This window comes from Lynx rufus, unplaced genomic scaffold (genome assembly GCF_022079265.1).
Source record: "Lynx rufus isolate CCGP_SWC_20201006 ecotype Redwood Valley unplaced genomic scaffold, mLynRuf1.p SCAF_16, whole genome shotgun sequence".
In the NCBI taxonomy this organism is placed as follows: Eukaryota; Metazoa; Chordata; class Mammalia; order Carnivora; family Felidae; genus Lynx; species Lynx rufus.
Window position 1 is genome coordinate 57,771,922 of NW_025814830.1, and position 118,318 is coordinate 57,890,239.

The 118,318-nt window shown below is 52.2% G+C and overlaps 6 protein-coding genes and 1 long non-coding RNA gene across 19 annotated transcripts; 3 read left to right on the forward strand and 4 right to left on the reverse strand.

Moving 5' to 3' along the window:
• The first annotated feature begins 445 nt into the window (after positions 1-445).
• On the forward strand, positions 446-17,206 carry DEF8 (differentially expressed in FDCP 8 homolog). Of its 8 annotated transcripts, none has more exons than XR_006961947.1 (12): positions 743-3,829; positions 4,391-4,524; positions 5,733-5,830; positions 8,568-8,717; positions 9,617-9,758; positions 11,066-11,230; positions 11,779-11,906; positions 12,095-12,208; positions 12,783-12,863; positions 13,659-13,799; positions 13,941-14,866; positions 15,128-15,207. XR_006961947.1 is itself a non-coding variant. In XM_047078998.1 (12 exons), the coding sequence occupies exons 1-12, from the start codon at positions 3,705-3,707 to the stop codon at positions 14,312-14,314; spliced, it is 1,401 nt and encodes a 466-aa protein (XP_046934954.1). In that variant the 5' UTR covers positions 746-3,704; the 3' UTR covers positions 14,315-15,221. The 8 variants fall into 8 exon arrangements, 7 of the variants coding, with proteins under 7 accessions (XP_046934957.1, XP_046934952.1, XP_046934950.1 ...); XM_047078998.1 differs by having other exon boundaries at positions 746-3,829; positions 13,941-14,050; positions 14,302-15,221; XM_047078999.1 differs by having other exon boundaries at positions 746-3,829; positions 13,941-14,050; positions 14,663-15,221.
• A 5,013-nt stretch (positions 17,207-22,219) lies between these two features.
• Positions 22,220-23,587, reverse strand: LOC124510784 (tigger transposable element-derived protein 1-like). The gene has a single exon (XM_047077429.1). It carries the CDS (start codon positions 23,585-23,587, stop codon positions 22,220-22,222), a length of 1,368 nt encoding a protein of 455 aa, XP_046933385.1.
• A 1,074-nt stretch (positions 23,588-24,661) lies between these two features.
• On the forward strand, positions 24,662-53,522 carry LOC124511603 (uncharacterized). Of its 3 annotated transcripts, XR_006961948.1 has the most exons (15): positions 24,662-24,775; positions 31,180-31,296; positions 31,642-31,735; positions 32,164-32,311; positions 32,416-33,541; positions 33,676-33,790; positions 34,394-35,028; positions 39,509-39,643; positions 39,914-39,992; positions 43,711-43,879; positions 50,002-50,109; positions 50,907-51,099; positions 51,195-51,453; positions 52,610-52,792; positions 53,125-53,522. It is a non-coding gene; the product is annotated as an uncharacterized LOC124511603 (long non-coding RNA). The 3 variants fall into 3 exon arrangements; XR_006961949.1 differs by lacking the exon at positions 43,711-43,879 and having other exon boundaries at positions 32,416-33,790; XR_006961950.1 differs by lacking the exons at positions 32,164-32,311; positions 32,416-33,541; positions 33,676-33,790; positions 34,394-35,028.
• An 86-nt stretch (positions 53,523-53,608) lies between these two features.
• DBNDD1 (dysbindin domain containing 1) lies at positions 53,609-63,505 on the reverse strand. Of its 2 annotated transcripts, none has more exons than XM_047079002.1 (4): positions 63,417-63,505; positions 56,237-56,404; positions 55,739-55,879; positions 53,609-54,806 (listed from the first exon to the last, which is right to left on the reverse strand). In XM_047079002.1, exons 1-4 carry the CDS (start codon positions 63,445-63,447, stop codon positions 54,649-54,651), a joined length of 498 nt encoding a protein of 165 aa, XP_046934958.1. In that variant the 5' UTR covers positions 63,448-63,505; the 3' UTR covers positions 53,609-54,648. The 2 variants fall into 2 exon arrangements, with proteins under 2 accessions (XP_046934958.1, XP_046934959.1); XM_047079003.1 differs by having other exon boundaries at positions 56,237-56,383; positions 63,417-63,504.
• Positions 63,506-63,867: 362 nt separating this feature from the next.
• On the forward strand, positions 63,868-88,755 carry GAS8 (growth arrest specific 8). Of its 2 annotated transcripts, XM_047079004.1 has the most exons (12): positions 63,868-63,951; positions 67,949-68,321; positions 70,664-70,750; positions 73,963-74,160; positions 75,129-75,335; positions 77,201-77,255; positions 78,134-78,339; positions 78,878-79,045; positions 79,508-79,594; positions 82,512-82,721; positions 85,415-85,480; positions 87,100-88,755. In XM_047079004.1, exons 2-12 carry the CDS (start codon positions 68,049-68,051, stop codon positions 87,247-87,249), a joined length of 1,707 nt encoding a protein of 568 aa, XP_046934960.1. In that variant the 5' UTR covers positions 63,868-63,951; positions 67,949-68,048; the 3' UTR covers positions 87,250-88,755. The 2 variants fall into 2 exon arrangements, with proteins under 2 accessions (XP_046934960.1, XP_046934961.1); XM_047079005.1 differs by lacking the exons at positions 63,868-63,951; positions 67,949-68,321; positions 70,664-70,750; positions 73,963-74,160; positions 77,201-77,255 and having other exon boundaries at positions 75,278-75,335.
• On the reverse strand, positions 87,496-90,315 carry LOC124511605 (5-hydroxyisourate hydrolase-like). 2 transcript variants are annotated; one of them, XM_047079006.1, is made up of 4 exons: positions 90,174-90,315; positions 89,600-89,739; positions 88,229-88,364; positions 87,496-87,764 (listed from the first exon to the last, which is right to left on the reverse strand). In XM_047079006.1, exons 1-4 carry the CDS (start codon positions 90,231-90,233, stop codon positions 87,675-87,677), a joined length of 426 nt encoding a protein of 141 aa, XP_046934962.1. In that variant the 5' UTR covers positions 90,234-90,315; the 3' UTR covers positions 87,496-87,674. The 2 variants fall into 2 exon arrangements, with proteins under 2 accessions (XP_046934962.1, XP_046934963.1); XM_047079007.1 differs by having other exon boundaries at positions 87,682-87,764; positions 88,239-88,364; positions 90,174-90,254.
• A 3,831-nt stretch (positions 90,316-94,146) lies between these two features.
• Positions 94,147-116,060, reverse strand: LOC124510785 (cadherin-1-like). The gene is given in 12 exon segments (XM_047077430.1): positions 94,147-94,333; positions 94,536-94,777; positions 103,809-103,991; positions 107,863-107,991; positions 108,825-108,920; positions 108,923-109,005; positions 111,285-111,429; positions 112,666-112,821; positions 112,928-113,071; positions 113,151-113,252; positions 115,655-115,713; positions 115,976-116,060. Coding segments are annotated over 12 exon segments (1,611 nt in total).
• Between the last annotated feature and the right edge of the window lie 2,258 nt (positions 116,061-118,318).

Genomic DNA, 118,318 nt, shown 5'->3' on the forward strand with positions numbered 1-118,318 from the left:
GTGCAGTTGGTTGAGCCTCCGACTTTGGCTCAGGTCATGATCTCACCGTCGGTGAGTTCGAGCCCCGCATCCGGCTCTGTGCTGACAGCTCAGAACCTGGAGCCTGATTCCGATTCTGTGTCTCCCTCTCTCTCTCTGCCCCTCCCCTGCTGGTGCTCTGTCTCCGTCTCCCTCTCTCTCTGCCCCTGCCCGGCTCCTGCTCTGTCTCTGTCTCTCTGTCTGTCTCTGTCTCTCTCTCAAAACGAATAAACATTTAAAAAGATAAACCATGACTTCTGTGATTACAGGGAACACAGAAAATGCAGCACCGCGCCGCGCCGTCTGGAACAGGGCGGGCGAGGCCTCACCCATTTCCCGGAGGCGGACGTGGAGGCTGCGGGCTCGGCCGCCTGTCATGAGCCTCCGGGCCGCAGGCGGCAGCAGCGGGCGGCGGCGGCTGCACTGTGGCGAGGGCGGCGGGCGGGTTCCAATGTGGCGAGGGCGGCGGCGGTCAGGTGAGCGGCGGAGGGGGGAGTCGGGGCGGGCCGGCTGAGGGGCGGGGGTGCCGGGGGTGCGGGGAGCAGGGGCGCTCGGCCCGCGGGGGCTCTCTCGGCCGGCCGCGGCGCCCCCTGCCCGAGGGCGCGGGGGACGAGCGACGGGCCCCGGACCCCCGCCCCCACCCGGGGCGGGATCCACACCCGACGGGTCGGGGCGCGCACCCTCCGGGCCTCCCTCCGGCGCAGAGGGCGTCGGCGACCCGCGCTGCGGTCCTCCGCGGCTCGGACGCGTTTATCACCCGAGAGGGGGAATGCCGCCCCCCCCCGCCCCCCAGGTGACGGTGTCACCGCTTCCGGCCTCGACGTGGGGCCCGCGCCACCTCCCAGGACTGTGCCACTGTCCGCGAATGCTGGGCCGCGCCGAGCCTCAGTTTCCTCGCCTGTGAAATGGATGCGCGCCCGCCGCGGGTTCGCGGGGGTCCCCAAAGTGTGGCCTGTTGTTGTGAGCCAAGTTGGGGAAGGTGCCTGTTCCCGAGGCGGCCAGCGGCCACTCCGCCGGCGTCAGTGGCAGACAACCCCCCTCCAGCTGTGGCGGGGGTGACGCTAGACCCTTTTTGGTGGCTGTGCCCCAGGCAGGACACCGAGGCTGGCGGAGTCACGAACCCCGAGCTTTATCCTGAAGTCCCCTTGATTGCGAACTCGCGTTGTCCTCCCCTCACTTCTGCCAGAGAAGGGTCGTCTCGGAGGAGGGCAGAGGTGGATAGTGGGCTTAGTGGCTTCCTTTCGCTTTCCTTCCTTTCGCTCAGTCTCCTCCCTCCTGCCTGTTCCGTGGGAGGCCAAGCCTGAATGTGGGGGCAGGGCTCTCTGAGGGGTGAACCCGCGGGGCGCGGTGTGTGGGTCCGAGTCAGCTGCTGTGTGGCTGCGGTGGCCCAGTATGTTGGGACATCACCTGCCTGTGCTCGGCAGCCCTGAGCGAGGCGTGATTCTCCAACCTGGCAGGAGAGAGACTGAGGCTGAGGGATCAGGGGACCCTCCATCCATCCATCCATCCATCCATCCATCCATCCATCCATCCATCCGTGGCCTCTGTGCCAAGCCTGGAGCCGGCACTACCCCTAAGCAGGCAAATGAAAGATGCTTTTCCAAGGGAGCTTCCAGCCCAGAGGAGAGGTGCTCAGAAGAGCACAGGTGTTCCTGCCTTTGAGCTGCTCTGGCCATATTTTAAAATGCTGGGAGGTTTCCTGGGGGTTGGGCTGGGCATCATGTGATGACAGTGACAGTTTGGTTAGGAGCACCTCTAGGCTGTGGGCTCTCCTGCCATATTTAACTACATACTTGGTCCTTCTACCCACCCCAGTAGGTAGGTATTCTCCCTTATTTGTGGGCAAGAAAATGAGATCGTATAGCTCATCACTGGGAGGCCCAGAATGTAAATCAGGGCCGTATGATTCTTAATAACATTAGGAACAATGATAATGATAAGTTGTAGCTGATATTTATTGGATGCATGCTGCGTGCTGGCCAGGATACTCAGACCTCTGTATTTAATCTTTGTGATAATCCTATACAGCGGGTACTATTATTATCCCTATTTGAAACATGAGAAATCAAAAGCAAAGAAAGGTTGAGGCATTTGCCGGAGACCATGCACGTCAGCTGGGAGCTGGCAGAGCCGGGATTACGAATAGCACCAATTCGTTTTATTACCACAAGGCGCTCAGGGCGGCCAGACAGGGTCTGTTTTGGATGTAAGAGACAGAAATCCCTCTCCCAAACTGAAGTTTATGTCTGTCTGATTTGAATGAAGCCTGGGGGTGAAGCAGCTCAGCGTTTCTACATCACAACCCAAGGTGGCTACTCTAGCTCCACCCATTACCTCTGCATCCCAGGTGACCAGAGTTAGAGCTGAAGAGGGGCAGTGCCTCCTTTTAAGAACAATTCTCCTGAGATCTTTCTGTTTAAATTCTATCGGTCTTAACATAGTCACATGAGCACATCTAGCTGTAGGGATGCTAAGCCAAAAATCTAGCTCCCCCACAGTCAAAGAAAACACAGACCTGGATAGTTGTTAAAAATAGTAAACACAGATTTTATTGAGGGCTCTTGCAGTAGGGGAAAAGAGCCGTTGGTCTTGAACCCAGTTCGACACCGAATACGACATGGGCAAGTGGGAGTTTATAGCCAAGGAGCAGCTTAAAATCATTGCGTGGAAACTTAATGCGGGGGAGACGTCAGGGGCGAGGGGAGGATTCTGGCTAAACCCACCCGACAGGATCTTTGCTGAGGGCAAGCCGGAAGATCAGATGTCACCTGGGGGTGACACCAGATGTGAGGCTGACCAGGCATCAGAGTGGGGGACTCTTGCTAAACTCAAACAGCAGGGTTTTGTTGAAATTGGATTTTACAGGAAGGGCACAGGTGGGCCTGTGATAGATTTTGGGAGCCTGACTCAAGTCTGGTCAAGTAAAGAATCTTTGTCACTGCTTGGGGAGAAGAGGTGAAGGAGTATGGCCCTTCCTGCACCCCGGAGTCCTGCTTCATAGGACACTGTGGCCCCTGCCATTTGGAGAGGCACCAGGCATGGGGGCCCAACCACCCTGTGTGAGCCGCCCCAAGCTGTCAGGTAACAAGAGAGAGGAGGCTTAAGCCCATGGCACCTGTAATTTCCCGTGTTTTGACCCAGGGGCAGCCAGTCAGTGGGTGCCGGTTTCTGCCGGACCAGAACTCCTGACCCACATCCTCCCTCCAGAGACCAAACAGGCAGGACAGGTCTCACAGTGTGGGCGTTTCTGACCCAGATGCAGGACAGCGGCCAGCACTGGGCAGGGGTGGGGGGTGACTTACCAAGGCCATCCGTCTGGGCTCAGTTCTCTTTCTTTTGCAGGGGGTGCAGATAGGGGTCACAGGATTATCCTTGATAATTGCAAGTTATTTCAGACTAAATGGCACGAAGAAAGCAACTAATACCTGTCACTTTCTACAAAGCTGTTTTGCAAAACATCTGACTTGCTGTCACCCTGGAGGCAGGGAGAGGCTAAGGAATGTGGCCCCGCCTAGGAAGGAAACCCCTGACCTCACCAAAGCCCCTTTCTCCCTGTCGGAGGCCATCAGCCCTGTGTGTTCTGGACCGAGCCCTCGGGAGGGGAAGCAGCACCAGGTGGTGAACTAAGAACTTCCTCCCCCTTCCTGGGAGCCCAGGGTGTGGGGCCATGCCCTGACTCAGGCCACATGGAGCCTCGGTGGGAATCCAGGCCAGGGAGGTGCCACCCTTGCCGACATGATGATTACCGAGCGATGCCGGGGTCTCCTCTACGTGGCCAGCAGAGAGCTGGAGCTCCGAGGGCCCTGGGAAGGTGGGTCCTGCCCAAGGCCACGCTGCGGGTGGCCGAGCAGGCCTGGGCTCTGGGCTCCAGAGGGTACAGCACTGTGACCTCTGGCAGTCTTCACCGGTGGCTCCGCTCAGGGGCTGTGGTTTTGGGTTGCTCTGACAGAAAGGGAGCATGCACGGCTGGTTGGGGCCGGAAGTAAGGAACCGGGTCCTGGGAGGTGGTGTCTCACGGGGGCAGCCAGGCCTTTCTTCCAGCTGGACTGGGGATGAACGAGGCGTCTGGGAGGCGAGGCGCCCTCGGGTGGGTCGTCCCCCTGTCCTAGCTCTGCTTGTGTCACCTGTGGGATCTGAGTGGGTTGCTGTTACTGAGGGGGTGCTGCCGCTGGGGCCTGCGTGAAGGGGCTGAGCTGGCTTGGGGCCGGGCAGCAGACGGCACCTGTGGTGTGGGGGTGCCCCACCTGGCCCCTCCTGGGGAGGGGAAGGAGGCCAGGCATCCCCTCTGAGACCCCAGGAACTCGGGAAGGGGACGGCAAAGCAACGAGTGTGGGAGCCGGGCGGTCGTCTCTGCCCCCCTCTTCCTCTGCAGGTGGGATGCTATGGAATATGATGAGAAGCTGGCCCGGTTCCGGCAGGCCCATCTCAACCCCTTCAACAAGCAGCTGGGGCCAAGGCAGCATGAGCAGAGGGCCAGCGAGGAGGCCCCAGACTTCGCTTCTGAAGGCGGGTGCTGGGGGGAGGCCTGCGTGGGCAACCTGACCCCTCACATTGGGCCCCCCCCTTCCTAGTTCCTCTTGTGGAGCACGCTGGCTTTCCCATGGAGCTGGGCTCGTGCTGGCCACTTCCCTTTTGTCCACAGCACAAACCACTTCCCACCTGTTCTTTAGTTTACTTATCTCTGCCCCTCCATGAGAACGCACAGTCCTGGGGCACCTCTGTGGCTCAGTCGGTTGAGTGTCCGACTTCAGCTCAGGTCATGATCTCTGTGAGTTCGAGGCCTGTATCAGCCTCGCTGCTGTCAGCAGAGCCCATTGTGGATCCTGTGTCCCCCTCTGTCTGCCCCTCGCCCACTTGTGCTCTCCCCAGAATAAATATTCACACACACACACTCCCGAGGGCAGGGATTTGTGACTGTCTTGTCACTGCTGTGCCCCAGGGCCCAGCACATAGCAAATGCTCGTTAAAGGAACACTTGGAGCGTAAGCTCAGAGCTGAGGTCTCATCAGGGAGACGTTGGAACGCGCTGAACAGAGGCCCAGCCAGCAGCTTGGGAGGTCAGGAGGGTGCGAGCTCTACGAACGGCAGACTGAGTCACCTCGGGGTATGCAGGGTGTGTGTGGGCTCGCGCGTGCGCACACAGAGGTCTCCTACCATTAGGAATTCTGTTGTTCAACCATCTAGCAGCCTTCAACCCATATACACATACGCAAAGTATGCCTTAGAAATTGGGGTGTTTTTCTGATACCGTTTTGTACACCTCTTCTTGGCACTATGTGTGTCTTTCCACCTCTTTTTATTTTTCTGTTTATTTTTTATTTTAGAGAGAGAGAGAGAGAGAGAGAGTGCATGCAGGGGAGAGGGGCAGAGGGAGAGGGAGAATCCCACAGGCAGGCTTCACACTTAGTGCAGAGCCTGACGTGGGATCATGACCTGAGCTGAAAACAACAGTCTGACGCTCAACCTCAACCGACTGAGCCACCCAGGGTCTCCCCACCTCATTTTCTGGAAAGGCTCTCTCTTATTTGTAAAGGATATGGGTGCCTTTGCAAATGCAAACAGGGCAGCTGCAGGGCAGGGCCTGGTTCCCCTCCGCACCTCCTGTGGGCTTCTGCCATCTCAAGGGTCTTTCCCACCCCAGCCTACTCCTGGTGGAAACACAGGTTGATTTTTCCTTCTCTCTCTGCTGTGCTCCACCCCTGCATCCACTCCAGAGGCCCTGCCTGAGTTGCCCCCTGGAGAGCCAGAATTCCACTGCACTGAGCGAGTGATGGATCTTGGCCTTTCTGAGGACCACTTCTCCCGCCCTGTGGTAAGGTTTGGGCCTGGGCGAGCCCCTGAGGCAGGGGGAGCTGGCCATTTTCTTGTCTCCCCGCCCAGTCCACCTGAGCTGGGGCTCCTGGGCCTTGGACCTGAGACCACATGACAGCTGAGTCTCACCCTGAAAACCTGCTTGGGAACCAGAGATGGGCTGACCTGGGGTTTGGGGCCTGGAGCTGCTCTTCCTGTGTTGGGCCTTCCCCCTCCCCGTGCTCCAGGTTCCTCTGAGGCAGATGTGGTTCCTTGTGGGGTCCTAGGGAATCCTGCAGCTGTGCAGCAGGGTGAGGGAGGGGAGGGGTCCTCCTGCCCATCTCCACTCAGCTCTGCAGGGCCATTCTCCTCCGTTCGATATTTTGTTCCGTGGAAACTTTTCGTTTTGTTTTGTTTTAATTAAAGGGCTCTAATGATTTCTTTTTTTTTTTTTTTTTAATTTTTTTTCAATGTTTATTTATTTTTGGGACAGAGAGAGACAGAGCATGAACGGGCGAGGGGCAGAGAGAGAGGGAGACACAGAATCGGAAACAGGCTCCAGGCTCTGAGCCATCAGCCCAGAGCCCGACGCGGGGCTCGAACTCACAGACCGCAAGATCGTGACCTGGCTGAAGTCGGACGCTTAACCGACTGCGCCACCCAGGCGCCCCTCTAATGATTTCTTTTTAAAAAGTTTGAAAATCAGAGTGTCTGTGTGGCTCAGCTGGTTTAAGTGTCCGACTCTTGATTTTTGCTTGGGTCATGATCTCATGGTTCAGGAGTTTGAGCCCTGCATCGGGCTCTGTGCTGACAGTGTGGAGCCTGCTTGGGATTCTTTCTCTCTCTCTCTCTTCCCTCTCCCACTTTCATACTCTCTCTCTCTCAAAATAAGTAAATAAACCAAAAAAAAAATAAAGTTTGAAAATGTTTTAGTTTTATGCAAGGTATCCTCAACTTAAAAAAATTGTTTTTTAATGTTTATTTATTTTGAGAGAGACAGAGCGCAAGGGGAGGGGGTAGGGACGGAGAGAGAGAGAGGGAGACACAGAATGTAAAGCAGGCTCCAGGCGCCATCCGAGCTGTCAGCACAGAGCCCGACGCGGGGCTCAAACTTACCAGCTGTGAGATCACGACCTGAGCCGAAGTCGGATGCTTAATCGATTGAGCCACCCAGGCCCCCTGTGTATCCTTAACTTAAAAAAAAAAAAAAAAATGTTTATATATTTTGAGAGAGAGAGAGTGAGTGCATGCCGGAGCCAGGGAAGCGCAGAGAGAGAGAATCCCAAGCAGGCTCCACGCTGTCAGTACAGACCCTGATGCAGCCTCGGTCCCATGAATTGTGAGATCATGACCTGAGCTGAAATCAAGAGCTGGTTGGTTGCTCAACCGCTCAACTGATGGAGCCACCCAGGCGCCCCAGTATCTTCAGCTCTTATTTGAGAGAAACATAGTAACATTCAAATGTAACTTAAGTCAGGGGCGCCTGGGTGGCTCACTTGGTTGAGCGTCCCTTTGAGCGTCCGACTTCGGCTCAGGTCATGATCTCACGGTCTGTGAGTTCGAGCCCCGCATCGGGCTCTGTGCTGATGGCTCAGAGCCTGGAGCCTGCTTCCGATTCTGTGTCTCCCTCTCTCTCTGCCCCTTCCCTGCTCATGCTCTGTCTCTGTCTCAAATAAATAAATAAATAAATAAATAAACGTTAAGAAAAAAAAATTTTCAAATGTAACTTAAGTCAAAAAAGATTCACCCAGAAGCCCCCAGTTCTCACTGACGTTTTATTTCGAATATGGTCTTTAAGTTTTACTGGTACGGATATGTATTTCATGAAAAAAATTTTGAGCCACTCCTATGGGCCGCCCACTGAGATCCAAGAGTAGGGGTGTCACCTTCTCTTTGCCTGGTCTCCTGGCGAAGGGCGGCTCCTGAGGGCAGCTGTCTTTCCTGGTGTGGGACCTGCCTCAGCTCCCCAGCCCAGTCTGCAGCCTGGTCTCCTTCCACGGTGGCAGCAGTGTCCTGAGACTAGGGGCTTTGCTGGGCCTTTGCCCTGGGTCCTTGTGAGGTGCTGGGGCCAGGGGTGTGTCTCTGGGCTTGGTGATTAAGCTAGAGGCCACTTCCTCTCCTTCATGACAGGCCAATTGTCGTTTCCCCAGCTTTCATCCAAGAGGAAACTCTGTAGAAGTAAGGAAAATAGCATAGTGACAAAAGTGATTCGATTTCTCTATTTTATTATTTTTTATTTTTAAAATTCTTTTTTTATAGCGTTTACTTATTTATTTGGGGGGGGCAGAGAATAAGCAAGCAGGGGAGGGGCAGAGAGAGAGGGAGACACAGAATCCGAAGCAGGCTCCAGGTTCCGAGCCGTCAGCACAGAGCCCGATGCGGGGCTCGAACTCATGAACCGTGAGATCATGACCTGAGCCGGTCAGACGCTTAACTGACTGTGCCACCCAGGCGCCCTGCAGTTCAATTTCTGAAAGAAGGAAGTTGTGTTTTGAAAAACATCCTGAATCAGGTTTTCAGGGGCCTGTGAGTAGACAGGTCCAGCTGGGGGTCTGGTTGCATGGGGTGGTTCTGACCTGTGCTGTTCACTTTCCTGGGCCTTGAGCAAGTCCTTGGGCCCCTCTTGCCAGGCTCCAGTTTCTCCATCTAGGCGAGTGAGGAGCAGGGAGGTCTGCTCTGGGCTTCACCTTCACGTGGAGAGCGTGCACGGTGGGCATTTGATGCAACCTGATGCCTGCCCCCCCCCCCCCACTGGGCAGGGTCTCTTCCTGGCCTCTGACATTCAGCAGCTGCGGCAGGCCATCGAGGAGTGCAAGCAGGTGATTCTGGAGCTGCCCGAGCACTCGGAGAAGCAGAAGGATGCCGTAGTTCGGCTCATCCACCTCCGGCTGAAACTCCAGGAGCTGAAGGTGTGTGCTGACCTACCTACCATGGAGGCTGAGGGGGGAATGTAGGAATCTCCCCTTCCAGATGCTGAGGGGCTGAAAGGGTGGGCCCTTGCCCCTTGTGGAGGCGATTTCTCTATTATTAGTCTGATCTTGATTGGCCAGTCCTGGTCACATGCCACCTACTGGAGCAAGTAAGTGAGGTAAGGCCTGCCTCGAACCTCATTACCTAGAGTTGGTGGGTGTGTGTGGGGGGGTGGTTCCTGAGGATTTTGCAAAGGGGACAGTGGTAAGGGTAATGGATTCTGGAGGCCAAAACCCATAGCTGTCCTTGAAGTCCTTGAGTGTGTGCACTCTTTAGCTTGGCTGCCATTGGGTCCCTGACTGGCTCATGAATCCCTGGGAACTTAGAAACTAGAATATTCACTAGGATATAGGTAAGGGTATGGTAACAAAGATGCCCCCAAATCCAGTGGTTTAAAGGAGTCAGATGTATACTTTTACTTATGTAGAAACCCTATAGGTGGCCTAGAGCCCATACGGCAGCTAGTGGTGTTGGGGATCCCAGGCCCTCCAGTCCTTGTGAGAATCCAAGATGGCCTCATGGCACTTTGGGTCTGTACTTAGCAGAGAAAACGTGGGAGGGGGGAGAAGGCCATGTCACTCCTGCTCACACACCCTTGGCCCTAACATGGTCCCAGGACAGCACCTAGGTGCAGGAGATGTTGGGAAAATCAGTCTGTGCTCTGGGTGGTTCAGGCCTGACTCATCACTGGCGATTTCTTTCGCTAAAGGGAAAAGGGACGTTGTGACGTTGGGGGAGCTCACAATATGTGCTGTAAACGGTACCTGGAGGAACTAGCCCCAGGGGCTCATGGGAAGGGAAAGGAGTTACAGCAGGCTCACCTGTCTGGTCTCTCTAGGACCCCAACGAGGACGAGCCCAACATCCGAGTCCTCCTCGAGCACCGTTTCTACAAGGAGAAGAGCAAGAGTGTCAAGCAAACCTGTGACAAGTGCAACACCATTATCTGGGGGCTCATTCAGACCTGGTACACCTGTACAGGTGGGCTGAGCCCCAGACCTGCTCCTTCTGGGTGGGTAGTCCTGGTCCCCAGGGCAAGGCAGAGACCTTCAGCCCTGCTGCCATATCTGGGCTGTGTTCCAGTGAGTTCTCTGCAGTGTGCTCAGTATTTGCTGAGCCTGAGGAATACTGGGCATAAAACAAGGGACAAGAGACTCAAACTCCTGCCTTTATCCGGCTCACATCCACGTTCGGCTTTCTAGTATAGTAGCCACGAGCCACACGTGAACTCAAACTGATTCAAGCAAGTAACGATTTAGTTCCTTACTAGTGCTGTCTACGTTACAAGTGCTTAATGGCCACATGAGGCTGGGGGCTGCCATATTGGTCAGTGCAAAGAAAACGTTTCCATTATGGCTGAACATCTCTATGGACGGTGCTGTTCTGAACGAGCATATGGTGTGTTAGACAGTTGAAGAAACGTAAGGAAAGAGAATAGCGTAGGTCAGGGAGTGTGATGGGTGTGACTTTAGGGTGGAATAAAAAGGCATCACGTGACATTCAAGCAACACTTGGAAGTCAGGGAGCAAGTCAAGAGTATATGTGGGGAAGGATGCCCCTGGTGGGGGGGACTTGGCTTGATACACTGGCTGGTGTGTGTCCAGTGTCTTCCGTGTGGAGCAGAGCAAAGTGTGGCTGGGCCATTGCATCGGAGAGGAGGTTGGTAGAGGTGGGCTCAGAGGCGACCAGGTACTTTCTCTAAGTGCACCGGGGGCCGTAGGTCGGTGCTGGACATGCTTAGGTTTTAACGAGATCACTCTGGCTGCTGAGCTGAGCACCAGCTGAAGGAGAAGTGCAGAGATGGACAGGGAGGATGAAGGCACTCTGATCGGGGTGGGGCTGTTTTGGAGGAGAAGAACCCAGGTGCAGCACTGCCTGAAGGGCTGGAAACGGGCATAAGAGTGGAGTTGAGATGATTTACAAATTTTAGTCTCAGTAGGTGGAAGGTTGGAGTCACTGAAACGCGAGGCGGGAAAACCGTGTGTGGGAGGTGGGTTTGTCAAGGAAGAATGAGAATTCCATTTAGACTGAGCGAGTCTGATGCCCTTCAGGCATCCAGGTGGGAATGGCCGGTGGTCTGGAGTTGAGGACGAAGGCCCGCACGCACCCACAGGGCAAGGCTTGGGAGGGGGCCTGACAAGGTCTTTCAAGTTCTGGGGCCTGCGGTGGGGCCTGGAGAAGCTCTCAGGTCGATGTGGGAATCGGAGTAGAGCTGAAGGCCAGTCCAGGCTGCAGGATCCCCTCCCTCCCCCGTCTGAGAGGCACGTTGCTGGTCCTCCCCACCCCAGGCTGTTATTACCGCTGTCATAGCAAGTGCTTGAACCTCATCTCCAAGCCCTGCGTGCGCTCCAAAGTCAGCCACCAAGCGGAATACGAGCTGAACATCTGCCCCGAGACAGGGCTGGACAGCCAGGATTACCGCTGCGCGGAGTGCCGGGCGCCCATCTCTCTGCGTGAGTGCCCCCGGAGAGAGCAGGGCGCAGGGTGAGGGAGGCTGCTCTGGGCAGGGTACCCGGCCAACAGCTGTGAGAAACTTGGATCAGTCAGACGCTAAGGACGGCTTGGCTCCTGTGGATGGTGTCCTGCTCTCTCTCCTTGAGGAGTGAGAAGGGGCTGCTACTGGTGCCTTTTCTCTTCCCGCTCAGCAGACCGGGCTCCCGCCTGGGTCACGTGGGAGTGCTCGCAAGGCTGCCCTGCTCCAGCCTCCCCTGCTCCAGCCTCCCCGGCGGCCCCAGCGTCACAGGAAGCCCGCCTGGACGGGAAAAACGGCATGATAGTCACTCGCTCGTGCGCCATGTCAGGCCTTCTTCCAGAGAGTTACTGATGTTAATTTATGGGGTCCTCTCAGCAGTCCCGTGGTGGGGGTTATCGCCCCGTTTTACTGATGACAAAGCTGAGGGTAGCCGGGTGCCTGATTTGCTTCAGGTCTTGGGGCTCAGAAGAGGTTGCGTCAGGTCTGGAGGGTGGCTGTTTCCCTGTATGTGGCCCCTTCCTTCCACAGGGGGCGTGCCCAGCGAGGCCCGGCAGTGTGACTATACCGGCCAGTACTACTGCAGCCATTGCCACTGGAATGACCTGGCTATCATCCCTGCACGAGTTGTGCACAACTGGGACTTTGAGCCGCGCAAGGCAGGGGCAGGAAGGGGGGTGGGGGTGGGGCTCGTATACAGGCTGAGTGGGGAGGAACTGTAGCCCCAAGGACGGAGAGCCAGTGCTCAGGCCTGGGGGGTGGGGGGAGCGGATCTTGGTCCTGGGGGCGGGGGCGTGGGGGGGTAGTATGTGTAATGCTGGAGGTGCCACTCCATCATGTCCCCCAGGTGTCCCGCTGCAGCATGCGCTACCTGGCACTGATGGTGTCTCGTCCGGTCCTCAGGCTCCGCGAGATCAACCCTCTGCTCTTCAACTACGTGGAGGAGCTGGTGGAGATCAGGGTGAGGTTGGAGGGGGCAGGGTGGACGTTGTTCTCCCCACCTCCTCCTCCTCCTCCCCCCCCCCCCCCCCCCCCCCGTGTCCTGGGAGGAGAGATGCCACCTGCTGAGGGCTAGTGAGGCCCCTTGGCTATCTTTAGGGTTAAAGACACTAGAGCAGTGTCCGGTCACAATGACAGTAGGCCCAGAGGCAATTTGAAATTTTCTAGTAGCCGCCTTAAAAGTAAAACGCAGGTGAAATTAAATTTAACAATATATTTTATTTGATCCAATGTATCCAAAAGATTATTGCAACATAATTAACGTACTACATTATTGAGATGTATTGCATTCTTTCTCTTTTTTGTGCAACGTGTCTGAGGATGAATGCATCTCAGAGTGCAGTTGGCCTGGACGCTGTGATTTGAACTTGAGCTCGGCTGCAGCTCTCAGATCTGGGGGCATCCCGGGGGATGTGACCTAGGGGATGTATCCTGTCCCCTCTTGACCTGGAGTGCCAGCCCCCTCGGCCACCCAGATGTGCCAGGGTGCAGCTCCGCCCTGGCCGAGAATGCCCACCGGCCCCTCTCGTCCTTAGAAGCTGCGCCAGGACATCCTGCTCATGAAGCCATACTTCATCACTTGCAAGGAGGCCATGGAGGCGCGTCTGCTCCTGCAGGTCAGGCCACTGGAGCGGGAGCTGGGGGTCCGGGGTCGGGGAGGAGGAGGGCACATGGGAAACAGAGAGCCAGGGCAATGAGGACACGCTGTGCCCAAGACTTTTTCAGACGAGTCGATAGCTTATGTGTGCTGTGCATTTGGCACAGGGTCTCCCAGACTCCCAGGGGACGTGAGGTCTTCAGTAAGCAAACAGGCATTCTGCCCACAAAAGCGTTCTCTGATTACGTCCGTGCGAGAGACACTGGGAGAAGCAGGTATTGACCTGAATCTCCACGCAGCGGACCAGGCACAGGCGTGGAGCAGGCACAGGCCTGCCCAGGCAAGACTGACCACGAACACACTTTTCCAGGCTCACTTATTTGTTCAACAAATATTCGGGGGTATTCACTGTTCTAGATCCTAGGGAGCAGGGAACAAAACAGGTAGGGATCCTTGCTCTCACTTCAGGGAGCACCCTTCGGGTGGGGAAGAAAAATAAGCAGAACGTCGGGGCGGGGGTTGAGGTCTGTGGATGAGATACGGCAAGGAAAGGAGGTGCAGAATGTTGGTGGTAAACAGGGCCAGGGCCGGGAGGAGGTATGGCATGCTGGGCAGAGGCGGGGTGTGCCCGCTGTGTTGGAAGCAGCAAGGTGACCGGTGTGGATGGTGCAGGGGGTGCTCTCTGGGGCCCAGACACCCTCTGCAGCCTGTTGCTTCCATGAGCACCCCTAGGGCCCAGATGTCGGGAGTGTCGGGGTGGGCAGTGGAAGGGGCCCTCACCTGGTATTGGGGTCACGGTTGCTGGGACCCACAGCTCCAGGACCGGCAGCATTTTGTGGAGAACGATGAGATGTACTCTGTCCAGGACCTGCTGGATGCGCACACGGGCCGCCTCAGCTGCTCGCTCACGGAGACCCACACACTCTTTGCCAAGCACATCAAGCTGGACTGTGAGGTGGGCCCCCTAGCCCGGACCAGGGGGCATCGCCCTCTGCTCCCAGTCTCAAGGGCAGGGAGGATGGGAAAACAGCTTGGCCCAGTGTGCCCTTCGGAGCATGCGCTGACCTGCCCCCCACTCTCCACTGTTGCCCCCCAGCGGTGTCAGGCCAAGGGCTTCGTATGCGAGCTCTGCAGAGAGGGTGATGTGCTGTTCCCCTTCGACAGCCACACGTCCGTGTGCACCGAGTGCTCTGCTGTCTTCCACAGGTTAGTGTGGCTCCGACCCACCCTGAGGCCAGGTGAGGGGGCCACCTGCCACAGTGGGGGGCATTTAGGCTCAGGTCTTTGCTGCCTGATTTTCAAAGCCCTTGGCTTTGATCCTAGATACAGGGTTAGACCCTGATGTGAACTAAATTCAAAGTTCCCCTGGGAACAAGCACCTGTGGGGCTGGGGAGGGTGCTGCAGCCCGGACCCCAGGTGTGCACACGGTGTCTGACCTGCTCCCATTTTCCACCAGACCTGAGACGTAGCAGAGGCCAGAGCTTCCTAGACTTCCTGGTTCCTGGCACCCTCAGTGTCCTGGTGATTTTTTTTCAAACATCCCTAGGCCGAAAGAAATACCAACATTTTTATTAAGTACTTAGATCCAAACAACTTAAGCATTTGTGACAAAAAGACTTAGTGGGTTGTTTGGAAAAAGAACACACATATGTTGGAAGAAAAATAATTTAATTCTCTAAAAAGCGCAGTCACTAATACTAGGTGATGCCTGCTGGGCCCTGCGTGACTTCTCACACTGGACTCAGATGGCCACCCCCCATTTCTGTCCCCCATTTCTGTGCCATGGGTTTTTGCCTGGCACTTGCTGTTTGTCCTAGCGTCCAGTGACACCGTGGAACTGGGATTGCCGTCACCGTAGCAAAAACACATGCTGCAGGCGTGGATTCCCTTGAGCTAGCAGTGTGTGTGCCGTGTGACAGATGTCAAGCATTGCTGTGTCACCACCAAATCTTAATAGTCCCCGGGACCCTGTGCCCCCCAGTGCCCTGGGCGGAGGCTCGGCACAGTGGTGGCAAGCACAGGTAGGGAAGCCGAGCGGTGAGAGCGCCCAGCGGATGGTAGCCAGCGGTCAGGTGTGGACCCTGTGGGAAGGCCTGCGCTGAGAGCCGGATCGCAGGCCCGGTAGACACATCTGGGTGCCTACCTGGCTTCTGCCCTTTGGGAGAAGGGGGATGTTAGAGCCTGACTTAGGAAGCCTGTGAAGGCTCGGCGGTAGAACTTCACATGCAGGGAGCCCGGACCTTTCCTAGGGCTGACCCCCTGTCCCCCCCCCCTGCCCCCAGGGACTGCTACTATGACAACTCTACCACGTGCCCCAAGTGTGCCCGGCTCACCTTGCGGAAGCAGTCACTCTTCCAGGAGCCTGGTCCAGATGTGGACGCCTAGAGCAGCAGGCACCCCCCCCCCCCCAAAGCCTTTCTGGCATCCAACCTGCTGGTCATTGCCAAAGTCAAGGTGTTTTTTGTGTTCTGGAGACCCCAAGGGTGCAGCCCCTGGACGTGTCCCTTGTGCTGGGCCGGAGGGGTGTAAGCAGCACCATGAGGCCCGTCATCTGTCTCCCAGGCATTTGCTGGGATGTGGTGCAGCCTGGCTCTTTGCTGGGTGTGCTGCTGTGAAGGCTTCAGGGCTCCGTAAGCAGGGGAGTGGGCAAAGGGCGTCTCACCTCCCCGGTGGCAAAGAGCCTTGGGGCCGAGGCTGCTGGGCTTTGGCCACCCTGAAAACCCAGAGAGGACTTTGTGGGAGTAGCCAACAAACCCTGGGGATGCTGGCTACATACACCCAGACTTGGCCTGAGGAAAATCTGCAGTGGATGATTTGGATCTACCTGGAGGCTCCCATCCCCCAGCCCCTTGTCTGTTTGGAGACTTCTAGTTGTCTCTGGCTGGGGTCGTCCACAACTGTCTCCTGAGGGCTCTGCCCCTGCCTCTTGAGGTTCTGTCTCTAGGTTCTCCTCTGACAGGACCAGCCCAGGGGTTACCTGTTCTGTACAACGTGGAGGGAAGGGGGCCGTGGTCTCTTCCTCCTACTCCCCCCGCCGCTGCTCAGCCCAGCCTACCCTGGTGCTCCAGGCTGGGTGGCTGGGGGTCCAGTTGGAAGAGGCTGTCCTGCTTCCCGGTTTGGAGCAGGGACTATGCCCCTGCGGGAATTCTAGGTTAGGCAACGGGGTTGGCAGCAGTAGGCCTGTGTGGCTCTTCTGGGAACTCTCTGCCTGAGGAGCTCCATGCTGCTGCCACAGTGCCTGCGGAGGGCTCCGGATGGCCCAGAGACCACCAGCCAGTGGTCTTTTGCTTGGGGCCTGGAGGTGCTGGGAGTATTTGCTCAAGGGAGCTTTGGGCAGGAATCTTAGAGCCCATGCGGGAAGCCTGGAGCACAGGATGTGGAAGGTCCTGTACACCAGCTGACAAATGGGACCCTCAGGCAGAAGGTGAGAACCCACAGGTTCTTCGCTGGGGGAGCCACAGTCAACCTCGGTGTTTGCAGGGACGTTTTGTGCTTTAGAGACCTTGCCATTGAGGGGGGAGTCCTGTGGGAAGGGGACATTTCAGGATGTGGCTCTCCAGCCTTTTGTGCCCTCTTGCCCAGACTGTGGTCAGCTGTTGATGCACATGGTTGACATACATATGTGGTGGGGGTGGGGTGGGCAGGGAACATGGCCACTTGGGTATCCATCACCTTTGGCTAGGAAACCCAAGAGGAGATGCTTCAGCCAGCAGAAAAGTCGGCTTAGCCTGCTGGAGGACCAGAGGGGTGGCTAAAGACCGTGTCCCCTCCTCCTGGCTCTTCTGCGCCATCAGAAAAGCCTCCGTTGGTGGCTTTAAGCAATCCTCTCGCTGAGTGTTCTGATCCGCCTTGGGGTAACAGTGAGAAGCAAACATTGGTGAGGTTGGGTCAACAGGTCCCTGCCCTGCTTCCCCTTCCTCTCGAGGGCTGAAGAGGGGCTTAAGGTCCAGATGCCCTTTTCCTGCACCCCCAGATCCACACATTTTCCACCACTGCTTTCCATTTCTGTCAGAAGGATACTGGCCATTCCCGGCTTTACCGCGTAATGGACGTCACATCATTGTAGTTACAGTCACCACGTCCATAGAAAGCGTTAATAAGTTGCCATCTGCTGGACGAGGAGTTGGCCCCCTTTTCTTTTTAACAACCCCCATTCCCTCCTCCCCCAATATCGCCATCTTCCCCTTCTGGATGACCGAGTCTTTAAACAAGATCACGTGTGGGTCTTGGAATCCAAGCACTGTAGCCAGAACCCACCAAAGAGCCAGTTTGCACGGCCAGCGCTTCACAGAAAAGCAGCAAGGGACACCTGGTTGTACTGACGCCATAGCCGCTGTCTCATTAAATCTGTGTTCTCTAGACTCTTGTGTGTGTGGTGAATTGGGGACAAGACAGGATTTATTGACATGCAGACCAACTGCAGCCTTCCCCATCCAGTGGGGCCAAAGGTGATTTGGTTTGGGGAGTTTGTGATGAGTGTCAGAGGGCTGAGTGTATGGAGTCCCCTCAGCTCCGTGTCTATGAAAGATGAAAACACATAACTTGGGGTTGTTCAGGCTCTAGGAAGCATCGAGCACTGAGCCTGGCGTGCAGAGAATGTTCGGTAAGTAGAAACTGTGTCTTCTGGAGTCCTCATGGTTGAGGGATTATCTCATAACCCAGTGGAATCAGCGGGAAACCGGCTGATCATGCAAGTCACATGTCCAGCTCCTGGCAATCTCTTTCACAAGCTAGACCCACAGAAGGGCCCTCACTGCAACTCAGGACCATTCCCATTGCCCTGGGCTTCAGGAGAACCCTAACTGCCCCTCTCCCAAATTACATTCAAGCCTCTGTATATGTACATTCTTTTCAGAGAGATGATCTACAGTTTTGACCAGGATCTCAAAGGGGCCATGACCCAGCGAATATAAGGAATCTTCTGATAAGACTGTAACCCTAACCCTAAAGAAACCAGAGAGCTCTATGGGCGCAAGCGGAAGGGAGGGAGGAATGGTGTGGGAGGGCTGTTTGTGGGCCTGGTCTTGGCATATTTGAGCACACACCTCCAACTACAAGTAACTAAAGCTATACTTTGGATACTTGATGTAAGATGAGTATGTTTTCCCTCTCTTTTAGGTGATGAAATGGTATTTTCTTTTTACCATTAAATTTTTTTTAATGTTTATTCAGTTTTGAGAGAGAGAGAGAGAACATTAGCAGGGGAGGGGTAGAGAGAGGAGATACAGAATCTGAAGCAGGTTCCAGGCTCTGAGCTGTCAGCACAGAGCCTGACATGGGGCTCGAACTCACAAACCGTGAGATCATGAACTCAGCCAAAGTCGGATGCCCAACTGACTGAGCCACCCAGGAGCCCCTCTTTTATCATTTATATATCGGCAAACTTAGATATACAGAACCATTGCAAAAACATTCCCATTTACCTATCTCCTGGATTCCCTAAATATTTTTTTTTTTAGCATTTATTTATTTTTAAGAGAGAGAGACAGAGCACCAGCAGAGGAGGGGCAAAGAGAGAGGAGACAGAATTTGAAGCAGGCTCCAGGCTCCAAGCTGTCAGCACAGAGCCAGATGCGTGGCTTCAACCCATGAACCGCGAGATCATGACCTGAGCTGAAGTAGGACACTCAACCGACTGAGCCACCCAGGCACCCCTGGAGTCCCTAAATATTAACATTTACCTCATTTGCTGTATTCTTTCTGTGTACGTGCACATTTCTTTTTCTGAACCATTTGGCAGGGAGTTTCAGAGATGATGCTTCTTTGCCTCTAAATACATGCGTCTTCCTGCCAAACAAGGACGTTACAAGGCCACAGTGCACTTATCACTGGGAAATTAACATGGACACATCACAGAACCTACAACAAAACTTATTTAGATTTTGCCATTCAGCTGCTGTGTCTGTTTAGTCTTCTCTAATCTGGAAAGGTGCGTGATGGACCCCTTTAAGAAGCACAAGGTAACTGGGGCGCCTGGGTGGCTAAGCCGGTTAAGTGTCTGACCCTCAGTTTCCGCTCAGGTCATAATCTCACAGTTTTGTGGGTTCGAGCCCTGTGTTGAGTATGGAGCCTGCTTGGGATTCTCTCTCTCTGTCTCTCTCTGCCCCTCCCCCACTTGCGCTGTCTCAGTCTCTCTCAAAATAAATAAACTTAAAAAAAAAAAAAAAGCACGAGTTAGTAATTTTGAAGACTATCCTTCAATGCGGGTTTTTCTGATAGGATTCAGGCTTCTCACGTGGAGTGAGAATTCCCCAGAAGTGACGCTTTGATCTACTTGTCTCCTGTGTCCTTTTGACACGTTTCTGTCATTCTTTAGGAACCGCTTACTTTCTAGCGTAATAAGGTGTTCTTGGTTTTTCTTGCACTTTCCCACTCCTAGCCCTGAAACCAGCCATTTCCTCAAGGAGCCCCAATAGCTGTTAGTGGACAGTGGTAATTCAGTAAACAAGATGTGGTCGTCGGGTGTGCTCAGTCCTACTGGGCTGTCACTGCTTCTAGGTCCTTTTACCAGACAGGAAATAGTAGCCCTTCATCGACATCTAGTCCTCCATAAACATATTAAAAACATGAGTTCACACTGATACTCCCAATTTCAAGGTAATGCTACAAGATTCTTTCCCCCTTTTAATATTTGTGATTCCCTTCCTTGACAGAAACCTGGCTCTGTTATCTATAATTATTTATTTGCTCAATCCTAGAACACACAGAGAGTACCTTCAGCATTGCCAACCTATGCCTCTGTGAAAAAGAAGCCTAGAGTTTAATATTTTTTTTGAGTTCCTTTTTGTATTTAGTTGAGGGAATACAGTCAAAACACAGCATTCAAAATTCACTTGGGTGTTTCTCCCCTTTCACTGTGCATGTGTAATTCATGAGAAACATGGTTCCATTCGTGTACTCCATTTTATTTCCCTATTTTTATTTTTTTAAATTGGCTTCACACCTAGTGCAAAGCCCAACATGGGGCTTGAACTCACGACCTTGAGATCAAGAGTCAGAAGTTTAAGCAACGGAGAGCCACCCGGGGGCCTCTTATTTGCCTATTTTATTGTTGTGATATATTAACATGGTTCCTAAAGTCAGAACTTCACAAGAGGCCACGGTGCCTGGCTGGCTCAACAGAGACTTGCCTGTCTCTCTCTCTCAAAAATAAACATTAAAAAAAAAATTTTTTTTAAAGGCACTTTAAAAAATAAAAACCTTTATAAAAGGTTCGTCAAATATCTTCCTCCCCCGTTCTTTGCTTCTTTCCACCCCTTCCCATCAGGTAACCAATATCTTTGGTCTCTGGCTTCTCCTTTCTGGGTTTCTTTTTGCAAAAATGAGTATGATACATGTCTATTTTCTTATTTCGTTTACCCCTTTTTTTAAATAATTTTTTTAACATTTATTCATTTTTGAGAGGTGGAGACAGAGCATGAGTGGGGGAGGGGCAGAGAGAGGGAGACACAGCAGCTGAAGCAGCTGTCAGCACGAAACCCGACTCAAGGCTTGAACCCATGAACCGCGAGATCATGACCTGAGCTGAAGTTGGACGTTTAACCAACTGAGCCACCCAGGCGCGCCCCACCCCCCCACCTTTTTTTTTTTAAAGTTGGTTTTTTGAGAGAGAGAGAGCGTGTGAATGGTGGAGGAGCAGAGAGAGAGGGAGAGAGAAGAGAGAATCCCTAGCAGGCTCTGCACTGCAGCACAGAGCCTGATGTGGAGACTGAAGCCATGACCTGTGAGATCATGACCTGAGCCCTGAAGTCAAGAGCCCGATGCTCAACCCACTGAGCCACCCAGGAGCCCCTCCCCCTTCTTTCTTCCACAAAAATGATAGCATACTGTTTTTTTGCACGTTGCTTTTTTCAAATAATAGTATACCCTGGAAACCATTCTCTATCAGTCCAGAGTTCTTCCTCCTTTATTACTGTTATCATCATTTACATCTAGATTATATCCCATTGTATGTAATAACCATTTCATATTTGACCATTCTTCTATATACGAATATTCAGGCTGTCTCCTCACTTTTGCAGTAACAAACAAGGATGCAACAATCTGGGCACATGTATTTTCTTTTGTTGGAGGTGTATCTTCAGAGTATACTCCTGAAGGTGGGATTGTTAAATCAAAAGAAATGTATTTTTTATGAGTGTCTGATGTCCCTCCATATTTGTTGTAGCAATCTGCATTCCCATCAGCAATGTAGGAGGTCCCTGTTAGCCCAGAACATCACCAACAGAGGGTGTGGCCATACTTTTTGATTATCTGTCAATCTAATTAGTGAGACACAGTATCTGTGTAGCTTTAATTTGCATTTCTCTAATCATGAATGAGGTTGAACTTTTTTTGTTTCGAGACCTAATTTATTTATTCATGAATTATATCCTTTGTCCACTTTTCTATTGGATTTCTGGTATTTTTTCCTCCTCAATCCTAAGAGTTCTCCATATAGCAGGGATTAGCCCATTGCCTGTGAGATGTTGCAAATATTTTCTTCCAATTTATCAACTGCTTTTGACTTTGTAGTCTTTCTCCCATGGAAAAGCTCTTTTGTTACATTTTTATACAGTCAAATTAACTTTTCTTATTTCATCTGGGTCTTAAGTCATGGAAAATTTCCCAGCACCCAGGTCAAAGAGGCATTCATCTATGTGTTTTTGTAGTACTCGTATGGTTTCAATTTTTATTTTTGGATCCACCATCTGTTTATTTAGTCTTGTGTATGCTGTGAGGCAGGGATCTAATTTTATCTTTTTCCAAATGATTAACCAGTTGTCCCCCACCATTAAAAAAAAAAAATCGGGGCTTCCAAACTTATTCCACAGGTCTGACTACTGCACTGACTTACTCACTGAAGTTTTATAGTTTGCTTTAATGTCTTAGAAGAGCTAGTCTCCTCCTTGCAGTTTTCTCTCTCTTTTTTTAAAGTTATTCATTTTGAGAGAGAGCATGCACACAAGCAGGGGAGGGGCAGAGACAGACAGACAGAGGGAGAGAAAGAATCCCTAGCAGGCTCTGCGCTGTCAGTGTGGATCCCAACGTGGGGCTTGATCTCACAAACTGTGAGATCGTGACCTGAGCCAAAATCCAGAGTCAGATGCTTAATAGACTGAGTCACCCAGGCACCCTGCAGTTTTCTCCTTTTGAAGCAGCATTTTCCTGGGTATTCTTGCATGTGATTATTCTAAAGCACGTATTTAAGTAAAATTTTAATGACAAAATTTGGTACTCTCAGGTGTCAAAATAAAAATACCAGAAACAAGAGTTTCCAAAGATGTAAAGCATCTGGAAGTAGAGAGGCGTGGCTGGATCTCATCCGCTGAGGTCATCTTGTTGCTTCTGGCTTTATTTTGATTGACGTTTGGTCACACACACTGGAAAACGACCTAAGATAGTTGCTTTGAGCGCCGCTTTTTCTCATTGTACAATTCCCTGTAGCAGTTGATCGCATCATTGATTGCTCCCGAAACTTTCAGTTTCCAATCATCATTAGGGCCGTCACTTGTAAGGACCTGTAGGCCTGCCTCGAAATGTGAGAAGGCTGCTGAGAGTCTTCCTGTGGTTAGCTGACGCAGGGCAGGTGGGGCATCTTCACTCTCCTCTTCTGCAGGCTCCTGCTCTAGCTGCATCAGTTCCGTGTTCGAGAGATCCTCCTCGTGGGACCTCAGCAACTGGTCCACGTCGGCTTCTACAACCTCTTCGAAAGCCACATTCTTGGCAAGGGTCACAATGTTTTGTTGAAGTTGTGCAATGTTATCTGTTTGGGAAACGCTCTGGAACCGAACACACTCAGGCCAGATCTTCTTCCACACGCTGTTCATTGTTGCCGGTCTCAGCGCCTCCCAAGCTAGTGCAATGTTGTCTACAGCATCCATGATGCTGTAGTTTCTCCAGAACTCCCTGATCATGGCTGTATCCTCCCCATCTGTTGCTTCTAGGATGTGCTCAAAAGTTCTTCTCACGTAATGAGCTTTGAAGGCGGAGGCTATGCCTTGACCCATGGGCTGGATGGAGTCAGCTGTACTGTCATGAAGATATTCCACTCTTACATTATCAGACAGATCACTCAAATTTACTGGGTGGCATGGGGCATTGTCTAGGATGAGCAACGCTTTGTGGGTGAGATTATTCTGGGCACAGTATCTTTCAACGGCTGGGCAAAAAAAGTATGTGAACCATTCCTGAAAGATGCTCCTGGTCGCCCAGGCCTTTTTGTTTGAGCGCCAAATTACAGGCAAATTGGGCTTGGAGTATCCTTTCAGAGCCTTGGGGTTTTCCAAGTGGTACACCAATAGGGGCTTCAACTTAAAGTCCCCAGCTGCATTGCCACCAAGAAGCAGCATCAAGCGATCTCTGGATGATTTAAAGCCTGGCTCAGCTTTCTCTTCCACAGAAATAAACGTTCCTTCAGGCATTCTCTTCCAATAAAGCCCCGTCTCATCTACGTTAAAAACCTGCTGGGGGGTATACTCACCTTCTTCAATGATGCTTCTTAGCGCTTCTGGATATGTGTCCTTGTTTCCAGGAGCCGTGCTGTTTATCTTGAAGTGGGGCAAACAGTGGCGCTCCTTGAATCTCACAAACCACCCTTTACTTGCAGTAAACTTTTCTGTTTGAGAGCTTGCACCTCTTTCACGCTGTAGGTCATCAAACAAACTCTTAGCCTTCTCCTGAATAACTGTGACACTCAGGGGCACATTTCGCTGGCTCTGGTCTTCAAGCCACACGTGCAGCAGGCGCTCCATGGTCTCCATGACTGCACTTCGATGCCGAGTCAACCGGGAGGCTCTCAAAGGAGTAGCTATTTGCGAATTCGCTTTGATTTTTTCCTTATTATCTCGGATTGTAGCCACTGTAGAAACAGCAAGGCCCAAGGCCTTCGCAATTTGGCTGAGCTTTTCACCAACTTCAAATCGTCTCAACACTTCCAATTTTATGTCGAGGGTAATTGCTTTCCGTTCCCTTTTGGCACTTGGGATGGCCGATGCATTTAGGGACCTTTTCCCAGGCATTTTCCCTTCCAGAATGTAGTAAAATCACAGCGGTCTCAGGAGCAAGAAGGCCCGTGGCTATTCTCTCCTCCCTTGCAAAACGCGGGAGGGAAAATGGGGCCGCCAAGAAGCGCAGGCGGATGAGAAAAAGGTCACCAAAGGCCCGCCCGGCCCCCTTTGCCAGAAACAGGCTGGTTCACTCTCGATTGGAAGGCAGGCAGCGTAGGCCTCCGGTGTCAATCAGAGTGTCCGATCCCCAGACAGCACATCTGCAGGAACGTTAAAACCGGCGTGGGCTTCTGGGATCCAGAAAACAGAAAAAAAATCCGTGCAAGTTAATAACGCTGCATAGCACACACCGAGTCAGTGCCTCCGTTCTAGAGGGACATCGAAGCAGCAGGTAGCCGGGTAGCGGGCTCACGAGAGGCGCCGGTAGCAGCGGCCGGGGGTGGGGGTGGGGGACGGACCAGGGACTGGTGTTGTCTTTTTTGATCCGCTTCCTGTGGAGGACCCGGGAAATATGTGTCCTTGGAGATGCCCGACTTAAAATAAGTCTAAAGGCGCTGGGTATCCTCATAGCATCTAGCCCGAGTCGGTCGCTGGGATTTCTGCGCTCCGCTGTGTGGACAGGACCCGACAGCGCTCACGTTCAGATCTTTAAAAAGTCAGGTGGTAGGGTAGACAGCTGACGAGAGGTCCCAAGCCGGCGCCCAGTCCTTACCGCGCATGAGCGACGCCTCCAGCGCCCGCGGGGACGGCTCCGGGGGTGTGGCGCCTCTCTGGCTTTGTTGCTGTTCTGCGCGTGCGCGCGCCCCAGCGGCGCGAGGGCGGGGGCGGGGAGTGTCGCGCCCGCTCCGGGCGGCGGCCGAGCGGTCTGGGCCGTGCGGCGGTGGCCGAGGAGGCGGCGGGACGGTCAGGGCAGGCGTGAGAGCCCTCGGAACAGCCCGGCAGGTGAGCGGGGAGGTTCTGCCCGCAGGTGTCGGGAGGCGGGGGCGCGGGCTCCGCTCGACGCCTTGGTGACGCCGCCCGGTTGCGCCGGCTGTCGCGGGGTAGGGGCCCGGGGGAACGGACTAGAGGGGCCCGGCTGCGGCCACCACCACATCCCCAGCCGGCGGCTCTGTCCCCGCGGCTGAGGTGGCCGTCCCTTGCCCTCCGCGTCCCTGCCCTTCCCCTCGCGGCTTCTTGCCGCCTTCTGAATTTCCCGCCGCCTCCCGGGCCCTGCGCAGTGCTGGCTCCCTCCTCTGCCGCCTCAGTCCCCTCTCCAAAGAGCCCCCACGTGGAGCGATTTGCGTTCGAGTCACGAGTCCCTGCAAACCTACAGCATCTCCTCGGGCACCTCGCTTCGACTGCGAGCCCGTTTCCCCCTGGGCCTGGAGGTACTGCTTGCTGTAGCCCAGAGTTGCTCTCTGAGCCGGATGTGATACTGCACGTGAAGAGTTTTGCCGGCTGTTAGTGTTTCTCACGTGTGGAGCCCGGTTTCACCTCTCTCATAGCAGCTAGTACTGCTTCCAGCCTTCCGTGCTAAGGGCTTTACACGACCCCTCTCATTTGAGCCCTAAACCCTTCCTGCACGAAAGCGCTGCCATAACCCTGTTTATAGAAGAGAAAACGTAAAAGCAAAACTGGCCACTTGCATTTCAGGGCCATCTCGCTCCAGTGCCTTCACTTTTAGGTATTTCTGGGTTGTGTGCCTTTCTTCCAGTTAGATACTATGAAATGGGATTCTGTGTTTTTTTTTTTTTTTTAACTTTTTTTTAAATTCAGTTTTGAGAGACAGAGTGTGAGCAGGGGAGGGGCAGAGAGAGAGACGGAGACACAGAATCCGAAGCAGGCTCCAGGCTCCCAGCTGTCAGCATACAGCCTGGCTGGGGGCTCAAACCCAGGAACTGCAAGGTTATTACCTGAGCCGAAGTCGGAAGCTTAACCGACTGAGCCACCCAGGCGCCCCCCTGGGATTCCGTATTTTAAGGTTCTGTTTCTCTATTGGTTGATACATCCCAGGGTGCAGTGATCACATTGGCTTAATTTTTTCTCCTGCACAAATGTGAGGTTTCTGATTTTTGGTCCAAGAAAGGCATCTTGGTTTCCAGACAGCAGTGAAGGAGGAAGAAGGATTCCGTGGATTTATCTTCTGTCTTGTCTTCAGGAATGAGCTTTTCCCTCCCATCCCTATTCATTTTGGAGATGGTACAAGTGAGCTCCATTTCTGGAACTATCGATGAGAGCAGAGCCTTTCGCCTGGGACGTTTCAGCATTGCAGAGGGTGTTCTGGTTGTTAACACGTGGTGGAAGTCAGTAATTGACACAGCTGTGTCCTGGGTCACCGAACCTCCGTGGCCTCAGTGGTTTCAGTTACGAAGGAAGTTGGATGATCTTTGAGGGTTTCTTCCCCCCAGACTGAGTTGTTCATCTGTTGAGAGTCAAGAAGTGAACACAGGCGAGGGCTCTGTCCCTCGGCTGCTCTCCTTGGATTTGTAGGCTGGGGGGGGGGGGCTGCCAAAGCTGGAGAGGCGTCACAGTGTAGTCAAAAGTACCCTATCAGTTAACACTCATCAAGGGAGGCTTATGTTCTGGAGGCTTCCATGCAGTTATTTTCTCATTCAGTGATCTTGCTGCACCATCCCTGCTGTGCAAGGAGGAGAACGAGACAAGCAGGACAAGGGAAGTAGAAAAGGAAGAGAAGGGAATGGAGAGGCATAAATGCCGTATCAATGTGGGTGGGATAGTTGAGTGCTGAAGGAAGTGAGCTCCCAGCACATTGAGGAGCCACTGCCTGGCGGGCTTGTGTCTGCGTGAGTCTGAGACACCAGGGTAACCTGGCTGATGATCTGACGGGAAAAAAAGGACAGTGGCCCTTTGCCTGTTGAAGGGTCTTACTGTGCCCAGCCCCACGTCTTGGCATTGCGTATGCTCATCACAGCCAAACACCAGTAACAGACTGTGTCTCTGAGAACTGCCTCTGACCTAATGTGGTTCCCTAGCCCATGTCAGAAGATTAAGTCATGAACTGAAATAAAGGAATTGGGAGTTTTATCAAGTTTTGGAGGCCTGAAGCACAGTACTTAGCACTTCTAGGGCTGTAGGCCACCAGCCCTGCTCTGTTTGGCGTGGAGCTGCAGAAACCCTGGGAGGCTTGGTTTCCCCTCATACGCCTCCAGCTCCCAGTTGCCTTCAGGCACTCACTTACCTCTCTAAACTTTTCCACCTCTGCAGGGGGCGCGGTCACACCTACTTTTTTAGGGCGGATGGTGAGGATTGGAGGAGGTGACAGAGGAGCACCCACCCAGCAGGTGCACCACCTTCTGTGCTCCTTTGTCTAAATTTCCTGTTGCGGTAAAATGCCTTTGTGATGTCTTCATGGTCTCGTGATTCCTCCACATCAGGCTCTGGTCCTTTCGTGCGGGGTGAATCCCTGCAGCAGGCGGCTTCATTCACGGTGTGGAAGTTCTCGTGGCCTCATCACCCTTCCTGGTGCATCTCCTTGCTGAGCTTCCCCGTTTGGGTTTCTCCCTGGTTTTAATATCTTTCTTATAGCTTACCTTACTTGTGAGTCCACTTTGGCTTTTGATAGGGATGTTTGAATAATTTGGCTTATTAGCAAGTTAATAACCATTGGCAACGAATTTGCCGTGGGGAATGGCCTGCCTCATCATGAGGGACAGCATGGTTGAAATAACACGGGTGTTGTCACCTGTATATCTATTTTCATTATAATAGAATATTGGGGATGATCCAAATCTTTGCTTATGTTGGTTTTTTTTTTTTAATATAATCAATATTGGGTTCTTGACTGTACTTAGATTTTGTTGTCTTAATATGGTGGCTTTTCTTGAGCTTATTTTTGTTCTAATGGCTTTTGACATATAATAGTGAAAAATCTAAGTCGTCTTTGGTCTTGTCCTTAACTGGTGTTAAATACTGTTAGCTTATGGTGAAAACTGGCATTTTCTTCTTTGAGGACTGAAGAAAATACAGGATCTGGGAGAGCACTTGCTTTCTTTGGCCTGACAAAAATACTAATCCTTGGTTGATCAAAGATAAATTATAGTATCCTTTGCTTTTAAAATTTTTATGTGGCTTAATCTTAGAATCATGTTTGTTTTTGAGGCTGTAATAGTTTCAGTGGCCAAAATTGTCTCAGGCAAGAAATGGTTAGGGAATTGGTGGGGGTGGGAGTGGAGGCATTGACAGCAATAGCTGTGAAAATTCTTCATGTGTTTCTGCAGTGAATTTAGTTCCTGTTTATCCTGTTTGAATCCTATTTTAATGGGACATTTAAGCGGATAAGCAAAGGCGGCAAGCTAGCCCTTTAGCCCACATCCGGGTCCCTTCCCACCTGTAATGCCACCATGAGAAAATGGCCCATCACATGGCAGAAGGTGTTCATCTTCTCTCACTTTTCACTGCCTCCGGGGGACCTGCTTTCAGCAGCTGCCTCTTCGGGGAAGACTGACGTCATTTTCTTAGTGGCTGTGTTCAAAACCACCCAAAGGTACCCATCTTTCTTCTACCATCATTAGCATAACGTACGAGAACCAAGTGAGGCTTCCTCAGTGTCTCCCCTGTAGTGGGGGAACCAGGGGACAGGGTGTGTGTTGACTCAGGATGCCCTGTGCCTCCTGCCTTTCCTAGTTTCCATATTGAGCCTTACTTCAGTTTTCCCGTTTCTGGGTCACTGCAGCCTGTCTTTATGGTTTTGATAGGACAGTGAAAGAGAAACTCTCATAAGAAAGTTTCTAGGCGAATCTTTTGGGATGCATGAGAACAAACCTTTGTTTCTACATATCTAAGTGACTCAGGCTGAGCCTCATGTTTGGGAAGCACAACAGAGATGATGTGCAGACTACAGTTAGCTTGGAGCATATCTGCCTCTCACAGTGGACTGTAGGACTGTGCTCAGTGTCCCCTTGGACACCCTGTATGTGAGGCTTGTAGGTGCATGTTGATCGCATCAAGCAAGGAGTCAGGGCAGAAAACTGGTTTCTCTTGTACTCTCTTTCCTCGTCTTACAGGATGGTTGCTTATGTGAGTGTGGTCTGTGCTTTTAAAGTACCAGAACCTCATCATTTTGTCCCTAAGGGTTTGAGGAATTCTTTAGAAGAAAGAGACTTAGAAAAAGCAGCAACTCCAAGAAAAGATACAAGGGTCAATTTGACATTTTAATGGACCGAGCCACCCAGGTGTCCATCAATTTAATGTTTTTTTTTTCTTTCATTTTTTTTTTTTAACGTTTATTCATTTTTGAGATAGAGAGAGACAGAGCATGAACGGGGGAGGGTCAGAGAGAGGGAGACACAGAATCCGAAACAGGCTCCAGGCTCTGAGCGGTCAGCACAGAGCCCGACGCGGGGCTCGAACTCACGGACTGTGAGATCGTGACCTGAGCCGAAGTCTGATGCTTAACCGACTGAGCCACCCAGGCGCCCCTCAATTTAATGTTTTAAAACTGTGAGAGTTTTGCATTTTTAAGGGCTTCGCTACTTCCGGGGTTAGTCTCCTTGGGAGGTGACAAGCAGGCGGCCCGTGCACGTGTGGTATTGGCCTTCTCTCTCCTTTGCTTGTCGTGCCCATCGCTTCCAAGTCACCCCCTTCCTTATTCAGATCCGAAGCCTCACAGTTTGGTGATGTGGATTGGTGAAGTGGGTATTTATCAGGTGTGGTTCTCCTGTGGAACGTCTTCTGCTCAGTTACCTGCAAGTGAGGAATAGGAGGAGGCCCATAGAAGCATGTTGGGAGGTGTGTTTACATGCTTTACAAATATAGCAGTTGGTTTTGCAGCGTTGTCGTTTATGCACATTTTTACTCTGTCCCGTAATATGTTTGTCTGTTTCCGGGTCACCTAGGCCTTGGGCCTCCACGGCTTTGATTTGGGGTTATTGGAGTGGTGTGCATGTGACGGGGCAGGACTGTGGCTTTGTTTGTCCTGCGACTTTTTGGGCTTCTTGCTTAGGCCCTTCCATTTCCTGTTGCCTGGCTGTGGAGGATCATGGCCATGGATGGATCGCTGCCTTAGAAGCCTCTGTGAGACCACCTTTCCCTTACTCAGGGGAACGATTGTTTTCCTAAGTTTTGGGTTAGTTTCCCAGGTTCTTAGGAACACATGCATTCTTGTGTGGCACCTCTGCGACTTCATTTCTGGTCACAAATGTGTGGGCGGGTGGTGGTGGGGGGGTGGTTTCCCCACCATGCAGTTCTGGGACACCAGCTGGGTGTCCTACAGTTTAACCCACTTCTGACACCATGTACCTGGAGTTAGCACCAGATTCCACAGGCTCAGGGCTCCGTCCTGAAAGACTGCCTCCGCCTCCCACTCCCTGCCTTCAGATGCTGTTCCACTTCCAGATTGTCACCTGTGCTTCTGACTGACTGGCTGTAAATCAGGTTTCCATGACCCCCTCTCCTTGGGTTCATTTAATTTGCTAGAGCTGCCCACAAACTCGGGAAACCAATGTACTTACTAGATTACCAGTAGTTCATTACTGGATGAATGAGGATGTTAAAGGATATGAATGAACAGCTAGATGAAGAAATATGTAGGGCAAGGTCTGGTGGATTCCCTGGTGTAGGAGCTTTCTGTCCCCTTGGGGTTTAGCACAGAATGTGGGTACTTTCTTGTCTACCAATCTAAAAGCTCTCCAAACCCTGCCCTTTTGGGTTTATATGGAGGCTTTGTTGCATAGGCATGTGATTGATTGAATCATTGGCTGCTGTGATTAATTCGACTTCCAGCTCTTCTCCCCTCCCCCCTTCTCCCCCAGAGTCAGGGGTGGGGCTGAAAGTTCTAACCTTCTAATCACTTGGTTGCTTCTCCTAGGAACCTGCCTCCATCCTTAAGGGTTTTCCAAAAGTCACATCATTGACACAAACTCAAGTGTGGTTGAAAGAGGCTGGTTATGAATAACGAAAGACACCTTTACCACCTAGGAAATTCCAAGGGTTGTTAAAGCTCTGTACCAGGAGGACCAAATGTATACTTCTTATAAATCGAGTATCATACAGGTCAAACAAAGCTAAATGCCTGGCAGACACCGTGATAACAATTATTCGTTTTTGTTTCTCCCCCTTGTCTTTTTGTGTGTGCTAAAGCACCTCTTGGAAATTTTAACTGGAAATTGTGCTTGATGGAGTTACATGGGGAGGGGAGAGTGTTTCTTTGGGTGTGCCTAGCTTTCTAGGACCGTTCAAGCCTCCTGATCCTCAGAGTGTACTTGGAGGAACCCTAGGTGGGCATGTCCTGAATCAGAGCCATGTCTCCCGACACATACTTTGCACCCGACAGAGTGGTGGGACAGGGGTGCTTATGGGGCTGGATTTGTGTACTCTGAACTGCTTTGTATTTTACATGTGTGTTGCAGGAAGAGGCTTGCAAGGCTGGATTCAGTCATCTAGTTTGTGGGTCACAGTGTTCTCAGAAGGGGTATCGTGCCCAAAGTGCCAGCTGTTTAACAGTAATGCCCCCTGGATCGTGCCTGGTATGTATGTTCCATTCACTGGTGATTACCTGGAGATTTTAAGGAATTGTTTTAAATTTCCATCTTGTCTGGAAATGTCTGGGGTTGGTATGGTCTAGTAGTCTTTTCCACTCTAACCTGTGTCCTGAGTTGGGAAGGGCACAGCAGGCTTTTCTCCTACACTTCCGGACAAGATACTTATGTTTCAGCTCTGCCCAGCCTCTTCCTGTCCTGCTCCGTTTACCTCCAGAAGGCACCAGTGTTAGGAAGATTGTATGTTAGAAGGCATTTTTTTGTTCTCTGAAGCCTCTTTCTCTAGGAAGTTGTAATTATTGTTACCTGGTGTCAGATTCTGTTTTCTCTTAGGAACTGGTGAGCCAAAGGATGTTGGGGCTGGAACAGAGGAGGCAGGAGAAGAGGAAAGCAGGGTGACTTTGCCTGGTGGAGCCGGCTGCAGAAGGTGTGTGTGCATCCGAGGACTAGACCCCACGCGGCCCATCACGCACCCAGGGGGCCGGTCACGCTCATAGACCCCACGCGGCCCATCACGCACCCAGGGGCCCGGTCACGCTCATAGATCCCACGCGGCCCATCACGCACCCAGGGGGCCGGTCACGCTCATAGACCCCACGCGGCCCATCAGGTACCCAGGGGGCCGGTCACTGCTGTGCTTGGGCTTTGTGCAGTCGCTCTGCTTGTTCTTGGAGCAAGCTGATTCAAAGATTCTAAGAAACAAACTTAAAATTACGACAGCGTGGAGATTTCCATCTGAATTTTAAAAGACCCAGATAAGAGATAACCCCCGAAGTGTTGGCTCTTTGTGGGTTCTTCTGCCTCTCCCAGGTGCTTTGCTGAGCTGCTGTGTTTGCTTTGTTTACATGTGCCAAGCGGAGGCCTTTCCTCCCAAGGACCCCGGCTTTGGCTTCACCACGCACACAGCATGGTGGAGTGTGAGGAGGGAGCATTTGATGATGTGTCTCATAATATCTGATAAAAGAAGTCGCTGTTTCATGAAGGAAACCACCCTCGTTTAACCGTAAAATGTGTTCTCTTGTCCCACGGGGGGGAGGCGGGGGGGGGGGGGGTGGGCATTCCCCTGGGACAAGCAGGGTTTCTGCAGTCTTGCTGTTTCGGGGGCAGGTGTTGCTGTGGGATTTTTCTACATCTATTTTCGAGACCCTGGGAAGGAAATCACCCGGAAGCAGTTCATGCAGTATTACTTGGTGAGGGGTCTGGTGAGGGCACTTACAGTCTGTCCACCCAGGAAGGAGCTGGTACCTATGGCGGCGTGCCCACCCCTGTGGTCTGCAAGCTCTGATCCTGAGCATCCCAGCCTTGGGGTATAGACAAGACCGGTTTTTACTTTTCCCAGTAGCTCCCTCACTGAACGCTGAATGTCATGCCCACATTCTTGCTGGGCGGAGGTCCCTGTAACATCATGGCCTAACTTCATCATTGACTAGCTTTTGCTCCTAAGACCTCATTCTGTTTTTCTGTAAACTCCGATCTTCTGTCTGATTGGAAGCTTTCCTCCTAGTGTAGTCCTACCCTGACCCTGAGCAGGGTGGGCCAGCACTGTCCACCCCAGGCTTTGTGCTGTGCTCGCAGGGTCCTCCCTGGCTTGTCCTTCTGAGTGCTGAAGTCAGGTGGAGTGCTCCTCCAGCTTAAGTGTAAACACAGATAGGAGCGGAGGACTTGCTCCCCCTCTGCCCATCGCCCTAAATAACACACAGTTAAGATCCGGACTTCCATCTGTGTGATGATGTTTGTAGAAAACCATTGTTTCCCACCAGGGTCTGTAGCTGAGGCCTTTGTTGTCTGCCCGCACGTCTGTCCTCAGAGAGGCCCTTGCTCCCTGCTGGGTGGGGGAATGGCAGCTGCCTCTCCTCTCTCCCAAGGATCTGCCTCCTGCTGGGGAGGAGGGGTGAGACAGGGGTCCTCCTGTGTCTGCATTCTGGACAGATTCCAGAGTTCCCTCAAGGTCTGGCACCGCTGACAGTGACGTGTTTGTTCCGAGGCACAGCCTAGAGCACTGAACGGGGACGTGTTCCCTCCCTGGCTCACCTCACTCAGCGCTGCGCTCAGCCCCCGTGGTGCACAGGGGACGGGCAGCCTCTCCCCGGGCTCAGACCAAAAACCTGATCTTCGTCACTCAGAGGAACTTTCAGGTTGGCTGGAAAAGTCCAGCATGTGAGTGCTGCACCGTCTCCCAGCTCTTCCGCAGCTGTTGTGAGATCACCGGGTGACATCTTAGGGTGTCACAGAAGTAAGTAAGCTGAAGCGCAGCCCTCCCTGAGCGCCTCATGCATTTGGGAATAAAAAAAAAAACACAGTATCCAGAAACTTAAGTAGCAAACTTTGTTGTAAAATGGCTTTGTTATTTCTCCTAACTAAAATTAGGAGGACGTTTCCTTCCAATTTTTAAAATGAGGAGAAAGTATATTTGCAAAAAATGGGAAGTAAAGAAGAATATAAAGAAGGAAGTCCCTGGCCTGCTCTGAGCAAGGTTACACAGGTGGGCACTGGTCTACACCCTGCCCCTTGGGCTTCACCACGTTGAGCTGTGTACCCAGGTGATAGTGTAATTGTGTCGGAGAAAGCAAGACTGGCCAGCCGGGCGGTGATCCAAAAAGTAAGAGATTGAAACATGATGGGGGCTGTAAGGATGTCCCAAGCTCTTGCCTCTTTATTTTATTTATTTTTTTTTTTCAACGTTTATTTATTTTTGGGACAGAGAGAGACAGAGCATGAACGGGGGAGGGGCAGAGAGAGAGGGAGACACAGAATCGGAAACAGGCTCCAGGCTCTGAGCCATCAGCCCAGAGCCCGACGCGGGGCTCGAACTCACGGAGCGCGAGATCGTGACCTGGCTGAAGTCGGACGCTTAACCGACTGCGCCACCCAGGCGCCCCAGCTCTTGCCTCTTTAATGTGAGAGTCGGTGGAGTCTCTGAGGTCTCTGTTGCAGAAAAGCTGGGGTGTTCGGCTGCTCTGAGGCGTTTCTTTAACGAGCATTAGGCTGCACTATGGAAGCATTGAGCTTTGTGGGGTGGTCATAAGATGCCACGGTTGGGAACACGTCCTCATCACACAACCCTGAGTCTTTATTTACTTTCCAGAAGGAGCATTGTTGTAGTGATCTGAGATGCTGTCGAGAGCAGATGGATGGCAGAAGGAACCAGGGCACACACCTGAATTGTGTCTTTGAAGAGCTTCCCAGAGGAGCATGTCTGCGTGCAGATGGTTGGGTCCAGAGGCACCAATAGCTTGTGGGCCTTGGGGATTACGTCTTCATTCTCCCTGGCACTGTTTTCTTGTGGTACCTGCAGCTGGGTGGACAGAATGTTCCCGAATCAGCTCTGTATCTTAGGACTGCCCTGTAGTCAGTGTAAGACTGTTGTTTGTGTGCCTTCTGGATTTCCAAGGCAGTGTGGAATCTTAGTGCCTGGATGTACCAAATTTTAACTCCTGTTGCTGAATTGGTTTCTGTTTATTAAAATGGAAATAGGTTCATACCCCAAGCTGAAAGTATTCATGTTAGTAGAAAAACAAAACGGATCTGTTCTGCAGAGCGTAGGCTGAGGTAGAGCCACAGTCTGGGTCTGTGGAGCACGTCCGAGCACAGAAGCACGTGGTTTGCTGCCGAATGCCCTGCTCTGCAGGTCTGGCGTTCTTTCTCCGAGGTGGACTGGCTGGAGGTTGTGAACAGTTTGTGCGTGGCATTCCTGCTCCTGGATGGCATCTGAGGTGAGGGGTAAGTTCAAGGCTGAGTGTTCCTCCGTAGGGTGTTTTTGTTTTTTTTTTTTAACGTTTATTTATTTTTGAGACAGAGACAGACAGAGCATGAATGGGGGAGGGTCAGAGAGAGGGAGACACAGAATCTGAAACAGGCTCCAGGCTCTGAGCTGTCAGCACAGAGCCCGACGTGGGGCTTGAACTCACGGACCGCGAGATCATGACCTGAGCCGAAGTTGGCCGCTCAACCGACTGAGCCACCCAGGCGCCCCACGTAGGGTTTTTTTTTTTAATGTAGAGTGTAGGGGCACCTGGGTGGCTCAGTTGGTTAAGCATCCGACTCTTTATTTCAGCCCAGGCTATGAACTCATGGGTTCTTGCGTTTGGGCCCCACGTTGGGCTCTGTGATAGTTTGGAGGCTGCTTGGGATTCTCGGTGTCCCTCTCTCTCTGCCCCTCCCCTGGTGCATGCTTTCTCTTTCTCTCTCTCTCCCCCCCCCCCTTCCTCTCTCTTTCAAAAATAAATAAATAAACTTTAAAAAAGAATTGAAAAAGTAAAGTGTAGTTTCTGTGTGTGTGTGTGTGTGTGTGTGTGTGTGTGTGTGTGTTTTCAAAAACATGCCTCTCTTGGTTTCACTACCCAACAGCGGAGGTTTCAGTTAAGAGGATCTTCACAATTCTGCCCTGGCAAATGCTACTTCCCATGATTAATAACCCGTGTTAAGGGGATCGTTTACCACATCGGTGTGTAGCAATAGCAGAGTTCCAAGTAGAACAGAATCCCCGTGTAGGGCTCTTTTTTAAAATTTTTAAACAATTTTCATTTATTTTTGAGAGAGAGAGAGAGAGAGAGAGAGAGAATGTAAGTGGGGAGGGGCAGAGAGAGAGACACACACAGAATCCGAAACAGGCTGCAGGCTCTGAGCTGTCAGCACAGAGCCCGACGTGGGCTTTGAACTCCTGAACCATGAGATCACGACCAGAGCCGAAGTCCGATGCTTAACTGACTGAGCCACCCAGGCACCCCACACCCGCCTAGTGTAGGACTCTTAACTGTGACTCAGTTTTGTCAAGTAACATGTGAGAACCACGATCTGAGAGCTGGGAGGAGAGAATGGCACAGGGACAAAGAAGAGACAGACAAACCTTCGCAGCTGTGGGAGCTTCTTATACCTTCATCCAAGACCCAAAGCCTGTGGTTTTGTGAGGCCAGACCCAGGCTTTGCTGGAGGAGCCCCGGTGGGGGGGTGGTGGCTGGAGGGGGAGCCCAAAGCTGCTCTTGAGTCTTGGTCTCTGCAGAAGTTTGTATGGGTTAACATCAGCAGCGTTGACACCTTTGAGCGGAACTTGGAGACTGCTCACTGGGAACTGGGCATTGAACTCCCCCAACCAGACGGCAGTGGTCTGTGCCACCGAGAGCGACGGGTGAATGTCGGGCTCCAGTCTGGAGTCCGGTTCTGAGTACAGAACAGTTCAGTGTTTGTTTGATCAGTTTTGGAGGGGCGCCTGGGTGGTTCAGTCAGTTAAGTGCTTGACTCTTGGTTTCGGCTCAGGTCATGATCTGGCGGTTTGTGGGTTTGAGCCCCTTGTTGGGCTGTGTGCTGACAGTGTGGAGCCTGCTTGGGATCCTCTGTCTCTCTCCTTCTCTGCCCCTCCCCAGCTCACTCTCTCTGTCTCTCTCAAAATAAATAAATAAAAACTTAAAAAATTTTTTTACCAGTTTTGGAGTGTGCTTCCTTTGAGCATATTATAGGCGTCTGCTAATTTACTATATATAGTGAAATGAATAAATAAATTCTGTTTTCATGGAGGAAAGAATCGATCGGTGAAATATTTAGGCAGACAGCCCTTAAGAAATAGTATAATAGGGCTCAACTGTGAGGGGGCTGTGCTGGGTCTGCTGGGTCCGTCCTCCTCACCCCCAATTTCAGGTGTCTGGGCAGACAGACGTGTATGGGGTGAGAGGCTCAGGATTGGGGAAGGCTGGATGCTGTGTCCAGGCTCTGACATGTTTTTAAAAGATACTGCTCCCTTGTGTAGCATCAGTCTGCCCTTCACAGCCTTTCTCCCGAGGGAACTGATGAGTGGTTTTCTTGGATCTTCTAGGTTTCCCTTGCGAAGCCTGGTGTCCGCCCTTCTCCTAGTGGGCATCTTCTTCTGTGCTGTGAGGAGGGGGCCCGATGGGGGCTGGGCGTGGCAGGCAAGGACAGGGGCCGCCTCTTTAGTGCTGGGGAGACACCTGCCAGGGTCTTAAAGTACAGTGTCAACGTGTGGTTTGCGGATGTAGCTGGTTGTGAAGAGGCCAGGCTGGAGATGATGGAGTTCGTGAATTTCCTGAAGAATCCCAAGCAGTGTCAGGACTTAGGAGCCCAAATTCCAAAGGTATTGATTTCAGAAAACATGATAATGCTCTGAGCTCCAGGTCACAGTCAGAGATCACCATGGGTCAGTGTGGACAGATACGGGACAATTGAGCGTTTTCTAGAGACCGTGTATTTTATTAATCATGGGAAGTAGCATTTGCCAGGGCAGAATTGTGAAGATCCTCTTAACTGAAACCTCTGTGAGTTTACTTTTTTGAACTATGAGCTTGTGCAATTATAGGAACAGTCCCATACCCAACTGAAGCGTGTTTGTGTTCACTTGAAGCACAAACATTATTGGCTTTTCATTTAGAGGCCAGTCTGTCCGTCTAGTTTGGTTCCAATGATCAGAATCTTTTGTTAAATGTCCTGCATAAGCCACACGTTACCTATAGTTTTGTTCTCTAAATGAAGTGAGAACTTAGAGCAGTCTGAGTGTAGAACCGTGTATTTTCTTATGACATTTTTCTTAGAGTTTTCTTTCCTCCTCAATTTGACATTTTTTTTAGCTGTTTGCCTTTATTGCTTTGTTTTCCAAAGCTTTCAACTTAGTTTTTGAAGAAACAACCTTTTTTTATTCCTGTTTTTTTTTTTTTAGTTCACACAGTGTTAAATTACATAATTAAAATAGAAGTACAGCTTGCATAAACAGGTTTGGGATCAGATACAGCTGCCTTATGGTGAGCCCTTGACCCTGCTCTGGACAGAGGGGTGGGGTTGGTGTGGGTCAGGGTTGTTGTACAGCCATTGTGATTCTGGCTGCTGTGTGTTTCTGCTGGTGCCTCTTTGTGTCATGGACCCTTTGATGGCTTGACAAACTGCGACTCCTTTTCCCAGAATGATTTGCATCTTAAAGGAAATGGAGTCACAGACCCTTCAGTCATCCCTGGGCTATGTGGACCAGGCTAAGAGCGCCTAGTGTAGACCGCTCTTTGGACACAGACCCTTGTAGGAACCCTTGCTTTCTCCAGCTCCTCCCCATAGTGTGGCCGCCACTAGACAGTTTGTTCTGAGCAACAGCAACAGGTGACAGACCGCTGTGAGCCTGGGGACTAGAGGGTAGGAGGTGCTGTCCTGTCTTACAGGCTGGGGAGTGTTTGCTGGAAAGCATGTGTGTGCGACAGAGGTGCAGCTCGCCCTGGTGCTCCCTACTGGAGATTTGCCAGCACCCGGCCCAGATGTTGGTCCCCTCGGCTTTGTGGTTGGGTGCCGCAGGGGGTGCCTCTCTTTGCTTCTTAGGATGTCCAGCTGCTTGTATGTACTTGCAGAGTGGGTGTGATAAGCGGTGTGGCGGTCAGGTCACCAAGAAGGGCCTCTCACCTGGAGTGCGACCCTCCAGCAGCGTGTGGGCTTGAGGGAGGCGTCTCTGTCATTCTGTGTGGTGCCGAGGACATCAGGGCCCACATGGGTGTGCGCTCCTCCTGGGCGTAAAGACCTCCAGTAGATGTGGACACATGTACCCTGGACTCTCAGTTGTGCGTGTGGTCACACGACTGGCAGAGATGGATTCATGGCGCACCGTGACCTCAACCCACATTCACGGGAACATGGGGTCCAGCACCATGTTGTGGATCTGAGTTTTGTGACTCCTTCTCCCTACCTTTTCGTGAGTACTTTGTTGTTGTTTTTAAAGACTCAAGGAAAAAACACTGTATGGTCTCCTCTGAGGTAACTAGATGCTAACCCACACCCTTGACTGGAAATGGGGCAGTAGAAATTCCCTGCTTTAAATTTCTTTTCAATTTTCAGGTGTGATGGTAATCCATAAAACGAACACCGAGGTGTGTTACCAGAGTGTGAATTGCTGTCACTGTTTTGTAGAGCAGTTTGACGGCACCTGTTAGACATTCAGACCCTTTGACCCAGCAAGCCCTGCCCTCGGGAGCTCTTGCGAAGACACGGCCTGCTTAGGTGGATGGGCTTTCGTGTGTCCGTGGTATTTGAACTTTTTATGGTGAACGTGGTTTAATTTTCTAAGAAAATATTAGAAGGAGAACCTCGGACTAGAAGAATGGTGCATCATCTCATGGGATTCTTGTTAGTGACGCCTGGAAGTCACCTGTTTAAATCAGAAAGGGGCCTGTCTTTGGGTCCCATCTGTCCCCTTTAAGAGCCCGGCATCACCTTTCTGTTTCAGGGAGCCATGCCCACTGGTCTCCTGGCACTGGAGCTGCTTCTTGCCACAGCCACTGCGGGGAAGGCCAGTGTGCCTTTCATCACCGTGAATGGGTCAGAGTTCCTGGAAACATTTGTCGGCATTGGGCCAGCAAGGGTAGGTGGGCGCTTGTCCTTGAGTCAGACAGCCCCGGTCTTTGTGTGGACCCGGCAGTGAGCACAGAGCACGCCGCAGATTGAGATAAGGGTTGGGTTCCGGAGAAGAGAGGAAGAGACTTGGGTTAACAAACACTCATTTTTGTTTTCACACCGGGAGCAAAATAGACTCTCTGTGTGGATTCCTACTTTAGGTTCATGACATGTTTGCAGTGGCCCAAAGAAACGCTCCTTGTGTCTTGTTCATTGATGATATTGATGCATTTGGCAGGCAACGAGGCCGAGGGCATTTCGGAAGCCAGAGTGACCGGGAGAACACACTGAACCAGATGCTTGTGGAGGGATGGATGGTGAGTGCACGCTGCTGACAGCCGCCGAGAGCAGGCCTGTCCTGTCGGCACTGCCACATCTCGCGTGACCCTCCTCCGGCTTTTGTTTCTGTCAGCTCCCTGGGTGAGTGAGCATCCCTGATGGTTCTGTTTGTAGGAAGGCTGCTCTCAGGCAGACTTAATGGAGAAAGCTATGTTAGATCCACAAAAGCCCCCCACTGCCCCCTCCCCACCAGCAGGAGGGGTTAGTGGAGATGGGGTGGTGAGATGAGGAGAGGTGAGGCCCTCCTGGGGAGGTGGACCAGGTAGATGAGGGCTCCCCCACCTCTCCTAGTGTAGGCCTTGGTGCCTGCAGGATGGTGTGGTTGGAGCCTTGCTCCTTCCCCTCTGAACCTCTCTCCTGCTGCCCTTCCTGACGCAGAATCTCATGGGTGTGAGCCCACTCCACGTACCAAAATCTCTCTCTTTCTTTCAGTTCAGACTTTTCCTCAAAGTGATTCCAGCTCAGTGTGTCTGGTAGCTTGTCAGGCGTGCTGATATTTCACTGGAAATGTCTACTTGGTGAACGTTTTTCAAATTTGGAGATGCTTTCAGTGGTCCCATGGCAAGTTTTCATCTTCATCTTGGGGCTGCCAAGAGTACCCCTGGTTTGGTGATTCACTAGGAGGACTCCTAGGACCCCATGTGTAGCTGTACCCACGACCACGACTGGTGACAGACACAGAGCAGAATCCGCGCAGGGAAGAGTGTGGTGCACGGAAGCTGGCTGCGGCTTCCCTCAGGACGTGCAGGAGGCACCGACTTTTCCTGCCATGGAGCTGTGACGACATGTGGGCGTGTAGTTGACCAAGGTTTTCAGTGGGGGCTGGTCCTGTGGCACTCTCTGCCTAGTATGTACCAAAATCCCAGCCTCCCAGGAGGAAGGCAGGTGCGCAGCAAAACCACGCTGTACAAACAGTTTAGGCCTAGGGAGCCCCTCTTATCAGGGCGCAGTGGAGACCCTCCCCAAATCTCAGGTCCCAGAGCCAGCTGGGGGCCGCCTTATAAGCAGAGCTTGAGAGGCTTACTGTGTTAGATTCTTTCTGCCCAGCCAAGACGTTCCAAAACCCTTTGTTATACCTCGTATCCAACCGTGATTCTAACTAGGTTAGTACTCTGTTCTGATGTCTCAAGGGGCTGATGGGAGAGAGCATTCAGGGGGAAAGAGGGTGGGAACACCACCACTTTCTCTGCTGGCGGCCCCTGTTCTCTGCAGTCCCGCCTGCCCTTGACTATTCCAGTTCCCTGGGCCTTGCGAGCCCACCAGGGCTGGGTGGATGGAGACCTTGGGAAGTAGCTGAGGCACTGACACCGTGGAGAGTCTCCTTGCTCCCCGGGGGTTGGGGGGTGGCATCGGGTAGTGTCAAGCTGTCAGGAACCAGTGATGAGTCAAGATGGAGGTCCACACGTGGGCCCAGGCCCTGGGGGGTCCCAGTTAGCCGGGGAACGTCTGACTACTCTCTGATGGAGACGCGTCTCAGCCAGAGCAATGGGGTCTGTCAGAACCAGAGCCAGTGGTGTGCTGTTTGTGTCCTGCCCGTGAAGGGTCAGAGGGAGGGGCCCCAGAGCCAGCCCCGGGCAGGAGCGTTGGCCCCGCTGAATGGCCTCTGTAGTCCGTTTGGAGTGAGCAGAGGAAGAGCAGAGCCAGTGCAGGGCGGCTCGGGGAGGCCAGGGTCCCTAGAAGGATGAGCAGGTGTGCAGAAGAGGACAAGGCGTCAGGACCAGAGAGAGGAGGAGAGCTGTCTGGGGATACGGCACTACCCCAGTGGGTGCCAGCCGAGCCCTCTCCTCGGGCGCCCTTGCTTCTCATGTCCAGGGTTCACCTCGTTCACGAACGTTGTGGTGGTGGCTGGCACCAACCGCCCTGACCTCCTTGACCCGGCTCTGATGCATCCTGGCCGGTGTGACTGACTGATCTACATCAGCAAGCCTGCCAGTCACATGGCGCTCAGGTTTGGGGCTTCATGCCCTTGTGCTAAAGGTTAGGTTGGTTAGATCATTACCTGTGTATTTGGAGGCGATTTCTTTTCTTTTCTTTTTTTTTTTTACTTCTTCCTTTTTAAGTAGGCTCCGTGCCCAGTGCAGAGCCGAATGCAAGGGTTGAACTTTTCACCCTGAGAGATCAAGACCAGAGCTGAGGTCAAGAGTCGGGCCGTTAACCGACTGAGCTACCCAGGTGCCCCTGGAGGTGGTTCGTTTGATCAGGGCCCTGCAGTGGTTAATATTAACATTTGGAAAAAGTGGAAGCTCGTGGATGTCCTTGGGTGCTGCTAGTTGCTGTCTCCCGGCAATCCACTTTTGGGAGTGACAGGTGTGGCCGGGCCTGCAGAAACGTCACTTCAGCCCATACAGGTGGGAGTGCTGGGACACATCCATGTATTCTGGCACGGTGTTGTGAAAACTTAGAGGGTAGACAAGAAGAGCTCACCCTCACCTTTTGCTCTGACAACTGACATCATCTCTTCCCTGGCCCTTTCTGTTTGTGAGAGCGCGTCTGTCCCGCGTGGACTTGCCCTGCTGCCCAGGGTGGTCCTCATCTTGCTCACTGTCGGCTCATGGCCCCGGGAATGGATTTGATGTTAGAGGCAGCACAGTCATGAAGGTGTTTTAATGCATTCAAGAGCTGAGTGTACTAGGGGGCTCGAACTCGCGAACCATGAGATCATGACTTGAGCCGAAGGTGGACACTTGACCGACTGAGCCACCCGGATGCCCCTGCCCTGATTAATGATAGTTTTGCTGGATATAGCATTCCTGTTTGACTTTTAAAAATTATTCTTGTCTCACTGCTTTGAATATTTTGTTCCACTGCCTTCATTTTACTATTTCTGATGAGGTGCCAGGCACCAGTCGTCATGTTGCTGTTATCCTCTATGTGATGAATCTTTTCTGTTGCTGCTTCAGGATTTCCTCCTTGTCTTTTGCGTTCAACACTGTAATTGCGATGGGTCTCTTGCAACTTCTGGGTTTCGAATTATAGTTAGAAAAGAATCTCTCCTTATTTTCATATTATGGACACATCTTTATCATGTTTATGACTTACTTTTTTTACATTTACGTCTCTGACCCATTTGTACTTTATTCTGATATGTAGCTTGAGATATTGCATAAATTTGATCTTTCTTCAAATAACTATCCTATCATTGCAACACCATTTTTAAATAGTTCATTACTGATGAAGAAACAGTGCGTTATCTTGACTTTACCCACTGAATGGGAGCCTTTCCAAGGACAAAAGGAATTACAGAGAACATTTCAGATTTTCTTTAGTTGTATCACAGATAGTACTATCAACATTGTTATTTTGAAAGTATTTCATGTAGGGGCGCCTGGGTGGCTCCGGTCGGTTTAGTCTCCGACTCCTGGTTTCAGCTCAGGTCACGATCTCACAGTTTGTGAGTTTGAGTCCCTTGTCGGGCTCTGTGCTTATAGCACAAAGCCTGCTTGGGATTCTCTTTCCCTCTCTGCCTCCCCCCCCCCCCCCCCCCGCCCCGGCACTGTCTCTCAAAAAAAAAAAAAAAAAAAAAAAAAGGAAGTAAGTGTACCTGACCTTTGGGATACTTCATCATTGCTTCCTGACTCCAAATAACTAAGTGTGAAGCAGAGAAGGTGCCTGGAGTCCCAGGCTGTCCTTGTAGAGTTTGCAAAGTGGCTATAGGTGACCCTGCTCTGACCGTCTGTGTGTCTCTGTCTTTGTTAGGCCCCGACATCAAAGGCAGATTGTCCATTTTCACAGCCCACCTACACCCACTGAAGCTGGGTGGGAGCCCCTGTAAGGACACTTGCGGCGCTCCCTTTGGGCTGGGTGGGAGCCCCCCATAAGGACGCTCGCGGTGCTCCCTTTGGGCCGTCACGGTGCTCACTCACAGGTGAGTGTTGGCCAGGCCGGGGATGGCCTCGGGTGTTACATGCGCTTGGTAGGTGATTTCTGGTTGTGGGGTTCCGTGCTGGCATGTGCCCACCTTTGTCTTTGGAACTTTGCATCTGTTGAGAGACATCAAAGGCCTCAGAGATGATTAGCCCCAGAGCTGATGTGTAGCCATCTGAAGTTCTAGTTTAATTCGGTTTAGACTTGGTGAGTTGTTAGTGCAGGGGCCTCCCTAAATGCCCGAGCACAGACCCACCGCAGTGAGGACCCGTTGCTGCATTATACGGTCTGGGGCGTCAGCTCCCAACCTGGGGGCTCCCCTTGCTTTTCTCTTTTCTTTGTAGTTGAAACCAAGATCCTGTACTAAGAAACTTGTTTCCCCACCAGGGTGGTTTAAGCACTGGGAGTTTAGGGTTTTCCCAGGGGGCTTCCTGCCCAGGTCATCGTCTACTCAGCAGCCCTTTGGAAGCCTAATGATTACTGTGATTACTGTGATGAGCCCTGCCATCCCCGGAACATTCTGCTGTGCAGCCTTGTCCCCTCCCACTGTTGTGCTGCCATCTGCCATCTCCCTGGTGTTCTGCCCAGTGCGGGGTGAGGGCTGGGGTCAGGTCACACATAGGAGTGCACGTTTGTTGGCTACAGGATGATGAGTGAGGCGTTCTCATCCGACCAGGCTGGTCTGTTTCCTGCAAAGAATGTGCTCTCTGTTCTTCCTCCTCGTGACTCCCATGTCCACTTACACACCAGAGTTAAGAAACTTGAATAGGCCTCCCAGACTCTCGTCCCAGATATACATTAGAGGCTGCCCAGACTCAGCAGGATGACCTAGGACCTCACCAGCCTCCTGCGGCAGCTGCCTCATCGCACTGCCCTCCTCTGTCAGGCTGGTCACGTGGATTCCGCTGTCCCTGAGAGGCAGACCCAGCCTTTGTGAATGTCGACATCGCAGGGACAGAGAATGGTCGGTCTGTCCTCACACACAGAAGGGGACACAAGAATTCTTAGAGGAAAAGAACTGTTGACACATTTTCAAGGGCCACATAAATAAGTGCAAACTGTGGCGCTCTGTGGTTCTCATATTGTTGAGCCTTCGTCTCCACGTGCGCCTCAGGCCCCTGTGTGGGAGATCCAGTTTTTTTAAAAACCTGGATGTTCCTGGGGCGCGTGGGGGGCTGTCGGTTGAGCGTCCGACTTCGGCTCAGGTCGTGATCTCACAGCTCGTGAGTTTGAGCCCCACGTCAGGCTCTGTGCTGACGGCTCGGAGCCTGGAGCCTGCTTCAGATCTGTGTCTCCCTCTCTCCTCTGCCCCTAACCCACTCACATTCCGTCTCTGTCTCTCTCAAAAGTAAATAAGCGTTAAAAAAATTAAATAAATAAAACCTGAATGTTCCTTGGGAACCTGACGTGTAAAGTTCTCCTTTAACATTTTTGCTCCTTCTTTGCACTATAATGTAGTAACAAAAGTGAATGAGAAAAAAGACATTTTAAAACTTAGCTAATGATTCAACAAAAGATTACAAAGTATGCAAAGAAACAGTAAGTGTGGTTCATTCACAGGAGAAAGAAATGGACAGAAACTGTCCCCAAGGTAGTACAGACATTAGGTTACTAGAAAAATACTAATGTCACCTGTCTTAAAGTTGCGTGCCTATAGAGCCAAAGGGGACCAGAAGAACTGTATGTCTCAACAAAGAGAATATTAGTAAGAAAACAAATTACAAGAAGTAACCAGATAGAAATTCTGGAGTAGAAAAGTACATGACTGAAAAGTTCACTAGGGGGCTCAATAGCAGATGTGAGCAGCAGAGGAAAAATATTGGCAAACTTGGAGATAGGCTAATATTACCCAGTCTGAGGGGCAGGAAGAAAAAGGAATGGAAAATGTACAGAACCTAGGACCAGATGGGACACTACCAACATGCATATTATGGCAGTCCCAGAAGGAGAGGACGGAGGAAAAGGGTCAGTGAGAATATCTGAAGACATAATGGGTCAGAACTTTCCAAATTGGATAAAAGACAGGAATCTACGTTCCCAAGATGTTCAGTTAATTTCAAGTAGCGATGAACTCTAAGATCCATCGAGACTCATCATCATCTGTTAAAGCCGAAGAGAGGCTTGGAACCAGCAAGAAAGAAAGGATACAGTGTACAAAGGATCATCAGTGAGACTTGATAACGGATTTCTCCTTGCACACTCGGAAGGGCAGAAGGCAGTGGGGTGACATGTTCCAGGTACTAAAAGAAAAAACCCGTAACAAAGAATTCTGCATCTGGCAAAACTGCCCTTCAGGAAGGAAGGGGAAATTAAGACGTTCCCAGATACTGAAAAGTTGAGGCAATTCATTGTGTTTAGACGTAGCCTACAGGAAATGCTAGAGAGAGTCTTCAGGCTGAAATGAAAGGGTGCTAGCCAGTCACTTGAAGCCATGTGAAGAAATAACAGTGGTACTGGTGAAGACAAGTGCATAGAACAATAATTCCAATTTCTGTGATGGGTATGTAATGTAGAAAGCTGTAATCTGTGACAATAACAAGGTGAAGGTGGAGGGAAGGAGATGTACAGGAGACATTTGTACGGTTGTTAAAAGCCAGACATGGAAGAGCTGGTCTTAAAAGTCACGCGGAGGGGCGCCTGGGTGGCTCAGTTGGCTAAGTGTCCAACTCTTGATTTCAGCTGAGGTCTCGGCCCCTGGGTCGTGAGCTCAAGCCCTGCGTTGGGCTCCGCACTGGGTACGGAGCCCACTTAAAAACAAAAATGAAACCAAATCCTAAGTAAGTAAATAAGTAAATTCACACGGAGCTGCAAAGTGCCCAAGTAGCCAAAACAGTCTCATGAAAGGAGACCGAGTTGGAGGACGCCTACGTCCCTAGTTCAGAACTTGCCACAAAGCTCGGTGCACAAAACACGGCCCTGACAAGGCGGACATACTGACAGAGGAAAACTCACGAGTACAGATGCGGCCTGTACATCTGTGCTTAGTTGATTTCTCTTAAGATTGTGAAGACCGCTTAATGGGGGAAGGACAGTCTCTCCAAAAAAATGTGCTAGGACAATGGGATATGCACATACAAAGGAATGAAATTGGACCTTGGCACCAGATATAAAAGTTAACTCAAAGTGGGTAAAAGACCGGAATTTCAGAGCTAAAACTGTAAAAGTCTTAGAAGAAAACATGGAAGACCAGATCATCATGACTCTGGACTTGGCAGTGGTTCCTTAAATACGATACCAGAAGCACAAGCAACAAGTGGAAAAATAAATCGGACTTCATAAAAATTGAAATCTTTTTTGTGTCAAAGGACATCACTGAGTGAATAAAAAGGCAAGTATAGAGAACAGAGGAAAATATTTGGAACTCATGCATCTGATGAGGGTCTAGAATCCAGAACATAAAACCCAATCTAAGAATGGGCAAGGGGTTAGAAAAAACATTTTTCCAGAGAAGATGGACAACCGAAAACCACATGACAGAATGCTGAGTGTCATGATTTATTAGGCAAATGCAAATCTAATGAGGTAGCACTTCCACGCCGCGGACGGCTGTGAAAGACAGAGTTGGCGTGGATGTAGAGGTACAGGACGTCTAATAGGGCTGCTGATGGGAGCGTAAACTGGGCTGACTGGGCTTTGGGAGTCAGTTCGGCTGTTCAGAAAGTAAAGTACGGAGCCCTCATATGACGCAGCAACTCCACGTGTAGGTATCTACCCCGGAGAGTTGAAAACCTGTCCACACAAAGACGTGTACGTGTGTTCACAGCAATGTTGTTCACACTGGCCAAAGGGTAGAAACACCCCAAACGTCCGTCAGTGTATGAATGGATAAACAATGGTATGTATGTATAATGGGATATTATTCAGCCATCAAAAGAAATACTGGCACGTGTTACAGTAGGGATGAACCTCCAAATATTATGTCAAGCGAAAGCAGCCAGGCACAAAGGGCCACGTACTGTGTGATTCCATTCATATGAGAGGTTTATAACAAGTCCGCGGAGACAGAAAATACACGTGTGGCTAGCTAGGGTGGGCCCTGGAATCCCCCACGTCAGGCATAGGGTACCTTATACATGATGGAAGTGTCTGAAATTAGGGCAGGAGTCTTATGACTTGATAAATTTACTAGAAGTCTTTGAGGTGCACCCTTAAACCAAAGTAAACCAAGCGCCAAATTTGGGTTTGGAAAACCGCCTATGGATCCCGTGAGCCGAGGTAACGCTGGGGCCCCAGGTCAGCCCGCGGAAGGCCCCCCACCGCTCCAGGGCTGCCCAGCTCACCTCTGACGAGCCTTTCAACGGCCTGCTCAGAGTGCTTCTCCCGAACACAAGGACCCAGGTGGCAGGAGGCAATCGGGGCGGCTTCGTGGCCCTGATTAAGATGGGTGGATTTAATGTTGAATAAATTACACCTCGGTACGTTGCTTAACCAAAAAACCGGCCTGGCCCCAAACTGGTGACTGACAAAGTTGCTGCCTCGCTTAGCTGTGGTCCCTGTCGCGGAGCTCCTCTCGTAACACCCAGTCCCGGGCACTCATGACCAGTTTCTCCGTTCCCGGGTCGGGTGCTGACATTTTGGTGTCTGCCACGAAGCCGCTCCGATTGCCTCCTGCCACCTGGGTCCTTGTGTTCGGGAGAAGCACTCTGAGCAGGCCGTTGAAAGGCTCGTCAGAGGTGAGCTGGGCAGCCCTGGAGCGGTGGGGGGCCTTCCGCGGGCTGACCTGGGGCCCCAGCGTTACCTCGGCTCACGGGATCCATAGGCGGTTTTCCAAACCCAAATTTGGCGCTCGGGAATCTGCCAGCAGCCTTCATGCTCTGTCTAGAGCTACGTTTAAAATCTCAGAGAGGTGGGGCCTGCAGGGCAGTGGCTCAGGCCCCGGTTTGGGTGCTCATTGCAGACCGGAGGAGGGGGTTCCCGGAGAGCTCCCTCACGGAAGCCACAAGGACAGCCCTCTGAAGGTGGGTGCTGGAGCGTGTGCTTCAGCGCGGGCGATGGCTGCCTGGCCTCCTGGCTTCAGCTCAGCAGCTCGGGGAACTGCAGTCAGCGGGTAGGGCTCTTGGGGAGCTATGGCTGGCAGTGGGAGGGGCTCGCTACCAGGAAGGCAAGGGCACTGAGCTGCAGCTACGGCCACAGGCCGCCTGCAGGGAGGGGAAATCCTCGTGATGCAAGGGGCCCCTGAGAACAAGAATGAGTATCCGATTGTTACATGGTTGGCCCCAGGTGTCAGGTGCCAGGCACTTCCCAGGCGTGTCCCAGTCTCCCCAGGGTTCCACACAAGGCACCTGAAAGCAGACAAAGCAGACCCCTGGGGGGGGCATCCGAAAGCCCCTGGGGGGAGGGGCGCTCTGGAAGACTGCTTTCCCAGCGACCCCCAGACCCCCACGCCTCACCTTGATGGTGGGTGGAGCTGGGCACCTTGGACCCCACCTTCGCGCACAGCTCAGTCAGGGCTGCGTGGTTACTGAAACCTGACTGAGGTTTGAAGGTAGGTAGCACAGGAGAACATCCTCGCACAAAAAAATTTAAGGCTAGAACTTAAGGGACGGAGATCAGGGAGGTGCCCAGGTAGCCAGCGGCTGCCCTTCCTGCGTCGTCAGCCCCACGGCCGTGAGAACCAGTGCTGCTTTGCTTTGTGTGTATCTTCTCACTAAAGCGTGACACGTGTGGAAGGGTGGGGAGTATTGGGTAGCTTCTGGAGAGTTGTCTTGGCAGCTCGGGTGAGCCGTTGGTGCCTTTGTACTGCTAACCGCCTGTAAGCTGCGGTGTGGGAGGCGTTGGGAACCACTCCTTGTCTCCACGCTTCCTGTGTCACTTAGCGAGCCACAGAGCATAGCTAATCACATCGGCTGAAAATGGGCCACCTAAAGCAGTCTGCTGCGTGCAAAGTGCGTGAGCGGGACACATTCTCTGGAGGTGGGGAGGCAGGGCTTCTGCGGAGCAGAAGGCAGCATCGTGTCTGGCGTGGAGGGACAGGCACCAAACTGGGCCTGAGCCGTGTGTGTGGAGGCTGTGAGTCTGTACTTGCTGAGCAGAGGCTCTGACCAGCCCCCAGCGCACCCTGAGCGGAGGGTGGGGATTTGGCGCCCACTTCCCAGATGTCCGCTTGTCCTCTGCCTCTCACAGGCCCGGCAACTTGACACGGAGGCCTTGAGAGGAAGACACAGGTCCTGCAGCCCAGCGAGAAGGCGACCGTGCCGGACCGTGGCCCACCACGAGGCTGGGTGTGCAGCGGTAGGCTGGGTCTTGGGGTGCGCGGACCCTCTGCCGAGGGTCGGTCTCTCCGCCCGTAGCCTCTAGGCCTGGGCGTTTGCCTTACCCAGGCGGCTTTGTGTGGCCTGTGGTCATGCGGGCACAGTACGTGTCACCGTGGCAGCACTTCTACTTGTCGAGGAATTAATTTGGGTCTAGAATTTGGTCCAAAAGGTTCCTTGGGGGGTGGGTGGCAGAGAGGAGGAGTGGAGTCCGGATGCCAGCCACCTGACACCCAAGAGGTTTGACACTAAATTTCCCTCACTTCTAAGCTTGGGACCTGGCTCTTCTGGAGCTACTTTGGGGTGGGTAGGGTGGAGGTTGTTTCCATGCTAATCTTTGGGGTGACCCTACCCAGACCGCTAATTCTGGGTAGGGCCCAAGAGGCTCCTCTCCTCCCACACCCTTGTGACCGATGGTCACAGTAGGGCAAGTCGGTCTGGGGTGGGACCTGGATGGGGCAGGAGCTCTGTGTGCGGAGTGACCGGGGCACCTCCTGCCTGTGTCTTACAGGTGTCCATCGTCCCCCCGGGGCGAGGGGCTCGGCTCTGCCCAGTACTCGCCCGGGGAGCAGTGTCTACACGCAGGAGCAGTTCTCTGACCACATGTGCACGATGTTGGGGGGCAGGGTGGCTGAGCAGCTGTCTTTTTGGGGGGATGTCACAGGTCAGGGGCCCAGGGTGACTTGAGGAAGGCCACCCAGAGCGCCTATGCTCAGGTAAAGGGCAGGGACCCCTGCAGGGTGGGATCCAGCGAGGTTCACCCCCAGCTCCTTCCAGATTGTGCAGTTTGGGATGAGCGAAAAGCCGGACCACGTGTCCTTCGACTTGCCCCGACAAGGCGAGATGCTGGTGGAGAAGCGGCTAGTGAGGCCGCCGCCCAGCTCACTGAGGAGGAGGTGCGGTGCCTGTCGGCTCCACCTGTGAGCAGGCCCCGGCCCCGCTGACCGGCTGCTGAGAGCCGGTGGAAGAGGTGAGTGGGGCAGGTCCTGGCTTGGGTTTGGGGCTTGCCTTCGCAGGGCCTGCTGTCCTGGGAGCGGCTGAGTGATAGGCAGCTGTGATTTCTAGGCGGGCAAGCGGCTGCTGGAGAAGGGCAGACACGGTGAGTTGCTGGGGCGCCGGCCCTTTGCGGAGAAGCCCGCCTGCAAGGAGTTTGTGAAAGGCACCAGCAGCCTGGAGGAGGACACCTCCCTTCCTGAGGGGCTGACGGCCTGGAACCGGGGGCGGGAGGAGGGGGCTGCAAAGCGCTGCGTGCAAGAGAGCCCAGCTTAGCAACCCTGGCTTTGAAAGCTGCTGCCACAATCACCGGCAAACACCTTAAAACCTGGTAAGGGCAAACGAGCATTTTGGATACCTAGAGGATGGGGTCCCGAGTCAGACCATAACTCCCCTGCCCCACAGGAAGCAGAAGGCACGCCTCTTCCTGGCGGAGCCTTGAGTTTAGACCTTCACGGGCCTCCCTTGAGGGGAGGGGGTGATGGGTGGATTTGGTGGGGACAGGTGTGAGTGCTGGTGTCCTTAATCGCCCCAAGGAGCAGAGGCTTTTGGCTCAGTTCAGAAATGTCACGGTTTAGTGAAGTGGCAGAATTAAGGGAAAAAGCAGCCAGTTACTGAGGGGAAGTGTTGGGTTTGGGTTGGTGGAAGGCCTGTCAGTGGTTCTGAAGGAAACGCCACACTTCCCACAGCGGCGCGGTGGGGGGGAGGGTCGTGGAGCCATGGGGGGCCCTGAAGCCCACCCCGCCCCCAGCACCTGGGTGCCGCTCTGAGCTCTCGGGAGGCAGTCTCTCCGCCGAGGCCAGCACCCATTCTCAGGGCAGACAGCTTCACTGACCAGGCTGTGTCTGGATTTAAGTCCCTTCTCCAGCTGGCCGTGTTCCCTGTGACCCCCTTTTGTTAGGATCACAGAGAGGGAGGGTCTGGACTGAGCTGGGGACCTGTGGGTTGTGTGCAGAGAGTCCTGCTGTCGCTGCCCCCGGTAACCCTCTTCCTGGTGTTTGGGCGGCTGCCAGACGAGAGGAAGGCCAATTCTGGCTTGTGAGCTCTAGGCCTCTGTTGCCTTAGATTGTCTGGTTGGTCTGAGAGCGCGGCAAGGGCCCAGCCCGGGGAGAGCTGGGGTCAGGACTGGAAGCCTGGGGTCAGTGGCAGCATCCCTGCTCGCCTCCCAGAGTCCTCGGCACCACGACAGTAAAGGGGTGTCAGCCGCTGCCTCTCAGGGGGCGGGTGGATGTCTGGGACCCCGGTGACACCTGCTTGCCTCCCAGCTGTTGCTCACGGCACCCTGGGTGTGGGGGTGGGGCGGCTCCACTTGCCACACGTGACCTCTGTTCTCTGCTTGGTCAAGACCAGACGCTGGGATTTGGTTTAAAAATTTCCGAATCATTTGTTGTGTTTGCCTCAAAAATAGAATTTCCAAGTTGGGACAAGCACTTTCCGTTTTTGTTGTGTGTAAGACATGCCATCGTTGAATTTTTTTACTTTTCCAGAGCTCACCGTGTCATGAAGTCTCCACTAAACTCAGCCTTCATTAGCTGAGCTAATGGGACCCTCTGACAGAGGTGGGAGGTGCTCTCCTCAACCCTGTGAAAGCCCCATGATGTCCAGGACCTGGACGTTGGTCCATTTTGGGGCTTGGTGCAGCCTCCCTCAGGCTCACACCCCCAGCACACGTAGGTGAATCCCAACCCCTGCTGTTTTTTTTTTGTCTTGGATACCCTTGCGCTCGCTCCCTCTGGAGTCTCCTAAGCCCTTTCCTTCACCCCTTCACCCTGTTTGGGCCACCTGGCCACACACTACACAGGCTTTGAGTCAGTTCCTGGGCCCAGGGATGTGGGAGACCTGGCCTAGAACCTTCCATCAGGGAGGCTCGGGCTTCCCTCCAGAGAGGCCAGCAGGAGGAACTGCCTGGCAAGGAGCCCTGGGCCTGTTTTCTGGGCCCCTTGTTACACGGGTAATCAAAAGAATTGGGGTTTGGGCCTCACCCTTGGCCTTCTCCTCACAGGCCCAACCTGCTGGCTGCCTCCTCGTGACCAGTCGCTGCTCTGGGAACCTGCCTGGGCTCAGAAGACTTGCCGGGGAGCTACCTCGGGCCTCTTCTGGCCTGGGCGTGTGCGTGTGCATGCGTAGGAGGGGATCTTCACTTCCTAAGGACTAGAAATCCAGGGCACTTGTCCCTGACACGTGACCCATATAAGCAGCCCAGAGTACAGCACCGAGGAACCCCCAGTGGCTTCAGCTGGAGAAGGCCCAGCGCAGTTTTGCTGCTAGGGCAGCTCCTGTACCCTCGACACGCTCTTCTGAGCTCTGGTGTCACCTAGAAAGGAAGAGACACCGGTTGGGCCTTGGGAAGAGGTGAGATTTTAATCCCAATGTTTGTAAATAAACTCTGCGGAAGCCATAGCAGGAAGGCTAGAGATGGAGGGAAAAGACGCGGGGGGCGGGGGGGGCCATGCAGCTGCCCTGACGGGGTTTGTGTTTAAGCGGACTTCCGGATGGTGCCTGGCAGACATCCTTTGAGTTGGTCCTCCTCGCGTGGAGGGAGCAGGCCTGTGTTCTCAGCGGGCGACTTGCCTTTAGCTGTGCACAGCGGGCCCAGGGCACGCCCGGGGCTTCCATAGGAGGGCAGGTTCTCCTCCCGTAGAAACGTTTCGGTGGGAAACGGGTCAGGGCGGGTTGGCCTGGGGACCAAAAGCAGACTTACGTATTTATTTTTAAACTGTTCTTGGATTTGCTGTCGGACCAGAAGCCTCTTTCATCCCTTAGCTCATAAAAAGCAGCATTGGGAGCAGCTGAGCCTGATGCCCTTAAGTTGGGGCCTGGGGGCTGTGCGAGGGCCCCTCATATTCCCAGTCCCCCTCGGGCGTCTCTACCCCAGGCCAGGACGCCAGGCAGGGGCACAGATGCCGGACTGTGTCCCGGGCAAGGGCAGACCCCGCCCACCCACACAGTCTGAGGCGGTTGTGCCTTATTTGGTGTTACGAACCACGGAGGGTGGGCTCGGCTGTCACACGGGGACCAAGACAAGCAGGGTCTTAGGGCCTGAGGAGGGGGCCCTGGTGCCAGCAATGCTCCCTGGGTGGCAAGAAGAGGATGGGACTGAAATGAAGGTGGCATTGTTCAGGACGGACTCCTCTACCCACACACTTGGCTGGATAGCAGAGCATCCCGCGGACTAGAGCACGGTGTGGCCATTCCCAGACCAGAACCCTGAGGCCCTCAGGGGGTTTGCAGAGAAGCTGTCTCCGACTTAGGTCCCCCTCACCCCACACCCCCTCGGGATTCTTGTGGCAGATGAGAGCACCCCTCCTGCAGACAGAAGTTTCCAAAAGGCCTAGGCCACTCCCACCTCGTCCTCAGCCATTGTTGTCCGAGACTCAGGGACTGGGACGGAGGGGGACATAAGGCCATTGGGCTGTGCTTGTGCTGGGGCACCCCGAGAACCTGACCCAGAGCCACATGGGTGGGCAGTGTCCATGGGGTCAGTATTGTCCGGATTTGTCCTGCCTGGGCCCCGGGGCCAGCTGGCCTAGTCCTCCTTGGGCCTCTCCACGGTGAGAAATGTGTCCACAATTGCTGGTTGGCGCTCCTGGTCACCAAGTGGCTGCTTTTCTCGGTTCTGCTCGGCCCTGGTTCGCGTCCAGGAGGGGGAGCGCAGACAGCCAGACCGGGGTAGTGGGTGCAGGCCTGATGGGAACATAAGGGTCAGGTCATTCCTGCAGCTACTGGGCTGGGCCCCCGTGTGCCTCTCACACGGGGTCTGGCTGCACACTGGGGTCCCCCGGGTGTTTAGAAAACACAGATGCCAGGCCACCAGCATTGCGGACATGGGGGTCTGGAGGCGGCATGGGCAAGGGCGTTTGTGATGCCCACAAAAAAGAGGGTCTCTGTGCAGCTGAGATCCCACCCTGGCTGTGAACCTGGCCCACAGCATCTGAGCAGTCCGTCACCCTCCCAGGGTGCAGGCTGTACGGTACAGAGCTGGAGCCTGAGCCCCCCATTCCACCCCCTGCCTGCACGAGGTGCGATCAGGGAGAGAAAACGGTCCCTGGGTCCCCATACCCCCACTGGCTGCGTGGCTGTTTCTGGAGCCCTATAGGTCTTGGGTCAAGGGCAACACTTCCCCAGCAACTGAAGGGGAAACAAAGGGCTGAACTGTGGTGCCGGGGTCGATGAAGGCCACCCTGCTTGGCTTAGCCTAACTTGTGAATGATTACATTCACATTTAGTAAATTTCACTTTTTGGTGGGACTATGGCTTTGGCCTTTTGTTGGCGTTTGGAAAGGAGAATTGAGGAAAACAGGAGGGAAATTCCTTAAAGTTGGGCAAATAGACATGTAAAATGCAAAAATATTGGGATGCTTGGCTGGCTCAGTTGGAGGAGCATGCGATTCTTGACCTTGGGGTCGTGAGTTCGAGCCCTACGCTGGGGATAGAGATTACTAGAAAGAATAAAATGCCAAAATCTCGAACGAAACGGTACAGTGACAAACACTGATTTTGACACACATGTGAGCAACAGTTATTTTCCGAAATAGGGGTTTGAGGAGAGCTGTGTTTGGTCGGCTTGGGCCCCAGGACCGCCCCACGCTGCTCACTGCGCCCCAACGCCAGCCCACCTGCTGGCGACTCGCTGGCCAGGCTCTCGTCGTCCGAGTCAGCAAAGACCTCAGCCAGCTCCTGGTCGGACATGTCTGTCAGCTCAGTGAGATCCAGGAGGTCAAAGTGCACCTCCAGGGAGGAGACGCTGCTCAGGGGCTCTGCGGGGCCGGGCAGGGGGATGGCTCGTCATGGGCGCAGTCCGTCCACCCAAGGCCCCCCATGAGCCCCAGGGAGGAAGAGCTCCGGGTGAAGCCCTGTGTGGCCAGGATAAGACGGGGCAGACCCAGACACCCCCGTACTCCACACACTCAACCCTAAACACCTCCTGGGGTCCCCCACTCTGCAGATGGTACAGCCAAAGCCCACAGAGCCGGAGCTGAGAGCTCAGCACCACCACCACTGCCACCCTGCATACGCCTGGGGCACTGTTTGGACAGGATGGGGACCCTGCCCTCCATTTCCCAGGGGTTCATGGTCCCCGTGGGACACACGCTGGGCAGGTCAGCTGTACTTACGCCGCCTCTCTGTGACCTGCAGGAGCCCCGGTGCTGGTATCGGGATGCCCACCTCCTCCTCGGCCGTGGGCGAGTGGCAGCTGTCTCCTGTCCCATGGGCCAGGGTGCCCAGGGCTGCCTGTGGCACCTCAGCCTCCTTAACCATTTCTGCAACAAAGACGGTGTTACCTGGGAGGAGAGATGGGGGCGGGGAAGACCTGGGTGTTTGGTTCACTGAGCCCCCCTTTGAGGCCCCGGGCAGTGAGCAGGGTAGCCTCGGGTAGCCTTGGGCCCGGATGCCAGACGAGGGCCACTGGGCAGTGGCCTCCTGTGGATGGGGAAGGGGGTGTCCAACAGCGTCCTCTGTCTCTACTCTTAAGTCCAACCAAGGGTGCAGTGGTCTCTCTAGCATTTCCTTGCCTTTTGGGTCCCTTTGACCCAGAATGGCCTCTGCTGGCCTGCCTGCCCTCTGTGGATTGACTTTTAAAGTCCTATGCTGTTGTGTTTGAATGCTGAATAACGCATTTTCATAGTAAGAGACTGAGGAGTGTTCCTCCAGGTTTGCAGAGGTTTTTTTTGTTTTTTGTTTTTTTTTGAAAGATGTAATTACTCGTGTTTTGCATTTGATGATTTTCTCAGATGAGAGCAGGAGGCCCTGTGGGCAGTCTGCTTGGTAGAGGCTGAGCCGCTCAGAGATGGGGTCCCTGCCCCCAAGGAAGCACCAACTGCACCCTTCCGTTCCTCGGCCCAACACCTTGTCTTCTCAGCTCACGTCCCTCCATCCGTACCTCCTACCAGCCTCTCCAAAATGTTCCAGAACCCACCCATCTCCCCCTCCTGCTGCCTGACCTTGTCACTCCCTGAACTCAGCCAGAGGACCTGTGAGGCACGTCCCTTGAGGCAGCTGGACCCCTTGGTTCCTCCGTGTCCCTACTGTGGCCCCCAAAAGAGTGAACAAATGCCTCCTGACTCCCCTCAGCAGTGCTCTGCAATGCCCCAGCGTCCATGCCTGTCCCACGGGGTCAACATTGAGAGCTGGGTGTGCGCGAAGCTACAGGAGCATCTGCCTTGAGTGTTGCATCTAGGAGGGTCCAGTCGGGCCCCCACTGCCAACAGCTGCCTGTTAGGGGTGGGCCTGTCCCCCCCAACAGGGTGGTCAGCAGTCTGGATGCCGCCCACCAGGTCCTGTGGGTCTCAAGGGTTTCCAGCTGAGTGGGAAGATAATGCCATCCATTCACAGCTGTAGGGCTCTCTGGGTAACACCTTGGCCTCCTCTTGGAGGGTACCACTGTTCCTGGGAAGTATAGCTGAGGGGAGATGGGACTGGGCCCTGCCCATGCTGTGTCATCACATGGGGCTTGGAGCTGGATAGGGGCTCAGGGGATCTGGCTTCCAGCTCTCTGACACATTTGGATTGTGGCTTTGGAATATCCTTGGAGGATACAGTTACACCCACCAGTGTCCTGGCCCTCCCAGCCCAGCAAGGACACCTTCCCAGCAAGATGGCACAAGAGATGTGATTCAGACCCTGCTCTGAGCTGGGGTCAGCAGGGACGCCTGTCTTGAACCTCCAACCAGCCATCTGAGAATCCCTGTCGAGAATCCTCAAGGAGCCTTTACTCCATGGGACACTGCTTTGTTTCCTTGAGGTGGGGACTACAGAACCCTAGTCCCTCTCTCTGAGGGTGTGAGTATCCATGGGCTCACATCACGCTGGCGTGTGTTGTCGTAATTCTGAGACACTTCTATACCCATGGCCCATGGTGACGGGTGAGGCAGGGGGACACAGCAGGGGATGCACATCACACAGATGTCATCAGGACCTTGGCTGCTACTCTGAGTGAGCTGGGAGAAGCCGCCGAAGGGTTTTGAGCTGAGTAGGATGACATCTACCTCCATTTATGTGAGATGCAGGCCAGGTGGGAAGGATGAAGTCCATAGGTGCTGAGATAGTATGAGGTGGGGACGAGCATCATTACAGATGCTGGGGTCCAGGGGTCTCGGACAGCCTAGCCTGTTGTGCTGACTGTAAGAAGCACATTTTGACAAATTTCAACATCTCTGAAATAACAAAGCATCTGCGGCCGATGGTATCATGGAGCCAACAGAAAATGGTAGCCCTGAATGTTTCAAAGTCATCAGGTGTCTAGTTTTTTATTCCTTTCCATGTCTCTTGGCAGTTGGGGTGGTCTGTACTCTGTAAACCCTGGTCCTTGGCCTGTGTCAAAGCTGTGGGGGGATGAAAATGCAGAAGACGCAACTTTTGCCATAAAGGACACTCACTGATCTTTTGTCGGGAAGAATGTAATGGAGATGAAGAGTCAAAATGCCAGGGCAGAAGAGGCCGGGGACAGAGAAGGTTCTGGGCCCCCCAGAAGGAGCAGGATTGACCTTGGCATGTAGAGTGGTATAGCCATTGTGGAAAACCATCTAGTGGTTCCTCAAACGATTATATATGGAGTCACCACATGACCCCGAAGTCCCCTTCCTATGCTTATAACCCTGAAAGCACACATCCACACAAACACTTGCACACGAATGTTCGCTGAAGTGTGACAGTTGTCAAAAGTGGCGTCAAGCCCAGATGTCCATCAACGGATGAGGTGTGTCCATCCACACCATGGGATGTTACTCAGCCACAAGAAGGGAAGCACCGATATAGGCTCAACAGGCATGAGCCTCAGAAACATGGTAAGTGCGAGAAGCCGGTCACAAAAGGCCATGCGCTGTGGTAACGTTTATATGAAATGTCCAGAAGAGGCAAATCCATAAAGGGTAGAAAAGTGGGTTAGTCAGTCGGTGTAGCGTCTGACTCTTGATTTTGGCACTGGTCATGGTCTCACGGTTCTTGAGTTCGAGCTCCTGACTGGGCTCTGCACTGACAGTGTGCAGCCTGCTTGGAATTCTCTTTCTCCTCTCTCTCTGCCTCTCTAAATAAACATTAAAAACAAAAAGTGTGTGTGTTTTTTTTAACACTTATTTTTGAGACAGAGAGAGACAGAGCATGAACGGGGGAGGGTCAGAGAGAGGGAGACACAGAATCTGAAACAGGCTCCAGGCTCTGAGCCGTCAGCACAAAGCCCGACGCGGGGCTCGAACTCCCGGACCGCGAGATCATGACCTGAGCCGAAGTCAGCCGCTCGACCGACTGAGCCACACAGGCGCCCCCAAAACAAAAAGTTTTAAAAATAAAAAGAGTAGATTAGAAAAGACATAGAAAGTAGGTGGTGGTTTCCAGGAGCTGGGGTGTGTGTGGAATGGGGAAAGAACTAATGGGTATGGGGTTGCTTTTCGAATTGATGAAAAAATTTACACACACACACACACACACACACACGTATGTATGTATATTTTAGCTTATTTATTTTGAGAGAAGAAGCACAAGCAGGGGAGGGGCAGAGAGGGAGGAGAGAGCGAGAATCCTCAGCAGGCTCTGCACTGCGAGGGTGGAGTTCGATGCGGGGCTCAAACTCATGAACCGTGGTATCATGACACGATCGTGACTGAGGCTGAACTTGGACACTTAAGCCACTGAGCCACCTAGGCCCCACCCCCACCCCACCGAGTTGACGAAAATATTCTAAAATTAGATGATGGTGGTGGTTGCACAACGTTGTGAATACGCTAAAAGCACAGAACTGGATACTTTAAAAGCATGAGTTTTATGATATGTGAGTTATACCTCAAAAGAAATCCTCAGGGGTGTCTGGCTGGCTCAGTAAGTACAGCATAGGACTCTTGGTCTCGGGGTTGTGCGTTCGAGCCCCGCTTTGGGTGCAGAGATTACTTAAAATCTTTTTTTTATTTTATTATTTTTTTTTAATTTTTTTTTTTCAACATTTATTTATTTTTGGGACAGAGAGAGACAGAGCATGAACGGGGGAGGGGCAGAGAGAGAGGGAGACACAGAATCGGAAACAGGCTCCAGGCTCTGAGCCATCAGCCCAGAGCCCGACGCGGGGCTCGAACTCACGGACCGCAAGATCGTGACCTGGCTGAAGTCGGACGCTTAACCGACTGCGCCACCCAGGCGCCCCTAGATTACTTAAAATCTTAAAAAAAAAAAAATCCTCAGTGGAAACAGCTTGATTCTGGCTGTAATTGAAGGGCAAATCCAGGAGGACTCAAGACATCCGCTAACAATTGCTGTGCACCTACTACGCACCAGGCATCAGGCTCAGAGCCTGGGAGTGGGTAAGAGAAGTGTGACCTCTAGCACCTAGGTTTGGTCCTGGCACACAGTAGGTCCACCATAAATGTTCGTTGAATGCACGAGCCAGCCCAACACCCAACCGCATAGTTACTAGGCGGCTGTGCTAGGAATCACCTCTCCATGGATGAGGCCCACAGCTCTTCCAGGGTATGAGACAGGAGTGAAAAGCAGGCACGGGGCAGGTGTGCTTGACAGCCAGGCTCAGCAGCCCCTGGGTCACCTGGGGCCAGGGGGTGGGGTAGCAACACTGTGATTCTCAGCTCAGCACAGCCCCCATTAAGCCCCTGCAGGGCCACTGCTGCGCTGCCCTGCCCTGCCCGGTCCCATGGGGACCGCAGTTGGGTTACCACAGTCCTGCCCCCCAGCACTGGCGGCTGATGTGAGTGGATGGATATGATAGGGTTACCTTGTGCCATGTGGCTGACCTATTTTCCGGCACATTTGTGTGAGCACTTGGCCCAAATTTCAAGTTCCCTGCTGCGTGCCCTGGGCCTTGCCCTAAGCACTGAGGAGGTGCACTGCACGAACAGTTGAACAAATTAATGAAGTGAATGAATGAATATATATGACACAATTGCAGTGGGGAGGGAGAGATGGTCACAGAGGTGGGGGGCACTCACACCCCATTTCCCCAGCCCCTTGTCCTTGGACTTTGAGGATGCTGGGTGGGCCTTGCCAAGGCTCAACCTCTTCGGTGCAGGGCCACGGCCTCTCCCTGTGGCTGTTCAGACACACTTGGAGTCCGGTGGGCCACAACCTTGGTTTTCCCCAGCTGGGGTCCTTCAAGAAGTGCACCGCCTCCCTTCTCATTTCCATGTCTGCGCACTTGGGTATGAAGACATTATTGTTGGGGTGCCTGGGAGGTTTAGTTGGTTAAGCGTCTGAGCTGGTTTCTGCTCAGGTCGTGATCTCACGGTTTGTGAGTTTGAGCCCCACGTCGGGCTCTGTGCTGACAGCGTGGAGCCTGCTTGGGATTCTCCCCCCCGCCCCCATCCCCGCCGCTTCTCCCTCTCTCTCTGCTTCTCCCCCACTCACGCTCTCTCTCAGACATTAAAAAAAGAAATCATTGTTAATTTGTTTAGATGCAAAAGACATTAAAAAAAGAAATCATTGTTAATTTGTTTAGATGCAAAAGCTTTTCCTTATGCTCTGTGAAGACCTGATCTTTTAGAGATACTTTCAGATGAAATAGTGTGTCTAGATTGGCTACGAGTTACTACTGAAGGGAGGATGCTGGTGGTCTGGTAGAGCAGGCTGGGAAGTGGCACACAGAGCTCTACTGCACCGTTCTACTTATTTGTGTGCCCCACCTGCTCCAAAATAAAGTTTTCAAAAGTCAGTGAGCTGAGAGAATGACAGAGCCACCCATATGTGACCTCATGAGATCCCACAGAATGGAGATCGCCAGGCCACTGTGTAGGCAGGAAATGGCTACCAGGTAACAAGAGTTATGAGCCCCGTCAGTGTGGCCCCATCTGCCCCTGCCGTGTTCCCACCGCTGCTCCTGCACAGGGTGGGCACCTGATAAATACATGTTTGTGCACTCAGTAAGTGAGAGTCGGAAACTGAAATCATAAAGCCCCTCTCCCGACCAAACACCTTCCCTCCTTACCTCACTCAGGGCTCCCGCGGCCCTGCAGGGAAGTGAATCTGTCCCTACCGACAGAAGTGGGCATGAAAACTGAAGGCCAGGCTGCTTTCCCCCCATCTCCCAGTTCTGTGCTCCCCAGCCCTCACCTTTCCCTTCACATCCCCTCAAAGCTGCCACGGGGAAGTCCTGGGGTTCTGGGACTGTCAATAGCAAGAAAAAGGTGGATCCCTTCCACAAATGACAAGACAAAGAAAACCCACACGCACCAGCTCTGGGTGTGTCTGGTGGTGCTTGCAGGGAGGGTGACAAGGTCCTCCAGACAGTTGTCTGGGATGCACCTGCCCAACTCAGACTGCAGACACAGCAGTGGGTGGGCCCATTGCTTCAGGACACCCCTCGGGGCCATCCCTTTGGGCTCCAGATGAGGTCGCTGATGTGGCTGGTGTCCCTCCACAGGTCCCTGTGCGGTCAAGAGTGGCTCCCTGGGATGGGACCTCCAGGAAACCCATGATGCATCTGGGGCCTGGCCAGGCCGGTGGAGGCGCTGATGGCGCCCAAACACTCTTCCTGAAAGGACTCTGAAATGGGGTTCCTAGAGTTTTCTTCTCATCACCAGCTGCCACCCTGCCTGGGCCACACTCCAAGAGGGGAGACCTTGGTAGAATCTCAAACGCCAGAGTCACCGGGAGCTGACAGAGGCTTCCAGGAGGTCTCCGTGCACACCTGCCCTCCCAGATGTGAGCGCCCTGTGCCTCACCCAGGCCGACAGCCCCGGCTAGCCTGGAGGCAGGCGCCCCGAAGGCCCTGCCGGGTGCGCTGCCCCCCCCTCCCCCCCATCCACCCAGGGCCTGTCCAAGCGCGGTGCCCTGCAGGATCCCAGAGGCGGCCTCCCTGCCCGAGCCCCCGGTGAATAGCGACTTGGGCGAACAAAGCAGATGCGCGGCCCAGGAGGGCAGCGTCGACCCCACGCCTCGCCGACCCGGACCCCAAACCACGGCCCAGACACGCCCCATGCCCTGACCCCCAGAACCCCGGCTCTGCTGGGATGGGGTTCGGCACGAAACTCTGGGCCAACCACCCAGGAGCGCGCCTGGCGGCTGCCGGGGCCTGAAGCTCAGAAGACAAGGGGGCGGGGACGCGGTGTGTGCGCCCCCCGCCTAGCGCGGGGGCCGTTCCCGGGAGATGCCCCCGGCGTGGCTTCCCCGGCGGCAGGCCAGGCTTCCACCCGCTCCGGCCAGGCTCGACTCGGAGCTACCGGGGGTGTTTGCGGCCCCCGGGAGCGGCCGATGAGTGGGCCCTGGGCCGGGCGAGGTGGGGGCGGGGGGGGGGGGAAGGGGCTATGCTGGCTGCGGGGAAGGAGAAGCTCGGGGACTTCTAGGGACTGGGCCCACACTCACCTCCGGGGCCGGCGCCCTCCGGGGGCTCCATGCGGCCAGCGGGGTCTGGGAGGGGCGCGGGCGGCGTCGGCGTCACCCGGCCCGGGCGCCCCTGCAGCTGCGGCGGCGACGCGGCCCCAGCTCCCGGCGCAGCGCATCGGGGCAGCAGCCGGGGGGCCGCGGCGGCGGGGAGGAGCCCGCGGGGCGGGGCGCGCAGCTGCTCCGGGGCCCGGGTTCCCCCTAGCATCCTCCCCCCGAGCCCCGCAGCACAGGTGCGGCCCCGCCCGGCCCCGCGCGCGCCCCCTGCCGGTCCCGGGCCCTGCGGACCGTGTCTCCCGCTGCGGACCCTTGCGCATCCGGCGGCGGCGTCCCATCGCGGGTGCGGCTCTAGCGCCCTCTGCGCCCCCAGCGCGCACGCTCCTCCCGCAGCCGCGCCGACTTCCGTCGATTTGTTCACCCCCAGATATTTATGGGGTGCCAGCTACTCGTCGGTGCTTCGCTGGCCATGGAGGGGAGGCACGAGGAGAGGCAAAGGCGGCGCCCACACCCCTGGCCTGTAAGCAAAGATTTGCAGATTGTGGCTAATACTATGGAGAACCCATGTGGGTGGGGTTGGGCGGGAGTGTAACGGCGAGGCCGGAGTGGGGCGCGGGTGGGGGATGGGAGGTAGGGAGGTGGGAGCGGGCAGCCAGGGCGCCCCGGGAAGGCAGGCAGGATCCGGGCGCGTCGAGAACCGCACACACACGCCCCTGGAATGCGTCCCTGTGTCAAGTTCTTTGTGCGCACTATCTCATTAATTCTCCCAGAGATCCAAAGAAGACGGTGTCCTGTTTTTCCAGGCGCAGACGTTGAGCACAGAGAGGGTAGGTAAGCTGACCAAGGCTGCACAGCCAGGCACTGGAAGCCAGAGGGTCCGAATTCAAGCCCAAAGACTGCACTTGTATAAAAACAAAACCAACCACAGAAGAGCATCAGGGAGAAAGAGTTTGTACCCAGCTGGGAGTGAGAAAGGCCCGCAGAGGAGGGAGGTGGGTATGAACTTGGTGTTTGCAGGACAGGCACCCTCTCGAAGGCAGGTGGTCCATACAGTTTCAGCCACTCGAGGAAGGCCCTCGCTGCCCAGCCCAACTCCAGTCACAGGGAGCCCACAGCCTTTGAGACTGTCAGTCCCCGAGGCTGGCTAATGGTTCCCATTGTTCTTTAGTTTGCAAAACAAGTGAGAACAAAAACTGCAGTTTGCAACCTTCTAAAATGATTTCGTGACCCTGTAGAACCAGCCCTTGCTGTGAGCCACTGGCCTCCATGTGACCCCAAAAGGCAGAGATTTGGCTTTCCAGGGACAAAACTGAGTTCTAGGATGGGTGGTGGGGCCATAAGCAAGCCAGTGAGTGCCCTGGGAAGTTGGGACAGGGGATAGGTACTGGCTGTTCAGAGTGAGCTGGGGTGGCAGATGGTATTTTCTCAAAATGGTCACATTGGTATTTAAAAAAAATTTTTTTTTGATGTTTTTAGTTATTTTTGAGAGAGAGAGAGAGAGAGAGAGAGAGAGAGCATGAGAGGGAGAGGGGCTGAGAGAGAGGGAGACACAGAATTCGAAGCAGGCTCCAGGCTCCGAGATGTCAGCACAGAGCCCGACGTGGGGCTCGAACTCACAGACCGCGAGTGAGATCATGACCTGAGCTGAAGTCGGACGCTCAACCGACTGAGCCACTCAGGCACCCCCAGATTGGTATTTCTGATTCCATTTCCAGAACCTTTCCACTCCCCTCAAGACACTCCCTCACCTATACTTTTCCTGCTTGAACCTGGGCAAGCCTTGTGACTGCTCTGGCCAATAGAGTGTGGCAGAAATGATGCCATGTGACTTCTAAAGTTGGGTCATAAGGGAGATTCACCTGTCCCTCAGAAGACCCCCTGGAACCTGGCCACCTTATGTGAGGAATTCCAGGCCACTCAAGACGCCAATGTGTGTGTTCTGGCCAGCAATAGCCAGTAGACCGGACTTAAGTCCTCAGGCCATGGGGCAGACATGAGACCCGCCTTTGAGCCAGCCCTCTGGGGGTGTTCTGTGGAGCTGAGGTGAGCTGTCCCCCACTGAGTCTTGGCCGAGCTGTAGACTCATGAGCAAAACCGATATTGTTACTGTATCAAGCCATTACTTTTGGGGATAACCTGTTTTGCAGCCACAGTAACTGTAATGGCAATTGTTTAATAATTTTCCCTATTTGAGAGATGGGTAGGTGGGTACAGAGGGGGTCTTGTCTAAGGCATTCCAGCTGGTGACCAGCAGGTGATCTGATTCCAGAGCCAGTGTTTATTTATTTTGAGCTTTTCATTAAGAACATTTTTAAACAAAAGGAGAGAGAATAGCACAATTAACCTGCTTGTGCCCAACACCCAGACTCAGCAGTTACTAACTCATGGCTGATCATGTTTCCTCTCTACTATCAGTTACCTCCCTTCATTGCTGGATTTTTTTGAAGCAAATCCTACACATTATATAATTTCATTTGTAAATACTTCACTATTTATCTCTAAATGAGAGTCCGGTCTTCTCAAGTCCTCTGTTATCTTTTTTTTTAAAGCTTATTTATGTAATTTGAAAGAGAGAGAGAGGGAGGGACAGGGAGGGAGAGGGAGGGAGGGAGACAGAGAGAGAACAAGCAGGGGAGGGGCAGAGAAAGAGGGAGAGAGAGAATTCCAAGCAGGCTCCTGTTGTCAGTACGGAGCTCGGCACGGGGCTCGATCCCACGAACCATGAGATCATGACCTGAGCTGAAATCAAGAGTCAGACACTTAACTGACCGAGCCCCCCAGGTGTCGCTGAAGTATTCTATTACCTTAACATCCAGGCATCTGTTGAGTTGACGTAGTGGTCTGCACTTGATCTTAGCCAAAAGGCCGAGAAGCGATGATGATGTAGTGGTCTGAAGCAGTTTACCTAACTGACCAAGTCAGCAGGCATGAGGAAGAGGCAGACATTAGACATTATGGTCAGGGGGTTTGTCTATGTTAACATTGGCTCTGTGATTTTGCCGGAAACTCAGATGCCATTTATCTGGGTTTCGGAGCTGCACAGCTTGATGCTGAATAAAAGTATCTTGAGCCACACATGTGAAGAAAAGGCTCTTTTCTAAGAATCTGAACTCAAATCCAATATGAAAAGCACAGGTCACTGTGGGCCTGTCAGGAGCCCAGGGAGTTGTCAGCCAGGGCTCTCTGTGGAACTATTCATCTCTGCAATCCATACTGATAAACTAAGCGATGCTGCTGCTTTTGACAAATGAATTCCCTGTCTCGTTATCCTGAGCTCACCTTCTTTTTCTTGCCCTTTTTGCTGAAAGGAATTCTTGTTAATGCATTTATTTAATTCAGAACTCCCAGACTTCTAAAGCAAAAAAGCCAATCAGCATGAGGCACCTAGCATATTGGGTCTGCCAAAGTAAGTGTTAAATAACAATAATTACCCCTCCGTGTTACCCAGCTGCACTGTCTGGCCCGCCAAATTCCCTCTGGGAGGCCCTGGCATTGGGGGAGGAGGCCCCTATCAGGCCAGTGGTGTAGGCACAGGGACGTGACCAGACCTCACAAAGGCCTCAGGGCCTGCTATAAATAAATCATGGCTCTGTGCAAGGTGGGTCCTTCCAATTGGCTGCTCCAGTCCGAGAGCAGTCATGGCTTCTGTGGGTAAACCAGCAAGCCCTTCAGGGTCCTCACTGTGGCTCTCAGATCACTGCCTGTGTGTGTGTGCCTGGGGCCTAAGCAAGCCCAGCTAAGGAGGCATCTTCTTCCTTGGGTGGGATTGGCAGATCCCTTCTTCATTACTCACACTTTGTCCCCAGTGCAACTCTCCAGGGCGAAAAAATTCTGGAATCTTCTCCATCCCCAAACAGATGGGAACATATGACCTGCTGCAAAATCACTAGTTAGGAAGATGTTAAAGGAGAGGGTGTACAAACAAAGAGGACAAATGGTGTGTAAAGATGGGCACTTGCTTATGACACATTCTTAGTCTTCTGATTGACAGGGAGTGATACACGTGGGCAACAGGGTGGTGGCGGGGGTTGGAAATTCACCTGCAAAATCATATAATGATTTGCAGTTTTCAGAGCAAGGGGTTGGGAAAGGAACCTCCTAAGGCTTTTTCTGCAGTGCCTGTCTGGAAACCCCTGGCAGAGGTTTCTAGTTTTTCCTCACCATGAGGACCGGGGGCCACAGAGGAGGCCTCCTCTGGCAGAGCAGTTTATTTTTGAGGAGACACTTGCCGACTTCAAAACTTTGGAGCTAGCTGGAAAATACTTTTCTTTCCTATTTTTGTTTTGTTCTGATGGTTTGCGGAAACCCAGCTACCTTCCACCCTCACCGCGGCAGCTGGTGGGAGGAATTTTCAAAGGTGGGAGGGGGTGTGGCCCAGGGGCGTAACCTCGGCCCAAATTTGAATCCGATTTGCATAGCGTCTGGGAGCCTTGGGCGGCTGATCTGTCTTTCCTTGCGGTCTCCCTCCTTCGTTGAAGGCACTCTTACTGAACACCTGGTATGTACTGTTGTTCTAGGCGCTGTAGGTAAGAAGTGGACGAAACAGTTCCTCCCCCTCCGGGGAGCTTAAGTTCTAGTCGGGGAGACACGCAAAAAACACCATAATCCCCCAACGAAATGCGCTTAGGAGCTTCGGGAAGATCCAGAGTGAGGTTGACACCAGGCCGCCGCAGGACCTACTCGACTCGGGCAACCCCGGGTTCCGCCCAGCGCGAGTTGCTAGGAGCTCGCCTCCGCGGCGGCGAGGGACTGTACCGGCCGGCCGAGTCTCGCGAGGATCTTCGAGGTTTCGCGCGGGACCGCCCATCGGTTGCCGGGAGACGCTGCGGCCTCCGTCGGGCGGGCGCCTCTGTCTGCAGGTCGCGGCGGGAATCCACCGCGAGAGCCATGGTGAGGAGGCGCGGGGTACCCGGCTAGGGTCCCTGAGGGGGCCAGGGGCTCCTCGGTTAGACAGTCCTGCGCGCAGAGAGACCCCTGGATGGGGAGGCCTGGGGTCCCGGGACCTGTGCGCACTGAGACCCCAAGAGTGGGCAGGCTTGGAGCTCTGGGTTCCTGGAATTGAGGCCTTGGTGCTCTCCTGGCGTTCCCATGAGGAGAGCGTGGGGCGCTACGCATGCCGCATCCCTCATCCCGCACGCACGTTGAGCTGATAGATCTGGGATCTCCAGGCTCCTGTGCTCACCGCCCCCCTCCCCCAACCCCCGCGCCGAGATCCAGGGTTTGATGTGCAAGCCGTCCAGAAAACAGAACCTGGGACAAAAAGATTTCCCATTTGTTATGGAAGTCTCAGTCCTCCGATCCTTGGGCCCTAGGGTCTGACATTATAGGGTCCCATGGAGCACAGTCGGGGTCAGGGGACACCCTAGGACGGCCAGTCTCTGGGATGGAGAGTGAGGCATACCGCAGTGGCTGGAGTTCCCGCTACAGCAAGGAGTACTGGACAGAGCCCCAGGATACAGGAACCGCTGTTTCCTTGGAGAACCCCGTGGGAGGCAGGCCTGTCCGAGCAAGACGGGGAGCTCACCGCCTCTCCAGTTCTTCCTCCTGCCTCTCTCCTGTATTGGGGCCCTCAGCTGCCCTGGCACCCATGGTATAGACGCGTTCAGTAGCGCATTTTCTGGGATGTAGCCCGCGGGCCATCAGCTGGCGGGGAGAATGCCTCTCCAAGTCCCTGCAGTTGGCTGTGAATTGCCAAGTAGTGGTGAACCTTTGGGACCTTCTGATGGGGTGGACTTCTCGAAGGAGGAAAGATTTTAGTGGATGGGTCTTTTAAAATCAGCTGGAAAAGATCGCTAAAATACTTATGTGTATCACTAGCTTGTGGGAATATGGGTGATTTTCCTATTCACTTTTTGCTTTTCTGTGTTTTCCGAGATATCCACGTAAAACTTTTTTGTAATCGTAAACATGTTACAGAGGCGTGTAGACATGCATGTACACACATGAAAACATTAATAGGGACGTTTAGACACACAGATATGTTACAGAAACATGTAGATTCATGCACATGCAAAAGCATGGGTCACAGAGTTGGGAGAAGTCTAGGCATAAAGACAGGGATTTGGAAATTCAGTACCTGCTTGAGTGGCCCTTGAGAGGTGAGTGGAGGTGGGAGGTTTCTCTCATCTTGTCAAAGTTGTTAAAAGCAAGTGACGCTAAGAGCAGGTCCGTGTGGTGAACCATTTATAGCACACCCGTGGCGAGTGCTGTCTGCTTCAGCTCCTGACAAGGCTTCTTTCAAGGATTTTATTTATGTATTTATTTTAATGTTTAAAATTAATTAATAATAAATAATGTTTATTTACTTGTTTGTTTATTTGTTTAAATGTTTGTTTTTGAGAGAGAAAGAGAGACAGAGCGCGAGCGGGGACGGGGCAGAGAGAGAGGGAGACACAGAATCCGAAGCAGGCTCCAGGCTCTGAGCTGTCAGCACAGAGCCCGACGCGGCGCTCGAACCCACGAACCGCGAGATCATGACTGAGCTGAACTGGGGTGCTTCACCGACTGAGCTACCCACATACCCCAAAGATTTTTTTTTTAAGTTTATTTATTTTGAGGGAGAGACAGCGGGAGCAGAAGAGGGGCAGAGAGAGAGAGAGAGGGAGAGAGAGAATTTAGAGCCTGACGTGGGGCTTGATCCCACAAACTGAGATCATGACCTGAGCTGAAATCAAGAGACGCTTAACTGACTGAGCTACCCAGGCGCCTCTGATTCTCTGAAGGAGTTTTATATTTGGAAGAAAAGAAGCCTTCTGTTACCACCTGTGATCATTGCTATGGAGACATTTCTCCTTAGACTTATTGAACAGTTTCTTGCAGGTTTCTCTATGGTGGTGACCAAGCATTATAGCCAACATAGTAACATTTGGCAGTGTGGTATCGGGGTTTGTCCTGGCCAAGCACATTTTGCATCTACACCAAGGAGGTCTCTGCCACGTACCAAGGAATGGATTTGGAATGAGTTCCCCGTCCCTTCCTTTCTGAGGGAGAAAATGTTCTCTTCTAAAAAGGAAGATTTTTTTTCCTTGTTTCTCCAGAGGTGTCAACAGAGAAATGTGTGGGTGGTGAAGGGTGGGGAAACCTTAGGGCGGAGTGATGTGCTCCAGGTGGGGCATGAGACAGTGAGCAGTAGGACAGAGGTACCACGACAGGTATTCCTCTTCCGGTGAGCCCGGGAATTAATCAGAGCCAGGCCTCCCTGTCTTACCCGATCATCTCTTCTTTAATCAAAGGCGCCCAAGAAGAAAGGGAAGAAAGGGAAAACCAAAGCTACCCCGATTGTTGACGGGCTTGCTCCGGAGGACATGAGCAAGGAGCAGGTGAGCAATTAGGTCGGGATGGGACTGGCGAGTGTCGTTCGAAGTTGTCTCTGGCTGTTTGTCTTTCTGAACTTCTTCTTTTTTTTTTTTTTAATTTTTTTTTTAACGTTTATTTATTTTTGAGACAGAGAGAGACAGAGCATGAACGGGGGAGGGGCAGAGAGAGAGGGAGACACAGAATCGGAAGCAGGCTCCAGGCTCCGAGCCATCAGCCCAGAGCCCGACGCGGGGCTCGAACTCACGGACCGCGAGATCGTGACCTGGCTGAAGTCGGACGCTTAACCGACTGCGCCACCCAGGCGCCCCTTTCTGAACTTCTTACAGACTGTTGCCCACTGCCTCCTCGCCCACCTCCCCTCAGTGTGCTCCTGCACTCGTGTCCAAACCAAGATGACACCTCTTCCCATTTCCATACTTTTCGTCGGCTCCAAAACTCTCAAGCACAGTACAGTTTAAAAAAGGCATCAGTACACTGACGACGTTTTTAAATAGGGTGGTAGCAATTTGGAAGGAAATGATTTTCCAAAATAAAAACTATTTTTAGTTTTCTGTATATCCTTTCAGTCTTATCCTTTTATGCACCTGATGCTTACTGAGCTGTTATATGCATATATAATATTGTTTATTTTATTTGCATTAAACAGTAGGAATTATTTTAAGCCACTTACCCATTTTGACGACATTAAGGACCAGAGAACGTAATTATCTAATTATAATTCCAGTGAAAAACTGCAGCACGTGGTGAACCATGAGAGCAGGTGTGGTGGCCCCTGCAGCCTTTGTGTTGGTGACTGACCCGTGAGTGAGTGTCTGCTATAGGCCTCTTGAGGGTCCCATGTCAGCTTGTGGGTTGGTGTTAATAACTCCCTTGATAGTTTTAAGACATAAATACAAAGGAGACAGGGACAGTGACATGAGCTGAAGTTGATGAGCTGGACAGAGGCCCTTGTACACTAGTGAAGGTTGCTTTATTTTACATGCGGGGGAGCCTCAAGCCATTTAAGGAGATGGTGATGGGTTCCGGTTTGTGTTTTGGAGAGAGGGTGGGGCTGCTGTGTGTGGAATGGACGGCACATCACATTGCCATCAGTTGAGCTGTTTCTCGTCTCCCTGTTTACTTCTTGTCCCCGTGGATACAGAACTGTGACACAGCAGTGGTTAGGTTGCACGTGTGGGCACTGACACCTCAGAACTGTCTAGGGTCCGGGCAGGGGTGAGGGACTGGGGACAGCTGCAGTCAGTTCACTGGATGGTTACCTTGGGGGCACTGGGCTCCAGTGTGGTCTGTTTTCTGCTTTTCAAAGAGAAGCTAGAAATCTGGATATTTATAAGAAACCTAAATATTGAGGGAAATCTAAGACTGTGAGTCAATCGAACTAGGTAGGAGCCTGGTTTAGGCTATCTGTTTGAGTCTAGATACGAAAGGTCTGTGCCATGAGGACACTGTCATCTGCTGAACCCCTCATCAGACCCCCATGGGGAGGCAAGCCCCACCCAGGTTCCTCACCACAGAGCTCTGGCTGCCCCTCCTTGGGGGCTTGTTATCTTGGCCTTCTCTCTTCTTAAAGTTTTTAATTCATTTTATTTATTTATTTTTACTTTTATCTTCTAATGTTTTATTTCTTCTTGAGAGAGAGAAAGTATGAGCAGTGTAGGGGCAGAGGGAGACGGGGACAAAGGATCTGACAAAGGATTTGCTGAGAGCAGAGAACGCGATGTAGGGTTCGAACCCATGAACCATGAGCTCATGACCTGAGCTGAACTCAGACGCTTAAGCAACCGAGCCACCCAGGCGCCCCTCTCTCTCTTTTTAAAAAATGTTTATTTATTTGTGGGGGAGAGGGGCGGAAGGAGAGAGTGGGAGAGAATTCCAAGTGGGCTCTACTTTCAGTGCAGACCGTGTGCATGACCCTGGGGTCAGGGCCTGAGCCGCCATCAAGAGTCGGACGCTCAACCGACTGAGCCACTCAAGCGCACCTTGGCCTTCTCTTGAAGTGAGAAGTGTGGTTTCCCTGTGGGGAGTGGGGTTATCAGGAGAGAAAAACTTGACAGTGAGTAGCCTGAAGTTGTGCTCCGAAGATGACTAATTCTTGTTGGAGATGAAATTCCCAAGAAAGCCAAGAGCCAGCCCCACGTAAAAAAAAAAAAAAAAAAAAAAATTAACCTATTTGGAGATTTGCAGTGGGCTTCAGACAAAACCTTTTTGACTGTTAGGGGTTCTTCTGGGTTTGTATATTTTTTTTGCTTAACATACCTTTAAAGGTGAGCGTTTGTTTGTTTGTTTGTTTATTTATTTAAAGTTTTATGTACTTATTTTGAGAGAGAGCAAGGGAGGGGCAGAGAGAGAGGGGGAGAGAGAGAATCCCAAGCAGGCTCTGTGCTGACAGTGCAGATACGGGGCTTTAACTCTCGAACTGTGAGATCGTGACCTGAGCTGAAGTCAAGTCGGATGTTTAACTGAGCCACCCAGGCACCACCAGAAGGTGAATGTTTTTTAATTTAGCCTCGTTTTGTTAACGTGTGTACATGCTGCTCCATCATTTTCATATTTATGTGTCTTTGGGCCATATAACCTTTTAGTAGATTTACTCTGATTTCTCAGCCATTTCCCTATTTAAAATCATCTCAGATTACTTCCTTTAAACTTTTCTTGCTGTTGTAATAATGGTGTGGCTAATGTCTTTGAGCAGATAACTCTTGTATTTTTTGGTTCTTTTTTTTTTTTTTTTTTTTTTTAATTTTTAATGTTTATTTACTTTTGAGAGAAAGAGAGCACGAGCAGGAGAGGGGCAGAGGGAGAGGGAGACACAGAATCGGGGGCAGGCTCCAGGCTCCGGGCTGTCAGCACAGAGCCCGACGCGGGGCTGGAACTCACAAACCGTGAGACCATGACCGGAGCCGAAGTCAGACGCCCAACTGACTGAGCCACCCAGGCGCCCCAACTCTTGTGTTCTTCTGAGGAATTCCTCTAGTATAAATTCCTGGGAATGGATGAAAAGATACAGTCATATTTTGATTATTGGTTACATTGAAGGTACTTCTGCTATTTTCTGAATTATGTCCTGTCCTCGGGACCTTTCTAGCATCATATTTTAACATCTCACTTTTAGTTTTTACTTGTTTTTAGGTGAGAACGGCCTTTCTCTCTTCTTCGCAGTGGGCGGGGTGGGGGAGGGCCCTGCTGGGCCTCACGGCTGCGCTCTGCCCGGCAGGTGGAGGAGCATGTCAGCCGTGTCCGCGAGGAGCTGGACCGTGAGCGTGAGGAGCGCAACTACTTCCAGTTGGAGCGGGACAAGATCCATACCTTCTGGGAGATCACGCGGAGGCAGCTGGAGGAGAAGAAGGCCGAGCTGCGGAACAAGGACCGGGAAATGGAGGAGGCTGAGGAGAGGCACCAGGTTGAGATCAAGGTAAATGCAGCTGGCCTGCCCGTCCCTGCTGGGCATACCGTATGGCACAGAAGAACGGGGCTCGAGCAGGGGGGCATTTTGTTGCTTGCTTTGGGGTCACAGCCCTTTGTATCCTTTACACTGGGAAATGAAGGTTTGTTGTTTTTTTAAGTTTATTTATTTTCAGAGAGAGAGAGAGAGAGAGAGAGAGAGAGAGAGAATGAGTGGGGGAAGGGCAGAGAGAGAGAGAGAACGAGTGGGGGAAGGGCAGAGAGAGGGGGAGAGAGAGAATCCCAAGCAGGCTTCATGCTCATCGCAGAGCCTGACATGGGAGATCGTGACATGAACTGAAATCAAGAGTGGGACACTTAGGAGCGCCTGGGTGGCTCGGTCGGGTGAGCGACCAACTTCAGCTCAAGTCATGATCTCAAGGTTTGTGAGTTCGAGCCCCGCATCGGGCTCTGTGCTGACAGCTCGTAGCCTGGAACCTGCTTCCGATTCTGTGTCTCCCTCTCTCTCTGCCCCTCCCCGACTCATGCCCTGTCTCTCTCTGTCTCAGAAATAAATAAACATTAAAAAAAAAAAAAAAAAGAGTTGGACACTTAACTGACTGAGCCACTCATGAAATACTCATGAAAGTATTTTTTATAAAAGGGTATGTGCACGGGGCACCTGGGTGGCTCAGTCGGTTAGGCGTCTGACTTTGGCTCAGGTCATGATCTCCTGGTTCGTGAGTTCAAGCCCCACATCGGGATCTCTGCTGTCAGCTTGGAGCCCATTTCAGATCCTCTGTCCCCCTGTCTGCTTCTCCCCAACTTGTGCGCTCTCTCTCTCTCTCTCTCTCTCAAAAATAAATAAAACATTAAAAGAAAAAACAGGATATGTGCCTGCAGGTGAGCATGCACGGGCAGGTGAGCAGGCGAGTGTGCGTGTGCCGCGGTGTGGGTGAGAGTGTGCAGGGAAGCAAGCGGTGCTCTCGCTGCCTGCAGGTGTACAAGCAGAAGGTGAAGCACCTGCTGTACGAGCATCAGAACAACCTGACAGAGATGAAGGCTGAGGGTGCCGTGGTCATGAAGCTGGCCCAGAGGGAGCACTGCGCACAGGAGGGTGCGCTGCGCAAGGACATGCGGGCGCTGAAGGTGGAGCTCAAGGAGCAGGAGCTGGCCAACGAGGTGGTGGTGAAGAACCTGCGGCTGGTAGGTGTGAGGGCCGCCAGTGCCTGACTGGCTGCTGGGGACCGTGAACTCCCGATTAGTCAACTTACCTGGGAATTCATATTTTGCTTAGAAGCTTCCTGCATTTTGGGAATTAGTTGAACTATTTAAGAAAAAGACAAATCCCATTTGGGGGCCAAGTACAGAATTTTATTTCAGATCTGAGCAACAAATGGACTTCCCAAGGGGAAAATCCAGCCTAGGGTCCTCTTCATGTGCTGCTGACACCTGACACCTGGCTGCTTTCCCAGGGAGTCTGTCAGGTGCATTTAGAAACATACAGAACCGGGGCGCCCGGGTGGCTCAGTCGGTTGAGCGTCCGACTTCGGCTCAGGTCATGATCTCGAGTTTGTGAGTTCGAGCCCTGTGCCGGGCTCTGTGCTGACAGCTCAGAGCCTGGAGCCTGCTTCAGATTCTGTGTCTCCCTCTCTCTCTTCCCCTCCCCTGCTCGTGCTCTGTCTCTCTTTCAAAAATAAACAAACATTAAAAAAAAAAAAAAGAAACCTATGCAACCATTAACATGTCTGGTATGCCAGCCTCTCCGTGGCCATGGCAGTTTGTCATGCAAGCTGGGTTCATAAGCACCTGGCTAACTTTTTGGTCCTTTCTGAGTGAGGCTTGGGGGTTCCAGGTGGAGGTTGAGATTCATTTGCCTGGTGCCCATAAGGTGCCAAGCCCTGTTCTGATCTCTGGGGACATATAGGGAACAGGACTGAGAGAATGACTGCCCACGTGTGGTTGACAGTCCAGGAAGGAGACAAAAGACAGAACGAAGTGTTGGATACGTGGAGCACGTCCACAGGCATAAACGCTGTGGGGAGAGCAGTGCGGGGAAGAGGATGCAGTGGGTTGAGGGTAGGGTTGTATTCTTCTCCAAGGAATTCTGGGAGTGTCTCATTGAGAAGGTGACATTTGGGCAAAGGCTGGAAGGCGGTGGGGCTGAGCCAGGCTTAGGGAGACCAGGTCTGGAGAAGGCACAGGGGATGGGCTGTTGTGGAGGCCCAGAGGAGCAAGGGGCAAGGTGGCTGGGCAGGTAGGTCAGAGCTTGTCGGCGTCAAAAGCCACAGTCAGGACCCAGCTGTTGACCTGGGTTTAGTTGGGGGAACTTTGGAGGTTTTGGGCAGAGGGAAGATGTGTCTGACTTTGGTTTTCTAAGGTTCTTCTTGGCCGTGGGTTCGGAAGACTTTGTCAATACGTTTGCCTCATGCTGGAGGCACCGCAGCCTCAACTAAGAAAAGACTTTGCAGTGGAGGCTGACGGTGAAGTCTTGGACCTATAAGAATAGTCTGGTCTTTGCTGACAGACAGATTTCCGGTGAATTTGGTGATGTGAGGCTGTGTGCTTACCTGAGGCCTGGATATGGAGTAGTTATGTGGTCAGAATTCCCCTTTGTGCAAAAGTACTATCCTATAAAAAATAATTAAATTTTCTATTCAAAACCTCTCTATATAACTGTGAAAATAATTGTGAATGCTGCTCTAAGTCACAGTTGAAGCAGGCCGTCAGGCATCTGGAGAGAACCTGCAGCTCCGTGTAGACATGGCCCGTGCTCTCCGACCTGTGGGCAAGCTGAGTGAGGGGCCGAGCACGGTCAGTGTTTAGCACGTCTGTTAACATTTGGTCATTAACCAAGGAAAGTGAATTATGAAACACGGAAGTTACCAAAACCACGTTATTCTGAGCATGGTCCAAGAGCTCGGAGATGAGGGGAACCCAGCACCCTCCAGAAACAGCGCAGAGTTTCCGGAGTTGGATTTTCCATACCACCGAGGAGCAGGGCCAGCCCCAGGGAGAGGCTTCTGTGTGTGTCTGTCACCTAGTAACGGCCTGCTTCTCTGCCTTTGCAGAAGCACAGCGAGGAGGTCACCAAGATGCGGAATGACTTCGAGAGGCAAGTGCGAGGTCAGTTCCTTACGTGCGTCCTGTCAGAAGGAAATTTACCTCTGGGGCCTGCTCACCCAGGGCGCAGAAACCAGGTTAAAATGGCCTAGACACGCAGAGAGAAAATGTAGTTTCCAAGGCTGACGGATTGCCCAGAATCCCGAAACAACTTACTTCCACGCAAGTTGGGGAGGCTGTGATTACCACCTACGTCCCTACTCCTGGCACAAATCAGCAGTTTGAGGCACGTGGCAGTTATTGTCTTGTGGGCAGTATTCTTAGAATAGTCTTTTCATGGCTTCTGGCCCGAGGAGGCTCCCGTTTGAGAAGTCTGTCGGGTTCACTAATAAAGCTCTAGAGTCGGCCTGGATGACCACCGAGCCGTGGGATCAGCTGACACTTGGTTTTGGGAACCCTAACCCTGGGATTGATTATCAATGCCTGCTACAGGCAAAGGAAGGCAGACAGTGGTGTGTGTGTGCTGAATATGTCATCTGTGAGCCTCAGCAGAGAGAGGTCCACTCAAACCCGTCCTGTGCTTTGCCCGCTCTTGTGTGCACAGCCTTCATCCCGGTGGATGTTCCTGGGCCGTGTTTAGAAGTCCCATCTATTCTTTTTTTTTTTTTTTTAATGTTTAGTTTTTGAGAGAGCATGAGCAGAGGTGGGGCAGAGAGAGACAGAGGGAGAGAGAGGATCTCAAGCAGGCTCCATGCTATCAGAGCAGAGCCGGACATGGGGCTCGAACCCATGAAACAAGAGATCATGACCCGAGCCGAAATCGAGAGTCGGACGCTCAACCTACTGAGCTGCCCAGGTGCCCATAGGTTCCATCTATTCTGATAGACACTGGGCCACCTGTTCCTCTGCTAAGCTGCCCTATATGTGCTTCTGCCTTTCAGAAATTGAGGCCAAGTATGATAAAAAAATGAAGATGCTTAGGGATGAACTTGACCTGAGGAGAAAGACTGAGATCCACGAGGTGGAGGAGAGAAAGAACGGCCAGATCAACATGCTGATGCAGCGGCATGAAGAAGCCTTTACGGACATCAAGAACTACTACAACGACATCACCCTCAATAACCTGGCTCTCATCAACTCCCTCAAGGTGCTGCGCTAGGGCCGGCTGGGCCGGGGGCCCCAGACACTAGGTCTCCACCCCGTCGGGCCCATTACTCTCCTTCTAAAGATGTTTGATGGTGCCCCTCTGTCCTTGTTTGAATTCATAATGGAGCCTCTCCACACCTGTGGCTGGCGGCAGCCAGGATGTTGCCCTGACTGTAGCGTAGGTGGGGCTCGTGAAAAGGACACATTCGACAGGTGGAAGCTTCATGTGGAACTGTAGTGGGAGCCCCAGCGTGGCTGCACAGGTGGTGTCATCACCACGCAAGTGCTGGCAGGGACAGAGTTCCCACGGTGGGGAATGCCCCTCGGGTCCTGGAAAAGTGTAATCTCAATTTGTGTGGAAGCAGCCTTCCTAGAAGATTCAGAATAAGTGAAGACTGCAAAATTACTCCGTGTTTATACACAGAACAGGTCTTCAGGACCGTCCTTGGTGGGCAGGAGGGCTCCTGGCTCTGCCCTCTGAAGACCTCGGCTCTGCCTGCCGAACCCCTGCCGCACCCCTGCCGTACTTGTGCCAACAGGAGCAGTTGGAGGACATGCGCAAGAAGGAAGGTCACCTCGAGAGGGAGATGATGGAGGTGTCCGCGCAGAACAAGCGCCTGACAGACCCTCTCCAGAAGGCTCGGGATGACGTGACTGAGATGCAGAAGAAGCTCGGGAACTATGAGAGGGACAGACAGACCCTGGTTGTGAGTTTCTGCCTGACTGTGCCTCCCTCCTTGCACTTCCTCCTGGGCTAGGAGAGGAGAGACATCAGCAAGGTGTCTCCTGGGTCCCAGAGCAGGGTCGGCCTTTAGGGCAGGACTGGGGGGCTGAATCTCAGCTTCTCTGACTGGTGTCCTCCATGGACAGGATGTTAAGCTGGTGCACATTCTGGGCAATAGGTGTTTCCACCAGCCTGCTGCGGGGGGCGCTCAGCTGCTTGTGTCCTTGAGCCAGTCCTTCGTTCATTCGTTCGTTCCTTCATTCATTCTATCAATCTCTACACTGAGGATGGGGCTCGAATTGACAGCCCTGATCCAGAGACACCAGGTGCCCCTGAGGCAGCTCTCTTCCACAATTATTTTTGGCCTTGCCATCCCCCGGGAGCCTGCATTACGTGGACGCCTGGTCCTGAACACTTTGTCCTCCACCTTTCATTTTCTCTCCAGCGCACAAAAGCACGTTTGAAGGTTGCCGAGAAAGAGCTAAAGGACCTGCAGTGGGAACACGAGGTGCTGGAGCAGCGATTTCTCAAGGTGAGCAGATGCCAGGCCGGCATCCCAGGGACCTCCAGTCAGGGAGAGACCCTTCCTGTAACCCTGGCTCGGCCATTGATTTCAGGAAGCCTTAAAACCGCGGCTGGGTTTCTAGGTTCGAAAGCTGGGAGTCCTGTTGTCCACTTCTCACGCTCTGCAGCCTTATGAGGCAAAACCCTGTGGTACATTCTAGAGAAGGCCCAGGGTCTCACAGAGCAGGTGCCCTGCTGGGAGACCATCACCCCCAATTCTCTTTCCCCCCGGCTCACCTCTGAAGCACGTGAAGGGTATGTGGCCCTTGCATCGAGGGTCTTTTCCATGTATGTACATGTGTTTAAGTAGTAAACTGTCGGGCACACATTGTAAAGAAGTCCTGGAGCCCTGCCGTCTGTGAGTGAAAATGAGAGGGCCCTCCTGCTGTGCAGTGCTGGTTCTCACGAGTGGTAGCAGCTCCTTGAGTTTTGTGCAGACTTCTTCCTGTGCACCCTTATGTACGGGTGGCTTCATGCCTGAAGAACGCTGTGCTTTTTTTTTTTTTTTAACCTCACCTTGATTGTGCTGTCTCCAGATTGTACACACAGAACGGTCATGTTCGGCTCTGTGCCAGAACGCTCCATTTAAAAAAAAACTTTTTTTTTTACATTTATTTATTTTTTGAGAGACATAGAGAGACAGAGCACAAGTTGGGGAGGGGCAGAGAGAGAAGGAGACACAGAATCCGAAGCAGGCTCCGGGCTCCAAGCTGTCAGCACAGAGCCTGATGCGGGGCTCGAACTCCCAAACTGTGAGATCATGACCTGAGCTGAAGTCGGCCGCTTAACCCAGTGAGCCACCCAGGCGCCCCAGAAGGCTCCATTTGTTATGCAGCCACTTCCCCTGGAGAGGTGTCTTTGTTTTCGTCCTTTGCGGTTACAAACCACTGCCACTGTCCTCCTTTTAAGTTTACCTTTGTGCAGGGGTGAGCATCTCTTTTAAATTTTTTTTTTTTTTTCAACGTTTATTTATTTTTGGGACAGAGAGAGACAGAGCATGAACGGGGGAGGGTCAGAGAGAGAGGGAGACACAGAATCGGAAACAGGCTCCAGGCTCCGAGCCATCAGCCCAGAGCCCGACGCGGGGCTCGAACCCACGGACCGCGAGATCGTGACCTGGCTGAAGTCGGACGCTTAACCGACTGCGCCACCCAGGCGCCCCGAAGCATCTCTTTTAAAGTCAGTCCCTAGCAGTGGCTTGTTGGGCCAAAAGGTTTGTGTTCCGAATTTGGGTAGAGGCTGCACAGAGCGTTGTTCTGAGTTATGACTCTGCCCAAAGCACCCAAGGGGCCACTTCCTGCCTGAACCAGATGTCACTAATTCAAAACTTGCTGATGTGATCGGGTGGAAGATGTCTCGTTGAATGTGCTTTTCTGAGGTACCCCGTGAGTGGCACACATGCCAGGCAGAGCAGTTCCGTCTTTGTAAACTTTGGTTAATTCAGGTTTTGTTCCTTTTCTCGCCTGATTGAGATTCATGCTCACAGACAGTGATTATGGAATGGTCCAGATTCCTCAGGTACATCCCATCATCCCATCAGATCTAGAGTCACCTTCTTCAGAGATGCCTCTGAGGGTCCTGCAGGCTGCTGGCCGGCCAGGAGAAGGACCCTTGAGTCACCAGTGAGATGTGCCCTGCGCCCCCCCGTCCCCCCCGCCCCCGCCATTGCTGGCTAAGGGGGTGTGCATTTGGGGAGGAGGAAATGGAGGCTGACTGCAGAGGCTTGTGTTGGAGCCTGTGCACTTTGCCCCCTTCTCTTCTGTTTGAGTGTCGTTCGTGGTATGTGCCAAAGTCAGTGTTTCCTGAGAAAACCAAGCGTGTCGATGTGTCAGCAGATTTTGAAGACCAAAGGGATGGACTGATTGAAGTGAATCGAGGGAAAACTGTACAGTAAGGAGAAGGAGAAGGTGCTACAGGTTTGAGCATAACCCTCTTCTCTTCTTAGCTGTAAGACATGTTGTTTTTTTTTTTTAATTTTTTTGAATGTTTATTTATTTTTGAGACAGAGAGAGACAGAGCATGAACAGGGGAGGGGCAGAGAGAGAGGGAGACACAGAATCGGAAGCAGGCTCCGGGCTCTGAGCCATCGGCCCAGAGCCCGACGCGGGGCTCGAACTCACGGACCGCGAGATCGTGACCTGAGCTGAAGTCGGACGCTTAACCGACTGAGCCACCCAGGCGCCCCAAGACATGTTTTTAAACACGTAGAGAACATTCTGGAAGGAGTTACATCATGGATTCACATGGAGGCCTCTGGGAAGTTGGGTTAAGGGGCGTTCACGTTTTATACTTACACACAGTCTTGATTTTTCTTTAAGGTGCTCAGTTAAAGGAAAAAGAATCGGAAGATGAAAAAGAACACTTCTATTTATTGACAGGCTGGTCTCCAGATGTGCCTCGTGGGGCATGTTCTAGGATCCAGGGCTGGCAGAGGGAGTGGATGGATCCCCACGGGCCCCACTCCCAAGCATTGCTTGCTGGAGTTTGATGCCTTGGATGTGACGTAGGGGTGATCAGGGACATGACTTTCCTGAGCCTCCTGAACAAACCCAGGGCCCCAGCCTCTCTGTGGGGCTTCTCCAGCTCTAACGAGGGTGCCTTCCTACCTCCTGAAACAGCTTAGTAGACGAGGGTCCAGTTAGTGTTTCCTCCTGCTTTCCACAGTGTGGATGGCTGCAGCCCTTTAATCCCGTCACAGAGAGTGGGTGTGGCGGCAGTGTAAATGACACCCAGCCCCCCCATCCGTGGGTGGGCCCTGGTGAATGGAGTTCACTCGGCAGAAGTGGTATGTTCTGGCCCAGGGAAGAGGCGGGAGGGGGCTTCTGACCAGTGAGATGCTTCCGGGGGAGGTGGCCTCTTTGTCCACTGCAGCCTGTCCCTTGCAGGTACAGCAGGAGCGAGATGAGCTGTACAGGAAGTTCACCGCGGCCATCCTGGAGGTGCAGCAGAAGGTGGGCTTCAAGAACCTGGTTCTGGAGCGGAAGCTGCAGGCGCTGAGCGCTGCTGTGGAGAAGAAAGAGGTGCAGATTAATGAGGTGCTGGCGGCCTCCAACCTGGACCCTGCTGCCCTGACCCTTGTGTCCCGCAAGCTGGAGGTAGGCCCCAGGCGGGCTCCTGGGGGGGTGCTGGGCTGGAGCCTCACGTCCTTGCCCCCCAGTAGGTGTCCTGAGCTTGGGTTGGGGGTCGCTTGTTTCGTGTGTTTGTGTCCAGCCTCCGTCATTCCGGTGGGGACCCTCAGGTGGTGTTGGGAGGGTCATGGGTTTCCTGTGGCCTGAGCATAGATGGGGCTGCAGATGTCTGCTCACAGGCCCGTGTGTGCCATCAGACTCCCCAGGTTCTCTGTTACTGGCTTTGCTCAGGTCTGAGGAAAGGACTCTTCCGGAGTCCCCTCCTTAACCTCTCAGCCCTTCTGGCCCTGAGCCCACTGCCCGTCCAGTTCTCGAGATGGGTTTAGTTCAGCCTATCAGGCCCTGGGTTTCTCAAGCTGCTGTGGGCCGGCGCTCCTCGGGAATTTGGCAGCAAACCTAGAGACGGGCCTGGGGGACAGTCGGGCCCATGAGCTCTCAGCTGAGACTACTGCCACAGTCTGCCTGGGTTGCTTTGATGTCCGGATGTAGGCCGTGGGCAGTTAGGACGGGGAAATGCAGGGCCGTGGGTGCCCCTTTGTGGTGGCGGGTGCTGTGGCAGGGTTCCCAGAGGGAGTTATGTCTGAGCAAAGGCCACGAGTTCACAGTTCCTCGTGGTGCTCCTCTATGCTGGAACCATCTTGGGCACTGGGGACAGCAGTAAACAAGACAGATGGGGCCCGGGTGCCCATGGGCTGGTGGGGCCAGCTGAGGAGCCCTGGCAATAGCTGCCAGCTTTGGCTCAGCGAGCAAAAGCCTGACAGCACCTGGCAGGCCGTCTTGCCTGGAGCCGGGCCTTGTGTCTCTGTTCCCTGGGCCTAGTTGGGGCACGTCACAGAAAGAACGGGTGAGGCTGGACAAGGGGTCTCTGGGCTGCCGCGGGAGTGCGGCTGTGCAGGGGTCCTGGCCACCTGGGTGACCTACTGTAGCTGCCAGGCCTGAGACAGCCCCAGGTGCAGTGCCCTTGGGTGCCTGGGAGACAGACGCGGGTGTGCATGGCCCCAGAGAACGCAGCTGGTCTGCATGTCTTTATGGAGAGGCCCAGTGAGGAGAGGCCAGCTTGTCCCAGAGGTGGATCCTTCCAGGATAGACGGTGCCTGTGTGTGTCTGCTTTTCCTTCATGGAGAAACCGATCTTCGGAGTTAGGGGCTGCTGACTGCTTCGGTTTGCGCAAGCATGTTTCATCCTGAGAAATGGCACACATAGCATTTAAAAAAAAATGTTTTATTTATTTATTTTGAGAGAGAGAGAGCGAGAGAGAGCGAGAGCGAGCAGAGGAGGGGCAGAGAGAGAGGGAGAGACAGAGAATCCCAAGCCGGCTCTGCACTGACAGTGCCGGAGCCTGATGCTGGGCTCGAACCCACGAACCGTGAGACCATGACCTGAGCCCAAACCAAGAGTCAGACGCTTAACTGACTGAGTCACCCAGGTGTCCCTACACAGGTAGCATTTTTTAGGTGATTTGTCCCTGTGTAGTTCAGCTGAACATAAACCCCCCTTTGCTCACATGACACCCAGGCCCTGAGGATTAACTCTGTGTCAGGCCACTTCATGTTTATGTAAAGCATCCTGCACTGGCCTACTGCCCACCTGGCCTTGACCTTAAGCTTGCAGCTCCCACTTGGTTGTATCCTTGTGAGCCCCTTGCTGCTGCTTGGGTGTTGGGGGGAGTGCAGGGCTGAGGCGAAGGGAGCAGAGCCAGAGGGATGGGGGTGATTCTCACGTTGTTGGCTGTGCCCCTGGGCTTGGGGCTGGTAAGGAAACATGGAAGGTCCTGGGTGGGGCAGACTGGATCAGAGAGAACCCTCTGGGAAGGTGGGAGGTGAGCTGGCACTGAGTAGGGGTGAAGGACTTATTGCTGGTGGAGAAGTGCTGAGGAGTCCAACGTTATGTAGTGCCCATTTCTGGATGAGACCAGGTGCTGCTTTCGGGCAGCAGTGAGTCCTGGCTCAGGGGGTGGCAGGGCCAGGAGGGCCTGAGTCACTCAGGACAGGCTCTCAGGGCCTGTGGTGGTGCAGCCACATGGGAGGGGCCTAGTCTGGGCTGGCAGCACCATGGACTTGGGTCTGGGGGCCCATCTGTGTCCTTGTCCTTGTTTGTGTGTGAATCCCCGTGAACGCCGGCCGGCGGGGAGCGAGGGCCCTGTTAGAAAGGTCAGGACGGCTTTCCTGCCTCTACTTTTGGGAGGGGCAGCTGGTCTTGGAGCTGGATGAGGCTGTGTTGCCGGCACTCATGATGAAATCAGTCCGGTCCTCAGTGGTTGCTGCAGCTGGGCCTGTGGGCCAGGGTCACTGTGGGCCAGGTGGCAGCTCTTGCCTTTTCTGGACACTTCTCTGGCCAGGCAGGAACCCTCCAGGCAGCAGGTAGGGGTTCCAGGGGCCTTCCCTGGGCCGTGGTTGGCCCGGCTTCTCTAATCTCTTGTCCTCACTTCCCACCATCTGGACAGTCGCCATCTGGAGAGGCAGATGGTATTTTCCCTTTCTCCTCTGAAGACCTTTCTGTGTAGGCTGGCTGCGCCCTGTGTGGATGCACACCGTGATGGGGTCAGGCTGCCATTCCCTGGATGTCTGAGGTCCCCTGCTGGAGCTCCCAGACCCCTGCCAACCCCTGTCTACCTCAGCTCAAAGACAAGCTCTAACTCACATCCACCTTTCTCTCCTTAGAATGTTCTAGAATCAAAGAACAACACTATCAAGGACTTGCAGTATGAGTTGGCCCGGGTCTGCAAGGTATGAGGAGCCTCCTTGACCCTCTCTCAGGGCCCCACCCGATTTACACCTTGAGGCATACACAGCCTGAGGCTGTCTGGGCCTTCTAAGGGTCACTGTGTGTGTGGACTGGGTCTCTGATGCTGCCACGGGAGCGCGGTTGTGCTGGCATCCTGGCCACCCGGGAGACCTGTAGCTGCCAGGCTTGAGACAGCCCTGTCTCAGCTGTGGCCATGGTCCTGGTGTCCCTCACAGGGGCCTGCCCAGTGGATGTCTGCTAAATGAGGGCGCTCTGTCCCTGTCTCCCTGTTTGACCCTTTACTCTTGCTGACCTGGCCTCTGGGGTGACTGGATGGGCCTCCTTTGCTTCTTCTATGTAGGGGACAGTTACGAGTCTAAGCTTCTCTCCCTCCTTTGTAAGTCTGATGAAAGCTGCACCCCGTACCCACACCAAAGCCACCGGCAGTGTGGAGGCCTCCCGCTGTTGGGGAGTGGCAGGGAGTGCCTTGACCCTTCTGTTGTCTGCCTCATGAGCCCCAGAGGCCTGGGCCCTCTACCCAGTATTCACTCCTCTGTGGGTGAGCCCCCAGCTCTGCCTTGGCTTTGCCTGTGGGCAATGCAGACATAGCGCTGCCTACAGATACATTTACCTCGAGCAGCCACCCCGTGAGTGTGACTCAGATAAGCCCATAAACCTGCCGGTGGACATTGCATCCTGGTTCTACTGTGCACCCTGGGTTGTGGAACCCCAGGAGGGAGGCAATGCCTGTCACTGGCGCTGGGCTCCAGCGCCCGTGACCAGATCTCCCTGAGCCTTTCCTCAGCCCTGCCCATCTGGACACTTCCCTTATACGCTCTGGCATCCCCTGATACTTAGATCTACAAAATTAGAACCATCTACTGGTGTGTGCAGTTCTAAGGGAATGTATCTGATGGTCAGGAGGTCCGACCCCCAGAAAAAGGTGAGAGCCAGGACCTAGCCCCCAACTTCTGTCTGGAGCCCAGCCTGAGCTCACCCTTTAAATCTCAGCTCCAAGCATCAGCACCTTTTTCTTGATAATGGTGAGGATGAGGTCAGACCAGGCTCCAAGCATTTCCTGCCATTTCAATCCCTTGTAACCAATCCGATGCAATTAACTCTTTAAAAAGTATCCATTTTCCAGAGCAGGGAACAGGAACCTTGCCTGTGTTGGCCCCACCAGCACTGTTGCCCAGACCTTAGCCTTCCTGGGATCGGGGATGGAGGGCCGCCTGCACTCTCCACCCACAAGGCAGGGAGGGTCACATACACGTGGAAGGTCATGCCCGTGAGTCAGGGATGACCGATTTGAATGAGAAATGCCTGGCAAGGAGCCAGGAGCACGTTCAGACTCTAGTTCTGCTCTGAGTCTGTACCTCCTGCTTCAGTTTCCCCATCTGTGAAACAGGAATAACGGCAGCGTCTCCCATTGTGGGTTAGCTGAGTTATGTACGTGAAGGTGCTTATGATCAGGTGTGGTGTACCGTGAGCCGTTGGGAAAGGTTAGCTTTAAATGGTTTTCCTCCACCACCCTCCTGCACCCTCCCGAGCTGAGTAAGGCCTGGGCTGGAGTCACCCTCGGTGTGGCTCCGCCCCTCCCGATGCTGCTCTCACCCCACAGGCCCACGGTGACCTGCTGCGCACCTATGAGGCTAAGCTCCTGGCCTTCGGAATCCCTCTGGACAACGTGGGCTTCAAGCCTCTGGAGACGGCCGTGATTGGGCAGACGCTGGGCCAGGGTCCCGCGGGGCTCGTGGGCACCCCAACGTAGTGCCCGCCTGGGACTGCTCCCTGGATGACACTCCCTTTCACCAAGGACAGGAGCGGTTTGTCTTTCTATTTGTATCGTCTGCAAATGAAGTTTTTCTACATTTGCTGTGTGTCCTCTTGCCTGGCTACGTGGAGGAGAGGCACCTCCAGGACCCGTGGTACCCTGACCACTTCCTTCCCTGCCGCCCTCCTTCCCACCTCGGGCCAGGGCAGCACCAGCCGAGCCCAGGAACCGCAGCAGCCTTGCTGATGCCAGCACCGACTTTATTGATGCCTGAGACTCAGCGGCTACTGGAAATTGGGGGGCCAGAATCTCCCGCAGGGAGTGTGAACTGGTGCCCTCTGTTGAGGAGTCCCAGTGAGCTGTGGGGATGGGACTGATGCTCACAGGCCAGCAGTTGTCCAGAGGAGGCGATGGCGCAGCCACTAGCTTCCTCGATACGTGGTGTAGGACCACGGGCTCAGCAGCAGGGGCACATGGAACCTGTGGGTCTCGTTGGTGATGGTGAAAACGACCTGAGAAGCAGAGAGGGCACCGGGACAGAGTGAGGGTCCGGTGCAGCACACAGGCAGCCCAGACTGTGGACCAGGGGCAGAAGTTAAGTGGGGCTGGAGCCCCGAGGGCCAGATGAAGCCAGTGGAGAACTGGAAAATGGTGAGGGCTGCGGATGGGGCTGAATCCTCCCCCGGAGAAAGCCCTCGGCTTGGGGAACTCGAAGGATCCGCCCTGAACAGGGTCAGGTGAGTGCCTCTGTCCACAGGGGCTGAGTCACTTTTGGCCCTGCCCCACAGCTTTACCCAGGGACAGGGCAGGGATGGGTGTGTTGTGGTAAAATCCCTGGACACCTTTCTTCTGAGAGCTCAAAGCAGGTGAACTCACTGCTTGCCACCGCCCAGGGAGAGGTGGGACCAGCCTGCCCACTGCAGGAATCTTGGTGAATCACAGGCCTCCACCCCTCTGGCCCACCCCCGGCCCTCACCTCCACATACGGGTAGAAGCTCTCCTGCCCCCTCTTCTTCCAGTAGCCCTCAGTGTCAAAGGACAGCTTGTAGGTGCCTGCCTTCATCGGGCCTGGTGGCAGGAGCCCCGGGCAGCGGCCATCCGAGTCGGTGTAGCTGGGGAGAGTGGAGTCGGAGGGAGTGAGGAGTCACCCCTGCCTGGCTCTCCAGGGTCGGTCGGCCCATGGCCTCAGACGCCTCCACGACCTGAGTCACCGGGAATGCCCTGCAGCAGGCCACGTTCTAGGGCCTGGGGTCTGGAGCAGCTCGGGGACACCACTGCAGTGTCTTTTTAGGGAACTCCAGTACAGAGAAGCAGAAAAGGAAAAAAAAAATCTATTCCATGAGCAACAATCCCTTTATACTGGCATATATTTTTTCTAGATTTTCTCAATGCATAACTATGCTTATTCATAAACTTGGAAAAATACTCTAAAATGGATTATTCTATTCATACTGTTTGATAGCTTGCCCTTTTCATTTAATATATTCTGTGTGGCTTTCTGGATCAGTAACTGTCCCCAAACCCCCATCCTCATGGTGGCCTGTTTCCAGCTGTACCGAGTGTCTGAATGGAGGGTTCTGAGGGCCTGGCGCTTTGCTCACTGATTAGCCCCCAGTCACGTCTGGAAAGTTCTCCCATCGTTCCTGCCACCTGTGCTTTCAAGTTTCTGTGCTGTGACTGGAAGGAGCAGCATGTACCCACATAGTTTATGGGGGAGAAGTTGGGAATGGGTCTCTAGGACCCTGCGGGGGACTCCATATACTCCTTCGAGAACCTGGAACCCCAGCCTCTGCGAAGGGGCGGGAGATGAGCTCTCTGTCCTCAGGCCCTGAACCCTTGGGGCCCAGCCGTCCACTCCCACCACCAGAGGGAACCTGCCTCCTTCAGGAGACTCACAGGGCGGCCCCAGCGCTACAAGGCAGGGCCTGGGCTGGGCCTAATCCAGCGGAGCCTGGGGCAAGGGGCCAGGGCCTGCCGAGCGCCCACCTTTTTTGCTTGCCTCTCGCTGCCTTAGTCTCCGCGACTATAAAAGGGGTAATTATGGAGCCTGGCCACAGGCTGTAGTGAGAATAAGAACACAAGAAAAGTGTTCAGTGCACTGCCTGGCACAAGGTTACCTGTTAATCACGGGGACAGTGAGGCGTTCAGATGACACTTCAGGCCTCAGCCAACCCTGCCCTCAGGGAGAGGCAAGCCCTGGCTCCCGGCCCAGTAGGCACTGGGGCTGTGAGGCCGCACCAGTGTGTTCTTTGGCCCCAAGGCTGAGGGGACCATAGCACGGTGGTCAGCACTGCCATCCAGCCCACACTTCCTGGCTATCTGGACTCTCTGTGACCCTCAAGCCTACCTTTTTCTCAGCTCCGTCCACTGCTGGCCATGGTCCTCGAGCCTGGACAGACGGAGGCAGAGGCCCTGGGCTGGGAGCCCTGAGGCCGTGTCCAGCACATGCGTGGTCAGCGGGCTGCTGACCAGCTCCATGCCTCTGCCCTGAACCACGAGAGAGGGACAGGGATGAGCGTGTGGGGCCCAGCCCTGTGTCCGCACTGGCGTAGAGACCGCAGCCTCGGAGTAAACAGCCCCAGAGGACAGAGTCCCCAGCTGCCCCTGGACCCTGGAGGGGGCGGGGTTGGGCTGGAGTCGCTGAGTCAGCCACGTGAGGCTGTGGGGCTAACACACTGAAAAACATGCTGGTCTGACCCCCATTCCCCCACACTAGACCCTACTAGGGCCCCCTCCCCCCCGCCCAGCCACTGAAGGGCATCTCCACACACGGGCTTCCTTCTCCAGCCAGTCAGTGCGGGCAGGGGCTGGCCAGACCCCATCTCCTCGTTCTCCCAGAGCCCCTGGCTCATGCGCCACCTCGGACCTTAGCCCCCAGGCCGCGACGAGCCAGGAACCCAGCGTCCGGACCCGCCCCCTACCTCCGAGGAGCCCAGGTGTCGCTGGAGCGCCCGCAGTCGCGGAGCGGCCCCCGACCTCATGCCGGAGCCGCCCACGTCCACCACCCCTAGAACGGTGGTCCTGAGCGGTGGTCCTGGGACGCAGGTAACCTGCCCGAGTCCGCCCCTGCCCTCACCCTGGCCCCTCCCAGGACCCGAGGGCCACGTGTCGGGCCAAACCCAGGTGGGGGGCGCGGCGCGGTGGCGGGGAGGGCGGCTACACCTCGGTGTCCACCAGGGGTGTCCGAGGGGGCTTCGCTGCGGAGCTCTGGCGTGGCGACGGGGGCGCACAGACCTGCGGGGGCCGCGGAGGCTCCTCCCAGGGCCGGAAGTGAAGTTGAGGGCACCGGCGGGAGGTGGGGTTTGGGGCGGGGCGGGGCGGGGGGCGCGGGGGCGGAGGGGGGAGGGGCGTCCGTTCTGGGTCTGTTGCGCTGCAGGCGGGGCGGGGGCGGGACGAGTAGGTCCGGCGGAGATCAGCGTGGGCCGCGGGCTGCCCTGACTGCCCTGACTGCCCTGAGAGACCACGTGACGGTGCCTCAGTTTCCTGTCCGGTTCTGTAAAACCCTCGGCAGTAACTCCCAAGGCTGAGATGAGGCGAAGCTGTCTACCTGCCTCTCTCCCCTTACGCCCCTCTGGCCCCCCCACCTCTAGGGAGGCTCTGCACACTGACAGCTTAGGGCCTGGGAGAGAGGAGCAAGTGACAGAACTGAGCGGACGGGCACCAGTCCATCGCCATATTGAAGTTCTTGCACATAAAATATTTTATGTAACATAAGTAAGGGCACTCTATATTTAAAATCTGGAAAGGTCTACACCACCATGTTGGTTGACTGGTTGTGTTGCTCTAGGTAGGGAACCTTTTTCTTGCTGTCAAAGGGCATTTTCCAACTACTGGATGGTGAGCATGGACTGTGTGTAGGTTAAGAATCACACCCCTCCAAGTCAGGGAAGGAGACCCTCCTAGCAAAGGCTGGGAGTGTGCTGGTTACACCTACTTTGGAGTTAATTAAGAGATCTCTATTTGCGGGGCTCCTGGGTGGCTCAGTCGGTGGAGCCTCGGACTTTGGCTCAGGTCACGATCTCGTGGTTTGTGAGTTTGAGCCCCGAGTCGGGCTCTGTGCTGACGCCTCAGAGCCTGGAGCCGGCTTCGGATTCTGTGTCTCCCTCTCTCTCTGCTCCTCCCCTGCTCACGCTCTCTCTGTCAAGAATAAAGATTTAAAAAAAAAAAAAAAAAAAAAGAATATCTATTTGAGGGGCGCCTGGGTGGCTCAGTTAGGTGTCCGACTTCCTCCCGGGTCATGATCTCACTGTTCGTGGGTTGGATCCCCGCATCTGTCTCTATGCTGACAGCTCGGAGCCTTGAGCCTGCTTCCGGTTCTGTGTCTCCCTCTCTTTCTGCTCCTCCCCTGCTCATGCTCATGCTCTGTCTCTGTCTCTCTGTCTCTCTCTCAAAAAGAAATAAACTTAAAATTTTTTTAAATAAAAAAATATCTATTTGAGATTTAAACACACATGACGTTTGGCTGGGATTATGTTTACAGGAGATAACCCCAAAGAGAGGCTCACACCTGTTTTTGCCAACACCCGTGGGTACGATGGATGAGAAACAACCAGATGTCTCCACTGGGGACAATTAAATAAATGAGCTCTGTTACAGACCGGCATGCTCTGCAGCCCATTAAAGAGAATGAGGTCCATTTGCGTGTAACAGTGTCCTGGAGTAGTGACTAGCCGCAAGGCATGACACAGGGTGTAAACAGGGGGAGGCGTCTATAGCTTTCTGCTCTGAATGTGTGTATAGCTTCAGCTACATTAAAAGCTTTGCTCACTTAATCCTCACGGCCACCTCATGATGTAAGTATTATTAACCCCATTTTACAGAGGAGGCACAGAGAGGCCAAGACCTGGAATACTTTCTAGTATGCTACCAGCAGACTTACGCCAGCGGCCATCTCTGGGACAAGCAATTGTGGATGGGGTTACTTATTTTTGCTCTTTAACCTTTCTTTGAACTCTTAGATCTTTTGTTTTTGTACTCTTAGAATCGTTAAGTCGTCTCAACTGCCATAAGTAAACTGACAAGAGCAACACGGAAACCTTTGTGGGGGTGTGCCCTGTAACTCCCTTTCTAGAGACCTGACACTCTTTGCCCCAAGAGAGAACGTAGTGGCCCGGAGAGAAGGTGGGGGGAAGGGAGTTGTCGCAGTTCCTTCCAGGGCCCCTCCGGGGCCCGTTCCCCATCCTGCCTCCACCCAGACGGGAACTTCGGTGTCTAGGGCCCCTGCCCCTTTCACAAGTCACTTGAGACCCTCAGCCCCTGCCTGGCATCCTGGCAGCCAGCCCTCTCTGAGAACCAAGGTTATCATGGGGACATTGCATACTGGGAACTTCCCTAATGAGAAGGTGACAAGGTCCCTTGCGGCACCGCTAGGCAAATTAGAATAAGGTGCTTCATCTTCAAGGTCCTCATCTACCAGAAAATTGTCATAGTAAATGTTTACATGGCTCATCTGTGGATTCAAAGTTATAACATTTGAAAACACTTAAAAATGATAAAAACACTTGCAGTGTGAGGTATATATGTATCAGGTCAGTGCACGGTCTGATTGGCTGTGCACGGTGCCTTGCCGATCCTGGTGACAAGGCTGCATACTCACCTGGGAGCTCATCTTGACAACCCACGGGGACCCTAGAAAGGCAAGCGTTTGGCGAAAGGCCCTGGTGGCCCATACTTACAGCCTCAGGCTCTCGTCCCCGCCGGCAGATGGAAGGGCACTGTGAGTCTGCCACTGGACAGTCTGTGTGAGAGAAAGTGAGGAGAAGGGTCCTGGTCCCCATGGCTGGAGGTTGCCCTAAGGGGGAATGAGACAGAGGAGATCAGACCCTACAATTGTGAGCCGCTACAGTTCCTCCAACTTAAACACCGTCCCATGAGGTCTGCTTTCCCCCCCGGGGCCCCTCCCCATGGTCCTATCTCTCACTGGGTGACTGAGCCAGCCTGAAAAGGGGCTGCTTGATCTTACCGTTTATCTCCTCTCTAATCTAACTCTAAACGCAGCTTCGGGGCACCTGGGTGGCTCAGTCGGTTGAGCGTCCTACTTCGGCTCAGGTCATGATCTCGCAGCCTGTGAGTTCGAGCCCCGCATCGGGCTCTGTGCTGATGGCTCAGAGCCTGGAGCCTGCTTCGGATTCTGTGTCTCCCTCTCTCTCTGCCGCTCCCCCGCTCATGTTCTGTCTCTCTCTCTCTCTGTCAAAAATAAATAAAACGTTAAAAAAAAAATGTAAACGCAGCTTCTGCACGGCGCCCTGAGTACTCACTGGGCCCTTAGCACCACCATTTATGGGTACGGTTTGCCAGGTGCTGGTGGCCACAGGCAACGTGACCTGAGCAGGGTCTTATGAGAGTGTGTGTGTGTGAGTGTGACAATTCGTGTGAATGTGTATGATGTGTGCGTGTGCACGTATGAGCTTGTGAGTCTGCATGGATGTTAGTCTGAGGGAGTGTGCATGAGTGACTGTTTTAATGTGATCTATGTGAATGTGAGTGTGCACATGTGAGTGTGCAAATGGGTATTTGTTGAAGGTGTGTGTGACATGGGCCTGTATGTGTGCACTTTGTCCCTTAGGGTGTCTGGAGGCAGATCCTGCTACTCTCTTCCCAGCGCGGGTGGTGCTGTGCCCACGGTCACCTTTGTTGTAACACAGCAGCCAGGCTGGACCCCCTGAGTGATTTTGCTCGGAAGCCTGGACAGCCTGGCTCAAGCCCCTCCTTGCCCCCTGGGATGCTGGGAGGATCGTTTTCACTCCTCAATCCTGTGTTTTCATCGCAATCTCAATCCTGTGTTTTCAGTAAAACAGGTAAGAGAACACAGTCCCTCCTCGTCAGCTTCTGGGAAAGATGTGTTGAGATAATGTACGCAAGCTCAGCCGCAACGTGGAGCTGGGCGTCAGAGCATCACATCAACAGAGGGATGTGGCCCAAAGATGAAACATCCAAGCCCCTGCCGTTGTCTACAGCTATGACAACAGCCGAAAATGTGTGGTTCTCCACGCTGTCCTCGTGCAGACTGGCTCGAGTGGAAATGACGCCTGTTCCTGAGTTGATGTTCAGCTGATGGCTGGGGTCGTGCCCTCTCTGGTACCTGAAAGGGATAAACCCTCGTTCTTACAGGGCTGGGGCCATGTGTCCCCCAACCACCCTCCCGGGGCATAATGAGCTACCGGGGGCTGACAAATTTAAGTATTTCCTCCGGCCAGCTCTCCAGGCACGTGGCTGGGTCTCAGCCCTGGGTGCCTTGAGCAGGTCCGAACGGCAGCAAGGCCAAGCCACACCTCCAGTCCTACCTGATTTCCTGAGAGCGGAAGCTGTCTGGGTCCTGGGCCCTGTAGGATGTGATCTCCTGGCCCACACTGATGTCCTTGGGCATTTCCACCATCTGTATCAGGGGTACAAAGACAGGGGCCTCATTCACGTCCAACACGTCCACGGTGACCGTGGCCGTAGAGGTGAAGAGAGATGCCAAGGGCACTGCATCCACCACTGTCACGTAAAGGACGTACTGCTGCGTGGTCTCAAAATCCAAGCCCTGAAGAACATAGCAGAGGGCGGTCAGGGGACTCAGGCACATAGCTTTCCAGGACTTGGCACAGGAGGCCTCCCTTTTGCTGGCCTGCAAGAGCGCTCAGGCCCTGGCTTGCTACCCTCTGCCTGTCCTGAGGGAAGGCCACAGCTTGGTATGGCGGGCTGTGTTCCAAAGATGGCCACAGAACATCACCCTTCGCACGTGCTTTCCTGAGCGCATCACCCAGAAGCGGGGCCCACGTCCCCTTCCCGTGAACCCCAGCAGGCTTCCGTCGTGGTTTCTCCTACTGCAGGTTGCCAGTGTCATGCATTCTGACTTCAAGGCTTTGTCATCCAAGATGAGGCACCCCGCCCTTGCTCACTGGAGCGTGAAGTCAGAGAGCCCTGAGGTCACCATGCTATGAGGAAGCTCATGTGAGCCCCCGGCCTCCAGTCCTGGTCACCTCCAGTCCTGGCCACAACTGTGGGAGAGACCCTGACTCAGAATCACTGAGTCTTTCCTGAATTCCTGACCCATGGGGGTAAAAAACTGTTGCATTTTTTAAGCCACTGAGTTGTGTGTGGGGTGATTTGTTATGTAGCGATAGCGGCTGGTAGAAGGAGCGACCAGAAAGCTTCCATTTCTGAACTTGGTAGCCCAGTTCTCATTTCAAAGAACTGTGGTAGAGGTTTCATATCACCATGCACCCCTGGACTAGTCCTGAGCCAGAACTCCCCGACGGCCACGTGTGTCCAGCCGTGTGAGTGCACTGGGGTAGAAGGCCCAGCCCCTGCCTCAGCGTGGACATCATCCCAGCCACGAATCTCAGAATTCCCTCTGGCCGAGGCTGGCCTGCCCCGAGACCCATTGGCAGGGCAGAAGCGGCCATGACAGGGAGCGCTCTGTGCTGAGCTGGCGCTTGGATACTTCGCACTTAACATAGCAGTGAAGAGGGGGACTGTGGTGAGGGTTTTGGCTTTGCCGCTTACTGTGCAGCCCAAGCAGGTGACCTCACTGCTCTGTACCTCATTTTCCCCATCGTCACCTGTCCATAATTGCAGCACTTCCCTGCTGGAGTGAATACTGAGTGTGTTAGTACATAAACAGCCCGTGGCACTTCTTGGGACCCTGTGTTAGCTCTCTGTTTTATTATCCTGCACAGGGACAACATGGGTGGTGGGCCCTGAGCAGAATTATCTGAAAGAGTCCCCAGATGGTTGGGCCAGGAGTCAGCTGGGATTGGGTCCTCCTGACTTAGGCCTCGGCGCCACCCGCGAGGCATGTGGTTATTCCCAAGGGGTCGATTTGCCGCCTGCTGGCACAATACTCCGGTTTCATGCAGGTCGACAAATGTTCCGGGGCATGTCCTTGGTGGAGCTCTTGATTGTTAGCCCTTCTGTCCCCCAGCCTTGTCGAGATGCCGCCTTTGGCCTTTTCCATGTTTATTCTAGGCGTCCTGGTGTTTTGGCACAAGGAGCAGTAAGTGACTACTCCCTCCCCAGTCACTCCTCAGCCAAGCAGAAGTTCTTGAGATTGTCCTTCTCCCCCATGACTCCTTACATTCCCTCTTGGTTTTTTTTATTTTAATTTTATTATTATTTTTTAAATTTACAGTCAAATTAGTTAGCATATACTGCAACAATGATTTCGGGAGTAGATTCCTTAGTGCCCTTACCCATTTAGACCATCTCCCCTCCCACAACCCCTCCAGTAGCCCTCTGTTTGTTCTCCATATTTATGAGTCTCTTCTGTTTTGTCCCCCTCCCTGTTTTATATTATTTTTGCTTCCCTTCTCTTATGTTCATCTGTTTTGTCTCTTAAAGTCCTCATATGAGTGAGGTCACATGGTATTTGTCTTTCTCTGACTAATTTCTTAGCATAATACCCTCCAGTTCCATCCATGTAGTTGCAAATGGCAAGATTTCATTCTTTTTGATTGCCGAGTAATACTCCATTGTATATGTATACCACATCTTCTTTATCCATTCATCCATCGATGGACATTTGGGCTCTTTCCATACTTTGGCTATTGTCGAGAGTGCTGCCATAAACATTGGGGTGCATATGTCCTTTCGAAACAGCACACCTGTATCCTTTGGATAAATACCTAGTAGTGCAATTGCTGGGTCGTAGGGTAGTTCTATTTTAATTTTTTGAGGAACCTCCATACTGTTTTCCAGAGTGGCTGCACCAGCTTACATTCCCACCAACAGTGCAAAAGAGTTCTTTCTCTGCATCCTTGTCAACATCTGTTGTCGCCTGAGTTGTTAATGTTAGCCATTATGACAGGTGTAAGGAGGTATCTCATTGTGGTTTTGATTTGTATTTCCCTGATAATGAGTGAAGTTGGACATTTTTTCATGTGTTTGTTGGCCATTTGGGTGTCTTCTTTGGAGAAGTGTCTGTTCATGTCTTTTGCCCATTTCTTCACTGGATTATTTTTTGGGGGGGTGTTGAGTTTGATAAGTTCTTTATAGATTTTGGATACTAACCCTTTATCTGATATGTCGTTTGCAAATATCTTCTATTCTGTCGGTTGACTTTTAGTTTTGCTGATTGTTTCCTTCGCTCTGCAAAAGCTTTTTATTTTGATGGGGTCCCAGTAGTTCATTTTTGCTTAGTTTCCCTTGCCTCTGGAGACGTGTTGAGTAAGAAGTTGCTGCAGCCAAGATCAAAGAGGTTTTTGCCTTCTTTCTCCTCGAGGATTTTGATGGCTTCCTGTCTTACATTTAGGTCTTTCATCCATTTTGAGTTTATTTTTGTGTCTGGTGTAAGAAAGTGGTCCAGATTCATTCTTCTGCATGTCGCTGTCCAGTTTTCCCATCACCGCTTGCTGAAGAGACTGCCTTTATTCCATTGGCTATTCTTTCCTGCTTTGTCAAAGTTAGTTGGCCATACGTTTGTGGGTTCCTTTCTGGGTTCTCTATTCTGTTCCATTGATCTGAGTGTCTGTTCTTGTGCCAGCACCATACTGTCCTGATGATTACAGCTTTGTAATACAGCTTGAAGTCCGGGATTGTGATGCCTCCTGCTTTGGTTTTCTTTTCCAAGGTTGCTTTGGCTATTCGGTGTCTTTTCTGGTTCCATACACATTTTAGGATTATTTGTTGTCGCCCTGTGAAGAATGCTGGTGTTATTTTGATAGGGATTGCATTGAATATGTAGATTGCTTTGGGTAGTATCAATATTTTAACAATATTTGCTCTTCCTATTCAGGAGCATGGAATCTTTTTCCACTTTTTTGTGTCTTCTTCAATTTCTTTCATAAGCTTTCTATTGTTTTCAGTGTATAGATTTTTTACCTCTTTGGTTAGATTTATTCCTAGGTGTTTTATGGTTTTGGTGCAATTGTACATGGGATCAATTCCTTGATTTCTCTTTCTGTTGCTTCATTGTTGGTGAATAGGAATGCAACCGCTTTCTGTGTGTTGATTTTATATCCTGCCACTTTGCTGAATTCATGGATCACTTCTAGCAGTTTTTTGGTGGAATCTTTAGGGTTTTCCATATAGAGTACCATGTCATCTGCAAAGAGTGAAAGTTTGACCTCCTCCTGGCCGATTTGGGTGCCTTTTATTTCTTTGTGTTGTCTGATTGCAGAGGCTAGGACTTCCAATACTATGTTGAATAACAGTGGGGAGAGTGGACATCCCTGTCTTGTTCCTGACCTTAGGGGGAAAGCTCTCAGTTTTCCCCCATTGAGGATGATATTAGCATTGGGTCGTTCATATATAGCTTTTATGATCTCGAGGTATGATCCTTCTATCCCTACTTTCTTGAGGGTATTTATCCAGAAACGATGCTGTATTTTGTCAAATGCTTTCTCTGCATCTATTGAGAGGATCATGTGATTCTTGTCCTTTCTTTTATTGATGTGATCAATCACATTGATTGTTGTGCGGATATTGAACCAGCCCTGCATCCCACCTATAAATCCCACTTGTTCATGGTGAATAATATTTTTAATGTATTGTTGGGTCTGGTTGGCTAATATCTTGTGGAAGATTTTTGTGTCCAGATTCATCAGGGAAATTGGTCTATAGTTCTCCTCTTTTGTGGGGTCTCTGTCTGGTTTTGGAATCAAACTAATGCTGGCTTCATAGAAAGAGTTTGGAAGTTTTCCTTCCATTGCTATTTTTTGGAACAGCTTCAAGAGAATAGGCGTTAACTCTTCCTTAAATGTTTGTTAGAATTCCCCTGGAATTTCCCCTGGAAAGCCATCCGGCCCTGGGCTCTTGTTCTTTGGGAGATTTTTGATTACTAATTTGATTTCTTTACTGGTTATGGGCCTGTTCAAATTTCCTATTTCTTCCTGTTTCAGTTTTGGTAGTTTATATATTTCTAGGAATTTGTCCATTATTTCCAGATTGCCCATTTTATTGTCGTATAATTTCTCATAATATTCTCTTATTATTGTTTTTATTTCTGCTGTGTTGGTTTGATCTCTCCTCTTTCATTCTTGATTTCATTTATTTGGGTCCTTTCTTTTTTCTTTTTGATCAAACTGGCTAGTGGTTTATCAATTTTGTTAATTCTTTCAAAGAACCAGTTTCTGGTTTCATTTATTTGCTGTTCTTTTCCCAGCTCTTTAAGGTGTAAGGTTAGGTTGTGTATCTGAGATCTTTCTTCCTTCTTTAGGAAGGCCTGGATTGCTATGTACTTCCCTCGTATGACCGCCTTTGCTGTGTCCCAGAGGTTTTGGGTTGTAGTGTTATCATTTTCATTGGCTTCCATATACTTTTTAATTTCCTCTTTAACTTCTTGGTTAGCCCATTCATTCTTTAGTAGGATGTTCTTTAGTCTCCAAGTATTTGTTACCTTTCCAAATTTTTTCTTGCAGTTGATCTCGAGTTTCATAGTGTTGTGGTCAGAAAATATGCATGGTATGATCTCGATCTTTTTGTACTTGATTTGTGTCCCAGTATGTGGTCTATTCTGGAGAATGTTCCATGTGCACTGGAGAAGAACGTATATTCTTCTGCTTTAGGATGAAATGATCTGAATATCTCTGTTAAGTCCATCTGGTCCAGTGTGTCATTCAAAGCCATTGTCTCCTTGTTGATTTTTTGATTAGATAATCCGTCCATTGCTGTGAGTGGGGTGTTGAAGTCTCCTACTATTATGGTATTACTATAGATGAGTTTCTTTATATTTATGATTAATTGATTTATATATTTGGGTGTCTCACATTTGGTGCATAAATGTTTACAATTGTTAGGTCTTCTTGGTGGATAGACCCCTGGATTATGATATAATGCCCTTCTGCATCTCTTGATACAGTCTTTATTTTAAAATCTAGATTGTCTGATATAAGTGTGGCTACTCTGGCTTTCTTTTGTTGACCATTAGCATGATAGATGGTTCTCCATCCCCTTACTTTCAATCTGAAGGTGTCTTTAGGTCTAAAGTGGGTCTCTGGTAAACAGCATATAGATGGATATTGTTTTCTTATCCATTCTGTTACCCTATGTCTTTTGATTGGAGCATTGAGTCCATTGACATTTAGAGTGAGTACTGAAAGATATGAATTTATTGCCATGATGTTGCTTGTAGAGTTGGAGTTTCTGATGGTGTTCTCTGGTCCTTTCTAATCTTTGTTGCTTTTGGTATTTATTTATTTATTTATTTATTTATTTATTTATTTATTTAATATTTTCATCTTTTCTCCTCTGAGAGAGTCCCCCTTAAATTTTCTTTCGGGGCTGGTTTAGTGGTCACAAACTCCTTTAATTTTTGTTTGGGAAACTTTTTATCTCTTCTTCTATTTTGAATGACAGCCTTGCTGGATAAAGAATTCTTGGCTGCATATTTTTCTAATTCAGCACATTAAATATATCCTGCCACTCCTCTCTGGCCTGCCAAGTTTTGTCAAAAGGTCTGCCGCAAACCTGATCTGTCTTCCCTTGTAGGTTAAGGACTTTTTTTCCCTTGCTGCTTTCATGATTCTCTCCTTGCCTGGTATTTTGTGAATTTAACTATGATACACCTTGTTGATGGTCGGTTTTTGTTGAATTTAAAGGGGGTCCTCTGTGCTTCCTGGATTTTGATGTCTGTGTCTTTCCCCAGGTTAGGAAAGTTTTCTTTTATGATTTGCTCACATAACCCTTGTACCCCTCTCTCTCTCTCTTCCTCTTCTGGGACCCCTATGATTCTGATGTTGTTCCTTTTTAATGAGTCACTGGTTTCTCTAATTCTTAAATCGTGCTCTTTTGCCTTAATCTCCCTCTTTTTTTCTGCTTCATTATTCTCCATAAGTTTGTCTCTGTATCGCTGATTCTCCATCCTTGCTGCCGCTGCATCCATCCGTGATTGCAGCTCAGTTATAGCATTTTGTATTTCATCCTGACTAGTTTTTACTTCTTTTATCTCCGCAGAAAGTGATTCTAATCTATTTTCAACTCCAGCTAGTATTCTTATTATCATGATTCTAAATTCTGGTTCAGACATCTTGCTTGTATCTGTATTGGTTAAATCTCTGGCTGTCATTTCTTCGTGCTCTTTCTTTTGGAGTGAATTCCTTTGTTTCATCATTTTGAAGGGAGAAAAGGAATTAATGAGGTAGAAAAAATTAAAATTAAAAAAATAAAATTAAAAAATTACACACACACACACACACACACAAAATCGAATACGTGATGCTAGATCCTAGGTGTGTTTTGATTGTTGAAAGTGGCTTGATAGGTTAGATAAAAAAGGGGGGAAAAAAAGGAAATCGTTTGAAAACTTGAAAAAATGAATACACTGAAGTAGACTAAAATGAAATGATGGAAGTAAAATAGAATTTGAAAAAAATTTACACAAAAGTAAAGAATATAGTAGAAAAAATTAAAGAAAAATATTTTTAATAAAAATTGAAAATAAAAATGAATTTTTTCCCTTTCTGTTTTCAAGAAAAAGAAAAGAAACAAAAAAGAGAAGAAAAAAGAAAACTGAATAGATGGACCTGCTAACAGATTGAAATAAGACTGAAATTACTTCGTCTTCCTGTAGAAGGCAGACTATGAAGCGCTTTATAGTCCATAAACCAAGCCAGTGGTGAGTCTTGTGTTCTTGAAGAGCGAAGTTGGCCCAGTTGGGCGGGGCTCGCTGTAACAGCTCCGCTCTCCACTAGATGGCGCTGCTAGCCTACTGGGGTGGAGTGTTGCAGGTAGGTGCGAATGCGCATGTGTGGGAGTGGTGAAAATAGCGCCGCCCAGCTATCCAGCCTGTTCTCCCAGATCGGCAATTGCGCACCGGTCCTCTGTCTTCAGCTCTCATCCACTCCCTGCTTTTTCACTCTCCGTGACCAGGCCCCAGTCCGTAACTCTCTCCTGAGTTTTGTCTTAGACGCGGCTGTTTTCCCTGGCCCCTTATTTCCGAAAGATTGCGGCTTTGACCCGTTCCGCCCCTCTGCGGGAGGGTCTCACCGAGCAATGGCCGAATGTCGGCTGCACCCAGGAGCTCCTGCTGGAGCCCGCTGTTGCCGGTACCCCGAGACTGCGGCCAGGTGCCAGGCCGCCCCCCAAAAAGTTCGCGAGACAGTGTAGCAGCAGTGTTTTAGGGACCATGGAAAATCACAACACACACACGTGGCACCAGGCTTCACCCTTAATGATCTTGTTCCAGCACCAGCGAATGTGGCCGTTCTCTGGGGTCTTCTGCGACCAGGTGGCCTCAACAGTCTCTACCAAATGTTCTTCCAGCAGGGGAACCACTTTTTCCCGTGTGGCCCAAGAGCCTCCCGGACTCCACTCTGCTCCTGGGGATTCACACTTCCGACCCGAGCACCACCAGGTATGGAGCTGTGGAGTTTCAGACTCTGCATTCCCCTTGGTTACAGTCTTAATGGAATTTAAACCCTCGCCTTTCTCCTTGTTTAGTTCAGTCCCTGCGGCTGTTTCTAATTTTCCGCTTTCTCTCCAGCTGCTTTTGGGGAAGGGTGCTTTTCCCGTATTCTCCCCCCTCCCCAGTCTCCGTCCTCTCTCTGCCCGCAGAAGCACCTCCCTTCCCGCGGTTTCTCTCTCCCCCAGTTCAGCTCTCCGCGCCGCATCCCTGCTGAATTCTGTGGTTCAGGTTGTGCAGATTGTTGTGTTAGTCCTCCAATCAGTTTTCTAGGTGTGCAGGATGGTTTAGTGTTGGTCTGGCTGTATTTCACGCATGTGAGACACACAAAAAACTTCCATGCTGTGCCGCCATCTTGGCTCCCTCCCTCCCCTTCTTGTTTTTGTTTGTTTGTTTGTTTTTGTTTATTTTTTTATGTTTGAGAGAGAGAGAGAGCGAGAGCGAGTGCATGGATGTGCATGTGCGCATAAGCGGGGAAAGGGCAGAAAGAGAGAGGGAGAGAGAGAATCCCAAACAGGCTCAGGACTGCCAGCAAGGAGCCCAACGTGGGGCTTGAACTCTCCAACCATGAGATCATGACCTGAGCCGAGATCAAGAGTCTGACACTTAATGGACTGAGCTGCCCAGTGGCCTATCTTTTTGTTTCTCTCTCTCTTTTTGATAGTTTATCTTCAGTTTATCCGGGGGAATGGGGAGTAGATGGTTCCAGGCCCCTGTGCCCACTCTGAAGACCACTGTGGCTCAGGGGATCTGGCTTCCTGCCTCTAGGGGTAAAGCAACAGTTCTAAGCATGAGGGAAGGGAGACAAATGTCTCAGATGAGACGACTGCTCAGGCATTGCTCACAATGACTCTGGAGGCCTGAACCCTCTATTCTTGAGCCTCCTGTTCTCTCCCCACTTCCTGTACCACTCACCCCTTCTCAGTGCTTCTGGGGCCCCTCCCACTTTTGGAGGAACCCAAATGAAGACCCCTGTCCCAGTTTAGCTCTCTGAAAACATCCCAGGTTAGTGTTTTTCTGGGAAAAAGCTGTTAATTAGGCAGCATTTCTGAGGTCCAGGGTGATGGCACGGCTGTTTTGACGCAAGGACCGGGGGGGGACCCCATCGCAGTAGAAGGCCCCCACTGGGAAACTGCCTTCCTGGTGTGAGGAGTGTGGTGTCTGCTCCTGCCTTGGTTCAGGGTGGACAGAGCCAATCGATCATGGCGGCCACCTCCTTAGAACTCACACCTACCTTGGCTGTTTTCAAAAGGCCGTTGTTGGTCTCCGGGTCCGTGGTGACAGTGTAGAGGCCTGCTCTGTCATTCAGGATGGAAAACACTGCCTTCCCTGCTGGAGAGCCTGGGGCATCTTCTCTCCTCACCTTCAGTCTCAGTATCCCTGCATCCACCTTGTTTTCAAACACCTGGCCCGTGTACTGCAAGAGAAGGACACAGACCCTCATTCCTGACATCCTGTGTGGGGACCTGGGAAGCAGCCTGTGGCAGCCTCAAGGGATCTTCAGCAGGATGGGCCATGGTAGAAGGGTCTTTTCTTTTTTTTTTTTTTTTTTAAATTTTTTTTTTCAACGTTTATTTATTTTTGGGACAGAGAGAGACAGAGCATGAACGGGGGAGGGGCAGAGAGAGAGGGAGACACAGAATCGGAAACAGGCTCCAGGCTCCGAGCCATCAGCCCAGAGCCCGACGCGGGGCTCGAACTCACGGACCGCGAGATCGTGACCTGGCTGAAGTCGGACGCTTAACCGACTGCGCCACCCAGGCGCCCCATAGAAGGGTCTTTTCTTGAAGCGGGTGTCTGTTGGCCTGAGCGACAGTGAGGGGCACCTGCAAAGGCCCTGCTCAGTACCCTGGATGTGTGCGTCAGCGGTGGGGCTTCCAACAGCTCAGTGTCTGCGTTCACTCTGTGCCAAAGGGACGGGAAAGGTGAAGCCGTGTCTCCTAGCTCCTGAAGCTTGGATCCCAAAGTGTGCATCAGCCGAGGAGGATATGTCCCCATGGCCAAGTGCAGCCATTCCGGGCTCTGTTCTCAGGTTGCAGCCACCGTGAGAAGCTCCTCAGATCCCAGCTGAGGCCATTAGCCCCGCAAGCTCAGGAGCCAAGCGAGAAGTTGGACCTAGAGTGGCTCCTCCAGCCTGTCCCCCGCACCTCGCTGTCAGGTCCCTTCCGACTCAGTCTCCGTGGGAACAAGTGTCTCTGTCTTACATCTTGCACACGAGACTGTTAGGAGGGCTCTGCTGGAACACCTTCCAGGCTCAGGTGTGACCCTGACTCCAGCCCTAGTCACCTTGGGAGGGACGCTGGGTTTATTGCCCAGGACTCTGTGGATGATATGGTAACGTCTACAACTGTCTCTGCATTTCGGTTACAGGGAATTCAGGCATGTGAGCCTCTGCTGTTCTCTGTCTCTTTGTATCCTGGCGTACCTGTCTTGGGAACAAAGGACAGAGAAGGATGGGCTGCCTAATTGTAGCACGTCCAGCAATGGGTTCAAAAGAATTAACTCAATTATTTTTCGGATACATCTTCCAGAGTAGAGACAGTGTGCTCTCTGAGGTCAGACTGGTTCCAATTCCAGCCCATGAATGAATTCCTATTAGCACCTTCCTGTACGTTATTTACTGTGGTCCTCATATACCCCCAGAGGACAAAATCACGCCCCCCCCCTTTCCGTAGATGATAAACACAGGGAGGTCAGACAACTTCTTCTCCATTCAACAAGGCTAACTGATCTGTATTGCTGTCAGGGTAGCACCAGTGGGAGCAGACAGACCCTAATCTGTACTGCAGTTTAGGAGACCAGGGCTACTATCACCTCTGATTTTGGGGAGGGGCACAGAAACACTAAGGTCACAGCTACAGGACTGAGAAGGGGATGCTTGGGACCTAAATCCAAGGCCCACTGCCTTGAGCACATCCCTGGACTTTATGCCAAGGGTCTGGCCCATCTCCCCCGAGAGAAAGCAGCTCAGAGCCTGGGGCTCTAGACACCCAGGTGACCACCCTGTCACCATTCCCAGTGGCCTGAGCAGGGCCAGCCCATGGAATCCAGACCCCATGTCCCTGGGCTTAAGCCAGGTGACCACCAAACAGGTAGGCCTTGGTTAAACCCCTCAAGGCCTGCAGGCTTTGCCTGGAACCTTCCTCATGACTCTCCTATGGCATTGGGCTGCTTAAGAGTGGGCAAGGGGGTCCAGCCTAATGGGGTCAGTGCCAGTTATTCTGTTATTCTCACTGTGTGATGCCCTGCTCTGTAATCCCTGCTACCTAAACAAATTCCAGCCAGGGGTGGCCGCATACCACATTCTGGCTGGTGAGGTCAAAGTGCAAGTCTACCTGGTGGAGGTTATGGTAAAAAGACACCCGGCATGGCTCTTGATCTCTTCCCTCCCTCTTCTAACTGGATCAGTGGTCTGGTGTAGCAGCCACCATGAAGACAAAACTCACAAGCTAAGGAAGATGGAACAAAAAGAAGGAATCTGTGTCCCTGTGTTGCCGCTTGGTGTGCCCGGAAGCTGGGGCCTTCTGTGTCTGGATTGTGTTACATAGAGCAATAAACCAGTCATGGTTTTAAGCCAGTCCTGTTGACTTTTCTGGGTGTGTAGATGAAAGGATGTCTGCCTCAGGAGGTTGAAATCATGCAGGTAAAATGTGTAGACATAAACTGCTCAGTAACTTGGAACTGACAGTTGTTCTTGGTTGGTCTGCACCCTGAGCAGGTACAGATACCTCTGTTTCCCAGTGAGACACTACTGGTGTGACTGCTGCCTGAGTTAGCACTGAGAGCTGGGAGGTTCCTGCCCTACCCTGAGCCACTGGAGAGGCCCACATGGGACTGCCCACTGGGGCCCCACTGTGACACCGCCCTTATCACAGGAAGGATGCCTGTGCCCTGCCCCCGGCTCCACACCCTGTCTAGAGAGTCCTCTCAGGCCATTGCGATGGGGATTTGTGGCTGGAACGCAGAGACTTTGATTCCATTCCAATTGTTGCCTCAACTGAGAATACATAAAGGCACCTGGGACCTTCCTTCCTTGAGGAAATATCGAGGCAGCATCGCCAGGTGCACTGACGTGACACAAAGTGGCAAGAGGAAGGGACAGTCCTAAAGACCTGAACGAGTACAACAATCAAGATGGTGAGATGAGCTGAGAATGAGCTTTGGCAGGGGGTGGCAGGCAATGGGTTTGAGTGTGGTCTTCTCCGAGGAGGAGGGAAGTGCTGAGACAAGGGCATGACTGGCATGTTGAAAGACCAGCAAGGAAGCTCAAAGGCCGGAGCTCAGGGAGGGCCAGTTGAGTAGTGAGGCCAGGGGGATGGGCAGGGGCTTGAGGGCCACAGGAGGGTCATGTGTCCCCTGGGAGAATTTCATCTCCCAAAGACCCGGAGTTTTTGTCTGTGTCATCACAGATGTCCCCATGCCTGGGACAGGACCTGTCCACAAGTAGGTACGAAGTAAATGTCCAATGGTTGAAGAGATAGAATGACTACGCAAATATGCACAGACAGAGTCAGGCTGCAGAGTGAGAATTAAACAGATGTATAAAGATGAGACAGTGTGAGGGAGAGGGACAGACAGACAGACAAGGTGACTTGGATTCCTAGGGGTTTCCAGACACTGTTTTCTAGCCCTCATAAGGCTCAGCTGCCCCCAAGCCTGTCTGTCCCCCACTCTGTTTCTTTACAATAAACTCCTTCTATCCTTTTGCTCATCCAAGTGTCCTGTACCGCACATCCTCAAAGAATCCCTGTGTCAGTTCCTGCCACCTGGGCCCGAGGTCTCTTTATTCTTAACCAGTGGAATGGGGCTCCCCGTGAACGATTGTGCCCCTAGGACAATGACATCTTGTCTGTGTCATGGACTCTGTCTTTCACACTCATCTGCCCATCTGAGTCACCACCTGGCCCAGAGCAAGCAGCCCTTTCCCCGGGACAGGGAGAGTTTCACCTTGGCTCACCACTCAAAGAAGCAAACTTTGGTGAATTCAGATCATCCCCTCCCAATACTGACCCATATACTGACAGTTTCCTGGATTGGGGTCTGATCAATATATTCCCATTCCCAGCACTACACCTGGGAGTCCTGGGTCTCCTTCCGTTATGTGTGCAACACTTATGGGGGCGGGGGATGCTTGTATTTTCCTATTTTCATCAGAGAATGTGGTCCAGAGCGTTCTCAAACACAGCCAGGCTGAGGCTTGAATCATGACACTGCCTGTCAACACAGTGACACATAATCCACTGTAGAACATAGGTCACGAGACATCCATTGACTTTGGCTGGACTTACCAAAGTTGGGCTGAAGCCGGGAGGGTTAGCATTGCTGTGGGTGACTGTGATCACAGCTGTCCCTGTAGAACTTAAGCCTTCACCTTGGAGGTCAGCAGCTTGAATTGTCAGGGTGTATACGGAAGCGATCTGCAGACAAGCAGGGGGCAGTCAGCACTGGGGATGATAGACGCAGGTTTGGCTCATCTACCCAGTGGCACCCAGAGAGTAAATGTGGAATGCCTGAGGCAGCAAACCTGGTGGACCCTCCCTTCCAGTAAATGACTGGCTCCCGGGAGCGACGGTCCTGTCAGGCTCTCAAGGAGAGGCTGACATGCTGCCCCGTACCTCAGCTTTCACCTTGGCTCACCACTCGGAGAAGTCAACTTTGGTAAATTCGGACCATCCTCTCTCAAAACTGACCCAGGAGGAAAGTTTCCTGGATTGGGATTTGATCAATATATTCCCACTCCCAGCACTACACCTGGGAGTCCTGGGTCCCCTTCAGTTATGTGTGCAACACTTATGGGGGCGGGGGATGCTTGTATTTTTCTATTTTCACCAGAGAATGTGGTCTGAATCCCTGGGAAACGGAATCATTTCATTTCGTCAGTTACAGGAATTGTCTTGTGGCTCACATTTCTAATTCACCCCAGTGATACCTTAGGGCTTGCTATATGCCCAGGGCTCAAAGTCAGCCAGGCGGGAGGGGGGGGGGGGGCATCAGCGGGAACCCTGTCTGTGGCAGATAGATGCCTCTTCTGATTGGTTGGTTCATGGTCTAACAGTCAGGAGTCTCTTTTGATTGGTTGAGTGCCTATTCTGACTGGCTGGGAACCTGTTCTGATTGGCTGGTGTCTGCTCCGATTGGCTCACGTTTGTTCTGATTAGTCAGTGTTTGTTCTGACTTGTGCCCGAGCCTTACCAGCTGGGACAAATGTACATTTAACTGCACCACCCGGTAGCCCCTCTTGACCCCTGACCTGTTGGTCCAACCCAGAAGTGAGCACAGCGATGATTCCTGTGTCCTGGTTGATGGTGAGCATGTTGGGGTGAGGCACCGAGGGGTCTTGGCTGAGGTCTTGGCCGAGGGGTCAATGGCCGCATTGTAGGTGTTCTCATGGTCATCTGCGTCCGTTGCTGTGATTTGCATCACGGAGGTTCCTGCAAGGACAAAGGGGAGAAGAGTTGATGATCTCAACAGCTAACAACTGGCAGGGCAATACAAATTAACACAGAAATCTAAAATTAAATGTGTTCTTTTTTTGGTCTATTCACTATACAGGTGACAAAAGTACTTATCAAGTGGTATAAGTTCTAGTTCAAATAATTCACCAAATTATTATAATAATTTACAAATGATTTGTTTACTTTTTCCAGAAATCTTTAGGGCGTCCTTTAAAATTTTTTTTAGTTATTTTTCTTTTTAAAGATGTATTTATTTATTTAAGTAATCTCTACACCCAACATGGGGCTTGAACTCAAGACCCCAACCGAGAACAAGAGTCGCTCATTCCGCTGACTGAGCCAGCCAGGTGCCCCAGGGCATCTTTTTAAAAATGTATTTTATTTTATTTTCTAAGTTTTTATTTCAATTCCAGTTAGGGGCGCCTGGGTGGCTCAGTCGGTGAAGCGTCAGACTTCGGCTCAGGTCATGATCTCGCTGTTTGTGAGTTCGAGCCCCGCGTCAGGCTCTGCGCTGACAGCTCGGAGCCTGGAGCCTGCAGCCTGCTTCGGATTCTGTGTCTCCCTCTCTCTCTGCCCCTCCCCGATTTGTGCTCTGTCTCTCTCGGTCTATCAATCAATCAATCAATAAATAAATGTAATAAAAAATTTTAACAAAAATAAATTCCAGTTAGTTAAAATACAGTGTAGTATTAGTTTCAAGTGTACAATATAGTCATTCAAAAATTCCACACCTCCCCTGGTACTTATCTGGACAAGTGCAGTCCTTAATCCCCGTCACCTGTTTAACCCATCCCCCACCCCACTCCCCTCTGGTAACCATCAGTGTGTTCTCTGTAGTTAAGTCTGTTTCTTGGTTTGCCTCCCTCTCTCTTTTGTCTTTAGGGCATCTTTTGACATGGCTGTCGCTGTGGGATCTTGTCCCTCATTAACATGATACTTCAGGGTGCTGAGATGTTATTAGGTGCTCAAGGGGAGGGTCAGGTGACCATTTCATGTCTCATCTTTCCAGCTGTTCTACTGATCTCAGGCCTCTTGTGTCATTCTTCCTTCCCTGCCATTGTCAGCGGAGTCCCGTCTGGCCACTGGCCACACATCTGAGCTAGAGCCAAGCACGTAAGCCAGGTGGAGGGAAGTGGTGAGAGAGTGGACAAAGGCAGGTGGGGGCAGTGTGTCATGGTAGCTAGAACCAAGCCTCTAGAGTTTGGTCCGCTGAGAGAACCTGAAACAGACCTGTCCCCTACGTGGGTGATCAGGAGACAGCTAGTGCTGGCCAGTGAGCCATGGTTTGTGGTAGGGCCAAAGGCAGCACGAAGATAGAAAATACAGAGAAGAGGAGGAAGAAAGCATTAGTGGCTGTGATGGCAGGCCAGAAGGGAGAAGAAAGCATCCATCATAATGTCATTTCACATGAAACACCCTGTGATTTTTCGGCTTCATTTATCTTCAGTCCGAGAGAATGAGGACCTCAACATCCATTCCCAAAATGTCCGGTTGGGAGTTGTGAGCATGTGGTCCTGTCAGTGTTGCCTGTGATGCCGTCATGGGATCCACAGGTTTAGTGTCATGTCTGGAAGTGTAACAACAGCTCCTCGATGTGTAAGTAAGAGCCTGTTGAAACCAGAGTGGCCCCCTAATCAAGAATAATCAGTCAGATTCGTGTTTGTAGGAGCACGTATGAGGAAATATGTAGGGAGAAATGGAAACTGACGCAGAAAGGGTGTGTCGAGGGAGCTAGGAAGTGAGAACGGCCACAAGGGGAGGAGGGTCTGCCAGTGGCACCAGTTACAGAGATGCAGAGACCAGCAAATGCAGACAGGACATAGAGACAGAATTGAGGCAACCAGTGAGCATCACCTGGACAGTAGCAGACCCATGATTCCTGGACTTCCTTGGCCCCAAAAGGACCTTCTTGCTTTGTGGTCCCTGTTGGCCCCTCTTCGTGGGATCCTTTCCACCTGTAGCCCTCCCCAGTCCCGACTTTTTTGAGCAAGCCTCAGAGGGTTTCTATTGCTTGAAACCCCACCCTAAAAAAATAAAAAAATAAAAAAAAGAAGAAAGAAAGAAAGAAGAACAAGTCATTGCAGTCCTTGATCTGTCCCTTCCAATCTCCAAGTAGAAACTTTCCATGCACTGGAGCCCAGGGTGTGGATTCGTAAGATCTCCTCTGGTTTTTGCACTTTAGTTTCCCAGATTCTTTGTATCTCCCCTGATTTTACTGCCATGTGTCACTAAAGCCCTCCATTGTTCAAATTAACCTGGGTGGGCTCTTTCCATCACAGACGCCTCAAAGACCACCCGGGTGAATTCAGGCGTGTTGTCATTCGGGCCTACCACTGTGATCACAGTCTCCGTAGGCTCTTCCACAGCATTCCCAGTCGAAGACGCAGCATCAAAGAAAAGCTGAAAAGCAATAAAGGTGCAGAAGAGGCCCGCCAGTGGGCATCTGTCCCACAGAAGGCCCGTTGCAGTGAGAAGCCACTTTCTTTGTCTCATGTTTCAGTTACCTGGGAGTCTGAGAAAACAGGACTTATTCCAACCTCGTTAATGTTAGTAAGGGTTGCATCTGTTGTCTCCTCAGTGTCTTCTGGTGTGATGCTCAGGGTCGAGTGCTAGCTGTCAGCTTGCCCACCTCTTCCCTTTTCCCTAGAAATTGGCTCAGCCACGCACATTGCCTCCCACGCAGCTGGATGTGACCGTGTGACCACGTTCTCATGGTGGGATCGTGAGGACTGAGGGCTCTGATTTCTGCAGCACTTGTCTTTGTCCTTCTCAGGTGTGGAAGGTGGACCTGATGGGGAACTCACTTAGACTCTGTGAATGAGGGCAATGACCTTGGGAGGAGAGCAAATTGAGGCTCTATTTGGGTCTTGGTTTCCCTCAGAGGGGTATGGTGGAGAGTCTGCCGGACAAGACACCCCAGAGAGCTGTATTTAAGGGATGCTCAGCTGACATGCATTGAGAATTTACCCAGGACCAGTCGTTGTTCAAAGTGCTTTACATATATTAACCCAACAGCAAAGGGGGTTACTGAGGGGGTCACTACCACAGCCAGGGCTACAAAGTAAAGGAGCGTCAGAGCTGGGGTCTCACCATGAGTTGTTTCGCTCTGGATCCTACACTCTTAACATTTGGAGATTGTCTAGAATGTTCCAATCTAGAGTCACACAATGCGCTCATTCTCTCTGCTCAGCCCTGTCTGGCCACTTTCTCTCCCCCTGCTGCACCTTTGTCTTTGCTGCAAGAGTCCTGTCTTTTTCCCCTCTAGAATGGGACTCTTCATTATGCGTCTTTGTAGCGAACAGCAGTGGCAGAAACTATAACAACAGTCTGCATCTCCCCCCAGTATCGCTGTCTTCCCTGAGCTCAGAAGCTCGCATCTCACAGCCTCCTCACCTTAGTGAGTCTTGGAACTTGTCCACAGCTGCAAAGCTGGTTCTTAGGTTACAAATCCCAGATCTGTACCCCAGCTCTGCTCTGCTCTACCCTCTTAACCCTCCTGTGTGGTACCTGGAATATAACAGATGCTCAAAACATGTTCCATAAGTAACTTCAAAAATTCAGTGGCTGTTTGAAATGTTTAGCAAATGAGATGGCTGCCAGTGCTCCGGCCCCTACGGCCATATAGGAGACACTCGCAACATAGTGGGACTCCTGCTCTCTGTCCAAGGGCATCGTCACCTTTAGCCATCCTGTTTCTCTGTCCATTATAAACACACCACAAGGAGGTTTGTCAGCCCCCATGCCAGTGATGCTGTAGAAAACCTGGATTTTCTTGCCTTTGTCAGATTTGACCTGAAGACAACGCAGAAGCAGAAAAGCAAAAAAGGACCCCAGTCAGGTATGAATCTGTCTCCATAGGGAACCCTAGAACGAAACCAGAGTCCTCCCTTTGCAATACCTGAGCCACCATTTTTGGGAATGGGCCTTTTTCATTCTCTCTGATGGAGATGGGAGGGATAACCCAGTCTCTCTTCTGCCTTCTGAGACCGTAGTGGGCATGAGGGAACATCAGCACCTCCGTCTGGTGCCCAGAGAGAGTACCCTAAACGGACAGGAGGTGAGGGACCACAGCACAGGCTTAACCGTTCAACGAAGCCGGCTCTTGTAAACACCCCACTGACCTGCTGGAGGGTCTTGTCGCCGCGTAGATCTTTCACCACCAACCCCAGCTTCTGAGGTATCTCGGGAGACCCCTCACTAAAAGGCATCCACTGGGCAAGAAGCTGCGAAGCCATTGATGAAGCAGGTTCAGAACACAGGGGACGGTCTTCAGGACAATGCCTGTGGTCCAGCCTGGGTGTCACTACTCGTTGTCTTGTTTCTTCCCAGAAAACAATGGCTTCCGCCTCCACATGGTCTCCAGGCTTTCCCAACACCGTCCTGTGGACAGGAAGGCTGAGAGGGGTGCTCTGAGACATCATGGGAGGGGTTAGGTGGAGTGAACGTATTCTTCCTAAACCCATGAGATCAGAGAACTTTCTTGAGGACTGAATACAGTGCATGTTTCAGTCTATACCAAAACTAGGCTAAACTCTGGTATACAAACTCTTTCTGGAAACACCTTTCACGTCCACCGACAGGGTGTTGGTTCAACCACAGCCCAATCCCGGACATGACGTAACAGTGAAAACTGCAAGCAAGGTGTTCAGGATATTTTGTGAAGGGAAACAGGCAGGTGAGAAAGTTAGATAAAGTAAGATAAAGAAAGTAAGATAGGGGCTCTGGAGGGTTTGGAAAAGAAAAACGTGCAAATATCCAAGCGTGCGTGCAGTTGTTTTTGTTCGATGAACAGAAAAGCTGTAACTTGCTGTATTAATTGATATTCCCTCTGAAAAATGAAATTATTTACTGGGTGGTTTTTATTTTCAGTATTTTCTTAACTTTTATTTATTTTATTTTATTTACTTATTTTTTTAAAAAAATCTTTATTTATTTGTATGCACAGGGGAGAGGCAGAGAGAGAGAAAGGGAGACATAGAATCCAAAGCAGACTCCAGGCTCCGAGCTGTCAGCACAGAGTCTGATGCAGGGCTCGAACCCACAAACTGCGAGATCATGACCTGGGTGGAAGTCGGATGCTTAACCGACTGAGCCACCCAGGCGCCCCGTATTTACTTATTTTTTAATGTTTATTTGTGTGTGTGAGAGAGAGGCAGGGGAGGGGCAGAGAGAAAGCGGGGACAGAGGATCCGAAGCAGGCTCTGTGCTGGCAGGAGCGAGCCCGAGCTCCATGTGGGGCTCAGACTCAGGAACTGCTAGATCCATGACCTGAGCTGAAGTCGGATGCTCAACCAACTGAGCTACTCACGTGCCCCATTATGTTTAAAGATTTTATTTTATCTTTAATTTTTTTTGGTTTATTTATTTTTGAGAGAGAGGGAGAGAGTGTGAGTGCGGGAAGGGCAGAGAGAGAGGGAGACACAGAATCTGAAGCAGGCTCCAGGCTCTGAGCTGTCAGCACAGAGCCCGACGCGGGGCTCAAACTTGTGAACCGCGAGATCACGACCTGGGCTGAAGTCAGATGCTTAACCAACTGAGCCACCCAGACGCCCCTAAAGATTTTATTTTTAAGTAATCTCCACACCCAAAGTGGGGCTCAAACTCAGGACTCAAGAGTCACATTTACTACCGATTGAGCCAGCTAGGCATCCCTGTGTTTTCTTAACTTTAAAAATCATAGCCACTGCATATTTTCAGAAAAAAACAACCAAGTTGTTGCTGTGAAGTATGAGAGCAGGGCACCTGGGTGGCTCAGTTGGTTAAGCGTCCGACTTTGGCTTGGGTCATGATCTCAAGGTTCCGTGAGTTCGGGCCCTGCATCAGGCTCTGTGCTGGCAGTTCTGAGCCTGGAGCCTGATTAGGATTCCCTGTCTCCCTTTCTCTCTCTGCCCCTCCCCTGCTTGCACTCTGTCTCTCTCTCTCAAAAAATAAATAAACATTAAGTTTTTTTTTTAAAGTATGAGAGCTTGCAAAATAAAATCTTTTTTTTTTTTTTTTCCAACGTTTATTTATTTTTTTTGGGACAGAGAGAGACAGAGCATGAACGTGGGAGGGGCAGAGAGAGAGGGAGACACAGAATCGGAAACAGGCTCCAGGCTCTGAGCCATCAGCCCAGAGCCTGACGCGGGGCTCGAACTCACGGACCGCGAGATCGCGACCTGGCTGAAGTTGGACGCTTAACCGACTGCGCCACCCAGGCGCCCCGCAAAATAAGATCTTAAAGTGCATGTATCAAAATGTTACAGGATTTTTCTCTGGGTGATGAGATTAATAGCCTCTTATAAAAAAGTATCTTAAAAAACTGTCTTTAGTAAATTTTAAGCAGTTTAATAATCTTTGAGGACAGCATCTGTGGGTGACATTACTCCACAGTGATAGGTCTTGTTTCAGATACTGGCTGGGTAATAGGACTGGGGCCAGATGGAGTGGAGTCTGAGAATCGAAGACCAATTTAGTAAGTTTCAGATAAGCTTACTCTCCTGTGTTGCTTGGCTTCTGGTTAGGCTTGTCCTCACCCCAGATGTGGAGAGCGTTCTGCGGTTCTGGGTTCTTTGTCAACTGTCCTGGTGAGTGATGCCCTCACCTGCCCAGCTATTGTTCCCAAAGAAGCCGGTAATGTCCCTACCTGGATGGCAGACAAGCAGAGCAGAAAGCAGGTGGGGCCGGCCATAGCTGTGGTACGTGCTGTGGTCACAGAGTGGTGTGGGCCAGAGGCCGTTGGCCACACCGTTCTGTTGCCTCAGCTGCTGACATCCTGTGGCCCAAGGACTATTGACCTACGCGTCCATGGCGATCACAGTGTCAGGGGGAGGTGCTGGGAAGCCAGCAGGTGCAGAGGCCCACCAGGTGTCACAGGAACAGGACAGTGGCCTCGGCTAAGGGCTTCTCCGCTGTCTACCAGGGAACAGAGACTTGGAATCCAGTGGATGTCAGTTAGCAGTCATACCTCTGAGCCTCCTCGTCAAAATGAGGATGATGGCCACCGGCAGCTGGCGGTTGGGCAGGAGGGGGAAATTAACACTTAGCTTCATTGCACGAGGTGATCTGGGACCTCGTGAAATAGTGAGAGCAAGGCCGAAGCCACTTTGGGCGTCATACGCCGTAATTTTCACAGCACAGGTCAACCCTGTTCTGTGAAGGTGGGAGTGCACAAAGGTGTGGTAATGAGAGGTAGGTTTTGGGGGGCCATCTTGCAGGCTGGTGGCCACACTGGCAATGAGGTTTTGCTGAAGGGGAGGAAGAAGGAACAGTCCTGTCCTCATCTTGAAGTGATCAGCTTCCCAGAAGAGTTTCAGGTCAGTTCTGGTGGGAAATGGAGGCAGGAATCACCTGGCAGCTTGGGGCTTCTCCTCCCCCTATATTGTGAGCTCCTCTGCCAGCATTATTCCTAACTCTGCCCCTTCTGCAATGGCTCATGCTAAAGTCACAGAACATTGAGGGTTGGGCTGCTTTCTCAGCATGAGGCTTTACAGGGAAGAGAATTGTCCCCTCTTCCTATAGGGAAAGAAAGCCACAAATACTCACCTTCCCTTACAAAAGCATAAGGGACTAGAGAAAATAATAATGAATATTTATTATTGAAATCCACATAGTTTATGTAGAGAATGTTCACAAACCAGGCACAGGGAGAGGGACAGAAGGATCACTGTTGGAAGTCATGGGGTTTGGGTGCCCCCTGGATGGCCCATACTCCTTTTGGTATCTCCTGTAAAGTGTGGGACTTGGGATTTAGCCTCCATGAAGCCATCCTGTAGGAACTGGACTGAGATGCATACGATTCCTCAGAAGCAGGAAGCTAACTCCTGCAGGAGGGATGTGATAGTGGCTCTCGTTCATTGTGCTTCCTAGAACACCATTGCCTCCTCTTTGTATTGGAAGTCAGTTCTGGTTCTAAGAAAAGATGTCAACATCCCCGCTTACCCAGTGGTGCATGTAACATGCTTATTTCATGTTCCCTTGCAGTCTTGCTACTTCCACCCATTGTGTCCCTGGGAATTGTGTGCTCCCGGGGCGGGTGGATCTTGCATGTGAGTGGGTGGCCGTTCACTTGTGCATATCTGCCCTGCTCACGGCATGCTCCACTGTCCTTTCAGACTTCACTTACCGTGCACAAGTCTAAAGATAAAATAGTTAAGAATTTCAGATGACTACAGCTGTGCATTAAACCATATGGGGCCCGGGCACAAGGTAAGTGTACTGTAGAAGCTGCTGAGCCATGGGCTCTGTGAACATTGTATGCAGATGGGCCAGTGAGTGAGATCAGAGACTCACTTACTGTACGTCCAGTTCCTGCGGATGCTGACCCCACAGTCTCTTCTCCGGAAGGGCCGGGTGAGCGTCTGGGTTTACAGGTTATTGTCGGTACTGCCTGCCTGTGTTGAGGGGGGTTCAGAGCTGCTCAGGCTCAGTGGGAAGGGCAGTGGCCTGGAGGGAGATGGACCCACCCACTTTGCATCCCTGACCTCACAGCTCTTTCTCAGGGTAGCTGAGTCTGTTCAGAGAAAGCACTGGTGTCTGTCCAATTTATGAATCTGGCTCCCCGCCCCCTACCCTACCTACTCTTTTTATCTTCCTTGTGCAGCGCTAAAGCCCTTGAAGACATGGGCATTGAAAGTTGTGCAAGAGAGAGAGTAACAAAGAGGGAGGGACTTGTATTCTTGGCATCTCTGTACCAGATTCTGCCTATGCTTACTCAACTTTGAACATCAAACCAAGGGCTGGGGTCACCATTCCCATTCTCCAGCTTATAAAACAGGCACAGAGAGGTTGAGTATCTTGCTCTATGTCACACAACTGGTGAGGGCAGATCTGAGAATCAAACCCACTGTGGGCTGATATGGAATTCATGTGCTGTGCACCTGATGCCAGCAAGGAGAGAGTGAGAGAGAGGAGGTGCCCCAGACTGAGCCAGGCACATGGATGTACATACACATAGGTATGTATACATGCACACGTGTGTGTCCCTCCCCCCACCCGGTGTTCACCTCTGAGGCTACAAGGGAGGAGGGACACCAAGAGAGGAGCCGTGAGAAGCCAAGGGAGGAGGGTGGCAGCAAAGGACAGGCGTCTATTAGGGGAAAACACCATGTTTCCCAGGAGACTAGGGCATTCCCTTCCCTGATGAGTCTGTCTCAAATCTTAAATTTCTCTCCCTGGCCCAGAAATTCTCTACTGGTCTAACTAGATTCACTCCTGACTTTTATACCTTTCCAGGGGTTAAGTTCCTGTGGAGACCTGGGCCAAGAGCATGAGTTCTCTGGCCCTCCTGGACCCTTCTGCTTTCAGTGAT

What these genes read in the sequence shown, in the direction of transcription:
- DEF8 (XM_047078994.1), top strand. Translation starts at nt 3,705, where the DNA reads ATGGAGCCTCGGTGGGAATCCAGGCCAGGGAGGTGCCACCCTTGCCGA. An exon ending in AGGAGCTGGTGGAGATCAGG is followed by an intron (nt 12,209 to 12,782) that starts GTGAGGTTGGAG and finishes TCTCGTCCTTAG; the next exon opens with AAGCTGCGCCAGGACATCCT. An exon ending in AGGCGCGTCTGCTCCTGCAG is followed by an intron (nt 12,864 to 13,658) that starts GTCAGGCCACTG and finishes TGGGACCCACAG; the next exon opens with CTCCAGGACCGGCAGCATTT.
- LOC124510784 (XM_047077429.1), bottom strand. Translation starts at nt 23,587, where the DNA reads ATGGAGACCATGGAGCGCCTGCTGCACGTGTGGCTTGAAGACCAGAGC.
- DBNDD1 (XM_047079002.1), bottom strand. Translation starts at nt 63,447, where the DNA reads ATGGAGCCCCCGGAGGGCGCCGGCCCCGGAG. An exon ending in GGAGGGCGCCGGCCCCGGAG is followed by an intron (nt 56,405 to 63,416) that starts GTGAGTGTGGGC and finishes CTCTCCTCCCAG; the next exon opens with GTAACACCGTCTTTGTTGCA. An exon ending in GCAGGTCACAGAGAGGCGGC is followed by an intron (nt 55,880 to 56,236) that starts GTAAGTACAGCT and finishes CCGGCCCCGCAG; the next exon opens with AGCCCCTGAGCAGCGTCTCC.
- GAS8 (XM_047079004.1), top strand. Translation starts at nt 68,049, where the DNA reads ATGCGCTTAGGAGCTTCGGGAAGATCCAGAGTGAGGTTGACACCAGGC. An exon ending in CTTCGAGAGGCAAGTGCGAG is followed by an intron (nt 77,256 to 78,133) that starts GTCAGTTCCTTA and finishes TCTGCCTTTCAG; the next exon opens with AAATTGAGGCCAAGTATGAT. An exon ending in GGGACAGACAGACCCTGGTT is followed by an intron (nt 79,046 to 79,507) that starts GTGAGTTTCTGC and finishes TTTTCTCTCCAG; the next exon opens with CGCACAAAAGCACGTTTGAA.
- LOC124511605 (XM_047079006.1), bottom strand. Translation starts at nt 90,233, where the DNA reads ATGAGGTCGGGGGCCGCTCCGCGACTGCGGGCGCTCCAGCGACACCTG. An exon ending in GACACCTGGGCTCCTCGGAG is followed by an intron (nt 89,740 to 90,173) that starts GTAGGGGGCGGG and finishes CTCGTGGTTCAG; the next exon opens with GGCAGAGGCATGGAGCTGGT. An exon ending in TGGACGGAGCTGAGAAAAAG is followed by an intron (nt 88,365 to 89,599) that starts GTAGGCTTGAGG and finishes CACTCTCCCCAG; the next exon opens with CTACACCGACTCGGATGGCC.